This window comes from Lutra lutra, chromosome 4, assembly GCF_902655055.1.
Source record: "Lutra lutra chromosome 4, mLutLut1.2, whole genome shotgun sequence".
NCBI classification, from domain to species: domain Eukaryota; kingdom Metazoa; phylum Chordata; class Mammalia; order Carnivora; family Mustelidae; genus Lutra; species Lutra lutra.
The window spans coordinates 167,104,157-167,215,643 of NC_062281.1; the positions used below are offsets into that span (position 1 = coordinate 167,104,157).

General features: G+C 50.8%; 3 protein-coding genes across 5 annotated transcripts; all 3 read left to right on the forward strand.

Moving 5' to 3' along the window:
- Nucleotides 1-22,974: 22,974 nt before the first annotated feature.
- Nucleotides 22,975-35,348, forward strand: HPCAL4 (hippocalcin like 4). Its single transcript, XM_047727281.1, has 4 exons — nucleotides 22,975-23,306; nucleotides 29,179-29,348; nucleotides 29,533-29,748; nucleotides 31,275-35,348. Exons 2-4 carry the CDS (start codon nucleotides 29,187-29,189, stop codon nucleotides 31,470-31,472), a joined length of 576 nt encoding a protein of 191 aa, XP_047583237.1. The 5' UTR covers nucleotides 22,975-23,306; nucleotides 29,179-29,186; the 3' UTR covers nucleotides 31,473-35,348.
- Nucleotides 35,349-40,254: 4,906 nt separating this feature from the next.
- On the forward strand, nucleotides 40,255-61,276 carry NT5C1A (5'-nucleotidase, cytosolic IA). The gene is made up of 6 exons (XM_047727280.1): nucleotides 40,255-40,482; nucleotides 46,944-47,111; nucleotides 47,542-47,671; nucleotides 49,346-49,468; nucleotides 51,771-51,955; nucleotides 53,719-61,276. Exons 1-6 carry the CDS (start codon nucleotides 40,348-40,350, stop codon nucleotides 54,082-54,084), a joined length of 1,107 nt encoding a protein of 368 aa, XP_047583236.1. The 5' UTR covers nucleotides 40,255-40,347; the 3' UTR covers nucleotides 54,085-61,276.
- A 12,211-nt stretch (nucleotides 61,277-73,487) lies between these two features.
- HEYL (hes related family bHLH transcription factor with YRPW motif like) lies at nucleotides 73,488-88,797 on the forward strand. 3 transcript variants are annotated; one of them, XM_047727551.1, is made up of 5 exons: nucleotides 73,488-73,641; nucleotides 80,034-80,100; nucleotides 81,102-81,185; nucleotides 82,429-82,510; nucleotides 85,817-88,797. In XM_047727551.1, the coding sequence occupies exons 1-5, from the start codon at nucleotides 73,562-73,564 to the stop codon at nucleotides 86,488-86,490; spliced, it is 987 nt and encodes a 328-aa protein (XP_047583507.1). In that variant the 5' UTR covers nucleotides 73,488-73,561; the 3' UTR covers nucleotides 86,491-88,797. The 3 variants fall into 3 exon arrangements, with proteins under 3 accessions (XP_047583507.1, XP_047583508.1, XP_047583509.1); XM_047727552.1 differs by having other exon boundaries at nucleotides 73,553-73,641; nucleotides 80,038-80,100; XM_047727553.1 differs by lacking the exon at nucleotides 73,488-73,641 and adding an exon at nucleotides 79,169-79,219.
- The last annotated feature ends 22,690 nt before the right edge of the window (nucleotides 88,798-111,487 follow it).

The window sequence follows — 111,487 nt, forward strand, 5'->3', positions numbered from 1 at the left end:
TACTGTCCGGGCTTCCATCTTCCCCTCCAGTTCAAGGAGCCTCAAGGCCATTTCAGCTCAAGAGGAGTGAGCTGTGGGAAAGCAGTAGGAGGTGAGGCCAGAAAAATCGCTGGGAGATCAGATCATGTAAAGCTTTGCAGGTGATTGTAAGAACTTTAACTTTTATTCTGAATTCAATGGGAAGACACCAGAGGTTTGCCCAGGGGAGTGACAAGACCTAATGTGTTTTAGTGGAACCATTCTGGCTTCTGTGGAGAGAGAACTAACTATTACAAAAATTCAGTTGAGAGATGGTGATGTGGATGGGGGACAAATGGCACTGGAGGTGGTAAAAAGTGGTGGGATTGTATGGATATATTTTGGATATATTTTGAAAGTAGAGGGCAAAGAATGGGAGAGCAGGAGTCATGTTATGTGTGTGTTTGTTTGTTTGTTTTATATCCTGCTGTGTTTTACTTTAGGAGTTTTCCAAATATTTTAACAAGTTTGGGCTAAATTTTCTTTTCTCATACTAGCCTCCCAGATTTGTTTGGCATCCATTAATAGGCCCACAGTCTTTATCTGCGATTCTAAAATTCAGAAAGTTCTGAGAGCTAACAATAGAGGCTTTTTTTTTTTTTAAAGGGAGAGTACTTCTTCAGCAAACTCATTTGGCAGCAAAACCTGATCTGAATTGAGGTGAGCCTATTTATAGTTTTTTTTTTTAATTTTTAAAAAAGATTTTATTTATTTATCTGACAGAGAGAGAGTGAGAGAGGGAACACAAGCAGGGGGAGCAGGAGAAGGAGAAGCAGGCTCCCCGCTGAGCTGGGAGCCAGATGCGGGGCTCGATCCCAGGACCCTGGGACCATGACCTGAGCCGAAGGCAGATGCTTACTGTCTGAGCCACCCAGGCACCCCAATTTTTAGTTTTTAAAAGATTTTATTTATTTATTTGACACAGAGAGAAATCACTAGTAGGCAGAGAGGCAGGCAGAGAGGGGAGGGGGAAGCAGGTTCCCTGCTGAGCAGAGAGCCCGATACAGGGCTCCATCCCAGGACCGAGATCGTGACCTGAGCAGAAGGCAGAGGCTTATCCCACGGAGCCATCCAAGTGCCCCATATCCCATTAAGTATGTTATGCTACGAAGATATTAACATATTTGATTGTCAGAGTTGGTCCAGACTTTGCTGGAGGTGTTATACACAACTTGTACATTGTACTATCTTTCTAAACTCCCAAACCCCAAAGAATTTAAGATAAAGGATTGCAGACTTAGTTTAACCTAATAAAATGAATTGGTCAGGTTTCTTCTCTCTCTTTCTGTTGTTATTTGAAGTCGTTTGTATAAGAGAGGGGATCATTTTTTTCTCTGACCCGGGAACACTCTGGGTTTCATGCTGCTGTTACTGCTGATAACAGGTCACTTAGTTTCATGCAAATCCCTTCTCTGGTGCCACCGTGCCCTGCAGTACCCACCTCGGCCGAGCCTTGCTGATTCCATTTGAAGAAGCCTAATCTTGCAATTCAAAGACATCAGAGACACTACAGAGCGGTGGTTATTGGGCCATTTGATTTGCAGAAACTACTGGCTTTGTCACTGAACAGTTGGGGAAGTTTACAGCTTTTCGGAACTGTATTTTGTGTAAGGACTGAGCGCAAATTTTAATCTTACCTCTAGGGGGCAGTCATGGACCACAAATTGGTAATGCTTTTAAAAAACTGATACAAAATAGATTAAACTGACTGCTCTTTTAGGTATGTATATATTGTTTTTCCCACTTTACAGATGAGGAAACTGAGCGTTAGAAAAGCTGAGTAACCTAATGAGTTCACTGAAGGTGTAAGTGGCATAAGGTAAATCTGGGGTTTTAGCTTAGATTTATGGAGCACTAGAGTCCGTGCTCTTAACAATACTATATTCTTTTTTTTTTTTTAAGATTTTATTTATTTATTTGACAGACAGAGATCACAAGTAGGCAGAGAGGCAGAGAGAGAGGAGGAAGCAGGCTCCCTGCCAAGCAGAGAGCCCGATGTGGGCCTCGATCCCAGGACCCTGGGATCATGACCCGAGCTGAAGGTAGAGGCTTTAATCCACTGAGCCACCTAGGCGCCCCAACAATACTATATTCTTGGTCTCTCTCTCTCTCTCTCTATTGCCCCCTCCCGTTAGAAAGAGTGTACCAAAGTGGTTAAATATACCAACTCTGAGGTCAACCTGCTTGACCAGGAAGGCTTGGCCCGTATGAGGACCTGTAGGGAAGGAAATATGGCCTCAGGAAACCGATTCCCATGAAAAGCCACCTGCCGTACCTACCAATGTCTGGCTCTATCACTGACCTGCCGTGGGACCAACGGGAGGCTGCTTAACTGCTCTGTGGCTCAGGTTCCTTGTGGTAAGAATGAGATGGTAAGGAAATGTACGTTTAAATCAACCAATCCCCCTTCTGCTGAAACTGGGTCTGTCGCCCTTAGAAGCTCACCCTCTATTTCCACAGGGCGTGTTCAGCCCCTGTACATTACCTACCTCGAGGGAAGCCTTCCCGGTATCCCCAGGTATTTGCTAACACTTAATCTGAAGATGCGATCTCCCACAGCCTCACTTCTGTACTGGATCCAGTTCCCCTGCTGTCCTGGGCTGTGTGTTCAATTGAATACTCACGCCATATCAGTACTTATTTTTCTTTTTATTAGGGATAACAGTTCCTATCTCATCAGATTACTTTGACAATGAAATGAGGAAAGGCCTGTAGGGCACTTAGAACCAATCCCGAGGCGGTAAGGCTCATAAGTGTTATTGCCATTAGTTTGACAAATATCTTTTTCAGTGCTACAGTGTCCCACACTAAGGTGTATGTATCGGGAAGGGTCTGATCAGGAGATAGAAACTGCACGATTTATTTGAGTAGAGAGAATTTAACCTCAGTGATTGTCCCCTAGGTCTAAAGTTACTGAGTGGTTAGCTGTGGGTATCTTGGAGGTGGCAATTACTGGAAGCAATACCGCCGTCTGGGATGGGAGAACAAAGGAAAGATATTTAAATTTTTTTAAAAACTCAAGCTTAGCTGAGAAGCAGGCCATGCAGAGCGGAGACTGAGATCTCTGAGGGGTACTGCTCAGCTGCAGTTGGACTTTCTGAGCAAAGCGCAATGAGGTTGGCGTCCAAATGTTGGGAAAACCCCAAATGGAATCAGCAAGCCCCACAGGAGGGTCTGTTGTGACCGTGGTGAAGTGTTGCTGGATGATACAAGTTTGGAAAGTCCAGGGGAAGAAGCCAGTTCCTCCTTCCGGCAACCTTGCCGTCCCTTGTACCACGTGTAGACAGAGACTATAGGGAGCCTGCTTTTGGCAGAGCAGAGAAGTGATTGGCGGAGTCCCTGCCCTCGCATCACAAGGCAAAGTATGGAAGGGCAGGTTGGAGCTAACAGACAACAGCTTAACGAATGGCACCCTCCATCCCTTTGGCTATTCAGCACCCCTGTGCACAAGTCTTCACATACTTGAACTTCCATAAGACAATAAAAACAACCCCATCTTTCTACCTAACAAAATTAAACTGTCCTTCATACAAATGGGGACATCTAATCTCTCCACAAATGAGAAGATGCCAAGTTTGCAGTAATGGTTGTATCCATTTTTAAGACATCCATTTCTAAGATATGTTAATGACTCCTCAAATTCAGTCATAATCCCAACCGACTATTCACGTGAGCTCATCCGTCCTCTTTCCACAAGCACTCTGGGGCATTCAAAAGGATTCATGCCACACCATGGTCCTTGTAGTCATGATCTCCACCATAATGACCAAGGGAAACAGCCGCTTTGTCCCCTGGCACTTCCAATAGGCATTTCATCACCGTCAGCCAGGGGTGATAGTTTGATTGATTGTGAAGTCTTTGCATGCTACTGTTGTGCCCGAGTTTTCGCGTCTGAGAGACCACCAAGGAGCCAAGCACCGATGCAATCACACAAGGGTTTATTTGACAAGCTTAAGCTTGGGCCCAAGTATACCCGACACAGCAGAGTAGGGACTTGGACCCCAAGCTTAGTTAAGGCAGGGGTATTTATGGGTTCCTGTTACTAAAGCAGGGTGTGGATTCCTGGAACCAAAGCAGGGTGGGGCTTACTAAAGCAAAGTAGGGGAAAGTTCAGCCCTTGGGCACAGGGGTCTGAGATGGCTGCCGGAGCTAAGATGGCTGTACCTACGCTAAGGCTAAACCTGAGGTCGGATGGCCTTAATTTTCTCGGCCTCCACATTTCCCCATGAACAATTTTGACCCTTAAATCTTTAAGGTTGTTGAAGGTGGAAGGTGTCATCTTCTGTAACTTCTTTCTGCTGAGTAGGGGCATAGAGTTGTCCCTACCTACTCAGGCCAACATTGATCAGTTGGGGAATGTATAGGGGAGTTATGAAAGACAGAGGCAGCTGAGTCCAGGGGTTTAAATCAATCATTAAAGGATAGAGGGACTGTTTAAAGTGCTAACCTGAGTAGGTCAGAACCCAAGAAATATTTTGTGATCATCTGGAACATCAAGATGGCTGCACTTATGTCAGGGCTAGACTCAAGATGGGTACAGCCTTGTTTTTCTTGGCCTCCACAGCTACAACTATCATCCCATTGTCCACGGGCAAGGAGGTCAGCACCAAGTTCAACTCCAAGAACACAACCAAAGCAATGTCAAAAAAATTCCCTCCTGTCACATTGTCTCAGTCAGCCAGAGCCCATTCAGGAGACAGAAGCCCACCAATGATTGCAATAGAGAGATCTGACTATCAGGAATTGCTAACTAGCTATAAAGGTGTTAACGGACTCAATAAAAGTTGCTGAAGGAGCTCAGAGATGAGAGCTGAGCGATCCAGACTCCATGTAAGTTTGGAGGAGGGCAAAGCAGAGCAGGAACACAGGCCTGTAAGGATGGGCACTGCTTGGAGGATGCTGGTGTCTCTGAATCTGGAAGAAGTTTCCATGGGGCTGAGACCCATGTTTGGGAATAGGCACGGGCTGGCTAGTGCTGGTATCTCTGAGACGGGCACAATGGGGCTGGCTTTGCCAGCAGTAGGAAATTGGACCCTGGACTCTGGGGCTGTAGCGGGAAGGCGCTGCTGTTACCAGGGAGTCAGAGCATTGCTGGAGTGACACAGAAAGTGTCAGCCATCTCGAGAGCCCACGGGAAGTTCGCAGGGCATGGGGCAAGGGAGTTAGTTTCTTCTTCCATTCCTGTCCTTGCATGCTCCCTCCCTGTCTAGGCACACCTGGGAGATACGGCAAATTCCCTTCCAGACCACTGCAATAAAGCAAATATCATAATAAAGCAAGTCCGATGAAGTTTTTGGTTTCCCAGTGCATATAAAAGTTAGTTTACACTGTACTGTGGTCTAAAAAAAATGTACATACCTTAATTAAAAAGCGCTTCATTGCTAAAAAAAGAAAGCTAACCATCACTTAGCTTTCAGCGAGTCGTAATCACGGATCAACAGATCACCATAACTAATATAATTGTAATGAAATATTGTGATAATTAGCAAAATGTGACACAGAGACACAAAGTGACCAAATGCTGTTGGAAAAGTGGTGTCAATATGGGTGCCTGGGTGGCTCAGTGGGTTGGGCCTCTGCCTTTGGCTCAGGTAACGATCTCAGTGTCCTGGGATCAAGCCCCGCATCAGGCTTTCTGCTCACTGGGAAGCCTGCTTCCCCCTTTCTCTTTCTGCCTGCCTCTCTGCCTACCTGTGATCTCTCTCTGTGTTAAATGAATGAATAAAATCTTAAAAAAAAGAAAAAGAAAAAGAAAAATGGTGTCAATAGATTTGGTTGACGCAGAGTTGCCACATTTGTTTAAAAAAAAAAACCCACATTATCTGTGAAGCACAATAAAGTGAACTGCCATAAAACAAGGTGTGCCTCTAGTAATTATGCTTTTTGATTCCTTTTATTTGATGCTTTGGCACCTTGGGGACTTACTGGCTCTGGAAGGATTGCTTATACCATCACCTTTAGAGGTAGGGGGCTCCTGGCTGGCTCAGTCAGTTGGGCATCCAGACTCTTGATTTTGGCTCAGGTCATGATCTCAGGGTTGTAAGACTGAGCCCCATGTCAGGCTCTGCGCTCAGCCGGGGAGACTGCTTGGGATTCTCTGCTTCTCCCTCTGCCCCTTACCCTGCTCTCTCTCTCTCTCTCTCTCTCTCTCTCTCTCAAATAAATAAATAAAACCTTAAAAAATATAGAGGTATGGGCACCTGGGTGGTTCAGTCATTAAGAGTCTGCCTTCAGCTCGGGTCAGGATCGAGCCCTGCATCGGGGTCCCTGCTTGGTGGGAAGCCTGCTTCTCCCTCTCCCACTCCCCCTGCTTGTATTCCCCTTTGCGCTGTCTCTCCCTCTCTCTCTGTTAAATAAATAAATACATAAAATCTTTAAAAAAAATAAAACTAGAGGTAGCACACAATTTGCCCTAGAGCTTCCTTTCATATGCAAACCAGCCACCTCCTCTAGTGGGCTTTCACACTCAAGGTCACTATTCACTTGCTCTAGGCACCCCAGGGCCACGTACCAGACAACTAAGGACAGCCTCTATACCCCAGAGCCCACGGAAATTACTCAATCTAGTCAATTCAGGACCTGCTAACTCTGTCTTGCCTGTTCCTTCCAGTGGAAGCTGCAACCCATCAGTCAGTTCTCTTCCCACTTTTTCCCCTCACTCCCTCTCCCTGCTGACCCATCCTGGAGTTTCCCCAAGCAGCCCTGCACAGTGAGCTCTGCTTTCCTGTTTCCAGGACTGTGCGTAAGCAGCCTCCTTCACTACTGTCATTTCTGTGTGTGCGCGTCCCACCATATCTGATTAAACAAACCCCAAGTTCCCCTAGAGCATTCTGTGGCAGCCCCAATGGCAGAGCCCGACAGGGAGCCAGCTAGCAAAGCCCAATGTGGGCCCCAGAGTCCCAGCTCCAGCCTCACAAAGTCCGTATAGGAAGGGGGTGGGGTTTGCAAAATTAAGGAGTTTCTAGTCCAGAGCACAACTGTTCACAATGAGACCACACAAGCAGAAAACTGTGCCTCTGAGACACGCCTCATCTGAGACCACTTCACAGGGAAGCCCAGCAGAGGGGCGACTGGGTATGCTGGGACTGTCCAAGAAAGTGTCACAAAGTGACATTCAGCAACACCCACAGGAAGTGAGCGGGGACCTCCTGGATATCCAGGAGTCACGTGGAGCAGAACACTGGGGCAGAGAGAAGAGTGAGGGTGAGGGCCTGAGACAGGACGATGCTGCCTTCCAGGAACGGCAAAAGGGACCGCATGATGCCAATTTTATGTGCCAACATGGCCAGGCCATGGTGCCTGGTGTTTCAGTCAAACTAGCTGTTTCTATGAAGGCATTTTTTGGGTGGGATGGATGTTTCCATCAGCAGACTTTGAGCCAGGCGGGTTATCCTCTATGTGTGGGTGGGCCTCATGTAACCAGCTGAAGGCCTGGAGAGCCCAGACTCAAGTCCCCCTGAGAAAGAAGGAAATGCTGCCCCCACGCGGCAACACAGAACTCCTGCTGGACCCCAGACCACACCAACTCTGCCTGAGTTTCCAGACTGCCGGCCAGCCCTGCGGGAGTTCAGACTGGCCTGCCCCGACGTGATGCGGAGAACTCTCTCTCCACACATATGTACTCCTCCTCTTGGTCCTGTTTCTCTGAAATAGTCTTCCGAATGCAGGCCAGGGGCGCAGAAGAGAGTGGGCGCCGTGGACTCGATGGGAGGCGTGGGGCAGGGAGCCCGGGGTGTGCGGCTGTGTGTGTGGGTGTGTGTGGGGAGGGTGGTGGCCTTTCTGTGGGCTGCGGAGTCATCAGAGGGTGCTGAGCAAACGGGTGTCCTCATCTGACTTGTGAACTCAAGGCCGCTCTGGCTGCCGCGAGGATCATGGACTGCAGGGTGAGGGCAGAGCCGGCGATCCCCACGAGAAGGCTGCTGCAGGGATGAGGAGGACAGATGGACACACGCTGCTGGCCCGGACTGGCGGACAGAGGCGCCGCAGTGAGAAGTGGCTGAAGACAGCGCTGTGCCCATGGGATTTGCCCACGGACCAGGTGTGGGCTGTGGGGGAGAGAGGTGTTGGGGACGACCTCGGGGCTTTGGGACGGAGCAGCCAGAAGGACAGAGAGGTCACTTCCTGAGACCAGGAGGAGCTGGGGTGGACAGCGTCAGGGAGGGGGTGGCAATCGGGAGTTCGGTTTTAGACACGCTAGTTGGGGTGCCTCTTAGAGACCTGGCCGTGGGGTGTCCGCACCTGGACTTCCAGGGCCTGAGCGGTGCTGTGCATTTGGCCGCTTGGAGCCGCCGGGCCCCTGGCTGCACAGGGAGGTGGGCAGTGCTCCTCCCGGGACTCGGGTCCGCCTGTTCCCTTCTGCACCTCGCAGAGGACAGCGCCCTACGCCCCCGCGCGCCGCGCGCAACAGAAACCCCGAGTTCTGGGCCAAGGCTGGGCAGGTGACGCGCACTCCTGCTCCCCAGTGTTCCCTGCACGGGGTCATCACGCCGCGTGTCACGGTTTTCACAGAAAACAGGGACAAACCCCAAACCCGGTTACCCATTAACCCAACCCTGAGTGAGGGCCAGGGGACAGGCCTAGGGTTTTTGTTTTTGTGTTTTGTTTGTTTTTTTGAAGATTTCCTTCCTTCCTTCCTCTCTCTTTCTTCCTTATTTCCTTTTCTTTCTTTCTGAGAGAGAGCATGCCTGTGCGGGAGGGAGCGCAACGGGGTGGGAGGAGCAGAGAGGGAGGGAGAGGAAGGGACAGTCTCAGGTAGACTCCGCACTGCTCAGTGGAGACTGATGGGGGGCTCCTTCCCAGGACCCAGAGATCATGACCCAAGCCAAAACCAGGAGTCGGAAGCTTAACTGACTGAGCCACCCAGATGCCCCCTGAGGCCTCATTTTTTAACCAGAGCTGGTTACATTTAGTCCTGGGAAGGCCAACAGGTTTCATCTCATGTGGCAATCTTGAATAGCTAAATTCTGGATAAAGTGTCACCACAAGTGGGAAGCGGCTCAGTCATCTATCAGTAATGTTTCCAGTAATCAGGAAAGGGGCAGGAGAAAGGAAAAGCTGCTCTTTAAATTCCTGTGACATGGTCCTCACATTTAGGGAAGTTGAGGACTGGCACGGGGGTGGCATAAATAGCTGAAAGGGTAGGACAAGCAGCTTGTGTGGAGCCCATTCATTCATTCATTCAGCAAATAATTTTTGCATGCCTACTATGTGCAGATCACCATGCTAAGTACAAGGGATAAAAACGTAGAGACAAGCAGACTCTGCAAATCTGCTGTCTTAGCATGGACGGCTATAACAAAATACCACAGCCTGGGGGGCTTACGCAGAAATGTATTTTCTCACAGTTCTAGAGGCTGGGAAATGTCAGATTAAATCCAGATCCTAGCGTGGGTGCTCTTCCTGGCTTATAGACTGCCACCTTCTCACTACGTTCTTCCATGGCCTTTCCCTAGTGTGTATACTTGGGGTGGAGGAAGGGGGAAGAAAGATTAAGAGAGAGAGGGAGGGAGGGAAGGAGAACTCTTCCTCTTCTACGTCCATCAGTCCTATTAGATTTGCACCCTATCCTTATGACTTCATTTAATCTTTTTTTTTTTTAAGAGAGAGAGAGAGAGCGTGGAAATGTGTGTGGGGGGAAGGGCAGAGGGAGAGAGAATCCTAAGCAGGTTCCACAACCAGAACAAAGCCCAAGATGGAGCTTGATCTCACCATCCTGGGATCATGACCTGAGCTGACACCAAGCATTGGATGCTTAACCGACTGAGCCACCCCTGGGGGCCCATGACTTCATTTAATCTTAATTACCTCCTAAAGACCATATCTTCAAGCACACTGGGGGTTAGAGCAACTTATGAATTTTGGTGTAGGGGGACACACAATTCAGTCCATAGCACTCACCCTTATGGAGGTTATCATCTCATGAAGATCAACATTTCAACAATATAAACAGGTAAACAAAAATATAATTATGAGTCCTACTGAAAAATAAATAGGGTCCTGTGACAGAGAACAGCAAGAGAGGGAGAACCTAATTCATACAGGGTGTCAAGTGCTTTTGAGGATATGCCATATGGGTTGGGATCTAAAGCATAAGGAATAGCCATTCAGGATCGCCTGGTTGGGTCAGTCTGTTAAGTGTTGGCCTTTGGCTCAGGTTGTGATCACAGGGTCCTGGGATCAAGCCCCGCATTGGGTTCCTCGATCAGCGGGGAGCCTGCTTCTCCCTCTGCCTGCCTCTCCCCCTGCTTGTGCACAAGCTCTTTCTCTGACAAAGAAAGAAGGAAAGAAAGAAAGAAAGAAAAAAAGGAAAGAAAAGAAAAGAAATAGTCATTCAATGTTCCAGGAAAAGAGACCCACAAATACAAAGGCCCTGAGGTAGGAAAGTGTTTGGTATGTTTGGGAGACTGAAAAGACAGTTTTTTTCTTTTAAAAGATCACTCTGGTTTCTTTGTGGAGAATAAACAATGTAGGAACAAGCATGGAGGAGAGCTGACCAATTCCAAGGCTATTCTATCATCCAGGCACAAGAAGATGGTGGTTGGAAATAGAACAGTAAAAGCAGAGATGGCAAGAAGTTGATTGATCCTGGTGTATATCATTTGAAGTTGGATTTGGTAGGATTTATCGATTGATTAGAGTTTGGGGATATGAGAGGGAGGCAAAAAACATGATTCCTGGGTGACTGGTCTGAACAACTAGGTGAAGCGTGGTGCCAAGGGTTGATGTGTGGATGCGTGCAGGGGGTCTGGATCTGGAGGGGTTGATCAGAGTTTCTAATTTGGACTTGTTTTATTTGAGATATTATTAGATATACAACCAAAGAGCCTGCAAAAGGGACTATGGTAAAGCCAGCATGTTATAGGAAAGGTGTGTTATAGGAGTCCAATGAGGAAAGTGTCTCAAGGAGGAATTTGTTCAACTGTATTGTTGATGGGATTAAGAGAGACAATAACATAGAAATACTGTGGTATTCGGTCAGGGGGAAGATATTTGTACCCTGGACTGCCTTTAGGTAGGAGATGAACACTCATCTCAGTTCATGGGGGCAGAAGAGATGGATCCAGATCTGAGCTCTTTCATAAACTGGGTAATAGAAAGACAATGGAGTTTGCCCTTTTCCTTAATAAAATGCCATCAAAACGAACTCATGTGTTGTGACCATTAGTCAGAAAGAGGTATATGAGATCATCAAAATTCGATCAAACACATGTTAGCTGGTCAGAGCTGCAAGACCAACCCTTTGACATAGTGCCTATACAAAGGGTTCTTGTCACAGTGCGATGTTGAGCATGACCCCCAGAGATGTTCACAGCTCATCAGATCCCACCAGATGAAAGCCTCCGGTCGCGTGTAACTTCAGTAAATGAGCAGAGATGGTTATTAGTCAAGGTAGTGAATGTCGGCCACTGTAGCACACAGCTCCTAACTGTAAACAGCTTAGTAGCAAGGTACTCTCATTCATGTCCCAGCCGGAGCAAGGCAGTGAGGGCTTTGCTCTACACGGTTCCTCAGAAACCCAGACTTCTTCTACGTTTGGGTTTTCCCTTCTTCTAGGTCTTTGAATTTCTGTCTGTTGAGCTGATAGATGGAAAAGAGAAAGGAACATACAGGAAGTTTGTATGGGCCAGGCCTGGAGGAGATGGTACCACTTCCACTCATATTCCATTGGCCAGAGCTCAGTCCCATGTTTACACAACAGCTCCGGCTGAGGTCCCTGACTGACACCAGCATCAAGTCCCTGATGTGCGTGTGAAGATGGCCCCAGATGACGTTAGCCCTCAGTCTCTGATTTTCCCAGTTGAACCCCAGATGTTGAGGAATAGAGAGAAGCCGCCCCTGCCAACTATGCCTTTAAGGGAACCCTACAATTGCATAAACTCTAATCCCTTCATAAATTCCCTTTTTCTATATTGTTCATACTGTTTCTGCTTATCTGCTGTAACCCTGAATCATGCAAGCCATGAACTTTGGCAGAACAGATTTGCCATTCCAAATAGTACAAGCACCAAGGGGCTCGAGCACCTTCTACTTTTAAGAAAATTGGGGTAGGCTTTGACCCAACATTTCTATGCCTAGCAATTATTAATACCTTTTTGAATATTTCTCCCTTAGAGCCAGAAGATTTTTCTTTCTGATATTTAAAAGAAACATTTACCCGAACACCACCGTCTTTCTCCTGGATGTTCATCTTTAAATTTTTTTCTGTAAGTTCTGGATCTTCCAAGAAAACGTTAACACCCTGCCCACCTACTACTTATACAAGCATAATGGGCCACCATTTAAAGCCGATGGAAAGGGTAAACTATTTAGAGCCCCTAACACGTGAGTAATTTGAAGATAAAGATAAACTGATGATTCCCCTAGAGCACAGAGCGCTTTATAAAGAATGAGCAAGGCACCGGGCGCTGGGTGCAGAGACGTGGGCGGAGTAGCTGAGAGTGCCATGGGTGTTTCTCAGCGGTGGTTATTTTAGGAGGACATTTATCAATGTTCATAAGGGTATCCAATGAACTAATGAATCTAGAACTTGTATTTATATATAATTAACTTTGCAGTTTAGTGAGGTTCCAACTAGTATGTCAGCTGGCAATATTTCCTCACCTCTCCCAGTTGTCCTGCCACGATGGGGGATGGGTGTGGGTGGGGCAGAACTGGGTTATTTACTTAGAAATCTCTCCCCACTTGCAAATTCTCCTTTCAGAATTCACATCACAGAAGTGTTTTGTTTGTTCTTTTTTTTTTTTTTAGAGAGAATCTTTTTTAAAAATATTTTATTTATTTGACAGACAAAGATCACAAGTAGCAGAGAGGCAGGCAGAGAGAGAGAGAGAGGAGGAAGCAAGCTCCATGTGGAGCAGAGAGCCAGATGTGGGACTCGATCCCAGGACCCCGAGATCATGACCTGAGCCGAAGGCAGAGGCTTAACCCACTGAGCCACCCAGGAGCCCTTTTTGTTCTTTTTAAACAGGAAGAACATTTCCCTAATCCAGTCAAGCCCCATGTGTTCACCCTTTGCCTATCTCATTCATTCCGGGGGGGGGGGGGGGGGGGGGGGGGGGGGGGTTCTTGTCTTTCCTGTTCAGCCTCCTCACCTAAGCGCACCCACTACCCTGCCTTTAGTTCTCCTCCTTTGGCCTCGAGTCTTCATGAACCCAAAATAAATAAAATGGACAAGACAGTAGTTCTCAAACTTGAGTGTACAGAGACTGTAGATTCCCAGAAGTCACCCTAGCATTTCCAATTTTATTCTCTGGGTCACTTTGAGCTCTGCCTTTTCTTGCCTCTGGCTACCTCCCCACCTTCCAGATCTCAAGAGAGATTATCCAGCCCCATGTAACCGGGCTCCATCTGCAAGTAGAGGATAAGTGAGGCTTCAGAGCCAGCCCAGATGATATGACCTAGCCCCAGATGGCCCTTTAGTCTCAGCGAGAAACTAGAGTTTCTCTGGGCCTGGGGAAGCAGCTTCCATGTGTTGACACCGTGCCTGACACCGTGCCTGACACCGTGCCTGACACCGTGCCTGACACCGTGCTAGATATTTTTTCATGCATTGCCTCACCCAATGCAGATCACAAATCCTGTGAGCCTGGGACCATTATCAATCTTGCTTACACCAAGTAATCACTGAAGGGGAAGTCCCAGCAGGGAGTATAGTGCAGAGCTGGGATGGAATCGGACTTGTCCTGAGCCCTCCTCTTTCCCTTCCCACTTGCTTACCCGAGATCAGGAGCTAGAACTCGGATCTGGAATTGACCCCTGAGTTCAGTCTAGCTAGCTGCGGTCTACTAGGAAGGGGGAATAAGTTCAGTGCTTCCCTCTCCATGGGCTGGCTACTGTTGGGGTTCCCCTTCCCCAGCACCCTAAAGCATAGGCACCTACCCACCTGGCACCCAGAGGCCCCTCAATATCCAGAACAGGGAGTTAGGCTTCCAGTCACCTTCCATGGTATTGGTGTGGGAGGCCAGGGGAGCAGGCATAGAGCCCCTAATCCCAAGTTTTATCTGTCACCCCTTTCCATCAGGCTGCTGGTGCTCTCCTCAGGACCCAGGCTTCAACCCCCTCCAGCTTGGCCACCTCCACTTGCAGCCCCCTCCAACCCAGTCTCTCCCTAGAAGCCTGAATAACACCAAACAATGTGATTCAGACAGCTCACATAACCCACCACCCACGCACAAAACAGTCTGGTAGCCCTTCGGATAAAACCCCAGTTCCTGGCTCTAGTCTTCTCTCAGTGAACTCCCTTCTCTTTCAGCTACAGAGGTCTTCTTCAAGCTCATGTGATAAACCACCCTTCATCACCAGAACATTCTTCCTCTTCTTTCCCCTGGCTGGCCACTGCCAATCCTTGACATGTCATCTTCTTGGAGATGCTCCCCTAAACCTCCAATCTGCATTCAGTTCGGTGCCCCCTTATTTGATCACAGACCCTGTTCATTTCTCTCATGGCATATTGTGACAGTATGGAATTACATACTCGTGGTTTTACTTTTTGGGTCTGTTGTTCCTGTTGGACCATAAACTGCAGGAGAGGAGTTGCCATGTTGGTCTTTGTAATTGTTAATTTCACACGTCAACATGATGGGGCCATGGGGTGCCCAGACGTTGTTCTGGGGTGTGCCTGTGGGGGTGTTTCTGGATGAGTTAGCATTTGGACCACTGGACTCAGTAAAGCAGACTGCTCTCCACAATGTGGGTGGGCAGCATCCAACCATTCAGGCCCTCATAGAACAAAAGGTGAGGAAGAATTTGCTCCTTCTGCCTGACCATCGCTGAGTTAGGACATCCTTTGGATGGATTGAAGACTAGAATTTATAGCATCAGCTCTCCTGAGTCCCCAGCTGGCTGACTGCAGATCTTGGGATTTCCTAGCCTCTGTAAGTGCATAAACCTTTCATTTTATCTGTTATATATCTATCCATCTACCTACCCATCCATCTCTATCATCTTTTGTTTCTGTTTCTCTTGAGAACCCAGACCAATATAGACTCTTTTATATTTATATCCCCAGAGCTTAATACTTAATAGGCATCCAATAAATATGTATTCAGTAGATGAATGGTGAAAACTTAAAGACAGACATAGGGCTCACATGATAAAGAAGGTCTGGGGAGGTGACAGTGGAGAATGCTGGGCCTTCCCAGCCATGCCCACCCCCTCACTCTCTGCTAAGCACATGGTGTGCTTTACAAAGACTTGACCTCCACATCTGTACCTAATTTTTCCGGTGTTTGCCTGATTGCCTTTCCTCTCACCCCAAAGGAGAAAGTGCACCCATTTCCCTTTTGCAGACCATTCCACCAACCTTCCTTCTATCCCTTCTCCTCTTCTTCCTCTGTACCAAGGGCCTCCTGATAACATTCCTGTTCTTTGGAAACATCTGAAGTCTGTGGCCACTGTTCAGTGGGATTTTTTTTTTTCCTGTCCCTTGCTATTTTCTGGCTCTTTCTCTGACCTTTTGATTATGTGCTTGGTGAAATGAGAATAATAATAATAATAATAACTAAAACCTATTAATAGTGTATTTGCTGGACAATGTTTTGTTTTGTTTTTGTTTTTTAGAGACTGAGAGAGAGAGCACACAAGCATGGGTTGGGGGGCAGAGGGAGAGGGAGAGAGAAAATCTTAAGCAGGCTCTTCGCCCAGCATGGAGCCCAACATGGGCCTGGGATCTCACAACCCTGAGGTCATGATCTAAACTGAAACCAAGAGTGTGATGCTCAACTAGCTGAGCCACTCAGGTGCCCCTGGCCAGACAATGTTCTAAGCACTTAAGAGGCATTGTTGGATTTAATCTTCACAACAGCCTTGTGAAGTAGGTCTTATCCCAGTTTTACGAATGAGGAAACCAAAGAAGTGACCTGACTTGCCAAAGGTCACACGGTGAGTGAAATGATAGATACAGTTGCAACAAAGGTCCTGACTTTCCATCTCACCATCTCCTTGTGTGCCCTCCCTACTGCAAGGAAAAGCCTTCTCCCCACTGCCTGGCTCCTCCACCCAACTTCCCTTCAAAGACCTCTAGAACCTTTGGGGCCCACTCAGAAGCCCCTTTAGAATGAGCCCACAGTGCCCTCTGCTGGCCTCTACCTCTCACTGCATCTCCTGTCTCTGACCTTAAATGGTCTTTATTCAATCATTTGACTGAAAGTCATAGAAAACAGCTCTGGCTAACTTAAGGGGGAAAAGGTGTGGGGGGTGAGTGAGGAGAGCAGAGGATGAACATTAGAAGAGGCATGGAATAGCTCATGGATTTCAAGACGGGGTTGAACAACCAAGATAATTCACAGAAGGGCAGGCCTAGAGCCTCTCCAACCCCCCATAGGAGACCAGAGGACTTTCTCCCTAGAGCGCTGCCATCAATGTGCTTCTGCTCTAATGACACTGGGGTTTCTGTGGCTCTCCGTTCAAAAGTCCAAATGCCCAGGAAACAACATCTGACTGGCCCCACTTGAGCCAGGCGTTTTCCACAAGAGAAGACTGAGGTTATGGGGTCTTTTTGTTGGGTCGCCCCTTTAATGGCCAGACTGGCCCCCGAATGCCTTGGTCTGCTCCTGTATTCCCAAAGGGCCTTGGGAGTCTTCAGAGCAGACAGGTGTGCCGGGCTGTGTGTGCATGTAGGTGGCCAAAGGACCAAGCAGGCATTCCCTGGGCTCAGTGGCTGACATCCCAGGGCCAGGGTAAGAGAAGAGCTGTGCCTGGGATTGGTGATGGCAGACAGGAGAAAGAGGTCCCTAAGGAGATCAGCACTTGAATCAAGGGAGTTGATTCCTTTCACTGGACCACTCATCCCTACTCCACCCCTGAGCCCAACATCTCAGTCACTTTTGATTCTTGAAATTCAATTAAAGTTTCCATTTCACATTTGACTCAAAGCTGTTTCCCAGCCCCACCTTATGAAGCGCAGACTTAAGGCTCCAGCAGCTAGAGGCAGCGGGGGAACTCTTAGACACTCACTCCCTTCCTTGTGATTGCTTCTCTGGTCTGGGTTTGAGGGTGGAGGGAGACAGGAAAAAACAGGTTCTCATGTGACTGCCCCGAGTGAGTTGGGGCAGGCCTCTTCCTTTGGGTCATAACCGCTATTCCCCTGCACGAGTAACCACATGTTGGTTGCTGGGCTTTTAGGGTCCAACAAGAGCAGCAAGTGACTTCAGACTTCCAGACTAGCATCAGCAAGAGTAGGAGCTCCTAGCTTCCCGCAGGCAGCAGTGGTGGTATTCTGATGGTGGCGGTTCTGATGGTGGCGGTTCTGATGGTGATGGCAGCAGGCATTCCACTCGACTTAGGCATGCAGTGAGCAGGGGCTCTGGCTAATATCATTTTCCCTTTTGCCCCTTCAGCCTAGCGGTGGTCATATCTTCCTCCAATTCGAAATCTCTGGGTCACCTCACTGTCTGCCTCCTCCACTCTCTCTTCACCTTTCCACTGGCTGGAGACCCCATGGAATGGTGGAACCACACAGGAGATGGACACTTGTTCCCAAATCCCTGTAAAAGGGAGAGCCACCCATCCACCTGACAGTGACCTTAGACTGTATGTAAATGAAAAATAAACTGCTAGGGTGCCTGGGTGGCTCAGTGGGTTAAAGCCGCTGCCTTCGGCTCAGGTCATGATCCTGGGGTCCTGGGATAGAGCCCTGCATTGGGCTCTCTGCTCAGCAGGGAGCCTGCTTCCTCCTCTCTCTCTGCCTGCCTCTCTGCCTACTTGTAATCTCTGTCTGTCAAATAAATAAATAAATATTTAAAAAAAAGAAAGAAAAAGAAATCTCTCCTTAAAAAAAAAAAGAAAAATAAACTGCTATTGCATTTGAGTTTTTGTAGGTTGGGGTCTATCTGTTACAGCAGCTTCGCCTTTGCCTCAATTAATAGGGCACATTCACAGCCATGGTTGGCATATTTACGTGAATGTCAGGCACTTTGCTAAGCACTCTGTCCTCATTGGAGTCTCACATAACAAGTACTTCTTTTTATCGTTCTCATTTGCAGACTAGGAAACTGAATTGCAGAGAGGTTAAGAACCTTGGCCAAGGGCTGTCTCACTTGGAACCCTACGCACTTGGGTACATATGTAGATAGATATTTTACATGCAAATACATAACATGTGTATCCAGACATTCTCTATTCCCATAAGGTTTGTTTTCTGCTCATCTCCACTCTCTCCACTCACAAGATTTCTGTGGGGACTGCATGAGTTGGAGCTTCTTTGCCCTCTGGCTTCCAGTTGGGTTTGGCCAATAGGAGACATAAGTAGGAGACTCACAGGCTGTGGGAGTAGAAGGAGGTCAAGGTCTTTATTCCACCCACTCTCAGTCTCTCTCTACCATGCCATGTGTTGGCAGTGCTGTATTCCCTTACCAAAGGCTACAACTCCTGCTAGAAGACTCTCTCCTACAACAACAGTTCTGCTCCCTCCCCTTGCCCTTTGAGGCCTGGAGTTGGTAATGGTTCTCCATTGGACCTAGCCCCAGCGTTTCAGGATACCTTCTGGATTTCTCTCCCCACAGCCCAAAACTGTGCTAATTGTTCCCTCCCTGACCTATCTTCAGTCATCTCTTTGAGCGCCATCTGTTTCCTGCTTGTACCCTAATAGTACAGCTTATATGTGTTTTTATAATTTAGGAACTTCTGCTGTCCTTGGTAAGAACACCCACCTGCCCTAGTCTTCGGACACAAGCTTTGAGAGGAGTTGACTTTATCTAGGGGTAGGTATGTGCCTCAGCTCTGGCCAATCCAAGCACTGTATCCCCTGTTTTCAGTGACTGGTTCAGAGCACAGCATGGATCCCAAACCAGCCCAGCACACCGGCTGTCTGCACTGGGGAAGAGAAGCTCTCTTCCTCTCTCTGGTTCTCCAACTTGAGAGTGTGTGGGCCTAGAGATGCTGGCTGATACCTTGCCTTTATGTGGATCTCAAGAATGAAGTCAACACAGAAGAGCAAATCCATGCCCTGAAAAAGGTCCTATATTAATCACACTATTTAAGCCCCTGAATCAAGCCATCCCCAGAGTCCAATCTACTCCTGGGTTTTCTCTTCCTGCATCCTCTTTTTGCTTAGCCCATTGTGGGCTGGCTTCTCTGTCACTTGCAACCAAGAGCCATAATGGATAGAGAAATATTCCAAACTCATGTTTTCCACAAGCAAGCAGAAATCAACTCTAGATAACTTAAGCTAAAAAAGAAAGAAAGAATAGGAATTTGGGGGAGGGATGTAGAATGGTTCACAGAACCAAAGGAAAAGCAGAAAAATTAGGTCTTGGAAAGGATGTGTACCAGAGTTCACCCCTTGGGGATTCAGATAGGAGGAATGAGTGGACAGTCACCAGAGCAGCCTTGGAATAAACCAGTGGTAACCATCTAGAGTGCTTGGGTCACTTTACTCCAGATTCAGATGAGCTTGGGCAGGGGGTAGAGTGTCCCTTTAGCCCTACTTGAGACTCGTGCCCAACCCTTGTCTACAGGAGGGCAGGACCCCTGGACCGATAATCTCACTAAGAATGTATACAGTTGGGGCTGTGTAATTCCCCCAAAGCAAAATCTATTTTAAGCAGTTGGTGCATACTAAATCATTTTAGTACTCAAAGTAGCCCTTTGATATAGGTACTGTTACTACCATCCTTATTTTACAGATGAGGAAATGGACACACAGAGAGGTTAAGTAACTTGCCCATGGTCACACAGCTGGTAAGTGATAGAGTGGGGATGAAAACCCGGGCAGCCTGGCTCCAGAATCTGTATGTGTAACCCACTACACTGTAGGGCTTCTCCAGAAGAAAGTGGAATGAAGGGTGGACAAAAACACAAGGTCCCCTGCAGGTAATGCTCAAGGGAGGAATTACCGGGGAACTTCCACTCTCTCAGTATCATTTTTTTTTTTTTAAGCCACCATGTATTAACAGGAAGATAAAAAAGATAACAGATTTCTATTTTGGAAATTAAAAAAAAAAAAAAAGTCCTGCTTAGCCAATAAGGGAGAGGGAAGGAGCCCAAAGCTGGTGATCTCACTCTCTCCCAGCCATAAAGGCTGTGAAATATCTAGGACCCAGGGGAATTCTAGCTGTCACCAGGCTGCACTAGCCAGGGCTGAGGAAACCCAGGGAGTTAGGGAGGTGTTATCCATCATAAAGGCCTTGTCCCTACCCAACAGTGAGGAATGTTAGCATTTGGTGAAGCAGACTGAAGGGGCCAGTGTCTGCAGTCCTCTGCCCTCATCAAGACCCTACTGTGTTTCCCCCTCTGTGCCCCCATCTTGGGTTCTCCCACACAAGCACGCTGTTCCAGGCAGCCTGCTCTGCCCTCCTCACTCTGCAGGGGTAGGGCCCACTCCTTCAACAACATGGGACAGGTGTTGTCAAGGCTCCAAGCCTGAGAATAGCAAGGCCACAGCATAAGTCCCAGAACTTAAATCTCATTCTTTGGGATTGGCTTTTAGCTGCAGGAAGTGGAAACCCTGACTACCTCTTCCTAGGAACACAGGTCAGTCGGTGGTAAGAGTGTGGGTTCTGGAATCAGACCTGGATGGGTATCCCAACTCTGTTGCTAATGACCTATATGAAATAAAGTCATGCTGCCTGGGCTGAAATTCAGTCCCCAGGCCTGGTACAGCTGAGCTGGTTGAGAAAAACATCAAAATACTTCCAGACTGATTGGAAATAGAGAACCACAGGCCTTGGGCTCCCCACCCCATCCCTAGCTTCTCTCCTATTTCCCTTGATCCAGTAGCTGAAGTGCTAGCTCTTGGCAGAACAGAGACCTACTAAGTCTTTGGTCTAGCACTAAGGCCAGCATCCACTTTGATTGATCATGCTCCTGTCTGAATGGATTGTTAGGTATTTTTAAAAAAATATTTTATTTATTTATTTGACAGAGAGAGATATCACAAGTAGGCAGAGAGGCAGGCAGAGAGAGAGAGGAGGAAGCAGGCTCCCCGCTGAGCAGAGAGCCCGACTAGGGGCCTAAGCTGAAGGCAGAAGCTTAACCCACTGAGCCACCCAGGCGCCCCCAGCTGTTGTTGTTTTAAACATCAAACCTAAAGGCAGATGCAGGATCAAGATCAAGTTCTCAAGTCTTAAAGCAGGTGAGATGGGTTTTGACTGGAAGCTCAGGAACAGTCAGTCACTGGGCTCGAGATGATTCATGGGCGAGGTTGCCTGGGTCCTCTGTCTTGCTTCACCAACTGCCCCTTGCATGGACCCCATGCTGATGGCTGGGTGGGGGATGGGGAAGTCGGGAGCAGCCACACTCTAGCCCTCTTGCAGTTCAGGGGAGCTTCTTTTTGTTCTCACAGTTACCAGCTCTACTATGACAGCTACTGCTGGAATCCCAAGTCTTGACCACCTCAGAGTCAGAGAAGCTGCTCACCCGAAGTTGAGCTTTGCCTTTCGCGTGGCTTGGAGGGTCCGAAAAAGAACATTCTAATCCAAGGTCTCTGCACTTAAGGACTTGAAAGATCTTCAAGAGAGGCAGTATTGTTTTCTGGCTAGGCGGGCGGGTCCTGGAGCCAGACTGCTTGGTTTCAAATCCCAGCCCTGCAGCTTTACTAGCTTTGTGAGCTCCGGCGAGTCACTTAAGCGCTCTGAGCCTCAACTTCCTTATCTAGTTAAATGGGAGTCATAATAGTACCCGCTTCACTGTGAACATGGGGGAGTTCTTGCCTATCTCTAGGTCCCCAGGGCCCACAGCAGAGAAGGTGCTCGGGAAGTGACACTGTCAGGGCTTTCAAAGCCCTGTCCCCGTGAATCATCAACCAAGGGGTCAGGATGTGCCAGCTAACTGGAGGCCTAAGTAGTGCTGTCATCCTGTGGGGACCACCAGGGAGAAGACAGCCTGCAGCCTGAAGAATGGGACTGCAAAACGAGTTCCAGAGGGAATGGGACCTAAATGGGTTCCTAAAAAAAATATCCTCCGGTTCCTCCCCCACGGAGCCTGGTCCAGGAATTTTGAGGATCAGCCTTGGCTGACCTGTCCTCATTCCCCATTACCCGGCCCACTTCAACTTTTGCTCTTTTGGCGGAAGCTCCGCCTCCCCCCCCTTTAGTATTCCAGCTCCCATTCGACCAATCTCCAGAAGCCCCGCCTCACTTTTTTGACAGATGCCTCGAAGTCCCTCCCCCGCACATGGCCCAGTCCGAGAGATACCCGCTCCTATCCCCCGCCCCTCAGCGCCCCCCTCCAACCCCCAGTTTGGAATAAAAGAGTTCCTTCCCACAGCCTTGGTTCAGGACCTCTCAGCTGCCAGAGCAGCTAGGGCAACCTGGCCGGGCTTTGGGGAGACCCCCAAGTGCAGGGAAGAGGTGTTCCCGCGGCCCTGAAACCTTCCAGACCCACTCAGTGTAAACCGCCACGGGTTTGTGTCAACATCCGAGGCCGGAGACTGGTGGCGTCTGGGGACCGGCTCCGTCTGCGGGACGGGAAGATGGGAGGGTGGGGAAAGGAGGGTCCATGGGATAGGCAGAGGGACTTTCTGGAGGCGATCCCGAGAGGCCTGCTGGGGGTCCATGAGCACAAAGCAAGGCCCGTCTGGAGAGGATCGGAATTAAGGGCCGTAGGGAAAGCACGAGGAGCCTGGGGCCAGGTAGAAGTGGGGCGCTTCGCCATCCGTGCTGCGCTCTCGGAGCAGTCCCACGGCAGCAGCGCAGTGGGTGCGTTGCGGAGGCGGCGCGAAGGCGTGGGGGCGTGAAGCCGACCACCCCAACTCTTCCCTCCCCTCCTCAGCTACTCCGCAGCTCTTCGTCGCCCTCCTCCGATTTCGGGTGGGACATGGAGGGGGTCACATCTTGTGACTCATCCTCTCTTCCATCCCCACCCCCGTCTGGGGCCCTGGGAGGGAAGGCTTAGAGACTCGGCTGTGGCTCTCCCGTTTCCACAGCAACCGTGCGGTTGTTTTTGCGAATCCACTTCAATCATCACTTTTCGCCCCAGACTGCGGCCCGGGGTCTGAGCCCTAGGGCGGGGTGCCGAGGGGAGCACAGCCCTCCCCCTTCCTCGCGACTCCGAGAAGGTCAGCGCGGGCGGGCGGGGCGCGCTCCGACAGCGGGGCCTCACTGGTCATCCAGTCCCCACCTGAAACCCCGCCTGCCACTCCGCCCCAGCGGAGCCAATCAACGCCCGATTTGCTCGGGATGAGGCGGGGCTTATGCAAATCCTGTCGCCTCCGAAAGACAGAGTGATACAAGAGCTGGGAGGCGGCTCCGGTGCGGACCTCGGAGAGCCCGGCCGCCAGTCCGCGAGCCAGTCTCGGTCCCCGCGGCCCGCCGAGGCTCAGAGCCATCCTGCGACCCGGTGAGCGGCCTCAGGTAACGCGGGCGGGGCCGGGCAGAGGCCCTTGTCCCCTCCCCCTCTACTCTCCATTCCCATTCTCCTCTCCTGCTCCCCTCATTCATCCTTGACCCCTGGTTCCCCCCATAGGCGGCAGCATCTGGAGGGCCGCCCCTGGGAAGGGGACTCCCACCCCAGTCCAGGCCCCATGGGTCCCAGGGAAGGGGGACCAGCCGCCTCCTTACCCCCAGCTCAGGTAAGAACACCCACTGCTCTGGCCCCCCAACACACTCACACATACACATCTGGGGGTGTGGTGTTGCTGGTGCTTGAGGAGGCACCAATCACCCTTCCCCTTTGGAGATGGGTAATTTGCCCAGCATCATGTCAACCTCCTACCTCCACAGATAGCCCCCACCCACACATCCGGTCCCCCCAGCAGCTCCCTGTGCACTTCACACCACAAGGCCGCTGCCCCCAAAGTCAGCTTCCACCTCCACAGAGAGCCTACTCCCACTTCACACTGTCCCCTCCAACTGTCCCCACCTCCCACCCTTCAAGCTGACAGAGCTCACAGCATATCTGGAAGAGGAAAGAGGCGCCCCCCACCCCAGTTCTCCTCCTCACATTCTCTAATCAGCAGAACCACCCCACATGGTCCCAGGGCTAGGAGAAGCCCCATCCTGAAAGGCTTCTTTCATCCTGGCCGGAGGATGAACCAGGGGCACCACCCCCCAGCACAACTGTCCGTCAGTGTTGCCAAGGTCCCAGACTTCCCCTTTCTCCTCACCACTGACAGGCACCAAGTTCTCTCACTCTACTTCTTAAACACTTCTAATTTGGATCCTCTCTGGCCTTCTTGCGCCCAGTCACTCCTGCTCTGCTATCTTCCCGCTGTTCCACAAGGACCTGCCAAAGCTCCATATGGACTGTGTCACTCCTTTCCCTAAGGTGGCCTGAATCTGGAAGGCAGAAGAGATGGGTTAAATCTTGCCTTTGCCTCAGCTGCTGTTTGCCTTTGGCCAAGCCACTTCCCTCTATGATCCTTCATGAAATGGGGAAGGGGCAGGATAGAGGGTGAACTGGATGAGATGGTCTTGAACGGCCTTCCAATCTTGACGTGCTCTGGTTCCGTGGCTGATTATGAGCAAATGGGACCGTTTCACACTTGCCTGAACCGTTAGGACATTTCAGAGAAGAGGCCCTAGTGGCGTTAGTCCTCACCAAGGGGACTTACTTCTTACTGAGACCTCCCCCTCCTACATGTTCTCCAGGCCCAGACCCCTTCTCAGCTGTTGGGAGTCCCTCCCAGACCACCAGTCCATGTGGCATGGACAATTCTGCGGTGGAGGTGGTCACTATGGCCTACATCTTGTTTATCATGCCCTGCCCCTCATTAAGGACAGGGAGAAGACCTGGCTGCTGCCGCTATGGCTGCTGCTTGGAGAAGAGCAAAGGGAGGAGAGGAAAGAGAAAATCTCCTGACCAGGGAGCTGTTGTCACTATGGCAACCGTCTCAGCACCAGCTCCTCTGAAGCTGGCTGAGGATGTGGGATTATTGCCTCCCTCAATCCCTCCCACCCTCACCGCCTCTTCCTCATTTGAAACTCAGGACCCTGAGCTCTGCCCTCTGGAAGAAGCCTCTGAGCACAGAGGGGCTGTGGCTTTGTGTATGAGGCAACGCCATCTCCTTCACAGCTGGAGGGTAGCCCGCAGGCGGTAGGCAAGAAGCCTGCCCATGTCCAGCAGGGCCACAGCTCCAACAGAGCACGCCATGCCCCCAAGGCCTTTACCTTGCTACTGTGGTTGGCCTTGGGCAAACCCTTCCTTTCCTGGGTCGGGGTTCCATGGTCTCTGAAGTGGGTGCAATGGCAGGAGAACACAGATAAACAAGAAAGCCCGACGCCATTCCGAGGAGGAAGAAGGGGGTTCTGCTCCTCTCATGGAACCCACCAAGAGACATTCATTGAACATCTCTGTGTTCCAGACATGGCCTTTGGGTCTCTGCAGGCAGTTCTGTGCAGCCACAGAGGGGAGACTGGGATCGGTGTGGAGCAGCTACAAGAGGGCAAACCTCAATGATGGGAAAAATGCTTTTCTCACTCTCTGAGCTCCCCCAAAGCAGACTTGGTTATAGGGGGATAAGCTCTTTGCCATTGAGAAAAAGGCTTGAAGGACTTTTTTTTTTTTTTTTTTTTTTTTTTTTTTTTTTTTTGGCTTGGACCAAGGCTTAATTCAAAGATCTCTTCCAAATCAGGTTTCATTCTGGAATTCTAGAGCATCGGGTGAGGGTCAGAGAGTTCTGGAGTCTACACACTTGTGGGGCTCAGTTTCACAGCCCTCAAATGCTGAATCCATGCTGCTGACTGTCCACTGTCCAGGCTGGGAGAGGCTGATCATAAGGAAGTGGGCTTCAGCCAGGCCTGAAGGCTGAGGAGAGCTGCATTAGCCCAGATGGGAGGAAGGGATATTAGGGGAAGGGAAAGCAGCTATGCAATAGGGATGTAGGTCCTGGCTGGATGAAGACTAACTGGAAAGCATATAGTTGTGAGGGGAGCAGTGGGAGGTAAGGCTAGACAGGTGGGCACCTTGATGCCAGATTCTAGAGGATTCTAGAGTGTGAGGGGCCTAATGGGCATGTCCACCTCTAGCCTATATTTTCTGGGCAAAACCAGATATGATATTGTCTCAGAACACAGAAGTCAGAAGAAAGGCACTCCCTCTGATACCACTGAACCCATGGGCATGCCTTAGGCTGCAGTGTAGGACCTCAGCCTGTCAGCTGTGCCCCTGGCCCTGACTATGGGGAGAGAGAAGACATGGTGAAGGTTCTAGAAACACTTGAAAAGAAAGAACAACAAGACCTGGTACCAGCTGGACCTAGGGAAAAGGAAGAGGGGAAACTAAAGGTAACTAAGATTGCATTTTGGCCCTGGGGCAAGGGAGGGAAGGAAGGAAGGGCTGATGGAGAGGGAAGATGGCCACAGGTTGCCAGTGTCTGATTGTAGATGAGAAGAGTCAGAGGAGATGTTGGGCCATTCCAAGGGATGGATGTTTCCTAGATGTCAGATATGGTGGCCTGAAGCTTGGTGGGATGGTCCCCCTGAGGCCAAGAGGGAGATCAGAGCTAGGGTTTTCCCAGAAGGCAGGCAGGAGTGGGGAAAGTCTGTACTGGACAAGAGTAGCCATGATTTGGAGAGGGTCCAGGCGGGTGGCACGGACTCCACCTGGGTGCTCATCTGGACTAGTCTACTGACCGGCTGTGTAACTCTGAGCCAGTTTTCTCCTTTCTCAGGGTTCCAGTTTCCACTAAAATAAGGGGATATCTTGAAGCGACTGCCAACTTTGACTGGCAATGTAAGAACAATAGAGGAAATGAAGAGGGAGATAGTCTCCAGTGGGCCTGGGACCAGATTTGGGCTGGGAATGTGACCCCAGGACATAGAGAATTGTGGGAAGGGAGCACAGGACAGGGAGGAGGAAAAGGGTGAAAGAAAAGCCACACAGACACCATGATACACACACGTACACACACACACACGTGCTCTGGCAGATACGCAATCTCATAAATTGATGTGCTCCCACCCACATCCAGCCCCTGACACAGACACTTGGGCATGTCCCCCAGGAAAATGCTAGAGAGATTTCACTTCCCCTACTGGACACCTCTCTCTCTGGGTTCTTCAGCTTCCTTGACTATACCCCAAGACTTCAGTGTGCTTTCACTTGGGGATGGATCAACAGAGGAGGAAATCTGTCTTCTGCCCGTAGGTGTCCCAGAGTCATCCTTGCACCTAATGTGGCTATTTTGGACTGCACATTCCAGGTTCCTGAAGATAGCATACCTCCCTCCCCACCAGCTTCTCTCTTCCTCCCCGGAGCATGGAGGAGACCTCATGCTCTGGGGGTGGTGAGTGGGGGAGGATGTTGCTACTCCCGTTGCTGCTTGATCTTCCTTGTGGCCCAGTGGAGGAGACCCAGAGATATCCTATGACTAACTTGAAGCCATGGAGCAAGGGAGGGGGTGTGGCAGAGACCCAGCTCAGGTCTGGTTGTTTGGGGCCCTCCTAGCAGTAAGGATTAGAAGTCACACTGGCAGGCGGTGGGCTATGGATGTGGAATTCCTTCTGCTAACCTGATGGTTTCCTTTTCCAAGGTATCTTTATGACAGGCTACCCTGCGGCCGGGGTCTGATGCCCTTCCAAAAAGACTAGACAGGTCAAAGTTACCTCCAGGGCCATGTCCTAGGAAACTCAGGCCCTGGAGGGATATTCCTCCCATGGAGGTCAGACAAAAGTGCCCACCTTGAGGCCTGGCAAGGCCTCACTCCTGATGCATCCTGGGGAGGTCCTGTACCTCTCTGCAAAAAACTGCCTCTGTCACAGGCCACATGAAGGGGCTTCTGTTCCTGTGGGGGACTGACTCTTCATCCTCCCCAAACCTGCTTCTCAATACTACCACTTCTGTCCATTCAGCCCCAAATCTAAGCATCTGCCTCAACTTCTCTGTCCCTCTCACCCCCACATTCGGTCACCAAGCCCTGCTGATGCCCCTCCTAACACATCTCCATCCATCCATGTCACTCCACAGCCTCTGCCCTAGTGTCACCATCTCTCGTCTGAACTATGCAGCTTGCCTCTCTCTGCTCTCTACTTGCCCCCGCTCAGGCCATCTTGTACATTGTAGCCAAAGGAAAAATTCTAAAATACTTTCCTTCTCTCTCCTCCCAGCGTCTAGTTCAGGATCTGCCACATAAGCATTCTGTGTTTGTGGACTGAGTGCTATCTTCCTAGCCTTTGCTTTAAAATCCCTAGGGGGGTGGGGGGGCGCCTGGGTGGCTCAGTGGGTTACAGCCTCTGCCTTCGGCTCAGGTCATGATCCCAGGGTCCTGGGATCGAGCCCCGCAACGGGCTGTCTGCTCCGTGGGGAGCTTCCTCCTCTCTCTCTGCCTGCCTCTCTGCCTACTTGTGATCTCTGTGATAAATAAAATCTTTAAAAAAAAATCCCTATGGGTATAAGCCAAGCTCCTTGGCAGGGATTGAAGGGCCTTCCCAATCAGCCAGCTACCTCTTTGGCCCAATTATGAGTTATTGAAGGTTGGCCCATATTTCCTTTATCCCCATCACTGGCACGGGACCTGGCACACACAGTCAGCCTCAGTAAAGGCTCAGGGAATGAATGACTAATGAAAAGCAGGATAAGTCAAGGTCATCAGTGCTATCAGCTAGGACTTCTCTTTGTACAGAGGACGGAGAGAGAGAAGCTGCCTGCTAGGATGGCCCGGAAAGCTTTGAGGAAGAACTTGGGAGATGGTGCCAGGGGGTACACGAGGGACCTTCCTCAGGTCCCAGGGCAGAGAAGAGCCTGCAGAGGCGGGTGGGGGCCAGGGGCCGAAAGCTCTAAATAGCAAGGAGAGGATTAAGACTTTCACAGTTGGGTGGGGTGCTCTGCCAGATATACACAGGAGAGGGAGGATGAAGACTGAGGCATCCACGCTGGTCGGGGAGAAGGAGGGGAGCTGAGACCCAGGGAGTGGAGATCCTAGGCGCCAGGAGAGGAAACCTGTGTGAGGAGAGAGGAGGGGCTGCTGCGGAGAGTAGAGACCCTGCCATTGGGGAGTTTGATGGGGGAAGGGACCCCCTCCCGTGTGCGGGGAGGGAGACAGGACCTCTTATGAAGGGGTGTGAAGGACAGGGCCTAGTTGTAGGAAAGTGAGCTTGTTGAGGATAGTGAAGACAGGAGGGAACCCACCCTGCTGTGGAAGGAGGGATCCTGGCGGTGGGAACGTGAGGTCTGTTATGGGAGGGGTCGTTGTGGAGAAAGGGAGCCCCGTCCTCTGGGGACTTGGGGGACCGCTGCTGAGTTGAGGGCTTTGCCCTGAACCAAACTGAGGGAGCCCATGTCCCCCAGGCCCTGCCATGGGGAAGACCAACAGCAAGCTGGCCCCGGAGGTGCTGGAGGACCTGGTTCAGAACACCGAGTTCAGCGAACAGGAGCTGAAGCAGTGGTACAAGGGCTTCCTGAAGGACTGCCCCAGCGGCATCCTCAACCTGGAGGAATTCCAGCAGCTGTACATCAAGGTGGGCGGGCAGGGCGACCGGGGGCGGGGCCAGGGAACCCCAGGGGGCGGGCCGGGCGGGTGTGGGCGGGGTCAGGCCATCTAGGGAGCTCGCCGGACGGCCAGGGGGCGTGGCCACGCAATCGCAGAGACCGGCAGAGACCGCGAGGCTGTGGCTTCCCCCCAACGCCCGGTTCACCCCTCAGTTCTTTCCCTACGGCGACGCTTCCAAGTTTGCGCAGCACGCTTTCCGCACCTTCGACAAGAACGGCGACGGCACCATCGACTTCCGGGAGTTCATCTGTGCCCTTTCGGTCACCTCTCGCGGCAGCTTCGAGCAGAAACTCAACTGGGCCTTTGAGATGTACGACCTAGACGGTGACGGGCGCATCACGCGCCTGGAGATGCTGGAGATCATCGAGGTGAGCGGGGGTGAATGCGGGAGGCCAGGTTGTGCTGGGGTGATGCCCCTCCTATCTTCGTGGCGGGTCCTCTCCAACCCTCCCCAGGCACCCTACTGTCGGGCCTAGAAGTGTCCTGGCTGTACTCCACCTGTCCCCGCCTCCTGCCTGCCAGGACCCAGTGGCTAACTAGCATTGGTTGGGTGCGTAGTGTAGGACAAGGCTTGTGCTAAGTGCTTTACCCAGCAACCCTATGGAGTAGGTACTGACAGAAACCCCATTTTACATAGGAGGAAACGTAGTGTAATGGTTCTTGAGTCAAATCCAAGGACTCTTGACTCCAGAGCCCAAGTTTCTAATTCATTATTTTTTCAACAAATATATATTGAGTGCCTACCGTGTGCCAGGCAAAGTTCTGTTTTATTAGGACACTCATTCTACAGTGAGAAAATTTTATTTTATTTTTTAAAAAAGATTTTATTTGATAGAGAGAGAGAGAGAGAGCCAGAGAGAGCACAAGCAAGGAGGAAAGGGAGAAGCAGACCCCCTCCGAGCAGGGAGCCTGATGCAGGGCTCCATCCCAGGACCCTGGGACCACAACATGAGCCAAAAACAGTCACCCAACCGACTAAGCCACCCAGGCACCCCAAAACAGTGAGAAGGTTTTAAAATAAGAAAACAACCTGTGCTATGTCAAGAAGTAAGTGTTACGAAGAAGATATGGGAAGCTGAGTAAGGGGAGTGAGAGCAATGGAGAAGTCTAGGGGATGAAATTTGAGCATCAACCTGAATAAGGTGAGGGAGCCAATCATGTAAATGCCTGGGGGAACAGTGTTCTATGCAGAGGGAACAGTAAATGCAAAGACACTGAGGTGAGATTATGTTTGCAGTGTTCAAGGAGTAGCCAGGAGGTGAGAGTGGTAGGAGAGAAGTGAGTGAGGGGAGAGTGGTAGGAAGCGGTCAGGTAGGCAGCCAGGAACCCAATCACTTAGCATCTCACAGTCTGTCTTAGAGATTTGACTTTATTCTGAGTGAGATGGGAAGCCATTTACAGCGCTCTGTTCTCTGTGTAGAGAACAGACTAAGGGCACAGGAAGGCAGAAGCAAGGAGACCAGTTAGGATGCGTCCACGGCAGGCCAGTCAGGAGCTGATGGAAACAGCAACTCTGGGGGAGTAGCGGAAGTGGTTGGATACAGGACCTGTTGCAAAATTTGAGCTGACAAGAGTTGTTGAAAGATTGGACATGAGGGAGAGTCAAGAATGGCGTCAGGGTTTTTGGTCTGAACCAGAAGGATGAATTTGCTATTTACTGAGACTGGGAATGCTGGGGGAAGAGCAGGCTGGAAGTGAAGAGTTGGGTTGTAGACATGTGTGATATGAGATACCCATTAAATATTCAGTCTTAATGACCATACATTACCTTCCAGTATCCTTGCCATCTCCCATGTTCTCCCTGCCCATCCCCCAACCCCCTTCATTCACCCCTGATCATTCCTGCCCACTGTGAGTGTTCACAGTTTCCCCCCTTGCCCCCCACCCCCACCAGGCTATCTACAAGATGGTGGGTACTGTGATCATGATGCGCATGAACCAGGATGGGCTCACACCCCAGCAGCGTGTGGACAAGATCTTCAAGAAGATGGACCAGGATAAGGATGACCAGATCACGCTGGAGGAGTTCAAGGAGGCGGCCAAGAGTGACCCGTCCATTGTGCTGCTGCTGCAGTGTGACATGCAGAAGTAGACGCTGGTGAGGGGCAGGGCCCCTGGCCAGGAGGGGCGTGGCCACCTCCCAACCTGATGACCTCTCAGGGGGAGGGGTACTCTAGCCTCACTCTCTGGCCCACCCACTCCTCTGCCCAAGCCCTTGCTCCCCTCAGTTGAGATCCTTGAGGGACCACCTCACCCTGGAAAAGAGACAGATCCTCAGGTATTCTGTGGTCTAGCCCCACCCCGTCTTGGCCCAGAACCAGCATCCTCTGGGCACAGGGAGATGGCTTTTGCCCTAAGAGGCAGGATCGAGGAAGGGGGGCTGCAGGTCTGCTTTGAAATTCTGTTCTTCCTAGGATTACACTTTACAAGATGTGATCTCACAGATCCCAGTTAAAGGGCCAGAGTGGGTCTGTCCTTTGCTGAGGACCTAAATTCCTTGAAGGTGGTCTCTGCCCTGCCCCCTTGACTCTACCTGGCCCCTCCGGCCCCAGCCTGTGGAGCGTTCGTTCATTCCTTTCTTCACCTAACGTTTATTGAGCACCTGTTCAATGCCAGGCATCTCTGGGTGCTAAGGTTATGGTAGTTTACAAGATACATTCTGTGCCCTCTGGAAGCTCATAAGGGAAGAGAGGCAAACGTCCAGTGGTCAGAGTCTCAGATGGGAGCATGGCACACAGCTGAGCAGAGGGCGTGCTGAGGCCAGTTAGTTTGAAAGGAACCATGAAATATCTTCAGCTCACCTCTACCCAGAGCTGCAGAGGGATGAAATGGAAGGTATTCAGAAGTCTAGGAACAGTTGTGAGTGGAAGGTTTAAGAAACACTGATATTTGAGTAATACTTATTTTTTTAGTACCCTTTAAAAGAGCTAAAGTCATTTTATTAGTTTAGGATTTTAAAACATACTTTATATTACTTGGTTTCTTGTAAAATGATTAAATAAATATAGAAAATGCTAACTTGGGGGGTGGTGGGGAGGGAGAGCTGAGAAAAAATGAGGGAAAATACCAGCAAACTTACCAAATAACACCTCTTATCAGACTAAGTCATGAGGCATCCCCATCAGCAGCTTCTGCTGCTTCCTTTTTCATGACCTTTTTCAACTCGGTGGGCAGCTCTCTCATCGTGCACTTGCTCTGGCTGGATGCTGACTGCGGAAACAGAAAAAAACAAGGTTTGCTAAGAGTGAACAAGTGTATCTTCTACATCTTGGTAGTTCCTTTCTGGATTTGGTCTTGTTTCAAGGATGGGCTTGTTCTTTCTGCTACCGAAGCAGAAGGAGCTAGAAGAAGAGAACCGCCCAGCCACAGTTTAGGTTGCCAGACTGCATTTATGGACCAAATGCCTCAAGTGCTGGGGGTGTGCTCCATTTGCAAGGCTCTTCCTAACCCCAAATCCTCACTGTGCCAGGTAAATTCATTCATCTTCCAGGTGTACTGGCTTTGCTTTCTGCTTTTCTGATTTTGGGTCAGTGAGCTGTACAGCTGCATGCTTTGACTGCCAGAAAACTAATCTTGCTTCTTCAAGCCTTTCACTTTATTTTCTCCTGTACTTGTGATCAGAAATTAGCTTTGATGTGCAGTGGCAGATTTCCTCTTGAGCTGCTGGTGAAAACAGTCTTGTACACAGGTGCTGTCAGCCCAGGGTAGGAGCAGGGAATGATTGCTGAGTCAGCGGGGTGGGATTGTATCTCCGGGAAAGAGGAAAGGCATGCCTCTTCTGGGGGTTCACCTGTCCTCCCTCTCTGCAAGTGGAAGCTCTTGGGGCTGCTGACCTTTGGTCCCAAGCTCTATTGGACCTTCCTTCTTGCTGCCCTTGAAGGTAGCAAGGCCACTTAGTTGCCACTCTCTTTCTGTCTTATGCCTATGACCAGCCATGTGGTGAGGCTGGGAATTTACATCTTCAGGCAGGAACCAGCAGGTTTTTATCCAGTAATGCCTCAAGGAATGTTCCATTGCTCTGAGGAGCGGGTCATTAGGCATATCTTGTGCTACTAGTCAGCACCACAGATACATAGATACTCAACTGCTTGGCTGAGCTGAGGCTGCTAGACTTTTTACCAAGTGGGGTTCCCATCCCCCAAATGTTGACTCTAACCTGACTTACAATCGCACAGAACTTCACGGCTTTCAGAGGCTTGCTTGATCTACTCAATCACATTGTATCCTCTGGCCTGGGGAAATAGAGATTTTCATTCCCTTTCTCCAGACTTGGGAAGTGAGGCACAGAAAGGGGGGCTCCCCTTGTGCAAGGAGGGAGGCACAGGCCAGGACTTGAACCCAAGGCTTTAAGAGGGTTTCTTCCTTCAGAGTCTCTCCCTTTTCATCTCTCTGACTCCGAGTCATACCAAGTTGACTGTGGGGCAAACTAAGTTAGTTTTGGTCTTTGACAAGCTTCCTGCTAAGAAGTTTCTGAGGCGGTGGTCTTCCAAAAAGAAATAGGATCTTGGTTGAACTCTTGACATTTTCAAGCATCTTGTTGTCTGCTTCTGGGCAGCTCTGCCAACAGGTCAGTGCTGTCCTGGGATGCCTCTGACTCAGCACCCTGGAAGCATCTTGCTCTATCTTTACCACCATATTCCTCCCTAAGAGAACTGTTTCTGTTTTTCTCCAGCAGGTGGGCAAGTCCTATCTGTGAGAGCATGTTTGATCATTCCAAGATTTGGACATATCCCGTGGCCAAAGATTCACACCCAGTGGTATGAACACATAAAGCCAGGCTGGGAACCAAGACCACCATCTTGTTGATGAGAGGAGACACAGGCAGGCCAGACCTTGCTCCCACATGCTTCTGGATGTCCCAGGGACTGTGTGCTCAGGGGCTCCTGTGGTCGAGCACTGGCCCTCCCTTGAGAAGAGAGGCAGGCCTCTGATCTCTGTGCCAGCTCTGAGGGACTTGCCATAGAGCACATGGTAAGGAGACATTGAATTATGACTGACAGAGACACAAAAATATACAGACAGTGAAAACAATTATATATTCAAACTCTCCTTTTGAAGTTTTATATCTTCTTGCAGCAAGTCTGAATAAGTCTGAATTTAAAAAGTTCTAGAATCTACCTCCTAACTGCATTCTGTCCTTCATCCTTTTGGACTAACTGATGAGCCGCTTATTTCTTATCTCTAAAAACCATCAGCAAGGTCCACTTCAGATGGCTGCTCTGGTCCTCTCAGCTGTAGTCAGGGTTCTATAACTTACCTTTAAATCAAAAGTTAAGAAGATGGAAGCCCATAAGCAAAGGCACTTAATCTTTTACTGACAGTTTCTAGAGGTAGAAATTCATCCTGCTGCAGAGAGAGAGAGAGAAGGAGGCAAGGGAAGAGAAAGGAAAGAGAATGAGAGAACAAGCTGGGGTTTCTACACAGAAATACACAGAAATTTCTACACAGAAATATCTGACACTGTAGATATTTTTACACAAAAACTTACTAAAACAACAATTTTCCTGAAGATCTGCCCTGGGTGAGATTTTGTTCTGACTTTAGAGATCACTGTGGAAGAAAGAATACAGTTCTTATGTATTTTATTTATCATTTTTGAAAAAAAAATCCTTCAAATCCTATAATTGTGAAGAAGTCTCAGAAAAATATGGAATTTTCTTTCTGAAAATTTCAAGGTTTTTCTTTTACCTTTGCTAGAAGGTGGGGCAGAACTGGGCCTCCCAGGGCATATGACCCTTCCTGCTTGGTGGAGGCTGTGGGGGTGTGGAGGCCTGGGGGAAAGGGGGAGCTGGGTGCCAGAGGGGGGGCATCCCAACTCATTCTCTAGTGTGGCCCCTGTCCCTTTCACATGTGCTGCTCCTGGCTGTGGCTGCAGAGACTGTCTTCACTGTTCAACCCTGTGCTGTATGGTGTGTTTGTCACTGACCGTGAATAAAGGTGTGACCATGCTGAGGGCTCTTGCTCTTCCGTAAGCTGAGGTAGCCCTAGGGTACAAGACAGGGGGAGAAGAAGCCTAGAGGGAGCTCAACAGTGGGGGTGCCTCAGGAACCTCCTTGGGCCTGAGGGCCTTGTTCTAGCAAGGACTCTGGTTATGTGGAACAGAGACCCACTTGAGCTAGTTCAGAGAAAGGGGTGAGCAGATTACAAGGAGCCCTGAAGAGGGAAAATCAAGAATGGCTTGGCCTCAGAAGGACTGGAACCGACAATAGGGCCTCACCCTTCTCCTTTCTGGGCCTCTCAGACTCTCCTCCCCTCGGCAATATTTGCATCGGTGTTCTTTTCCTCGGTTTCTCTTCAGACTTCCTTGGTTTCCCTGCAAAAGTGGCTGCATCCCCAACTCTGTATCAAGACTTCCCAGCAGGGGACAAGTCCCCACTGCGCCAGTTAGTTCCAGTTCTCAAGCAAAAGAATCTGACTGGTTGAGCTTGGCTTATGGTGGGAGCCCTTGGTCCATTCATCAATGACCACACCAGGTGCTGATACTTGGGCCTGTGGGCAGTGCAGTTTCCCCAGAAGGGAGCCAATGGCAGACACCATTGGATGTAGTTTCTCCCTCCGTCCAGTGGAAGGCGTCATAGAGCCCCAAGGAGTGAATAGTGGGGAGTGGGGAGAAAGGCCAAGAGCCAGGATTACAATTAATCAAACTATATGGTGCCCTTTGTGCAAATTAGGAAAAGACACCCCTTCTGGGTGTAAACAGCCTCCTAAGAACACAGCTGGGCCAGTGGATGGCACCTTTGGCCTAATGGAAAAGTATACCCATTCTTCTGAATAAACACAGCCTTGTCACGCCATGGTGCGTGGCTTGGCAAGTGAAGCATATCTTGAATTTCAGTCCCACCTGCCCTGCTGGTGGAGGGTGCAGTGCGTAACCTGTTTCGCCGTCCCCAAGGAGACCAGCCCAGGCCCTCAGACCTTCTGGAATGGAGTTAGTGCTGACGTGTTTTTCTTAGAATACCAACTCCCACCCCCACCCAACCTGGCGGCCAGAGTAGGCCCTGCTTGTTAGAGGGGGCAGGGGCGGCTGGAGGGGACGCCTGCCCCTGAAACACTCAATTGCATCACAAGGATTTTCTCAAGGACGCTTGGAGGGGGCCAGCTTCCTTGGCAGGAAGCAATTAGGACAGAGGAAGGAGGCTGACCTGCCCTCAGGGCAGCCATAAACCTCCGGAGGTGACTCAAGAGCCTGAGAACTTGGGGCTGCTACTCCCAGCCGAAGCCTTGCTGGGGGAATCGGGAGGCTTGTTCCCTACCTACTTGGGGTGCACAGGTCCTGGTCCCGGGTTACATCCTGAAAAGTACCCTCCTGGCCTTCAGCACCTCTGACACAGATTGGTCTGCCTCCTGCTTTCAGGCTTGCCCTCCATGCCATCCAGGTGTCCCCAGGAATCAGAGTGATCTTCCTGAAGTGCAAGTCTGACAGTGTCAACTCTCTGAAATCTCCACTCTTCCCTCAGTGTGATAAGCTTCCTGAGTCCCTTAAGGTATGACCTTAAGGCCTGGGTGACCCAGTCGGTTAAGCATCTGCCTTGGGCTCAGGTTATGATCCCAGGGTCCTGGGATTGAGCCCTGCATTGGGCTCCCTGCTCAGTGGGGAGTCTGCTTCTCGCTCTCCCTCCCCCCGCTTATCCTCTTTCTCTCTTAAATAAATAAATAAAATCTTTAAAAGAGAGAGAGAGAGTCTCTCAAGGTCCTACAGATCTGCTTGCCACCTGTTGACCTCCAAAGCCTTTTCCTCCCCTACCTCCCCAACCTCCCCATCCTTCACCCTGCACTTGGCCTCCCCATACTGCCCTCCATTTCCCTAAGGCATCTCTCATGCTTCTGTGCTGGTGTGCAAGCCATCGCCTCTCCCTGAGCCCCCATTCCCTATCTCAATGATGTCCTTCCCTGTGAAGCCCTCCTAAAGCTCAAACAATGAGCCCTCTTTTGAACACAGTCCATGATAGCTACCAAACAGTTTCCCATGGGATTGCCTGTCAGCTCCAGTTTCCAGTTTAAAGAAACTGGAAGCTGAGTCTCCAGTTTAAAAAAAAAAAAATGCAAGGAAATAAAGGCTCGGGGAATGGCAAAACTACAACTTGAACTCGGGTCTTCTAACATCAAGCCTACTGCTTATTGTGCTTTCTGTGTGGGGGAAGGAGGGAGCAGAGAAGGGTGAAGGAAGCCTTCATGGAGTAGGTGGCTTCTGCCCCAGGTCTTGCTAAAGACCAGCCAACAGGGCCAGGCATGCTAGGGCGGGGCTGGCCAGATGAGCAGTTCAGGTGCAGGGATCCTGGAGTCATGTGCAGAGGGGTGTGTTCCCGGCTTATCCAGCTGCAGAAGAGCTGAACCCTGAGGTTCAGGTTCAGCTGAACCTTGAAGCGCTGGCTCAAGTTCAGCAATGCAGAGCCAGGGAATCCCTGCACCAAGCCCGTGATCGGAGGTGGCAGAGAAGGTAGAGGCAATGGCCAGAAGCCTAATAGGGTGGAAAGAACAGTCTAGGATTGAGTTAGAACCCTTCCAAAGAGGGATCTAGGGAGAATTCTTAAAGGAACTGAACCCAGAGTCAGACAGGATCCTTAGAGGCTTAGTCATGTCCGTCTAGATTGGTTGAGATTTTTGGTTTCAAGGGAATGAAACCCAATTCAGACAAGCTCAAGAAAAAAGGGAGGCTTATTGGCTCCTATACTTGGGAATTTGGGCACTGCTGGGGCCAGAGGCTCAGTGTTACATCCTCTCTTCCTCTCTCCACTTCTGCTTCTTTACCTCTGTGACCTCGCCGTCTCCTCTGGATGGGCTTCTCCCACGTTCTTTCGCCTGCCGCAGGGAAAGATGGGTTCCCAGCTCTCGCTGTCTCAAATTAATAACCCCAGAGAAGAGCCAAATCTCCCAGCAACCCTAAATAAGAGCACAGGCGGGTGGCTCAGCTGGTGTCCCAGGCTCTTTCCTTGTTCAACTGCTATGGCCAGGGAAATAGGGTTTCTGATTGGTCAGGTCTGGTCACATGCTTACTCCTGTGACTGGGGAGGCCAGGCTCCTTAACTACAACTACCCTTGAACAATGCAGGGATTAGAGGCACTGACCACTCCCTACCACCGAACATTCAAAAAACACACGTATACATTTGGACTCCCCCCAAACTTCATTCTTACAGCCTACAGTTGATGGAAAGCATTACTGAGAACTAGTGGATGAACACAGATTTTGTATGTTATATGCATTATACGCTGTATTCTTACAGTAAAGTAAGCCAGAGAAAGGAAACTGTTTTAAGAAAACCATAAAGAAGAGAAAATACATTTATGGTACTATACGTGTATTTACTGAATAATTTATTTCAACGTATTTATTGAAAAAGTCTGCATTTAAGTGGACTCACGCACTTCAAACCCATCTTTTCCAAAGGATAGCTGTAGGAGAAGTGGGTGGGAAGGGTTGCTAGTCAGACAAAACCAGTAGCCACCAACTTTGGGGGGGCATTAGTTGAAGTGATGTGGAGAATCTCACGGGACTTTAGTGATGAACATTATTCCCCCGCCTCAGCTGGAGACTTGGGAAGCTGTCTGGACCAGAGGCAGCTCCCTGCCAAGGCAGCATGGTCTCTCTTTCAGGGGATTGATACTGCCCTCTGCACAGCTTTTTCCATCTTTCTCTGCTGATTGGCTAATTCTGCTTATAGAGTTTTTGCCCCCTCTTACCCTCATGTTGCACATGGCCGCAGCCTGCTGAGGCTCACCCAGATCTCTGTCCAAGTCACATTGCCAGAGGGTAGGCAGACTGGAGAGCGTTTGGGGCCATCTATGGAAACTATCAAGTCTGGAGAAGAAACATACTTACCCTGATCCCAAATTTTGTTATTATTTCCCCCTTCCTCCCACACAAGCTTTGGTTGGTCCCCTCAGGACATGGTGGAGGCTGGGCACATCTTTCCATTCTGTACCCCCTTCCAGCCAGATGCCTTCCAGGCTAAGCCAGTATGTTCTCCTGCTGCTCCCACCCACCTGTGCAGACTTCTAGGCTCACACAGAGATGCCCCTTGTCTGCTTCCTGACCTGTACTCCGGGACAGGTGGCATTAGTGGCTGCACCCCGGGCTCTGCACCAAGAGGGGACAGTGCCCTGGAACTCCAGGATGGTGGTCCAATAGACTTTGGTACCAAGCTCCTTTTCTATCCTCCCTCTGCAGGTGGACCCTGTGACCGTGAGCCCCCTACTGGCCGTCAAGGGGCCAGCAAGAACCTGGGTTCAGAGTCCCTGGGTGTCTTCCTGGTGTGGGTCCCCGGCCAGGCTGTGGGGACCTGGTTTCGCCACCGACTTTAAAGGTCCTTCCGCCTTGGAGGGGAATAGCTGCCCATCCGGGCCGTCTATTGTGCGCCCGGCTAGGAGCAGAATCCAGCTCAAGGACGGAGCTGTCCATTCACAGCCACCTCTCTCTCCGCAGAACCGACTAAGGTCTGCCAGTCGGATTCCCAGGGTCCTGGCACCGGAGGGGGAAGCGGCCGCCGGCTAACTTTTGGCGGCGGGGAGGCTAGCTTTTCATTTTTTCCTTTAAGGATCGTCATCCTGGGGGGAAAAGTTGTCAGGCCTCTCCTCTCTCGGCGCCCTTGAGCACCAGCGAAGAACACGATCCCCGAAATCCCGAATCCGCGGCAGCCCGCAAGCCCAGCTTCAGGGCCCGTGATCCTGGGAGCCCGAAAGGCCAAACCCTCCCCAGTCACCACCCCCCACCCCCACATTCACTTGGGGACTCAGCTGCCGCCTCACCGCCCCCACAGGACACATCCAACATCAGCAACCCGCCCGCAGCGGAGAACGGGTGTAACAAACCCCCGCCCACCCCCACCCCCAGCGGCTCGAGCGCACACACTCCCCGCGCGGCCCGCCCCCTTCTCACGCCGGGGCCGCGCCTCCCTGCTGCAGCCCATTCCTGTCAGCGCCGCGTCCCCGCCGCCGCCAGCTGGGGCCGGCAGGGTGGCAGCCGGATCATGGAAGCCGGGCAGCTCCGGGAGCCCCGGGAGCCCCGCGAGCCCGGGCCGGGGGCAGAGACCGCGGCGTCCCGGTGCTGGGAGGAGACCAAGACTTTCTACGAAAACCTCGCGCCCAAGAAGAAACCTAAATCGGTAACGGCAGGGCCTGGGTACGGAGGGAGGGCAGGGGAAGGGTCACCGAGGGAGGGTCGTAAGCCCTCTGGAGAGAGACCCGTGGCAGGCCTCCAGGAGGGGACGCAGCTCCTTAGCACCAGAATGTGCCGGGCCCTTGGCACTGGCTAGCGTTTATTTTGGGAGCTCTGCGCCGGTGTTTTTTTCCCCCAGGCTCGGGTTCCACGCCAGGAACCCCCCTCCCCCATGCTGTCCTCAGGGCCCAGTTCCTCCGAGAGCCCGCAGCCAGGGGCTCGCGGACAGCACTTGTTGGCACAGCGGGTCAGCGGCGCCTGCCCAAGCGCCCTGGGCTGGGGTAACCTGAGCCTGGAAACCCGGGTCCTCGTTGTGCGCTCAGGTCCCTGCCATCTGGGGCATCCGGCTCCGGACCCGAGAGTCTGCGTTCGGGCTCTGGCTCACGGCCCTGCGCTGTGGGCTTGGGGGGCTGCGCTGTCCGCGTCCTAAGGGAAGGGAGCTGCACTGGGATCTTCGCCCTACGTTCAGGGCTCCCCACGCTGGACTTTGCGCCACAGCTCTGGGTTCTGGTCCCGTCGCAGTGGGCATCAACATCTCCGTGACTCCCGTGGTGGTCTGGGAGACTCATACAGTGAAGAGAGCTCCTCTTCCCATCGGACAGATTCCTGATGTCCCCACTGTCCCCTGGGCCTTGCTCATTGCTGCTTCCCAGATCTCAGAGCTTGGGAAGTGGACTGAATGGAGGTTGGCCCAGAGGCATCCTCCGAAAGGTTCCAGCCTGACCTTAAAGCATCCTGCTGCTTCCCTCCAAGAGCCCTTCCACAGGAGGCCCACCCTATCAACAGTCATTCCCTGCAGCATCTCCAGGTCCTGCTTGCTCAGCAGTGGGACTGAGAGATGAATTTGGTTGAGTCCCTGCCTCAGGAGCCCACGGTGCACTGAGGGAGACTTTTGAGGGAGACCCTGGCCAGGGTGAGTGTTCAGATGAAAGACGCTACATGGTCCAGAGGGAGCATACAGGAGTGAGAGACTGCCCGCTAAGGAAGGCTTTGCAGACACAGACTAAGAAAGGCTTTGCAGACGCAGCGTTTGAGCTCAGCTTAAAGGCTGAGTAGGCAGCATTTCCCAGCCAGACTGGGAAACAGGATGAGCAAATGGCTTGAGGATGTCTTTGATACTGAGTGGGAGAAGGCAGGATCCTTGGGAGATACATGGGTGGGGTGCCAGAGACCCACATAGGACCTTGAATGCCATACTCAGGAGCCTGGGTAGTCAGTGGGGTTAGGGGTTTTAAAACCAGGTTCCACTGGGGCCCTATGTTTCTGGAGGTCTGCACACATGCAGATCGAATTTATTTTCTTTTTTTTCCACCTACCTCTTAAACAATTAAATGTGTAATAAAACTCAATTCACTCAAATGGGTTATGTGGACATCTTGGCACCTTCAGTACCACCAACATACTAATTTAATGCTGTAGGTTGATTAGTTGTTGTTGTTTTGTTTTGTTTTTGTTTTTTTGTTTGTCTTTTGGTTTCTCGTTAGCAAACCTCAAGACAAAGCTTTCCCTGGGAACTGTTTTATCCTGAGTTTGCTGGTAATTATTCTCGCTGAGTATCTTGAGACTCATATTTTAACAGAAAACAAATTTTTTTTTTGCCATTTGCAACCACTTATTGATGGGACTCAGGACTTTCTAATACTGTGCACAAACCAATCAAACACAGGAACAAATTAACTAGGAGATGACGTTTAAATCTGCACTGACAGCCTAATTCCTAGGTTCAAATTTATCACTTACACAACCGTGCTGTTTCCATTGGTTGACATTATAAGAAATAGATCATGTACAGGTTAATACATTGGAATCAAAAACTAGTAAAAACTAGTAAACTAGTAAAGTAATTGTATGCTAATAAACTATAGTACTAGCTGATTTACATATTGGGGTTCTGCCCAGGAGTTCATGGAAATAAAAGGTCAACCTACCTTTTTAAAAGTATGAAAACCATTTTTCAGCAGGATATTAACTGGTCCCATTTCATTTGAGCACGATCACTCTGGGGCTGCTTGGGGGATGGATGGGAGACGGTGAGTCCAGCAGCAAGCAGACCAAGGAGGAGGCTGGTCCCTGCCTGAGGGGGAACCTTGACTAATCTCATGGCCATGGCTCAGGAGATGGACACCGGGGCTGGAGTGGCGAGTAGAGCCTCATCAATACATCTCCCCCTCAAAGACCATGGAGCCAGGGAGCTCAGGCCTAGTTGTCAGTCGTGACCCCTGACGCCTCACGGGCCTCTGGGAGGTAAGGGGCCTGGCAGCCTCCCAGCATCTACTCCTTTCTGCAGTAGCCCCTCCTCCCACAAGCTATTTTGAGGGCTTTAGGCCTCCTGGGTCCCATTAGAGCCTAATCTCATTCCCAGGAGGCTGAGTGAAATATTTAAGCCCTGAAGGCCCAGAGGAGCCCCTCACCTCATGGGGTCAGAGGACTCCTCAGTCCAGACCTATCTTGTCCCTCTCTCCTCCAGCAGCTCTTCTCCCAATAAGACTGTTTGGAAAGAACAGCTTTTGGCTGTGTTCCCTACTTGGGCCCAACAGGCAGAATCATGTCGGTCTAAATGAGAGCTCCTCAGGCAGGCTGGCTCTCCTCCATTAATCCCCCACCTGCCCCCCAGCACCAGTGGAAGGCAGAGAACTAGCAGGACCCTAGCTCCTTGGAGCCCATTGTTCCCAGGCTGAGTCCCCTGTCTAGGACAAGGATCCCCCTGACCCATTTCCCAGTTTGGAATTGGGACTTCTTTCTGTGTTCTGGAGGAACAGTTTGTTCCTAGCCATGCCTAACAACACATGAAGGGGTGGTCTCCCTCTGCAGCTAGGCCCAGGGGTGTCTCCAAGTGTTTGGCTTCTCCCCAGCTCTGGCCAGCCCTTTACCTGTCCCTTCAACTCTACTGGAGCCTGGAGAGGCTGCTCTTTCTGTATCTCTCACAGCAGTTCACGCCCTCTGGGCCCCAAGACCCTACCCTTCTGTACAGTGTGAGAGCAGGTGGAGCTGGTGGAAAGGTTCTTCCCTGGGGATCCCCATTCTGAGGAGAAAGAGAGCCCTGCGGCTTAGAAACCTCAGTCTGGGGGCATGGTGTTCCTCCACCATTTCTCCCAAATCTGGAAGGGGAGGACTCCCTGGGGCGAGTGTCCCAAGGAAGTGGCTGAAATGGAAGGGGCTGGGGTCATCTGGAAGCTATCCAGGAAGGGTATATGGGGGGGGCGGGGGTTGCTGCTGTGTGGACAGAGGCCAGGTTAGAGGCCAGAGCCTAGGGATCTTACCTACCTGGATCTGCCTTGACTTTGCTGTGTGACCTAGAGTGATACTCTGTCCGTCTCTGAGTCTACTTGCCCATTTTTAAAAGAAGGAAGTGGAGACTCCTAGGGCCAAGACAACTAGGATATCTTTCTTGTGATGGCCAGAAATGGGATGGGAGGGGATGGGGTCTGAGCAGCTCAATCAGAGGGGACCCAGAATGAAGAAGACTGGCAGGGACTGTGGGACAGCAAGAAAGGAGTGAGACCTTGGCTGGCTGCCTGGGCTGGAGTGGCTGGCTTGGGAACCTGCCTGAAGGGGCCAGGAGGGCAGCTGGCTCTCTGTCCTTGATGGGGTGTTGGGCCTGTCCCTGGGAAAGTAAGCCCAGCAGGTGGGGCAAACTCAGTCTCCATTCTGAAGGCCAGTAGGCTTCCTGGGTTTATGAGAGTGGTCTCCACAACCCCCCAACCCCACCCACACTTACCATCCCTGGCCATCCCTCTATCCTTTGCTTTTGCTTTCCCTTCTTTCCTTGAAAGCTCACAGTTGCCAAGGGGGCTGGGAGGTCCCCAACCCATGATCACACAAACAGGGGTGGCTGGCAACTGGGAGAGTACCTGGGTTGAGTCCCCAGAAGAGGCACCTGTCCTGCCTGCCACCGCCTTTCCCTGACCCCACTGGCTGGATACCCCATCTTTGTTGGGGTCAAAGTCAAAGGCAAACTGAGACTTACTGCATGTGCTTAGGGAACTCTTTGGTCTTCCATTTACTGCTTTGAGGTTTAAAGCTTCATTAGCCACTAGCCATTCATAGCTACTCAAATGTAAATTGATTAAAATTAAACACAATTAGAAATCCCATTCCTCAGTCTCGATAGTCACATTGCAAGCGACTGAACATGTCTGTTCTCACAGAAAGTTCTAATGGATAATGCTCTTCGAAAGGATGGCACAAATCTCTGCTTAGGGACAGATCGTAAGCTCTGTGGGGGCAGGGATCCTGTCTGTGTTGTTTCCTGCCATGTCCCCAGCAGTGCCTGTCACATGGTAATCACTCACTGTTACCCACTGATTGGGTCCCAGGCTTGATTCCAGAAAGAAGCAGTGGAGTTGGGTACGTGGCCTGCAATGCTATCAGAAGCAGGCCCGAATTTAAGGTCCATTTATGAGTGTTGCCCCCATCTTGAGCCTCTGTTTCCTCACATGCAAAGTGGGAGTCACCCCCACATTCTGATCCTCCCCAGGGATTCTTAAGGGTCCAGCTGCTGTCTCTCTCTATTCCACTGAGGGTGGTGAAGGAGTTCTGAGGCCCTCCTGGGCCTTGGGGAAGGCCTCCTAGCACCTGCCCACTCTTCTGGGCTTATCTGCACTCACGCCCCCTGCCCTGGGCTCTGCTCACCTCTGTGAATGCACTGCGTACTTGCTCACTTCCTGATACCTTCCTTTACCTGATTCCTCCTTCCGGGCTGCACACAAATGCCTCCTCTCCCGTGACAGCCTACTGTGAACCCGTCATCAAGACTCTGCTTTCCCCTCTGTCCTATCACTCATGCCAGCCCCTTTTGTGTCTCTGTTTACCTGCCTTTCTTCCTTATCAGCAGGTGATTCTGAGGGCAGGAGCCCTGTCGCTGCCAGGACCACTTCCCAGGCAGAGCCCAGGGACCTGGCACAAAGAACCAGTAAATGTTTGTAAAATTTGCATCAACCAAAAACAAACAAACAAACAATACAATAGAGCACCTATAGAAATCTCGGAGCCCATTCTTGGAGCACCTACTGTATGTCAAGCAATCTGAACAGAAGGGTATTGTCCTGGAGTTTCTAGGTCATGTTAAATCTGTCATAGCAAATACTGTTTCTCATTGAAATAGATTATGTGAGAGTTCAGGAACATTACAAATTTACTGAGCACCTACTAGGTGCTGGGCACAATTTTAAGCACTATAGATACTCTGAATGAACATGATAGTTCTGGCTTATGTTCCCTCCAAATTAAGCATGGTCCCTGTTTCCTCCCCAGGACTCTGTCTAGAAATAGAAATAGATAAATAAGCAATTAAGGCCATGCTACATTTAATTAAAAAAGGAAATCTATGGGAGAGATAGCAAACCTATGACTAGGAGCAGGAAAGGTCTTCCTGCAGGGGACATGTAGTTTGAAACCTGCAGGTTGAGGGGAAGTTAGCTAGATGAAGAGCCAGGCAGAGGGCACATCATGTGCAAAGGCTCAGGGACAGACAGGAAACGATACTCAGACATGAGAAAGGTCAGATCGAGCAAAGCTGGATAGCAGAAAGTTGACAGTGTGAAGAGATAGGCATCTGTATCCAAGGGCTTCCTACTCCATACTCAAGGCTGTGGAACAGAGTTTGAGAGGAGCAGTTACCACTGAAAGGGGGAGGAACATCATCAGATGTGAACTTGAGAACACCCCCTAACAACGATATGGATGACCTAGGATGGGAGATGGTGATAGACTGGACTCTGGCAGGGAGGGCACAGAGAAGTGGATGGATTCTATAGAGTTGAAAGGTTTGGGTGATTGATTGATTGATTGATTGGTGTAGAGAAGAGAGTTAAGGAGCGGTGAGGACTTGAGGTTGACTTCTGGGTTTTGGCCTCAGCATTGAGTCTATGGTGGTGCTGAGCATTGAGACGAGGAGGCAGATGGGAGACCAGGTTTGGAGGTGCAGGTGGTGGTGGGAATCCAAACTTGGGCATGTTAAGTTTGAGTGTCTGTTCGTCAACTGGGGCAATGAGATATATCAGCCTGGATCTCAGGAGAAAGATCTGGGCTGGAGATGAATTTTCTTACATAACTGCCATGTTTCTGGGCACCATTGCTTCCTACAGGGCATGTAGCTCTCATGTTATAATGGAAATCATCTGGAGACCATCTCGAGCATCAGTCACACTCTGGCTACAGGCACTGTATTCATTTTTCCATTGTGTCCAGATGGCCCACGAGATTGCACACTCTCTGAAGGCATGTCCTCCCACTGGATTATGCTCCTTGGCAGGGAGCCCCCATCTCCCTCAGGTCCTGGCTGGGTCCCGCATGGAAGGGGTCCTGACCCAGGTCTGCCCCTGCCCAAAGCTGGGCACCCAGAGAGGCTGGCACGGGAGACCTGCTTCAGAGAGTGGGAGTAACAGCCCTCCTCCTGCACCTCCACAGCCCAAGCCTCAGAATGCTGTCACCATTGCTGTGTCCTCCCGAGCCTTGTTCCGCATGGACGAGGAGCAGCGCATCTACACGGAGCAGGGCGTGGAGGAGTATGTACGCTACCAGCTGGAGCACGAGAACGAGCCCTTCAGCCCAGGGCCAGCCTTCCCTTTTGTGAAGGTGGGTGCCATACAGTGCTTTTGTGGGGATTAGAAAAAAGCCCTCCTGGGTTTGAATAAGGAAAGGGGGCCTCCTCTGGGTAGGTGCCAGCCTGCAGGAACACGGCTTGACAAGGGGACAGAGCCATCGTGGGAAGAAGCCTCCCTGTCCCCTGCGCTAATGCAACCCCACTCCAGGTCACTAGCTCGGTGAGTGAAGCTGGGCAGGATTTCGGCCCCCACTCACCCTGTATGGAGGCACCCCTGTGCAAATATCAGCCAGCACAATCAGCCAGAGGTTAGGATGAGACAGTCCACATCCACAGCCAGCCCTTGACCATCCCTCTCCGCCCCCATTAGATCCCAGCTCACTCCTCCTCCCCAACGCTGGCTACCAACTCCAGATGTCAGTCCCTGGGGTTCTGAGCAAGAGGGTCCCCTCTCCTATCCAGGCTCTGGAGGCTGTGAACAGGAGGCTGCGGGAGCTGTACCCCGATAGTGAGGACATCTTTGATATCGTCCTCGTGACCAACAACCACGCTCAAGTGGGTGTCCGTCTGATCAACAGTATCAACCACTATGGTGAGCATCAGAGGTTTGGCCCTGGGACACGCCTACTGGATGTTTGCGGATGGGGCCACTCCTTTGGGGAGGGGGTAGGTAATACCAGCTAGAACCTGAAGCCTAGAGGTATGCTGGTAATCTTGTTCCTCAAGAAAACAAAACAAAACAAAAGAAAAAACAACAACAAAAACCCTGATTGTAACATAGTCATCTTAGGGTGTGAATATCCCTCCGTGCCTGATTTCAAGTTATCTACAGTTGGACACTCTAACTGGCTCAAAAAAAAAAAAAAAATCCCTGAATGTTTAACCTTCGGCTCCTGCAAGCTGGTGCAGGCCAGCACCAGCACACCACTGCATAGGCCCTGTTATATTGGGCAGGGCACCTGCTGCCTCTGTGCCTCAGTTTCTCTATCGCCAACTGGGCTCACAGGCCTTACAAGGCTGCTAGGAGAAGCAGGTGCAATTGTCAGAATGAAGGGACTTTGTGTCTTAGTCCAAACTCTTTTTTTTTTTTTTTAAGATTTTATTTATTTATTTGACAGACAGATCACAAGTAGGCAGAGATCACAAGTAGGCAGAGAGGCAGGCAGAGAGGAGGAAGCAGGCTCCCCAGTGAGCAGAGAGCCTGATGCGGGGCTCGATCCCAGGACCCTGAGACCATGACCTGAGCTGAAGGCAGAGGCTTAACCCACTGAGCCACCCAGGGGCCCCTTAATCCAAACTCTTGATTGAAAGTAACACACCCTCCAGAGCTAGCCTACGCTGAAGAGAATCTTATTAGGTTAAAAGGATGTCTGTTAGAACTATAGTGCAGGAAGTAAAACTGGGCCCAGAGCAGCCTGAATCCAAGTACTGGAAATCTCTCCTGGGCTTTTTCTCTCTGGGCCAGGTGAGCCCCTATTTCTGCTTCTCTCAGCATGTCTGTTTCCAGCCCCTTCCTCTACCCACATCTCTGTTCCCCAACTCAGTCTCTCTGCTTTTCCTGAATATGGCCAAAATTCATACGTTTACAAATCCTTGTTTTAAGCAACTAACAGAGTTTGGTGGCATTTTCGTAATCCTCATTTCAAATTGCTGGGAGCAGAATGATACTCAAAATATTTAACTACCTTAGGACACAGGCATGGAGTGATCAAGAGACACCAGCCGTAGTACTGGAGCAGGGCCCTGAAGGGCCCCTGCCATGCCAGGAATTAGGCCTTCCGTTGTGGATTGTCCTGCATGAGGGGCTGGGGTAGTAGTGATGGAGTGACTCAGTAGGCCCAGAGCAGCGGCCTCTTGCCAACCGGCAAATCCACTCCAGCCGCTGCGCGCAGGGGTACTGGGTGACCATCTGTCTGGGCTTGGAGAGGATCTGATCCGTCCAGCTTGGGTCAGGTGTCCGCCCCTATCCAATCAGCTACGGCCAAGGAGGGCCGGCCTCTGGCTAGACACCCACCTTACGTAGTAGTAGTGTGATTATCTGACAAGAGGACATTACTGTGGGCCAGGCGGTCACTCCTGGTTAGTCATCCATATTTCATGGGTGAAAGATGGAAGGGGAAGGGTGGCCTACAATCACTCCAAGAATTGCTCTGCTGCCCCATCACCACTCAGAGCCAAGATGGAACCCACTGGACACAGAGGGACCCCTCTGAGGCCCTGAGGGTTGACTCAGGCATCACCTAGGTGCTCTCTGCCTCCTCCCCAGACCTGTTCATTGAGCGGTTCTGCATGACAGGTGGGAATAGCCCCATCTGCTACCTCAAGGCCTATCACACCAACCTCTACTTGTCAGCTGATGCAGAGAAAGTGCGGGAAGCCATTGATGAAGGTCAGTCATGCTGGGGAGGGAGAATGTGGGGAGTCTGACAAAAGGGTTGCAGAGGTTGGAGGGGAGGGGGCTGGCCCTAAAGCTCTAAGCAGATGCTAGGGGTTACTATGGTAATTGGAAAGGGAGTGCCTTCCTTAATTCCTGTGACCTGTCGGGTAAACTGAGAATAAGGCCCACCTGTTCCACTGATTGCCCTTCTATTCCACTCTCCCACCTTCCACCCTCCTGTGGTAAGGATGCCTTTACTCACCAGCATCCCCCAGCCTTCTCTTCCCGTGGAAACCCTCCTTGCAGCCTGGAAGGCTACTCACTTTTAAGAACCCTCCAGGTTGGTAGTTCTGATGCCTATGTGACCAGAAGCAGCCTTTGCCTCCCATCTGGGCCAGTGGGGAGGAAGGTCAGTATCTAGTTCCTCCTGAGCCCTGGGGTCTGGGAAGCAGCTGGCATTTCAGCAGCTGGCCTGGCCAGTGCTGGGGTGAGGTTAGGAGACCCAGCCGCAAGGACTGACAAAGAGAATCTCCCTCCGTGAGTCTCTGTCAAGGGACAATTTAGGGTTAAACTGTGGGAACCTTATATTCCACAGTCCTGGTTCTCTGGACACGGTGTGTATCCCTGTTGCTCATGGAAGAAAACAGGCCCACAGGGGAGGAAGGAGTGCCGCACTGCCCACGCGGGCTCCTCAGGCCGAACACTCCCGGCAGGTTTCGCTATCAACCAGCAATATATTCACTGTTTTTTTTTTTTTTAAGATTTTTAAAAATTTATTTTTGTGCACGTGAGAGAGAGCACATGCGAGAGAGAGATAGCACCCGAGAGAGAGAGAGAGAGAGAGAGAGAGAGAGCACACGAGCGAGCACAGGTCGGGGGAAAGGCCAGAGAAAGAAGCAGACTCTCCCCTGAGCAAGGAGCCCAGTGCGGGACTCCATCCCAGAACCCTGGGATCATAACCGGAGCCACCCAGGTGCCCTACTTTTCTTTTCTTTTTTTTTTTTTTTATAATATCCACTGTTCTCTCCCTCTTTCATGCTGTCTCCTGCCTAGAAGACTGGCCTCTAACCTTGCAATGCCTCACTCCTCTGTGTTGCTTTGGGCTGCAAGAGGCTTTTGTTAACCAGAAACCAGAAGCGATTTCCCTAGGCGGATGGCACACCCTCTGGTTGGTCTGGTTGGGCCCTTGGCACTGGCCTGAGTGCGTGCCTCTCCACATCTGTAATTTGAGTGCCTGATAGCAAGCAGGGGATGGTCAGGAGGGAGACCCTGCCCCCAGCTGGGTGGTCCTGGTTCCTCTTGGCTCCCGTGTTGCAGGCGCTGAGAAGGTGCCCGGCCTGATGCCCGGGAGTATCTTCTGGCTGCTGAAGTTGCCGGGAGCCTGACACTGCTTTCTCCTCCCAGGACCTCTGCCCTAGCCCAGCCCTTGCGAGCCTGGAGTTCCAAGAGCAGAGCTGAAGCAGCCCTTGGGAGATGACCAGTAGAGAACAGACCCCCAGGCCTCCAGCCTCCTAGCATTGGCTCTCTGTTGCCCAGTGCAGCTCCAGTCTGGGGCCTGGGCTCCCACGGGCATCCTTGACTCCTGGAGAAGCCCAGGGTTGCAGAGTCTGTACACGGTCAGATGGCATTGGTACTGCCCTTTTTGGTCACCAACATTGCCTCAAGGAACCCTGGGTAGGGTATACCTGGGGCCATTATGGCAGTGAACTGGGGGCAGTGAACCCGTAGACTTCAGCCTGGGATTCCAGCTCCAGAGCTTGAACACCCTTAATTCTACCTTGGTCCAGAGAGGGTGTTGATTACTTGCAGGAATCAACAGTAGAGAGTAACTGAGGCCAGGCCAGCCCAGCCCCACCGTGCCTGTGAGGATCTGCTAGAAGGACAGCAGTGGCCTGGGGGACCCTTCCTTCCGGTCAGGATTGACATTCAGCTGGTCCATACCAGCATGACCTTACTAGATTTTAAGGAATTGAAATATCTCCATACTGATTGGTAAACAGCTGTTTCCCTGAGTCCTCTGAGTTACCTCTGTTTCTGGCACCTCCCCCACCCCCGAACTTCCCACAAAGCAGCAACTAAAGGGAAACCCTGACATGGGCCAGGGCCCTCTGAGCCCTCCTCAGAGCAATAGCCGCTGTCCATTCTTATTGACCAGTTTTTAAATATTCTGAGTATGAGCCCCCATTAGTCTTGCCCTGAGTCCTGGGAGAGGCTGGGGCAGGGGGCCAAAGGCAAGCCCCAGGTCTCTGAGGCACGTGTCAGGGGCCCCTATTGCCTAGATGAAGGCAGACAACACTTGCCTCTCTCTGCCTAGGGATCGCAGCGGCCACCATCTTCAGCCCCAGCAGGGACGTGGCTGTGTCCCAGAGCCAGCTGCGCGTGGCCTTCGATGGGGATGCTGTGCTTTTCTCGGATGAGTCGGAACGCATCGTCAAGGCCCACGGGCTGGACAGGTTCTTTGAGCATGAGAAGGCCCACGAGAACAAACCTTTGGCCCAGGTGCTGCATACACTCCCCAGAACTCCTGAGAGGAGTGAGGCGGGTGGCCTAAGCTTGCCCTTGGCTGGAACTTCAAGCCCAGAACCAAACCCCAGGCCCAACCCAGAATCCAGACAGTTCCCCTCACCAGGCCTCCAGCCCTCATCCCTCTCACCTGACTCCTGGCCCCCTCAATGTGTTTCTCCACCTTCACTGGCCCTCATCCCCCTCACTGCAGTCCTATCCTCCACCTTTGAAGCCCCTCTCTCTAAGCTCCTCTGCCCTCTGAAGCTTCCTTACTCTTTCTGAAGGCCTCTCACTGTCTCCAAAACTGCCATCTTCTCTCCGGAACCCTCATCCCATCTCTGAGATTTACCCACCCCTCTGAGTAGTCTCCCAGGTCCCAGGTCCTCAAGAAGACCCTGTTTGCCTTACTGGAGGAGAGGAAAATCTGGGCAGCTCCTCAGGGGGGCAGGGAGACCCCACTGGCTGTGGGGTCTGGAGCAACCCACCTGCTCTGGGCCACACCAGCCCTCCTACCTCCTGCCATCCGTCCCTTGGCCGGGAGGCTTGGGGACACTTCCACTGCTTGGAGTCTCCCTGAGAGTAGAATATGCCAGGAAGCCTGGAGAAAATTTCCTGGGTTTGGAGGTGTTGGGATCCACAGGCCTCCTGGGAGATCCTATTTGTGCTTTTTTTTTTTTCTTTTTTAAGATTTTATTTATTTATTTGACAGAGAGAGATCACAAGTAGACAGAGAGGCAGGCAGAGAGAGAGAGAGAGAGAGAGAGGGAAGCAGGGTCCCCGCCGAGCAGAGAGCCCGATGCGGGACTCGATCCCAGGACCCTGGGATCATGACCCGAGCCTAAGGCAGAGGCCCTAACCCACTGAGCCACCCAGGCGTCCCCTATTTGTGCTTTTAACAAAAGTCTGGGTGTGCAACAATCCCAGACCTCTTTCCCCAAGAGCTCAGCAGGCTCTTAGTGGCAGCTCCCAGATACTCACCTGACTTCTGTTTTTGTGGAGTCCTCCTGAGATCTCTGGAAACCCAGGACAGGACCAGTTTTACTACTAAGTGGTAGCCAGAGGCCCAGGAGACCACTACTTGCTCCAAGTCACCTAGCCAGGGAGGGGTCTCTAAGATTAGAAGCCCACCTGCCCTCATTTCCAGCCACTGATGCAGCTTTCCCCTTCATCAGCATCTGGTTCTTTATTCACACATCCTCCTTCAGCTTTGTTGTTCTGGGCACAGCAGAGAGTCAGTCTTTCCCTTGACCCTAGAGAGCTGGGGTGTGACATCCTGAGCCACCTGTGCCCAATGGGCAGGGTTGATGTTTGGCAGGTACACGTTGGTCTGTCTGTCCCCGTTGTTTGCAGCTGGAATCCATTCTGATTGGAGGGTGCCCATCCCATAGTCACTAAAATATCCTCCCAGCTGATATTGCACAGAAGGGCACACTTACGCAGCTGCATGACAGATAACCACGTACCTACAGGGCATGTAGACGGACATACATAGCAACAGTTGCCCTGGGATGGTTATTCTGACCCAGACAGCCCCAATCACAGCAATATGGATGCCCAGACTGACAGAGGTACCTACAGACCCACTGATGCACACAGTGGCCCCAGCAGGTGTAGCAGAGCTGGGAGATTTAGGGGTCTTGAAAAGCTTTCCCACCCCAAACAGCAGGATCCTAGTGCTTTTGGGAGGAGTCCTGCCGGAGAGGGGGCAAATGTTTGGGAGACAGAGGAGCTCACCGTCTTCCCTTGCCTTCTCCTAGGGCCCCTTGAAGGGCTTTCTGGAGGCACTGGGTAGGCTGCAGAAGAAGTTCTACTCCAAGGGCCTGCGGCTTGAGTGCCCAATCCGTACCTACTTGGTGACAGCACGCAGCGCAGCCAGCTCGGGGGCCCGGGCTCTCAAGACCCTGCGCAGCTGGGGCCTAGAGACGGATGAGGCTTTGTTCCTTGCAGGAGCGCCCAAGGGCCCCCTCCTTGAGAAGATCCGCCCACACATCTTCTTCGATGACCAGATGTTCCACGTAGCTGGGGCTCAGGAGATGGGCACGGTGGCCGCCCATGTGCCTTACGGTGTGGCCCAGAAGCCCCGGCCGCCTGCCCCTCTGAAGCCAGCTCCAGCTGCGCAGTGAGCCGCCAGCTTCACTGACTTACAGGGCTGCGGGCACGGATCCCTGTGTGTATTCCACCCCAACGTCCAGTGGACCCTTCTAGTTCCTCACCGCTCTGTCCTGCACATCTGCCCTCATCCCCACGAGTGAGGAACTTGTAGGGAATTATGCAGACTGACCCAGCACCCTCCAGAGCCCTCCCACAGGGCAAACACTGTGCCACGATCCTGGCTGGAAGAGTAAGATTGCAGAGTAGCTTGGTTTCGGGGGAGGAGGAAGGTGGGTTGATGGGAATGAGGGTGACAGTGTCAGAGGAGCCAGGCTGCCTCCAAGGGGGCTTGGGATGAAGACTAGCTCAGTGCAGTGCAAAGAACTTGGCTTTGAGAGAGAAGGCATCCGGCTTCCAAGCTCTGTGGCGGCATGAACTGACGACTTGGGGTAAGTCCCTCCCTTTCATGGGCCTCAGTTCCAGCATCTTGTAGGTGGTTTTCCATCTCTCTTGGAGCTGCATTGGCATGGTTTAATAAGATTGCCCGGCCCGGGGCTGCTGCCAGACCGTAGGGTACCTTTGTGCAATTAGAGGAGAACACTGTCTCGAGAATGAATTTCAAAAAGACGACCCTTGCTCTGCGCTGACCCAGATCCACTCTGGGGTACATGGCTTGCTCAGAAGCACGTAGCCTGTATCTCAGCCCCCACGGACTCCTCGGCTCAGATGTCTTTGTCAAAGGGGCAAAATGCACAGTCGTCTGCAGCAACCCTACCTCTCATTCTGCACGTTTGGAAACCACAAGACAAGATGACCTGTCTGCTTCCCATGATCCTCTACTGTGAGTCCCCCGTCGGGGGTCAGCGGCCAGGAGCAGGGTCTGTGGAAGGAGAGAGGAGTGAACTTAACCTGCACGCAAACTCTCCTTCCGCCAGCAGGGGGCACTGCGGGCTCTTCCCCAGGAGGAGCTTTGGGGATCTCCTGCTCAGGGCTTCCTTTGCTTTTGCTTTTAGCCAAAGTTTAGCTGTTCCTGCCTGCCAACCCTCTCTCCTCAGCTCTCTGTCCTTTGGTTACCGTGTTCTACTGTGTTGCCAAGCAGCTTTGCCAGCGGGGAAGAGGTAGAGTGTTGGGGTTCGCTGTCATGGGCCCAAATGCAGGGGAAGAAAGCTCAGTGGCTGAAGTGGGAGGGTGTCCTGCTTGCCCCTGAGAGAAGGCCTGCCCAGGGTGACATGGGAAAATCTGGTCTGAGGCAGTGACCCATTAGACAGGAAGGAGCTGAAAGGTGCACTAGCAAGATCCTCCAGCTATGGGACTATGAGTGGAAGCACTGAGGTCTCTGTCACCGGGATGCTGTGCAAGGGACGCCAGAATGAGGTGACCTCTCCCGGCAGCATGCCAGTGAATCCCCCATTCACAGGAGCCTCTGCAGCCTCTTTGTCACCACTTCTAGGGGAGAACTCTCACTCTTTAATAAGTCTGCTTCTTTTTTTGCTAACGAGCCTGGCTCTCTTTATGAAGGGAGGGTGTGAACAGGGATGGCTGGTCCCTCAGGAAGACCCAGAACAGGTGAGCAGCCATCCGAGAGGGCAGGCGACCGATTATCTGGCTCCTGGGCCATCCCAGCTGTAAGCAAGCACTTTGTGAAGGAAGCCAAAGGCCCCATCATAGGGAGCAGGAGCCTGGAGGTGTGTGTGAGAGAGCTGGACCACAGGTGAGGGTGGGAAAAGGAGGTAAAGGGCTACCTTGGACCTGACCTTTTTCATCTTGTGGACTCAGTGCAGGATCTGAATGGGGACAAGTTCAGGGCAGTGTATGGCAGGGTAGTAGTTGCAGAAAGATAATCCAGGATGGAAGACAAAGTGAGGAGACAGAAGTGTTTCCAAGGTGAGCAATAGTTTGGGCCAGAAGAGGAATGCCAGGCTGGGTTTGCACTCTCCGTGTGTGAAGCTGAGCTGGGGAGTGGGGGAAGGGGGAAGGTCAAGGCCATGCTGAGTTTCTGGGGCAGACCCTACCGCTGATCACCTTATCACGGGAGGGGCATGTGATGATGACATCTTCGTACAGTCTTTCAATCCACAGCCAGGATCCATCTGGCCAACAGAGGAGGCCTCAGGGCAGGGGGCCTGGTCTTGAGCTCTTCCCTCTGCTCCAAGCCCAGCCAGAGATACTAGGAGACATAAGAATCACCTCTAGGAAAAAAAGTGAGAGAGGGATTCAGCTTTGATCTTGGCTGAACCATGAAAGGCCCTCTGTCCTTCCCTCAGTCAGAATCACCCCCTTGGATGAGCCTCTAGGGCTCCAAAGCCAGCCAGAGCCATATGCAGCCTGTAAAGCTGGCACAGTTGAGGTTCAAAGAATGGTATTAGTCTGCATGACCAGAACGGGGTATGTACATTAGGCACCAGATGGCACCTAATTAAGATAAACCCTAGGGATTCTGGGAACCAAGACGTCTTGCCTCCAGGACCTAATGATAAACAGCCCTGATTCTTCCAGGTCTTTCAGGAAGCAGAAAAATATGATGCTGGAAGGAGAAAGATAAGGGGCAGTAAAAGCTGTGGATTTCACTGGAGCCACCAGTAATAGACACAGACAGCCCTGGGCAGTGAGAGCCACTGGGATCTGGTTCTGTTATTGAAACCATAAATGAGCATCTCGGGCCTGGAAAAAAGCTTTAAGGGGCCGGAGTAAAAGGCCAGAATCCTGGGGGCAGGTGAGGCAGCGGCCAGACACACGTTCTGATTCTTTCCAGTGGTGAGGAGGAACCCCAGGCAAGGAGCATTGTGCATTGGTTTCCCGGGCAAATTGAAATGCCAGGTGAGCACTACAGCCCGTACTGGACTGCAGCACTAGGGCAGGGAATCCCAGCTCCTGAAATGCTGGACCCCTGGAGCCCATAACTCTGTCCCCCGACAAGTCCCCTGAATGCTTCCCAGGAAGTACTTGCCCACGCTGTCCCAGACCCAGGGGAATCTGCCAGTGAGCAGGAAACCAAGCCCTGTTCCTAGGCGCTGAGACTGCAAAGATCATTGCAAAGCTGCTCCCTCCTTTCCCCAGGTGCCCAATCAGAATGGCAGGGACGGAGCAGGAAACGCTAGGAGAAACCAAAACCTGTGAGAAGCTCAAACGTGAGATGGATCCGGGATCATAATGATATCCAGCTGGTGTAACTGGTGATTAATACATGGAAATACCTCTATGACAGTTGCAAAATAGCGCTGGCCCAAACCCCCGAGTGCCCCTCTGTGGCCTCGGCTGCACTAGCGTCCCTCCACTGTGACAACGCCGTCTTCCCACAATTCAGCAAAAGGGGCGTCCGGGAGTCTGTGCTGGCCCAATGGCCATCGTCCACTCTAGTTGCTTGTCTAGAGAGAGTAACTTACCCAGAGTCACTCAGCTGGTGAGTGGCAGCACTGGCAATGAGCCCATGTCTGTCCCTTGGGACCCAGGCTCTCAGCCATTCTGCCATTCAGCCCAGACAGCATAGAGGCCGCAAGAGAAACTTCGTGACAGAGGAGCTTGCCCACCAGTTAGCATGCTGACCTCCTTCCTGTTAAACTGCTATACAACACATGGTACGTTGCTGTTGTAGTGTCCTAAGTAGCTAGGAAGAATTTAAATTAGAGCCAGACATTTGCAGAGCTGCTGAAGCATCACCCAAGTTCTCTGGAACCCAGTCTGAAGGCCCTTGTGTGGGGCTCATGCAGGGTTTAACTGATGATGAGCCAAATCCCGCTCACCACCTCTTTTTGTAAAGAAATTTTCATCAGAACACAGCCATGCCTACTGGTTTTGCACACAACAGCAGAGTCGAGTTGTTTCAACAGAGACCAAGGAGCTGAAAATATTTATCTGACCCTGGACTGAGGCAAACACCCACAGCCTGCCTTTTAGTGGGAGAGACCAGCTCATATCCACCTGAGTGCTGGAGGCAGAGGCTGGTTTCACGGCCAAGGGCGGGCAGCATGGGCAGGCTCTGTGCCCATCTGCGGGGATCGTTAGGGCTGCAGAAAATCATAGGCACTAGTTGAGTACCGTGATGTTGAACACAACAGATCCTTGGTATCGGAGGATTTCAGATTTCAGGTTTTGACCATTTCTAAGTGCCCCATGGCCCGTTATAATTTGAAATGTTGTTGACTCATAAAGTTGACTCGGATGTGCCCTCCTCAGCTGATGGGTGAGGGCAGGGAGCAGGACCCTTGACTAGGGCTGAGCCCAGCTGGCTCTTCAGCACCTGCTTGGTGTGCCTTTGTGGTTCTCAGCTCGTCATTGCCCTCCTGGGCCTCTTGGGAAATAAAAAGTGCTGGTAGGTGGATGGGCTTTAGCTAAATATTGGTTTTGGATATAATGGAGCAGCTGATGTTGACTTCAGCACTCTGATCTAACAAGTCATCCCTATGCTCTCTGTGGAAGCAGGAGCAAGTTCTTCATGAAGGCAGCTCCAGCAAGCGCTTTAGCTGGCCCAGAACTTACTGATCAAGCAAGAGCTAAAACTCCAGTGAAAGTCAAAACAGCAATTGTCTTGGGCTGTGCGGGTGTGAGCAACGCACATGCCCTCTTGGTGGAACTGCGGATTAGGAGAAATCTGGGACCCAGCGGTCAGAGGAGTTTACCCAGTCTCCAGGATCTGCTGCAAGAAAGGCAAATGCAGAAGTGGTCCCACCTATAGACATGGCTGTTCCATCATGATACTCTTGTCTCTTAAGCCCAGACTTGGCCTCAGAATCCTTCTCAATCCAGCATTCCAGGAGCCTCTACTAGCAAGTTGGAGTTGGTACAGAAGATGGAACCCTATTTTGACATCCTTGTTGGTGTGGGGTTCTGCTTTCCAGGGCCTCTGCAAGGCCCTGTTTATTCTCTGATGGCACGGTACCACTCAGAATCCGGGGGTCTCACCCTACTCGGGCAGGAGGGGTGGAGGGGTGGATGGAGGGGGGATGGCAGGCATCCTGGGGTTGGCCACTTCCGCAGACTGGGTGCCTTTGAATGTAGGTCCCTGTTCTCTGGGTTTCACCAGCTCAAGGCAAAGCACAAAAACCTTTCTCATCAGTAGGTGGCGCTAGAGGCCAGCACTCCGCCATTGGCAAAAGTTCTGATTTTCTTCACTGGTTAATTTTCTCTACTGTGGTACTTGGTGCTGTGCTGGACTCCCGCGGGTAGCTTGGCCTAAAAGCACTATAGGTGCTCTGAAAATTTCCTGTGTGACAAGCTGATTTCTCTTACCAGCAACCACTGTGACTGTGTGTGTGGACAGATTCATATGAGCATGTGCAACAGGATGAAAGCTGCGTGTGTCCATGTTTACATGGGTGTGTAACAGATCAGATATCTCTGTGACAACTCTGTGTGTGTGTGTGTGTGTGTGTGTGTGTGTGTGTACATGTACAGTGGACAGGATGGTTATCTCTGTTAACTAAGGATCCTGGGCCCCATATACTTATGGCCAGCCCTGTTTCTTGGAATGCTTCTGGCCATTCCCATCATCTCATGGGCATTTGCACATGTGCAGCATGGGGGCCACTGAGGCCAAGTTCCATATCTTTCTTTCCAGCTTTCAGATTTGGCCAATAAAATCTTGGCTCCCACCCCTCTGCCTCCAAGCCCTACCTCCCGCAACCTTGGAAAGGAAGTGGTAGAATCTGTGCTAGGATACCCCTTTTGGCTGCACCTGCCTCACCATCTCCATTTGTTTCTCTCCTCCTACTGATAGTTCCAGGGCCAATGTGGGCAGTTGGGCAGATTGCATACTGCACAAATCCAGATAGAGTCTTTAATGCTATGACTTGAATGGAGCTTTCTAAACACCTGCAAAACCTGCCAACCTCCCATGGCTGTGCTGGTCATCTCATGATCATGGCTAGAAAAGTTACCTTCTTCCCTGCTCCCCTGGCCCAGCCCAGCCTAGGCTAGGATTCCTTACTCTGCTTGGGTGTTCCAGTCTGGCCTAAAAGTGACTAACCCTTGACCTTGATCTGGAAATATCTCCTTGATGCCGTTGAGATTGAATTTATGAAAGTGAAGTATGCTGGCAACTTTTCAGTAACCCATCTTCTCAGAGTTAGGGGTCCCTGTAAGACATACTGGGGTTCTATAGACTAGAGTTACTGCCTCCCACGCTCCTGGCCTGTGGGTGAAGATGCCTTCATGGGCCCACTGGTTAGATGGGTCTGCCACAGAATTAGGGGAAGGCCTCAGGCTAATCTTGGAGTTGCCACCATGTAGAAAATCATGAGGTCACCGCAGACTGGATGCCTGGGCCTGGTCCCAAACCCTGAAGCCTCTCAGGGCCAGGCGGGAAATGTGAGTGAGTGAAGAGATGAGGCCGGCCGGGTCTTTTGGGTAATGGAGCACACACATTTGCTCTTGGTCGGACACGGTTGCTGCCGTGTGGGAATGTGTGGGGCTGTTCCCAGATAGCGCACCCCATTTTTCAAGGGAAGCTAAAAATCCGGACTTTCAAATGTTGGCAACTATTTTGAATTTGGAAAGGATCATGTGGGCCAAACAAAACACATCTTGCAGGCCGAAGCCAGCCCTGGAGCCTCCTGTCTGCTCCCTCTGGCCCAGGCCCAGGGAACTGAGTTCTTCAGAACCGACTCACTGAGCGTGTGAGGATATTATCCTCAGGCTCACAGAGTCTGGGGTCTCTGAGAGACCTCAGAGATAGCCTAGTTCACCTCTGTGTGTTTTAAACTGTGTACATATAAAGTTCTTTATTAACACACATATCTTTAGCTTCTGGTATCTATCTAAAAGCATCTCAGTGCCCACCCCCTCGTGTAGAATAAGATCGAAAGTGAAGCCTTACATGTAGTCGTGCTTGTATCTACCTGTCAGAAGCCCTATTTATATCTTTATAGGTCTATTTATATCTTTTGCAAACACGGGCTGCCCTGGTCTTCCTTACAACTGAACCTCCTTGGGTTGCTTTTTAAAATCTCCTAAGTGCCTCCTTAAACAGTTAGAGCATGTTCTTCTTCATCTCTCTGAGTTCCCTCGTCTGAAGAGGGGGTAAGACAGCTCATACCTTCTCGGCTCTGCCCCTCGTTGGTCTGCAATCAGCCCTCCCCATGCCCCCGCTCGGTCGGGCTCCCAGCAGCTACCCAGTCACGTCGATGTGGATGCCTCTCAGTCCTCATGCTTGTCCTGTAACTGAATTTCACAACATGGGCTTCTGCCTCTTAAAAGCCATTCAAATAAATCGAAGACTTTTAAAATAAACTTATGTTGTCTTGTCTGCCTTCCTCACGATTGTATCTGCTGACTGACTGACGGCCCCCTCGAGAAATGCCCCTGGCGAGGCCTGTAGCGAGCAGGCCTGAGATCAGTTCCATCCTGGGGTACGAGTGTCTACATGAAGACCACCCTGGGGGGAGATTCGGCAGCCCGAGTCCATCAGCTTCGCAAGCTTCTCCTAGTGGTGCTCTTGGCGCGGACTCTATGTTCCCATCTGGAGCTAGCAAGGGAGGGTGGGATGGAGTGGGAGGAAGAGGAGATAAGAGAGGGTGTGAAATGGAGGAGGAAGAGGGTGACTCAGTCTCTAGCCTCAGCCCTCCCATTATCCTTCCTCCTGCACCCCAGTCCCCTCCACAGCCCATCCGACCTGGGCCCAGTACCTCTACCCCATTCTGTCCACCACCCTCATTTCTCCTGCCACTTGCTTTCCCCTCCATCTGCTGAGCCCCTGTCAAGACTTACCTCAAAACACTTTCCTCATGGGGTGCCTGGGTGGCTCAGCGGGTTAAAGCCTCTGCCTTTGACTCAGGTCATGATCCCGGGGTCCTGGGATCAAGCCCCACGTTGGGCTCTCTGCTCGGCAGGGAGCCTGCTTCCCTTCCTCTCTCTTTGCCTGCCTCTCTGCCTATTTGTGATCTCTGTCAAATGAATAAATGAAATCTTTAAAAACAAAACAAAACAAAAACACTTTCTTCAGCTAGGCTCCCTCAGAACCTGGTACTGCGTGAGGGAGAGACTCTCCCATTTTAGCTCCATGGCTCTTTGTCCCATAGTGCAAAGGAGAAATCTCCTGTTTTATTTCGGTGTTCCCAAAGTGACCCCCAAGTAGGGCTCAATAAACATGCCTATAATTGGGGCACCTGAGTGGCTCAGATGGTTAAGCCTTCACCTCTTGGTTTCAGCTCAGGTCATGAACTCAGGGTCTTGAAATCAAGCCCTGTATCTGGGGGCTCTGTGTCCAGCACTAAGTATGCTTGGGATTCTCTCTCTCCCTCCCCCTCTGACCCTCCCCTCGCTCTCTCTTGCTCTCTCTAAATAAATAAATAAATAAATAAAATCTTCAAAAAAATTTTTTAAAGGTGCCTATAATTGAACAATTGAATTCAGGGCTATCAGGACTGGGTCTGCTGTTTATAGCCAATGTCATTTCTGAATTGGTTGTTAAGTATTTTGAATATCTCTCCTAAAAGACCACCAAAGCATCCCCCATGTGGGTAGGAAACCAAAGGCATGGAGTCTTACGGCGCATTAGTTATCTATTGCTGTGTCACAAATTACTCCAACTAACTTAGCAGCTTACAGCAACAAACATTTCTTATCTCACAGTCTCTGTGGGGCTGGAACCTAGCAGCAGCTGAGCTCGGAGGGTCTTGCTCAGTGTCTCAGGAGGTTGTAGTCAGGCTGTCAGCTGGGGCTGAAGTCACCTGCACACTTGCAGGAGCTGGGGGATCTGCTTTCGCACACACATGGGTGTTGGCAGGCAGCTTTAGCTCCGGTTGCCTGAGTGTCTTCACAACATAACTGTGGCTTCCCCCAAAGTAACCAAGAGTAGACAAGGCAAACTTCCTTTAAAAAACTGTCCTGAAGGCCCAGCCTCAGAAGTTACATATTATTGCTTCTACCACGTGCGGTGGATCATGCAGATCAACCTGTTACAGTGTGGGAGGGCACATACAAGGGTGTGAACACCAGGAAGTGGAGAAAATCGGCGGCCATCTTGGAGGTCAACTCCCACATGTCATTACCATCTGCCTGCTATCACTAGAGGCCTCCAACGTTATCTTAGCCATTCCCTGGCCTCCAGGCAAGATTAGCCCCAAATGTGCCTCTTTGGTTCTCCCACCTGAAGGTCCTCCACCTTCCCAGCCAATCACCAGGGAGAAGGAGAAATGTGACTCCTCATCTATATCCTTCCACACACCTCCCATCCAGCAGATTCCTTCAGGGGCTGTGAGGTCACCTACTTGGGAACGTCATGGAGAGTTTGTGTTCTGAGATGTCTCGGTCTCGCTGTGAAGTCTTCAGAAAGTCCGTAAGGCCAGCGGTATCAGAGCTGCTCATGCTGGTTGTAGGTGATGGGCCATGTCTAAGGCGAGGAAAAGGGCAGGGGTACGGAAGGGTGGTGGGGGAGGTCGTGACCCCTAACTTTCCCTTGCCCAGGCCTCAAGCAAACAGACTCAACCCTCTGGTGCCATAACTGAATCCTCCATTTTCTGACAGGATCTTGGACTGGAAAGACCTGAGGGCCGAGCCTTGAGGGCTAAGTGTTCTCTTCCTTTGCCTTTACTTTTCCTTATTGTTGGTTGGTTTTCTTTGACAGTAAGCCATTAAAAATTTTTTTACAAACAGGTAACTCAAGGAATAAATGACAAATTCATATCATAACAACAAACAGAATGATTGTCCTACGTGCTTTCTATAAACCGATTTATTTGATCCTCGCAATAACCCCATGAAGTAGGTACTATTATTATTATTTTTTTTAAAGATTTTATTTATTTATTTGACAGAGAGAGATCACAAGTAGACGGAGAGGCAGGCAGAGAGAGAGAGAGTGGGAAGCAGGCTTCTTGCTGAGCAGAGAGCCCGATGTGGGACTCGATCCCAGGACCCTGAGATCATGACCTGAGCCGAAGGCAGCGGCTTAACCCACTGAGCCACCCAGGCGCCCAGTAGGTACTATTATTATCCCATTTTACAGAAGAGGAAACTGAGGTTCAGAGAAGCAAAGTAACTCACCCACGGTCCATAGCAGAGTTTGATTCAAATTCCAGTTGTCTACGTCTTCAGTGCTACGCTATACCAACTCTCTTGTGTATCATTTCAAGATAAAGCACACATAAAATTTGAGCTTTCATTGTTAGTTTGAGATCTGTCCTCCTGAACCTCAGAGGTAGTACAAATAATATTCTGCCACTTGGGTTCCTCTAGGGGGAAGTTTCAGGAGTGGCCTTTCATGGGCACCTCTGTAAGAGACACAGCCATATTTCCAAACACAAAACAACAGGTCCCCTGGTCCCACTGTTATCGGATCTGGGCAGGGGAGGCGTGAGCGAGATATTCTTTTACTCCCCTCTTGCAAAGGTGAAAGCCGCGTGTTAGAGAGGAGAAGCCACTCTGCTCCGGGCAGCTGCTCCGGGTTCACAGCTATTCCCTCTGGAATGTTCCCACCTGACTTGCTCTGAATCTTCATTCTTTCCTTCCTCTGGTGAAGTCCCCCCCACCCCCCACATCAAGCCCTGTGAAGACCCAAGAGGTTTAAAGGTTAGGCTAGGATGTCCTCAATGCAGGAACGTGAACTTGACACCTGCTCTCGGGCTGGGTGACTTTGCCGAGCACGGACCCTCGGCGGCTGCTGGGGGGCCTGTCACTCATATGTGTCTTCAAGAGAAGCTGCTGTGAGGAGCGTCATTAGCCAATAGTCCCCTGCTGCTGTGACCTGGATCCACTGGGACTTTCGGGGAGCAGACGGCAGAGGCTCCCTGGACCGCTCCCAGTTGATGGCTGGGCACCATAGGGAGACCAGAGCTGGGCTATTTCTGCTCACTATTTCTGGGACTCCCCTAGTGGATAATCTCTACGCTGGGCCAGACCAAGACCTTTGTCAGAGCTGTGTTGCAGTCTGAGGCTCTTCTTCCACTGTCTTCCCTCCTGCTCCCTCTCCTTCACAGGCGTCAGACTTCCACTATGCTCAAAAACGGCTCTTTGGTCTTACTCCTGCTCCTTCGCTTTATCTTTACAGGTGGTGTCCCCAATAAATCTGTACCTCTCATTTGTCTTAGCATCTGTCTCCTGGAAAACCTGAGCTGACACACATTCTGTGAGCCACGGGCCCATGCCCATCTGCCCCCAGGTGGTCTTAAAATTCTCCATCATTACTAGCGGTGCAAGAGAGGGAGGTTTCCTTGTCAATACCAGGGAGTGTGGTGGGACCCAATTCCGGTCACAGCCAGAGGTGAGGGACAGCTGTTTCCGAAGTCTGGGGCTCCCGCTCAACCCAGTGGGGCCCTGCTTTGACCCCACTATCACTTCCCAGCTCTAACCTGCAAGAGAGAGTTAGGGGTAGGAAAAAGGGATTTGGGGCTTTAGACTGAGGTAGGAGCCCTGAGTTCTAATCCAGTCTTTACTGCTAATTTCTCTTCTCTGGGGTTCAGTTTTCCCCATCCGTACAGTGGGACTTTGGCCTGGCTGCCCTGGGTGGGGGAAAGGAAACAGTGGCTATTTCCTGGGTTTAAGAAATGCCTTGACAGCTGGTAAGGACAGAGCTACTTCCTTTTCCTATTAAGACCAAACCAGGGGGACTAGGGGCTGGGGGCTGGGGGGGTGTTCCTACCAGGTAGTATCAGGGTGAGCCTAGAGCCATGTGCTGGTTATATTCTGGCACCCACAAGTTGTGAGTGGGTGCTGTGTCTGGGCTCCTGAGAGTGGCTATCATCCCCAGGAAGGACAGCTTCCTTAAAGCCAGTCAGGGGAGGTAAATAGACAGTACAGTATGGGAAGATCAGGCTCCCATAGAGGGAACCATTGGAGTACAAAGAAGCAGTACCAGTGCCCAAGGGAGTCTAGACAGGCATCTTGGAAAGGGACTTATGTGCTGGGTTCTGAAGGCTGAGTAGGAGTTTTCCAGATAGAGAAAGGAAAAGGCTTTCAAGATGGACAGACTCAGAAGTATGAACCTATATTATGTGTTCTAAAACATGAAACATGGCAGGACTGGGGTGGAGGTCAGGGAAGTGGTGAGAGAGAGAGCTGTGTCTACATCACGAAGGAACTCCAACAAGGTCAAGATTTTATAGCCTCCATATTACACTTAGAAGGTAGCTGCTAGTCTTATTTCTGTCTTACAGTTGAGGAAACTGAGGCCCTAGAGATGGCAAGGGGCTCTGATAGGAATGCCCTGGGCTGTGTCCAGACCTAGTCAGTCTTGGGAGCAAGAGGCCAAGTTATCCTCTCCTTATTGGGGGGTGGGGGCCTCTCCCCCATCCCCATCCCCATTCCCCATGGCCATCTAACTTCTGGGAGCATAGTGTCCTCAGTGCCTCCCCTCCCTCTATCCCCAGTGTCCTTGTCCTGCTGACATCATGCACACATGGAAGAGAAATTCGTGGAGATTCCAGAGGCCAGAGTGTGGGAACCGGGACAGATGCCGTTGGCGCTGCCCCAGAGCTGAGACTCCTTTGGAGCCTCAGGCGCTGCCCAGGGGGCTCTGGAATGTCTGAGGCCTCTGGCTTCCTCCGTCACCGGCCATCCCCCAGGGTCTGGGAAAGAAAGAGAGGCTCTGATCAACTAGGCCACCGTTTTAGTCCTTGGCAAGCTCTGGGGAGGCTTTGTGCTGCCTGCACACAGGGGCAGGGAGTATCCGGGCACCAAGATAGCTGGACCCAGCCAGTCTGCTGTCAGGGACCCCAAACTGGGGTCCCATTGATGGGGCATGAATCCTGCAGCCCAGGGGCAGAGAAAGGGACCAAATCAATACTTGTCCACCACCATCCCTAGAGAAGGAGGTAAGGAGTGTGTGTGTGTGCGTGTGTGTGTGTGTGTAGTAGATGGATGAACAGACACAGACAGATGGTCCCACCCCCCACCCCGCCTGGCCCCAGGGGTAGCTGTGCACAGCCTGTTCCCCACATGTGGCTCTCAGCAGCTGTGCATTCCGTCAGGGACCAGCTGTGGCGGCAGCTGTGGAGGTGGGGAGTGAGCGCTGATAGGTCCCAGGGGAGCAGGGGAGGAGGGCAAGGGGAGGACAGGAAGGGCCTGGGATGAGCAGGGGTCAGGGAGGGGGTGAGGCAAGGAGGCTCAGATGGTTCTCAGGGATGGAACAGCAAGCAGGAAAGTGGTGATGGGGACGCTTGACATCTGGGCTGGGAGCCCTGTGGATGTGGGCCTGGGTGCAGAGAGCTGGGGGGAGGTCCTGGGCAGGCCCGGCACACCCCGCTGGGTCTTGGAACATCGGTGGACCAACAGGAGTATAAGGAGAAAGACTCTGGGCTGTTGAATATATGGGTCCAAAGCTCAGGGGGAAAAAAAGGTCTACACTAGAGATATAAATCTGGGAACCGTTGGCTTATAGGAGGTAAAACCACAGAAGCAGATGAATCTCCCAGGGAGAGAATGCACGGAGACAGAGGCTTAGCCCAAATGCTAATATTTCCAACTTTCATCCTGAACACCAGGCACTGCTCTATGCCCCTTACCTCATTTAACCCTCACAACCAGCCTATGGAGTGAATAGCTTTGTTATCAGCTTATTTTACAGATAAGAAAACCAAGGTGCAGAAAGGCCAGACACAAAAGGAGGGGCAAGGCCCTATAGATGAAAGATGGAGTGGCCCCCGGGAGCTCCAGCCCTCCCCCCAGGCCCTGGCTCAGGAGAGTGCCTACAAGGACTCCTCCACAGAGCCCCCCAGTACCCCTCTCCAACGCTAGACACTCAGCCAATATTTATCAAACCCCTACTAAGTGCCAGACACTGCTAGGCCCTCGGTAGGTGCTAGGGGAGATGATGGTGAGCAGACCTGACCTGGGTCCCGCCTCCGGGACATACAGAGACTGACGGAAATTACTGCACAACTAGTAATTCCCAACCACCGCCCCGAGCACCTCTGTGCCAGCCATCCTTTCCTTTAGAACCCCTCAGATACCGTCGCTACCCAACAGCCAGAGGCTCAGTGCCTGGCCCAGCAGAGGTATCGTGAAACCCAACTATTTGGAGCCTGGGCCGTGTGCATTCAGGAATCTGAGTACCAGCGCCAAGAGGAGATGGGGTGACCTAGAGTGGGGACCAGACATTGAGCTGAAGCTGAAATCTGCCTCTGAAAATCTCCCTGCTCACTCAGCTCTGGAGTAGGAGGACAGGGAAAGTGGGGAGAACAGAGGTCCCCTCTCCGCCTCTCTCTGAGCCCCAGAAGGGCTCGCTCTTCTGCCTGCTCTGACCCCCCTTCCCCCATCAGCAAGCAAATTCCTCCTGCGGCCCTGTGGGGCGCTTTCATTGACCTGCCTCTTCTTTAAGATGGCTTCTGCCTCCCTCAGACACTTCCCCATCCTGGCCCCTTTCTTGCCTCCTCCACTCATGCCAAGGCCTCTGTGACCTTGTGACTGCTCATCTTCCTCTCTGAGTCCCAGGACTGGTGACCAAGCACTTGTCCTTGGTCCTCTCTGGCCGTGACCCCTGGCCCTCCATTCTTCCCTAATTTTCCTCCATCTTCCTGGAGTTTCTCTAGCTGTTGTTCCCCAGGCTTCTACCCTGGGTCTTTTCCCTCTTGCTTTACACTAGCTCCTGTGCCCCACGGCTTCAGCTACCAGTCCCCAATCTCTACTCCAGTCCAGACCTCTCGCCGGGTTCTACTCCTGGGTATTCATGGGTCTCAGAAAGAACATGGCGACACTGAACTTCTCCCCTTCTTCTGTGTTCCCCTTGGTGCCCGTCACCTTCATCTCTTCAAGTACCCAGACAGGAATCAAGCATCATTTGGGTTTGTTCCCTCTCTTCCCCGCCAAACCCAGTCCCCATTGCGTGGCCAATTGCAGGAGTCTTGTGCTTGGTCTACCTCACGCTAAGGCAGGACACAGAGATGACCAACGTGGATGGTGCCAGCCTGCCTGGGTAGAATCCCAGCTCAACCACCCACTAGCTGTGTGACCTTGGGGGAGTTACTTAACTTCCCTATGTCTCAGTGAAATGGGACTATAATAGATAGTCATAATAACCTCTATTATAGGATTGTGGTGAGGTTTAAATGAGTTAATAGATGTCAAAATACTTAGTACAGTAAAATGGTGAGTGCAATAGAATTTTGTTATTATCATAATCACTATTATTTCATTTACTTATGTTATAAATATTTATTTTTATTTATTTATTTATTTTAGATTTTATTTATTTATTTGACAGACAGAGATCACAAATAGGCAGAGAGGCAGAGCAGGCAGAGAGAGAGGAGGAAGCAGACTCCTCTCTGAGCAGAGAGCCCAATATGGGACTCGATCCCAGGACCCTGGGATCATGACCGGAGCCAAAGGCAGAGGCTTTAACCCACTGAGCCACCCAGGCGCCCCTATTTTATTAATATTTTAGAATGCCCACTATGTGCTGGGCACTTTCTTTATCATCTAAAGCTGGGGACATGAAAGGGCATGGTTGTGAACAACAAAAATGACTCCTAACCCCAGGAACTTCAAGATGGAAGACTTTTTGTAGTAGAAGTCCTTGCTACTGGATCCAGACCCCACTCTTTCCTGTCTTTAAACAAAACAAAAGCAAACAAACGCTGGATTTCACGTCTCCCTCCAGCCATTGTCCTAGCTTACTCTTCTGCCGGCCAGTTTTTATTCGCCGCACACCCACTACGTGCCAGTCACTGTGCTGGGCGCTGGAGAGTCAGCAGGAAACAAAAGGGACAGATCTCTACCCTCGATGAGTTTATCTTCTGGTTGAGGATATGGACAATAAACAAATATATCCACATACATAATATAACGTCAGCGATATTTGTAGATGCAGTAAAAGAAGACAAAGTGAGGGAGGGAACACAGAGTGACCAGGGGATTGATGGCTATTTTAGATGGGAGGTGGGGAGGGTCCTCTCTGAGGATGGCAGATCTGAGGGACGCCCTGCATGGAGTGAGGTGATCTAGGATCTGGAGGACGAGGGGTCCAGGTAGAGGGAACAGTAAATGTAAAGCCGTGTGATAGCAACAAACATGAATATTGGTGGAACGGCAAGAAGGCTCTTGCGCTGAGTGAGCAAGGCTGGGACGGGCGCCAGCACTTAGGATTACCCTACACATCTGGAAGCCTTGGGCTGTCCCTCCATAGTTATTACTATTGCCTCCTTTCCCCTCTCAAGGGCGCCCCAGCTTTAGATGATAAGTTACATAGTTACCCTAGATAGAGACCACAGTCGGCACTTGGGATTCTGTTCCGAATGTGATGGCAAACCTATGGATAGTTTCAAGCAGTACGGGACATGATCTGACTGACACTTTAAAGGAGCTTGACTGAGGACTTGAAACACCCTTCTGGCTGCTGTAACACCCCACTTGGCTCTCCTCCACCTCCCTGGCTGCTCCCTCTCAGTCTCTTCTGGCAGCTCTCTCCTACTTAACGCCTAGTGTTGGGGTTTCCCTAGGCCAGTGGTTCTCAGCCAGGGGTGCTTTTTCCTCTAGGGGACATTTCCTACAACCCAGGGACATTTTTAAGTGGGGCAGGTGCTACTGGCACTTAGCGAGTAAAAGGCAGGGATGCTGCTAACCATCCTACAATGCACAGAACAGCTCCACACAATAAAGAATTTTCCAGCCCCAGGGACACCTGGGTGGCTCAGTTGGTTAAGCATTTGCTTTCAGCTCAGGTCATGATCTCAGGGTCCTGGGACTGAGTCCCCCCAAGGGCACCCTGCTCAGTGGGGAGTTTGTTTCTCCCTCTGCCCCTCCTTCCACTCAACACACACTCTCTCTCAAAAATAAATTAGTAAGATCTTAAAAAAAAAAGCCCAATAGCAAAAAATAATTTTCCAGCCCCAAATGTGCTGAGGTTAAGTAACCCTGCACTAGATTAGCACGATCCAAAAGAAATGTAATGAGAGTTGCATAAATTTTTCTAGTAGCCAAATTTAAAACAAAAACAAAAACAAAAACAACGAGGGGTGCCTGGGAGGCTCAGTCAGTTAAGCATCTGCCTTTGGTTTAGGTCATGACCACACCACTGAGTCCCCTATCAGGTTCCCTGCTCAGTGGGGAGTCTGCTTCTCCCTCTGCCCCTCCCTGCCCCCTGCTTGTGCTCACGCTCTCTCTCTCACAAAAATAAATAAAATCTTTAAAAAAACTAAAAATAAAAGTGAAGTTAAGTTTAATAATTTATTTAGTCCAATATGTGCAAAATATTATCATCTTAACATATTAATCAATAGTAAAGATACAAATGAGATTCTTTCCTTCTTTCCTTTCTTTTCTCTCTCTCTCTCTTTCAGTTCTGGTATGTACTTCACACTTACTACACACAGCAATTTAGACCAGCCACCTTTCAACTGCCTAGTAGCTACATGTATCTCATGGCTATAGTATTGATGGTGTAGTTCTAGGCTCAGTACTAGATAAGAGAGCCTAATGTTTAAGAACTATACAAGGTAATAAAGCCTAATGATTTGGTCCTGGAACCCAGTTGTCTTGTTGAATTCCAGCCCTTCCATTTAATTCCCTGTCCATTTTTTTTAGTTTTTTTTTTTTTTTTAATTTATTTGAGAGAGAGAGAGAGAGAGGAGGAAACAGGCTTCCCGCGGAGCAGAGAGCTTGATGTGGGGCTCCATCCCAGGACCCTGGGATCATGACCCAAGCTGAAGGCAAAGGCTTTAACCCACTGAGCCACCCAGGCACCCCCTGTCCATTTCAGGTATAGAGTTACTCTACCTCTCAGGATCTTCGTTTCCTATTTTAAAGTGGGGATGACACAATATTACTACTTTATAGAGCTGTCCAGAATTAAATGAGTTAATACTTACAAAACAGTTTTAGGTGTAATAAAACTATTTAGCTAGACCCCTCTTCTATTTTCATCCACACTTTCTTTCTGGGTAATCCATCTACACCTGTAATTTTAAGTGCCACCTATTACCTAGTGACTTCCAGATTTAAATATACCTCTTTTCTGAGCTCCAGACCCCCTGTTTCACTGTGCATCCCATTTTGATGACCTGGGGCATCTCACATGAACATGCACACAAAAGAGCCCTTCACCTTCCCCTGCAAATCCACGACACTGCCAGGCCTTGCAGTTGGAGTCCCTACACAGGGGCAGGTACCTCGTGGCATCTCTGATCTCTGCCTTTCCAGGGAATGCACAGTGCGTGGATCATGCCACTTCTATGTTGGTTGCGATTTCCACTCCACTGGTGTGTGCCCACAGAAGGTGTGTGAGCGCTGAGGGCATCTGGGGTAAGAGTCCATAGGTGTGGCTGGGGTGACCACTAGGGCCTTCTGAGAAAGCATTGCATGCAGGCTCTGACTGTTCCTACTACCCTTGTCTCAGAGTGTGTGTGAACATGTACTTGTCCATGTGTCTGTGGACATGTGTGGAAGGGGGCACAGGGATGTTATTGCCCACTACTGTAATCAAGGGTCCCCAAGCAGGTCTGGAAAGTGCAGGTATGCTCAGATTACCAATCCTATTCGCCCAAGCAGAGGGGTGGCTTTCTCTGTGTTCTGGTGGGCCGGTGAAGGAGAGAGACTTCTCTGGGGTCTGATGCACCACATCAAGACACTCCCGTCTCTTCCTCCCTGTCTTCCTTGGAGTCCACCTTGCAGGCTCTTCCCTTTCTGCTTCCTTCTGAGCCTTGGGAGCTCCCCTGAGGTACTGGGCCATAAGGATGGCTGGTGAATCCCTGAGAATCTTCCTTGAGTCTCCCTTCTCAGCTGGAGTCCCTACTGAGTGGACAGTTGGCTCTGGTTGTGTGGGGGGACCCAGGAAGGGAGGCTGAAGAGTACTTCTCCACCTTCTTTTTGAGGCCCTGCCACAGCTTTGGGAATGGAGACCTCTCCTGGCGCTCTTGGCCTCTCGTAACTGGGAACTGATTCCCAGGGACACCCACCACCCCCACCACCCGGTCCGGTTCTCTTGGCCAGAGCTCCGGTACAGCCACAACTTCAGCCGTCCCTTGTGGGAGATGACAGCCGCCTCTCTCATGCTGGAGCCTCCCTCCCGCCCCGCCCCGACACACACACACATTCCACATGCCTTGGACCCCTATGGGAAAAGCTGCCAGAGGGTTCTTGTCAAGCATCAGGCCACAGCCACCCCCACCAACCTCACCAAACCCGATGTGTCTGACTTCTTCCCAGAACCCCAGGAGGCAGAAGCCGACGAGCTCGACCCTTGTAGAAACTGGGGCATTCCAGAGGGGCGCCCCCAGAGACCCGCAGCGCCCCTGGCGAACCAGGGACAGACGAGGACCCCCGGCTTCCCCGGAGGTGGGCCTCCAAGGGCACCTGCCCAAGGCCACCCAGCGCGCCGCGGCCAGGGCGGCGGAGCGGAGCCGGACCTCCCAGCCGTCGGAGGGGGTGGTGACCGCCCGGGGCCTTCCCACGGCTCGGCCTGCGCGTCACCGCGGGGGCGAGGGGGCGCCGGGGCGCCGGGGCTGCGGCGCAGGAGAGGGCCCTGGGAAAGGGCGGCGGGGCCGGGGCGGGGCCGGGGCGGGGCCGGGGCGGGGCCGGGGCGGGGCCCGACTTCCCGGCCGGGAGCCCGCACCCTCGCGCGGAGACCCAGAGCCTGTGCTCGCCATGAAGCGGCCCAGGGAGCCGAGCGGGTCTGACAGCGAGTCCGACGGACCCATCGACGTGGGCCGCGAGGGCGAGCTGAGGTGAGGGCCGGGATGGGGATACTGGGAGTGCCTGGACGGGTTCAGCGGGCCTTAGGACTATCTCTCCATATGACCTCAGGAGACGCAGGTGTGGGCGAAGGCCCGCAGGTGTGTGTGTTGGGGGGAGGTGCGAGTGGGGGCACGTGTGCAGCGTGGGCCGTGACACGCACAAGTGTCTGGATCCTCTGCACTCTGGGCCATTTCAGGCCCAGGGTGCTGGGATAGAAGTGGAGTTCAGCTCTGGGGTTTCATGCCCAGTTGGTGATAGTCTTTCTGTAGAAGTGCCAGGTTGAAGCTATTGGAGAGGAGTTTTCCCTGAAGATCTTAGGAAACCCTCATCGTTCCACACCCCCGCTGAGTAGGCAGAATAGCCATATTTTCTGTATTCTACCCTAGCTTGGGTGCACTTTCCATGTAGTACACAAAAGGCTCACAGGGGGAAGGATCTCCTTCCCTTGAGCAAACTGGACTTTGGAATGAAGGTTTTGGTACCGAAGAAAAGAATAGCTGACTTGCCAGTGCAGGGGCCTAGATTCCAATTCCATCACTCTATCTAATGCACACCCTGCTGCCAATGCCTCTCAGCTCCTGGTAAATATTCTGACTTGCTTCAAACCTGTGGAACGAACTCCACTGGCACCATCCCACTTTCCTCAGTTCTGTGGACAATCTAAGCTTCAGTTTCCTCATCGGTGGAATGGGTATAAATAACAGAACCGATCCCAGGTTTACCGGGAAAATCAAATAAGACGATGCATGTATGTCACGGGCTTAGCAGAGGGCTTAGCACATAGCAAATGTTTAATTCATGTCACGCACCCAACATGTGATGCCCAGGGTCCTGAAAGAGCAGCAGGAACCGAGTGGGAGTCTGCAGACCCAAACCTGCCCAAACCCAAACCGACTCACCATGTGACCTTGGGCCGTTGCTTTCTCTTTCTGAGCCTGTTTCCTCATCGATAAAATAAAAGGAAGATATAGAGTGGGAAAGGGAGGGGGGCTATCTGATCTCTCCTGACTCATCCAAACCTGACTCTCTAGAACAATTTGAAAGGGGGATTCAGTTCGTCCTTAGGGATGTTTTTGAGAGGATTTCATCATTTCAGTGACTTCAGTTTTCTGAGACCAGGAGATCCTACCTCAATCACAAATCCTAGTAAAATGTCACCAGTTTCCAAGTATTTATAGCTTATAACAGGACGTAAGGCAATAGATATCCCCCTTGAATCCTGTACATTAATTGGGTTTGGGGGTATATAATATAATTTCCTATGCTACTTATTAGCATTCTTAAACTGTTTAGCAGAAATTGCTATCTAGAGAAGCAATTCTCTGAGTCTGGGCCTGCTAGGAGCAGGGGAAGGGCTCAGCACCATGTGGTGGTAGTGGAGGGGGTTCTCAAATTCAATGTCATTGGGTCTTCATGAATCAGAGGCATGAAATTGATGCCAGAGAGCTGGCTCTGTCTTCCAAGAATTTGCATTTTGGCCGGTGACCTGCCAGGTCACACAAAGACCATGGACAGAATGGAAAATGGAAGGAGAGACAGACTGTGGGCTGTGAGGGCACCCAAGCAGGGAGGAGTCACTTATACACAGAGGGATCACGGAGGGCTTCTTGAAGGTGGTGGCATTGGGGCAATGGCATAAAGGATCAGTGGGCAGATTTTTCCTTTACAGCATTTTGTCTTTTTAGTCAGAGCCTTTTTAGTTAGAGACTGTCTAGATTCTTAAAGGAGCAGACCCTCTCAGAGCAGAGAAAGCAGTTGGACATCTGGCAGAGGCTGACTTATAGACCCCTCTTTGTAGCACTCACCAAAGGGCCCTCCCCCCAGCAGACATCAATGCTTCAATTCAGGGTGTGCTGAACGATGCCTGCTGTGGCCCAGACCCTGGGCTGGGCGTGGGGGGCCCAGATGTATCCTGCTAAGCCTCTGCCCTCGGGGAACTCTCAGAGAAGAAGAGCTTCATGTACAAAGAAAGCCAGATAAACAGTGGCAAGGGCCACAAGACTGGGGCAGCCAGCCTCCCCGGGGTCAGAGGCAGGGCGCAAATCCCCCACACTTGAAGATGTGAGAATAAGAAATAGGGTGTATTCCATTGTTACTGTGGGCATCTGCCTGGTGGTGGCATCTTGTCCCAAATGAGAAAATCACCCACAGATCTCCTATCTGAACCCAGCAATCCCCACCCCCCCAACTCCGCTGACACATGCTGGGTCCCAATGGAGAGTATAGCTTCTCGCTCCCCTCCCCCTCTGTGAACATTCAGTGAACACCTGTCATATATCAGGCACTGGGTCAGGGCCTGTGGATCTTTCTTACATGATTTAAGGCACATGGTGGCCTTTGATGTCAGACCTGAGTTTGATTCTCACCACCATTAACATGGGCATTTCTGGACTTCAGATTTTCTCCCTTACAGCACAGGGAAGCTAATACCTACCTCACAGGGGGGCCTTTGATGAGGTAATGTTCCTAAACTGCACAGCTCCCTGATTTAGCCCAAGGTAACTTCCAACAAACGCTGTTCTAGAAGGGGTCACCATTCAATTGGAAGGTGCCATGTTCACAAGGCAGCTTGGCCTAATGAAAAGATCAGGAGTCTGATGATTTGCTGGTCATGATTCTTTTTATTTATTTATTTATTTATTTATTTATTTATTTATTTGACAGACAGAGATCACAAGTAGGCAGAGAGGCAGGCAGAGGGAGAGGAGGAAGCAGGCTCCTGGCTGAGCAGAGAGCCCATGTGGGGCTCCATCCCAGGGCCCTGGGATCATGACCTGAGCTGAAGGCAGAGGCTTTAACCCACTGAGCCACCCAGGCACCCCGCTGGGCATGATTCTTAACTCTTTGTGTCTCTGTCATTCCATCTATCAAATGATTATTTTTCCTAATGTGAAATAGCCCCAGTAAGATTTAATTCACAGGGCCGTTGTGCAATAAAGGAGACAAGTGAATGTGGAAGTACTGTCTAGAACAAGGAGTACTGGCTATGGGACACACATGGTGGAGGAGGGGGTGGCAATACGGGGTGACTGGGAAGAGCACTGGATTAAAAGCCAGGAGACTTGGCTCCAGTTCTGGAATTTCCTCTAATTTGCTGTGTGGCCTGGAACAGACCCTTCCCCTCTCAGATTTGCAAGTGGGCTCAGCGCTCCTGAAAACCCTTCACTGGGGATATCATGATTCTGCCTTTGGTTAATGCAAAATGAGTGGAGTCATCTATCTGTAAGGGTTTGGCGGGGGGAGTGCCCCAGGGGGCCTGAGGGTGAGTGCTGAGGGCAGTGGGGACTGGCAGCCAGACCACCTAGAATGCTGCTCCCCTCGCAACCCCACCCCGAGAGACCTCCCCAGAAATCTGGCTAGGGACCACTGAAGGTCCCTGGAGCAGATCTTGGTGGTCGGCATATCTTCTCTGGGTCCGTGAAAATCTGCCTTATTTTCAGACTGTCAGACAAGAAGCTCTCACACCTCCCCCCAGTGTCAGGGCCAGATCACAGCCTGGAAGTGAGCTCTGCTTGAGCTCTTGGGAGCTTTAAGGATAAGGGGACTGGAGGGCTATTCAGACAGACAGGAAATAGGAATTAAGAGGGAAAACAATGCTGATTTTGGAGCCAGAAGACATGGATTCCCATGCTGGCTTTGCTCTTTAGCAGCTGTGTAGGCTGGGCAAGCTGCCTTTGGTCTCCAAGCCTCAGCATCCTCATCTGTAAAATGGGGCTTTTGTTAGGCTCAAAGGAGGGAAATATACGTAGCGAAGCCAAGAAAACTGTGAAGTGAGGTTTGCCTGTGAGATATGGGAGTCAGGGAAGGGGATAATACTACAGAGAATGAGTGACCAGGAGAGTGGATAAAGGGATTGCAGAGCTATTGTGTCCTACAAGGGGTGCGCCAGCCTCCGACAGATGGTCCCTGAGGAGGGATCAGGCTGAGGGGCAGTGACGTGCGCAGTGCTAACCCAATACCCCTAGGGACTCCTTATCCAGTCTGGGGCGGGGGTGAGCAGACAAAGGTCATGTTTTAGTATCCCTTGGCTCTTGGGGCTTGTCCTGAGCATAGCTTTGTAAACAAGCTGCCCTACAGATATCAGGATCTGGCCATCTGAGCCCTGGACCTAGCTTGCTGGGCCGTTCCTCCCAGGAGCTTACCAGCCTCTCTCATCCAGATGTTTGGAAGGAGATGCCCTTTTCCAGATGTAGCTGGACAAAGCCAGGGACATAGCAGGGGGATTTGATCACTATTGATGTGGACTCTCCTGCAATCTTCTTTCTTTGAGCACTTGATGAAAATGATCTAGCCTCTCATGCCAAGAGGATAGTTACATGGGCTGGGACCCTCCTGGTGAGCCACATAGGCCCCCATTCCACAAAGGCCTGGGAGGTAGCATTTATGGTGTCACTTCTCTGCTCCCCGGTGATGCCAAAGATGGGAGCAGGAGGAGGGAGTGCAACCATGGGCTCTGCTGTGCTCCAAGCACTTGCTGGGTACAGGGGCTGCAATGGTGAATGAGACAGACATGGTTTGTGACCTCAGGGAGCCTACGCACTTGCTGGAGAGATAGACATTAATCAAATAATCATATACATAAAAAACAACAAATGGGCATCCATGCTGTGAATGCAGGATGATAGGAGAGGGTAGATTAGGAGCTATCTAATGGGAGGAGGGATGGCAAAAAAGGCTCTCCCTGGGAAGGTGGCATTTGTGTTGAGATCTGAAAGTGGTAGAAGGTACTAGGCAAAGAGGCTGAGGCTTGGGGGTGGGGAGACAGGGAGCACCAGAGAACTCTAGGCTAGGGGAATAGTATGTGCAGCCACAGGAAGGAGTAGAGCGTTCACAGGCTGCAGCACACAGAGCAAAGGAGGGTTGAGTCTAGGAGGTGACAAGAGCCAGCTGGGCCACCTGGAAGATGACAGCCTTGATCCTAAAAGCATTGGGAAGGCCCTGAGGAGTTTTAAGAGAGTGACAAAATCAGATGTGTATTTAAATGATCACTAGGCCTGTTTGTAGGGGGTCAAAGGGGTGCAAAGGAACCCAGTAATAGACTCTTGCAGCAGTCCAGGTGACAGATGACAGATTTTGTCCTCTGAGCAGGAGTGGAAATAAGTAGGACAGAGGAGAGATGTATCTCACACGGAACGGGCATTTTTGGGTGAGGTGGGTGAGGGCAGAAAAGGAATCAAAGGTAGTGGTGGCCAGGTGGCCTCACAGAGCTGGGAGATGGGGTGCCTTTGCTGAGATGGGGGCCCCGGGGAAGACGGGGTGGTGGTGGAGCAGAGACAAGCTCTCAGGTACATGCTCAGATGTGTGGCATTTTGCATTTGGAAATGGCAGGGGAGTCCCCTTGTCTAAAGTTATTTGTCGATAGGGCATCTCCCCCTGGGAGCTGAGTGTCTGGACAGCTGGGGCCTGGCTGACTGTGTCCCAGACTAGCCCTGGACCTGAATGGGACCTCCGGGGTGTTGGCCAAATGAATGGCCCTCTGTGCAAACCCGCGAATCCCCTGTGTTCCGGGAGAGCCTCTGAAGCAGGAAACCGTTAGCAGGGCGAGCTGTTGGGCTGGAGAAGATTTCGGTCAGTCGCGGCAGGAAAGCCGTCCCCCCCCCCCCCGGCGGGGGGCGTTGCTGAACCTCTTCCCGGCAATGGGGACTCCCCGGGGTGCGAGCAAACATCCATTCTGTGCCAGGCCTGCGGAGGGGCGACCCGACGCGATGCAGGGTTGCAGCCTTCGGGGGAGGCCGGGGCAGCGTCCCGAGAGTCCGAGGGGGCCTGTGACCCAGATGCCGCCTCCCCCTCGCCCCGGCCGCGCTGCGTGGGAGGAGGCAGCAGCTGCCGGCGGGGCGGAGGGCGGGCGCGCCCGGCCCGTGGGAAGCGGCGGCATCTGCTCTTTCCACGCTCTTCCCAGCGGCTCCCTCTGAAACCCAACCCGCCGGCCCGGCCCCGCCGCCGCCACCGCCGCCCGTGCCCTCGCCCGCCCCGCCGCCGCCGCCGCCCGTCCCCTCGCCCGCCCCGCCCGGGATCGGGTTGCAGGAGCGCGGCGGCCGGCTGCGGTTCCCCGACGCCCGCGGCGAGGGGCAGGGGGCGAGGCCGAGCGGATCGGGCCCAGAGCCCAGCGACCCCCGCCCCCAGCCCCACAACCTCCACCTCAGCCGTCGCGCGACCCTGGGGCGAAACCCAGCGCAGGGGCGACTTGGCTGGGGAGCAATGGGCCACCACCCACGCCTGCCCCGCGCCGCCTCCCAGCCTGGGAGTCTTCGGCCGCCTGGGAGACCACGACCAGCCCCGGAGGGGGCAGTGCCCGCCCACATCCCTGCCTCCTTCGAGTTCAGCCCGGGTCAGGGAGATGGTCCCCCAGCACTGAAAAATCAGTCTTTCTCTTCTTCTGCAGCCAGATGGCCAGGCCGCTGTCCACCCCCAGCCCTTCGCAGATGCAAGCCAGGAAGAAACGCAGAGGGGTGAGTGTCTGTCTGGGCAGAGTTGCCCTGAGTCCCCAGGGCCTGGCCAGGAGAACCCAGGTCAGAAACATCACCCCCATCCAGACTGCCTAAGGGCCAACCCTGGCTCTGTTAGCAGAGAGACCTTGGGCAAGCCCCCTAACCTCTCCCTGTCTCATTTCTTCAGCTGTGTAACTGGACCAGTGAGAGTGCCTACCTCACAGGGCTATTTTGAAGATTAAACGAATTAATGTAATACACTCAGGACACCTGACACGCAGTTAGGCCTTACTGTTTATTCCAGCCTCCCCCTCTCTTGTCCAAGACCAGAACTTTCATTTCCTCTCAGGGTGCTGGGTGGGGGAACAGAAGAAGGTGGCTCCCTGGCTGGCTCTCTGCCACCTCATCCCAGCCCCCACCCTCTTATGCCCCCAGGATGCAGCTGTGCTTCTGCCCTTGGTGTCCAAAGACCGGGAATGGGGCAAAGACCAGCCCTGCCACTCACTTAGGCCAACCACTTCCTTCCAGCCCTCATCTCTATCTGTAAAATGGGGGTCATAATGTCTGCCCTGCTATCAGTATTCAGCTACCAGTAGGGGGAGGAGAGAATGAGGTTGTGTGAATGAGAGGCCTTCCCAGCTGGAAGCAATGCCTGTTCACCACCCAGCAACTGAAGGGGTAAGCTTGGCCTGCCGGAGCCCTCTGGGGCCTGCTGCGGGGCTGTGGCTGATGTCCCTGCTCTGATGGGTCAGTCTCCTGCTGTGCCTCTGGTTGAGCATTTTGAACATCACCCCTGCAGACCGTGACAAGAGATTGGAGTTCCACTCCCAGCTTTGCACTGCCTCGCTGTGTGACCTTAAGTCACTGCCCCTCTCTGAGCCTCAGTTTCCATCCCCCTTACGTAAGAACAGATTTCCCTCCCTCACAGAAGTATTGTGAGGGAAGATATGAGTCAGTGTCCCTCAAAGCACGTTGGAAACCGGCAAAGTGCCGGTGAGTAAATTCCTGTCATTGTGTTTTAGATCATAGAGAAACGGCGCCGAGACCGCATCAACAGCAGCCTTTCTGAGTTGCGACGCTTGGTCCCCACCGCCTTTGAGAAACAGGTATGTGATATTCCTGTTGGTGCCAGAGGAAATCCCATGCAGGTGGCATGTCGTACTGATTGGCAACAGCTCCTTGACGTGCTGCTGCCTCGTTTGCTGATACCTGTCACCTGCTGGTATCAGCCAGGGAGAAAGGGGATGGAAATTTATATTGACTCTGGTGTCTCCGATGTTGGGGCTTTCTTTCCATCACCCCTTGACAGGAATCCTCAAAATGATCCTAAAGGGTAGAGATGATTATGCCCGTTGCACAGATAAGGAAACTGAGGCACAGAGAGGTGAAGTACCTTGCACTTGGTCACATAACTAGGAAGTCTCAGAACAGAACTGGGCCACTGAACTGTGTGCCTCTAGAGCCCCCTCACCCTCTGCACTGCTGATAGTTCCAGAGCTGTTTGAAAGCGGAGCAGGCTGCTTGGGGTGTGAGCCCTCTGCCACTGCCCGTGTGCGGTAGGAGGGTGGCAGTGGGAAGGGAGTCAGATGGAGAAATCAATCAGACAGTCTCAAAGGTTCTCCATCTTGTGCTCCAAGGCTCGGTCATGGGTCATGTGACTTCCTTTATGCTGGTGAGAACAAGTCGGTCTTTCCAGAGGTGTTTGCTGAAATTTTCACAGGCCCAGCCATGACCTAGACCTGGTCCCTGCCCTCAGGAGTTCACAGGGAGAGTCTGACCCTCAGGTTTCCCTTGGGAGACCAGGGGATGCTGGAGGCATAGCAAACATTGTTCAGGAGAAAGAACAGGGGAAGAGGAGGTGCTGTGGGGCTAAGAGGGTGAGCTAGATCTTGGTCATGAGGAACGTAAAGTTGGATTCCCAGGAAAGCTGGTCTAGGAGGCCAGTTGGTACATGGGAGTGGGATTCTACAGATGATGCGCCAAGCCGTGGAGCTTGACGAGACCTTCGGGGGAGAATGTGCAAGCGAGAAAAGGGAGCCAGTGCCCACTGGGGAATAGCCCCATTTTAAAGGAACAGGCAGAGCAAGGTAGAAGAAGCCAGAAAAAGTCAAGGGAAGGAGGGGTTTTGGGAAGGATGCTCGGCAGTGCAGGGGTGCACGTGGACTGAAATGGGAACAGAAGAGAATCTGTTCGTTCTAGAAATCTTGGCCAAAGCAGAAGGCTGCCTGCAGGCCGTGGTGGAGTGGGAGGAAGATGGGGACATGGAGCCAGTGAGGGCTGATGACACCACAGGGAGGGGAGCGAGAGGTCAGCGGGAGGCCTTCACACTCTTGTCTTCTGTGCACACAGGGCTCCTCCAAGCTGGAGAAGGCCGAGGTCCTGCAGATGACAGTGGACCACTTGAAAATGCTCCATGCCACTGGTGGGACAGGTACCCATGCTCTTCTCTCTGGGGACTCATTCATGAAACAGGATTTCTGGGGGCTAGGCCCTGCAGATCCATTGGTGAGCAGAGTAGACATGGTCCCTGGCCTCAAGGAGCTCACGGTTTGTGGTGGGGCTGGAGCAGGTCCAGGGGCAGCAGTCACAAAGCCTGGCTCTCTCCTTTCATCATTGTCCTCTCTGCTGTCAGCGTCCCCATTGGTCCCCACCTTGTCCTCAACTCTGCTCCTTCCAGCCTTAGCCCTTGGAGGAGCTCATCTACACAGACTGTCCCTACAGGTTCCCCACCTTAACCCCCACCCTCCTTAAACCTTAGCCTGAATGAACTCATTCTCACTGGGATCCCAGTTGAAACCCTGGGAGGGGCTGTCTGAGATGTTTACCCACAGCTGTTTACTGGTGTGCCTTGTGGGCTAGTGCTGGGGTCCTATGGTGTCCTTAGCAGCACTGGGACCATAGGTCATGCTCACAGTTGAAGATCCGTTGTGGGATTATAGTAGAACCCAAATGTAACTCGTGCTGTTATTTTGGGCTGGTCCATTACTGTGAGGTCACAGAACTGTGGCTTTAAAAAGACTTCTGGACAAATGGAAATTCTGTCTGCCTGAAGTCTCGCTGTGTATTTTGGCGATTTCACAATTGAGAAATCTTGAAAGCTCCACAGACCTGGGCCACAAAGACCTAAGTCCTAAAACTTTAACTTGACCACCTTTGGAGGGGTCATTCACATTTCGAGTGACCCAGCCTGGTGCTTCTCCAGCTTCAGTGAGCCACAGTACCATCCGGGGGCAGACAGCCACGGGGCACACCCCAGAGATGCTGAGCCAGGAGGCCTGGCCTGGAGGTTAGGAATTTGCATGTTTAGCAAACACGCCCGATGACCCTGATACAGGTGGTCATTTTGAGAACTTCTGCCAAAGGAATGCATGGCTAACAGCGAAAACTTCTGATTCTAATCAACCAGTGGGGGAGAGCTCTCCAACTACATTTATGGGTATCCAATTCAAAGAAAAATAGTGACTAACATTTTGGCCAGCATTTTATCGTTTCAAAATGCTTTCACCAATATTATCTCATTTGATTCTCACAAGAATCTCGAGGCTAGGGGTTGTTGGCATCCCCCTTCTCTGGCCAAGGGCTAACGGAGGACAGGACTGGCTTAGAGCCCTGGCTTTGGGTTAGAATCCTGAATCGAATTGATTCAAATCCCATGAATTGTGAATTTGGCTCTATTACTTGCTAGCTTCATGACCTTTGACAGTGATTTAACTTCTCTGCGCCTCAGTGGTCTCTTCTCTAGAACAGGAATGATAGGATTTTTCTGAGGATTAAATCAGATAATGGGAATTGAGTGCTTTATAAGAACTCAGAATATGTTAGCTGAAGAAGAACAGCAAATGCATAAACTGAAGGGACTTATTCAAAATCACATAGCTAAGTATACAGCCAAGGAAGGTCTTGCCTTCAAGGAGACCTGACTCCAAACACAGTCTCCTGCAGAGCTGCCACTCTGTGGGAGCCTCAGCCACGAACCAAGGACCAGATGTTTGCAGCCAGAGTCATGAGGCCAGTGCTCATTGAGGCTGGTCTGTCTTTGCACGGAGGATGGTTGAGAGAAGGGCAGATAGAAAGGCAGTGAGATGGGATGCCTGGGTGGCTCAGTTGGTTGGACGACTGCTTTCAGCTCAGGTCATGATCCCAGAGTCCCGGGATCGAGTCCCGCATCGGGCTCCCAGCTCCACGGGGAGTCTGCTTCTCCCTCTGACCTTCTCGCTCATGCTCTCTCTCACTGCCTCTCTTTCAAATAAATAAATAAAGTCTTTAAAAAAAAAAAAGGAAAGAAAGGCAGTGAGGACTGAATACCTCTATGGCCAGGCCACCTGGTCAGACCTCACTGAAACCAGTCAGACTGAGTGAGGATCCCAGCCTGGTGGTGGCAACCACTGAGGACAAGAGTCAGGTCCTGCTTTCCTGACCACCCTGCAGGCAAGGGCACAAACTCACATGCCTCCAAGGGCCAGGCCAGTCATACGCAGTTGAGCCCTGAACACAGGTTTGAATAGTGCAGGTCTACTTACATGCAGAGTTTTTACACTAAGTGGAAACATTTTGGGAGATTTGCAACCGTTTGGGAAAAAAAAATGGCACACATACCACATAGGCTCGAAATATTGAAAAAATTAAGAGAAAGTTAGGTGTGTCATGAATGCATAAAGTAAACAAAGATACAAGTCTGTTTTATCACTTACTACCATAATATATACACACATTTATTACTGAAGTTAAAATTTAGCGGAACTTCCTCATACAAACCCTTTCAGACCATACACAGTGCCATTTGCAGCACAGAGAGATGTAGACGTAAGATGCGGTGGAAATGTAAATGTATCGAGTTAACTGTGGTATGTACATACTATACTCCAGGAATAATTTCCTAGCTGCCTCCTGTTACTCTTGCAATGAATTCACGTGTTGCCAAGTATCTGCTTAAGACCTCACGTGGCACTAATCATCATGCCTGAGCTGTCCGTCTCTCCAGACTGCTATCACAGTAAAAAGTGATCTCTGGTGGTTCTCATTACTAGTAGTTTTGTGGGGAGTCAAAAGTTTACTCAGGTGTTCAACTGTGCTGGGGGAGGATCGATGCCCCTAACCCCTGTGTTGTTTGAGGGTCAAGTGTAAATGAGGGCTAACTTCGAAGTCAGGGACGATTTCTGTCCACCGTTGCATTTAATTCTACCTGCACGACCCTGTGCGGCAAGTATTACTCTATGTCCATTTTACAGCCAAGGAAACTGAGGCTTAGAGAGATTAAGAGACACATCCACGGTCAAGCCACTAGTTAAGTGGCAGAGCTGGTATTTGAACTCGGCTCTCCTGGCCTCCAGAGACCTCAGGTAAAGGTATGACACTATACTGCCTTCTCTGAGGAGTCCCCCACTGACCTGCCCTGAAGGCTGCGGCCACCACCTCCCACGCGCGCAGGCCTTTCACACCTGGCAAGTATTCACTTAAATGACATTATCCTGGTCGCCATGTTTCTTCTCTGCGTTCATCATAGATGTCGATGAAAATGGTACTCCATGATTTATCATGCTTCCTAGTTCAGTGACCTTATTGGATCCTCACAGTGCATCCCCTCTACCCCACATAGGGGTGGTTATTCCCACTTTACCGAGGAGGAGACAGGGTCTCAAAGGAGTGAGGTGGCAGGCGCAAGGTCACACAGGCCTGACCCCAGGATCTGCACTTGGCCCTTGCCTGGCCCACACCCTCACCACACCTCACTTTGCAGGATTCTTTGATGCCCGAGCCTTGGCAGTGGACTTCCGCAGCATCGGTTTTCGGGAGTGCCTCACTGAGGTCATCAGGTACCTGGGGGTCCTGGAAGGGCCAAGCAGCCGTGCAGACCCCGTCCGGATTCGTCTTCTCTCGCACCTCAACAGCTATGCAGCTGAGATGGAGCCTTCTCCCACGCCCGCTGGCCCCCTGGCCTTCCCTGCCTGGCCCTGGTCCTTCTTCCATAGTTGTCCAGGGCTGTCAGCCCCGAGCAACCAGCTCACTATCCTGGGAAGAGTGCCCGGTCCCATCCTGCCTAGCGCCCCCTCTCTCGCTTACCCCCTCCAGGCCCTCCGAACCGCTCCTGTGCGGAGAGCCACTGGCACCATCCTGCCAGCCCGCAGGAATTTGCTGCCCAGTCGAGGGGCATCTTCCATGCGCAGGGCCCGTCCCTTGGAGAGACCAGCTGCCCCCCTGCCTATAGCCCCTGGCATCAGGGCTGCCAGGAGCAGCCACACGACACCCCTCCTACGATCTTCTTCCCCTGTACCTCCTGGCATTGTGGGGTCCCCTGCTTATGTGGCTGTTCCTGCCCCCAGGTCCTCTTCCCCAGGGGCAGCTGGGAGGCCAGCAGGAGCTGGGCCCTGCCACTCCTGGGTCTCTGAAATCACTGAAATCGGGGCTTTCTGAGCTGGCTTCTCCCCAGGAGCGAGGAGGGTTCTTTTTCCAGGAGCTCTAAAAACAGTGCTGTCTTCTGCCCTGCTTCCTGACCTGGCTCCTGTCTGTGATGGCATTTCCCTCACCCATCAGAGGCCCCTTCCTCCTTTGGCCCACCTCCCCTCCTCACTGCCCATACTAGCTTGTCGACCCAGCTCTCCTCGAGCTGTTCTGATCTTAGAGGCCTGGTCTCATTTCTTACCTGGGACAAATAAGTCCTGGGAGGGCCCCGACAAGCTTTGCCCAGACCCTTTCCTGCCCCAGCACACAGAGAGCAGCAGGCACGAATATAAGGTCTGGGAAGAAAGCTTGACCCTAAAAGGCACAACAGCCTCAGGCCAGCTGCTTGTCTAGAGAGTTCAGAATCCAGCTTGTGCAGTGACTGGTTCAGCCTTCCCAGGCCCCCAGGGCCAGGACGTAGTGTCTGCCTCACTTCCGGAGACAGTAACAGAGCAGGGGCCACAAAGTGGTCTCTGGGGAACCCCTGTCTGCCCCTGTCCACCCCACCGCAGTGGGCCACAGGACAGGAACCCCCGTCCACCGCAGCCAAAGCCTGGGGGTTAGGGGCCCAGCACGGCCTGCTCGGGTATTCTGCCCCACTGCAGACCCCTCCCCTCCGGCTAAGCCACAGTTCCCTGCATAGAGACTGGGAGGTTTCTGGGCAGCAGTAAGACTCCAAAACAGGGGGTACTTACCAGCAGGCCTGGGACAGCACTCCCAGACAAGAGCCGGGTTTGAGCGGAGAACACAGCTCCCTGCCTCTCACACCATCACCATCCTCCAGATGCCTGGTCCCTGTTGGGTGCACAGTGTGGAGGGTCACGTTCCCATGTGATGGCGCCCCAGGAGGAGCCCTCTTGGGATTCAGCACCAGACATTTGTGCTGCCTGGTTTGCATCCGGCTCGCAGAGCCCAGACTGTGGGACAGCCAAGGGCTGTCAAGCTGGACAAAAATAACTGCAAGGAGGGACGAGAGGAAGGACAGAGGCGGTTTGGCCCTTCAAGGTCACACGGTGGGTCAAGGGCCTGAGATCCTGTTCACCCAGGATACCATGCAGCTGGCTCTGCTCAGAGGCCGTTTCATGACCCAGCTCCAGCCCTGGCCACTTGTCCTCTAGCAGAGGGAGCAAATGGCCTGGCCCCCATTCCCAGTGGAACAGCAGAGATCAGACAAGATGGGGGCAGACCCCGGAATGACGTTCAGCTGGACCCGTGTTGCCGGACCTGTTGTTGAAATGTATAGCCATGTCTGTGCTTGCTGGCAGATATCTGCTTCCCTTGAGGGCTCCCAAGTGCCCTCCTGCCCCGTGTGGCTTTCCCCCAGGACCCTGCGCTGATCAATGCCAGGCTGACCAGAGGCTACAGCGTCCTCTGGCCGGCACTTCCTTGGTGCTTATTTGCGCTGGCTGGTAAATACTTCTTTCGAATGTCACCCCTGGGATGATTCTTTCACTCCCCGCCTTTGATGGGACTACCCTCCCCAGAGACTAAATTGAGGAGATCCTTGGGCTCAGACATAGAATTTGCTAAAACCCCGGTGAAAGGGCCCTTTTGGAGAAATGGGACAGAGGGCAGAGATCATTTAAATGACCCAGAAATCTCTTTGGAAAACGCGAATTCCTCCAAGAGGCATGAAGAGCTAACATATTCCGTGTTCGTTCAGATTTCTGTGCTTCTGGATGCGTCTGAGACGTGCAGCCTCAGGGAGCGAGGGCAGAATCTCAGGGAGTGGGTCACCAGCCAGGAGGGCTCCTAAGGGAGACAGAGAGGAAGGGCGGGGCAAGTCAGCAGGCTCCCAGGAGTTGGGAGAGGGGAGCAGGGGGACTCAAGAAGCAGAAGGCAGAGCCCCACTTCGCCTTTGTCACAGAGGGTAGGAAGAACGGCTGCTGTTCCTAATCTTTCTCCATCCCCCACCCCCACCCCGGGGCTCTCCCTGCTCCCAGGATACCAGGTCTGGGCTCCAGTCCTGCAGTTTTGGCAACTTCATAACCTGAGAAGATGGGAAACCCATTCCCACATTTCCAGGACCCAATTGCAGAAGAATCTGTTGACACCATTGAATGAGTTGGAAACGGCCCAGAACTTTCAGCATCTGAGTTGATCTTGGGTTCATTTTCCCCAAGAGATGGCGGGTGGGAAAGGTGACTATGTATTCGTTTTTGTGGTTGAGGACTTGTATCTTCTGTTTCTATTCCCAAGCCTTTCTGGTGTCCCTGACTCCTACCCCCTTGCTGGGGCTGTAGCAGGCATCCAATAAAGTTGTTTCAGTTCTTCTAAAAACCTCTGAAAGATTCTACTTCTTGAGATCTCTGGAGTCCATCCACTTCTCTCTGAGCCCACGGCTATCTGCCTGATCTGGCCACTTCACCTGCCCGCAGATCACTACCCTCCACAAGGTCACCTTACTTCCCTTTTGCTTTGTCACTCAGTTCTCAAGGCAACCAGAGAGAGCTTTAAACATGCAAATCATATCATACCAACCCTGGCGTAAAACCCAAGGTAAAGTCCAAGCTCTTCACATCCCACCGGTCACTTCCAGCCAATTCTAATCTCATTCGCTGTGCTCCTGCCACCCTGGCTTTCTGTCATTTGCTAGACATTCCGGCCTGTCCCCATCTCCAGGACTTGGCATACACGGTTCCCTTGCCCCGAATGCCCTTCCCGTACCTTTTGCATGGCTGAGCTCTTTATACCCTTGGCTTAAACTCACCTCCTCAGAGAAGCCTTCCTTGACTACTGTGCTTGAATAGTTGGCGCATCTATCTCAAAGTCCCCTATTCTTTCTGTCCCTGAGGCACTTGCCATTGTGCATCCGCACATCCGTGTGTGTTTACTTCTTGGTCGACCGTGTCCCCCACCAGCACATAAGCTCCGTGAGGCCACATGTGGCTTGCTCCCCACCCTGGATCCAGTGGCAAGCACTATACCTAGCTCTAAGTTGGTGTTCAACAAATATTTGTTGAATAAATGAACTGGGGAGGTGAGGAATCTTCCAGACTCAAGCTGCTGGATGACACAAGACCTCGAGGGGCGGACCCCGGACTGGCCAACTTTGCGGGGAGGCTGGAGAGCAGAGTGAGAGGCAGGGCCAAGGGACTGGAAGTTCTGGCAAATGGTGAGGAGGCTCTGGCCAAAGAAAAGTGTGCTTGCGCTCGCTCTGGAGCGCACACTGTCAGCTGAGCACAGGCACACGGCCCTCCAGCACATGTTGTTCTCCACTCTTGCCCTGATGGATCTGGCTTGCGATCAATCCGACAAACATTTGCAGAGGTCTGCTCCATGCCAGGCCAGGTCGGGGAGAGCCAGGGGTGATGAGCATACCGGTACCCCGAAGCCTGGGACCTTTGTCTGGCGACAGTGTGCTGAGGTGAGAAAGGAGCGGGGCTTCTTGAGATGGCTCAGGGGACCCAGAGGGGATGTCTGCCTCTGCCCGTGGTGGCCACGGGGGCGGGGACAGCTGGGAGAAAGTCTTCCTGAAGGTATACCAGAGGAGGCATTCTACCCGCACAGGGAACCTCTGTGCAAAGACCTGGAGACATCACGGGCTGCCCTGTGAGTTGATTCTAAGTTGAGCGTGGGTCTTTGGTGACAAAGGAAAGGCAGGCTAGCCAGGGCACTGAAACCAGACTTCCTGGGTTCAGCCTTCACCTCTGTCACGTGCCAGGGTTGTGTGGTCTTGGGCAAGTTACTTAACACCCCTAAACTTCAATTTCCTCATCAATAAAATAGGGATGAGGCAGTAATGGCTATAAGCTGAGTGGTAACTATGTACCAGGCACTGTTGGTAATGCTTTTCTTGGAATGTTCCCATTTTACAGATGAGACAACTAAACCAAGACACTGTCTCCTGAAGTTAGGGGAGATCAAATGGGGTAGCACACAGAAAGCCCTCAGCCCAGGGCTTGGGTCATATGAAACACGGAGTCAGTCTTAGCCATTGGTGTCGTTAATGGAAAGAGACTGGATCCAAATTGGGGGAAACCTTGGGCGCCATGCAGAGTTTGGACTTTAGCTTCTGGGCAATGGAAGCCATGGAAGGTTTTTCCAGGTGAATGCCAAGGTCGGACCCATGTAAGAAAGTCTTGCTTGGGGTAGTAACTGGGAGAAGGATTTTCCAGACTCAAGTCTACCTATTCATTGGAAACACTTAGGTGTTTTCAAAAACATCAGTGCCCAGGCCCCAGAGATGACTATTTAACCTGTGTGCAACAGTCCAGACATCCCGTAAGGAGGTGTGAAGGAGAGTTGGAATTTCTTTCCCAACATAAATTTCCATTCAGTAGGTGAATTGGACTCTAGTTTGTGAGCCCAAAAAGAACTGATACTTTCTGGGAAGCAAAGCAGAAATTAATTTCCAGAAGGATGTCTCCATCCCTCAAGCCCCTCCTAGTCCCTGGCCCATGGTAGATGTCTAAGAAACATTTTGTGTTGAAAGCTTTGGGGATTTGTAATTCATTCAAGGGTCATTGAGTATTTTTTGACTTTGTGGAAAACTCAAGATATTAGCTTCCTTCCCTTCCTCCTGGGGAAAAAGTGTAGGAAAAATCAGGCCTGGGTATCAGCTGATTCTATTAATAACAGTAAACATTGCAAGCCCTTGACTTACATTATCTCATTATAATCTTCCCTATAGCCCTGGGAGCAAGAACATTATTATCCCCCATTTTACCAAAAAGGAAATTGACACAATTTTTTAGGGAAAGCACCCAAAATTTATAATACTAATCAATGTTCTAATCAAAATGAAAATGAAGATCTGTCTGATTTAGTCTAAATCGGTACAGAACACTGTTTCCTGCCCAAGCTGCCTCCTGTTACAAAGTGGAAGACATTCAGTGGTAGGCTTTAAGGACTGGTGGGCTGGACTATTATGTTAGCCTGGGAAGCCTTCATCCCACCATGCTTTTTTCCTCTGTGCTAGTGAAAGTAAGGCTTGGCTGCTGTAACAAAGAGGCAGAGCAATAAATAACTCAGTGGATGAAAGAAAACAGAAGCTTATTTATTTCTTATGTAACTGCCTGGTGAGTATTCCAAGTCAGCCAGAAGCTCTGCTCAATGCAGGCATTCTAGAACCCAGATTCTTTCCATCTTGATTCCTCACCATCCCTTAGGGCATTGTGCCTTCCTGGTAGAAGTGAGGTTTCCATGGGTTCAAGCCAGCAAGAAGGGAACAAGAGCCTGGTGTAGGCATGACCAGTCTTAAAGTCCAGACCCAGGAGTGGCATGTCTATGTCCATCCACTTCTCTTGGTGAGAACTTTGATGGTTGGCCATATCATACTGCAAAGGAGGCTGGGAAATGCATTTTAGTCCTGTTCTCTGCAATAGGTGTGAATGGATGTTAACAGATTGTCTCTATCGCTTGGCCCTTACCGCCCAGCCTGGGAGGGCCATTGGAAGCTACTGACTCCCGTGTGTGTGTGTGTGTGTGTGTGTGTGTGTGTGTGTGTGTGTACTCGCGCATGTACATCCACACATGCATGATCTGGAGGTTAATTTGCTTTGAGTTTAAGGAACCAAGTATAGACACTCTATCTACCATCCTCTGATTCCACAAGGGTACGTTAAATACCCTCAAATGGAATTGTGTCTGCACTGGGCCCAGCGCTCCAGAGAACTCCCCCAGAAAACACACTGTAAGAGTAAGAGGACTTGTTGCCAGTGGGCCTCACTCACAGGTGATCAGCCTCCCCTGGAGGGACTGTGTGCCACATGGGGCCTTGAGGGCCTCCTTCCAGCATCCTGGCTCCCCACTGGGGAGGAGGCCCTGTGATGTTCATACCTTTCCAGACCCAGACTGGCTGTCCTGTTTGTTTCTCTTCTAGCTGCCAGGCACACAGCCTACCTGGAGCTCTGGTGAAAGGCCGGGCCTCACGGAGCCATGGGTTCTGTTTGTGGAAGTTGAGTCTCTCATGAGTCTCTTCTGAGATGGCCCTCATTAATTACTTGACAGTGGTGGGTGAAGAGGGGCCAGGCATTGGGTCTCCAGACTCCAGCTCTCAGGACTTTTTTTTTTTTTTTTTTTTTTAACTTCATGTCAGAGTCATTCAGCCCATGAATCTCAGAAAGCCGACTGGCCAACCTCAGGGGCCAACCTTGAGCCCAAGGGCCATTTTAAAGTCAGGGTTGGCTCAGAGCTTTGGGCAAAATCTGGGCTGCCCTGCTCTGCTCAAGGAAGTCCAATGTGTCACACCCCAGCCCAGGCACCTAGATGCTCTGTTGGAGCCTCAGTAAAATAATGAACAACTCCAGCAACCCTAAAAGGAATCAGTCAATGAGAAGGAATGGTAAGAATGCTCCATAAAGCATAGCATGTTACACTTCAAGAGCCTTCAAGGGCTTTACTTCACTCATGCCCCTTGACAATCTGGTCAAGGGACCCAGGGCAGGAATTATTATTTCTGTAATGCAGATGAGAAACCCAGTCATATTTCAGGCACAGTAATTAGCCCCAAGATCAGAAAAACAGCAAGTGGCAGAACTTGTTTGGAAACTAGTAGAGAGTCATGGTTCATAAGCAGGCACACAGAAGTCCCAGAACATTATCCAACCATCACTGAGCACTTGCCCTATGCAAGCTCGGTACCAGGTACTTTACCTGGTACCTGTACCTCAGTACCAGGTACATGTGAGGTCTGAGTTTGTCTGCACAAGGTCACAGTTTAGTTTTTGTTTCTATTATTATCTCCATTTTACAGGTGAAGAAATGGAAGCTCAGAGAGATTAAGTAACTTACCTGATGTAACACAGCTGTTGGGGGGCAGAGCTCTTAACTGCCAAGTTCTACAGCCTACTTAAGTGCTCCAACTTCTGTGCTCACCCCTTCCACATTTCAGGGTGGGAGGGGTTCCCAGACCTCCACAAGGATTCCTGGCTTACACCTCAAGGTTTTGGCCTCACACCCATCAGTATCAACTCAGGACATAGAAACCAGCTCCCTCTGCCTTCTTAACACAGAGGGAGTGTTGACTATGCACCAGGCACTCATCTAGGTGCTGGGATACAGCAGTAAATAAAACAAAGCCCCCGATTCATGGAGGGAGACAGATGATAAACACCTAGACAAATACATAAATACATGGAATGTTTGATGGGGAAGAATGATGGGTTGGATAAGGGAACAGAGAGTGGTGGGGGAAGGTGCCATTTTACTTAGGATGGAAGTATGGACTGACATTAGAGGGAGGCAGAGAGAGGTGAGAAGGGAAGGCAAAGAGGGTGAAGGAAGAAGGAGGGAAGGAGAGGGAGGGGAGAAAGGGGGAGGAAGATATGCAACTATCAGAGGGCAGGGCATTCTAGGCAGGGAGGATCAAAGGCTAGTCCCAGAATCCAGTATAGCTGGGGTGTAGACAGCAGGGGGAGATAAAGTCTGAGAGAGGTGGGGGACAGGTCATGGGAGAATGTTAGATTTTACTCTGAGTGAGGCAGGAAGGCATGGGAGGGTTAGTGTCCAGAAGACTCTTAATCTGGCATACATATTAGGAGTCACAGTGTGAGGATCAAACTGAGCATGGACAAGAGTGGGAGCAGGGAGCCCATGTACACCTCTCCAATTCCAGTGACCATCTTCACACCACCTCAACTGCCCCCTCCCACAGAACCCACCATCTCCAAGAAAGCTCCTCTGGAGAATCCTGATTTCAAACATCCCTTTCTCCAGCTACCATGTGCTCTCCTCCACACTCCCTCTGCTCAGGCTTCCCATGGCAAAAATTCTTCAACATCAACAGTTCTTTAAATTGTTGACCCCACCACCCTCTCCCAGCCATTGTTCACCTCCTGGTTTCACTTCTTTCCTTAACTTGTTAAGGCCCCATGGACCCTCATATCTGTAACCACCCCTTCAAATAACCTCAGTCCTTGTCCCATCCCTCCCTTCACTGCAGTCATCAGGTGTAGAGCAGACTTTATAATGGCCCCCATGACCCCATGACACCCCTGCCTTCTGGTGTCCATACCCTATATAATCAATCCTATCCACTATGTGCGGGCAGAACCTATGACTTGGTTCTAATCAATGGAATATGGCAAAGATGAGGGGTGTCACCCTCATGGAGAAACTACATCTTATGACAAAGGTGATGGGAGACCCAACCCCCCCCACCCCCCCGTGGTTATCTTACCTAACATAAGACTCTGTCTTGGCCATCTGGAGTAAGAGACTCTCCCTGGATGTTTGATGAAGTCAGTGGTTGTGTTGGAGAAGCCCAAGGGCAAGGTGCTATGAGTGGCCTCTGGGGCTTCAGGGACACAGAAAGATTATTCAGGAAACACAGAAAGATTATCCAGAAGTTTATTTTTAGAGTTCACAATTCATTTCTATCATTAAAATTACTAAATCAAAACACAATCAAAGTTCTTTCCTTCCTTTTTAAAAAATATTTTATTTGTTTATTTGACAGAGAGAGATCACAAGTAGGCAGAGAGGCAGGCAGAGAGAGAGAGAGGGAAGCAGGCTCCCCACTGAGCAGAGAGCCCGACACGGGATTTGATCCCAGGACGCTGAGATCATGACCTGAGCCGAAGGCAGAGGCTTAACCCACTGAGCCACCCAGGCGCCCACTAGTTCTTTCTTAATCTTTAAAACTCCGCTTAGAAATCTGGTTTGAAAATCTAGAAGATTTTAGCAAATTCTTCAAATGGGCCTTTAACAAACTGGTGTCTTCGAATATTTTAAGGTGCATCTGTCGATGAATAGATTTGATTTCCTTTTCAGGATCTCACGTATCTGATACAGACAAAACTTTCTTGAGGATTTAGATCATTCACATTAATCTGATAAGTCCAACCTATAAATATTGTAAAACTTAAGTTCTGTTAAAAGTCTATTTATAGAAAAAACTTAACGTACGTAGATTTCTTCTTTAAACAGAAAGAGTAATGCTAAAGCTTTAATTCTTGGGTTAGTATGCGATATACTGAGTTCTAAATCTGCCTTGGGTTAACTTGTACACCCTCATCACGTGCCCTCTAAGGAAAAGAGTGTAGTCAGCCCGCTTCCGGAGAGCAGAGGTTCATTAATTCTTTGCCTTCTTGAGGTTGGTCGAAAGCTTTGTTCCAGCTGAAAATAAAACAAAACAAAAAACAAGACATGGACTTCCCAGTTCATGGAGGTCACCTGCCCACTGAGAAAGACAGCAATGGGCTGTGGTTGCCAGTCGTGTCCTCAGCAGGACCTCAGATTTTGTGTCCTTGTATCTCTGATGCGAAGGGCTGCTGAGAGGCCCTCATTATGAAGCCAGTGCGGTATGGGACGCAGTGACAGGTGTTGGCTTTGGGAGCTCGGCTATTTGATTCGGGCAGGACTGAAAGCATCTCGGGCATCCCTGAGAATCTCAGGAAGCCGGCTTCACTGACCCACACTGTTCGGGGCTGCAACAGGCTCTTTTCAGTAAAGACCCGTGGGTATCTGCAGGTGAATGAGGCAGGACAAACATTGGGCAGGCGAACGGCCACTTTCAGATCCTGTCCCCATAGCAGACATGGCTCATCAATTGCTGCGTCCCTTCCCTCCCGCCAAGACAGCACCATCCAGAGCCTCACCTAATTAACGGAGGCAGCGCGTGAGCTTGAAGCCGGTGCCTTCCCTGGACCAACCGTAACCAGCTCCGCGGAGAAAACGAGGCCTGTCCCCTGACCCTCACTCAGGGCTGGGTTAATGGGTAACCGGGTTTGGGATTTGTCCCTGTTTTCTGTGAAAACCGTGACCTGCGGGGTGATGACCCCGTGCAGGGAACACTGGGGAGCAGGAGTGCGCGTCACCTGCCCAGCCTTGGCCCAGAACTCGGGGCTTCTGTTGGGCGTGGCATGGGGTGCCGCAGGGCGCTGCCCACCGCGAGGTGCAGACGGGAACACGCAGGCCCGAGTCCCGGGAGGAGCACCGCCCGCCTCCCTGTGCGGCCAGGGGCCCGGCGGCTCCAAGCGGCCAAATGCACAGCACCGCCCAAGCCCTGGAAGTCCAGGTGTGGACACCCCACGGCCAGGTCTCTAAGAGGCACCCCAACTAGCGTGTCTAAAACCGAACTCCCGATTGCCACCTCCTCCCTGACGCTGTCCACCCCAGCTCCTCCTGGTCTCAGGAAGTGACCTCTCTGTCCTTCTGGCTGCTCCGTCCCAAAGTCCCGAGGTCGTCCCCAACATCTCTCTCCCCCACAGCCCGCACCCAGTCCGTGGGCAAATCCCGTGGGCACAGCCCTGTCTTCAGCCACTTCTCACCGCGGCGCCTCTGTCAGCTGGTCGGGGCCATCAGCGTGTGTCCGTCTGTCCTCTGCATCCCTGCAGCGGCCTCCTCGTGGGGACCCCCGGCGCTGCCCTCGCCCTGCAGTCTGTGATCCTCGTGGCAACCAGAGCGGCCTTGAGTGCAAGCCAGATGAGGCCACCCGTTTGCTCAGCACCCTCTGATGACTCCGCAGCCCACGGAAAGGCCAGCAACCTCCCGGTGGCCGCAAGGCCACACCTCACGGGCTCCCTGCCCTACTCCTCCCATCAAGCCCACGGCGCCCACTCTCTTCTGCGCCCCTGGCCTGCATTCGGAAGACTATTTCAGAGAAACAGGACCAAGAGGAGGAGTACATATGTGTGGAGAGAGAGTTCTCCGCATCACTCAGCAGGCCAGTCTGAATTCTGCAGGGCTGGCCGGCAGTCTGGAAACTCAGGCACGAGTTGGTGTGGTCTGGGGTCCAGCAGGAGTTCTGTGTTGCCGCGTGGGGGCAGCATTTCCTTCTTTCTCAGGGGGACTTGAGTCTGGGCTCTCCAGGCCTTCAGCTGGTTAACATGAGGCCCACCCGCACATAGAGGGTAACCCGCCTGGCTCAAAGTCTGCTGATGGAAACATCCATCCCACCCCAAAAATGCCATCATAGAAACAGCTAGTTTGACTGAAACACCAGGCACCACGGCCTGGCCACGCTGGCACATAAAATTGGCATCATGCGGTCCCTTTTGCCGTTCCTGGAAGGCAGCGTCATCCTGTCTCAGGCCCTCACTCTCGCTCTTCTCTCTGCCCCAGTGTTCTGCTCCACATGACTCCTGGATATCCAGAAGGTCCCCGCTCACTTCCTGTGGGTGTTGTTGGATGTCACTTTGTGACGCCTTCTCTGACAGCCCATTTCAATCTCAAGCCCCCCTCTAGCCCTGGCACTAACCCCCCCCATGCTCTATTTTTTTGGCCACCTTCATTAATCATACTGAAAAATATATTAGAATTTTAAATTTTGTTTATTGTGGATTTCCCTCCCTAGAATGCCAGCTGCAGGAGGCAGGGATGCCCGTGCTCCATCCCCAGTACCTACAGCAGTGGCATGACAGAACGCTAGTCTGTTTAGGGATGCCAAGGTGGCTCAATGGGTTAAGCCTCTGCCTTCGGCGCAGGTCATGATCTCAGGGTCCTGGGATCGAACCCGCATCGGGCTCCCTGCTCAATGGTAGTCTGCTTCTCTGTCTTCCTCTGCCCCTTCCCCTATGCTCCCTTTCTCTCTCTCTCTCAAAAAAATAAAGTCTTTAGAAAAAAAAAAATAGTCACTTAATAAATATTGGTTAAGTTAATAACAGTGCTCAAATTCACTAAGTGCTTACTAAGTGCGAGGCGCTGTTTCAAACATTTTTCATGTCTCATCTCATTTCATTTCACATTTTATGAGGTCAATCCTAGTATCCCAGCAGACAGATGAGGAAGCTGAGGCACAGTGCCCTCCCGGTGCTAGCTAGCATGTGATGGAGTCAGAATTTTAATCCAGGTCAGCTGAATCCAAAGACTGAACTCTTAGCCACTCTGTATCTTGCTCTCAAATGAATGAAAACATGAATGACGTAAGAGTCATTATTTACTGTACTATAGGAGAAACAATGAATTTTGGAGTCAGAGCTAAGTTAAAATTCCAGATTTTCTCTCTATATTAGAATATATGATTCAGACAAGTTTCTGAGTTTCCCAAAGTCTCAGGGTCTTTATGAACAGAAAAGGAGAAATGGATCTTTTTATCTACCAAAAGTTAGCGGTGTTTCTATATTTTATCTGTTCTTGATCCATTACTGCCCCCTTGTGGCCAGTTAAAAAATGCCTTTAACTGCTATGCTAAACACAAAATGCCACCTTGATGGGTATAGCCCCAAAGCCGTAGTTTCTTCAAAATAAAATAGCCCATGGTTCTTGGTTTCTTTTGTCCCCTGGATCCTACTGGCCTTCAGGGACTAACTGAAGATCAGGCTTCTTCAAAGGGGAATAGGTAAGACTAGCCCGTGTTGTCCCTGTAGGGCAGAATGGTTCCAAAGAAATGATCCTTATGAAAAATAAGTTACCCAACCTCCCTACCCAAACAAGTGCACATAAAAAGGTTAACAGGCTCAGGAGGTTTTCCAGTGTGTTTTCCACACCTTCAAAGAACACAGTCTCCCTATATGATGGTTAATTTCGTGTGTCAATCTGACTGGGCCATACTCAGACAATATTCTGGGTATATCTCTGAGAGTATTTTTGACTGATACTAACATTGGCATTGGTTGAACAAATAAGCAAATTGCCCTATATATTGTGGGTGAGCCTTGTCTAATCAGTTGAAGACCTGAATTAAAAAAAAAAGACTGAAGAAGAGGGGACTTGGCCTGCTGCTCTGTGGGCTGACACACAGGTCTTTCTTGGCTTTTTGACTCAAATGGAAGCATTACAACTTTCTGGATCTCCAGACTGCTGGCTTTGCTACTGATCCTTACACCATCAGTTCTGATTCCCAGGTCTTCAGATCTTCAGACTCAGAGTAGAACTACACTCTCCTGGGTCTTGAGCTTGAGGACAGATCTTCAGACTTCTCAGCCTCCATAGATGTGAGCCAATTCCTTATAATAAGTTTCTGCCTCTCTCCTTCTCTGTGTGTGTATATGTGTGTGTTTAAATATACACATACATTCTGTTGGTTCTCTTTCTCTGCAGAATCCTGAATCATAAACCCTGTTTTATACACATTGTTTTAGAAAGTGGAAAAAAGGGAAAGCCACCTCACCCATTTTTCCAATACTAGTATAACCTTGACATCAAGCCCAAGCAAAGGCAATCTAGGGTGAGAACATTATAGAACAAGCTTCATTATGATTATAGATGCAAATATCCTAAATAATAAAACATAAAATAGAATCCACATTTTATAGAAAAAAATAGAATAGAGTTTAGCCAAAAATGCAAGGATTGTTTAACACCAGAATAACAACTCTTATATTCTGAATCTTAACACATTACAAGGATAAAAATGTATGATCACTTTAGTAAATGTGTAAAAATCATTTGGTGAAATGAAACACATTTTTTCTTAATCTTAGAAAATTAAGATGAGGGTAACATATCAACTTGATAAGGATATTTGCCAAATATCTAGGCATCATGCATAAGGGTAAAAGGCTAGCATTCCCATAAAAATTTTTTTAAAAAAGATAAGAATGCTCTCTATTCACAATTTTACTGGGATTTCTAGCTAATGTAATAAAATAATAGAAAGAATTGAAGTTCAGGAAATAGAAAGGAAGAATTAACATCATCCTAACATGCATATGATTTATTTTATATCTAGAAAATAAAAGAATCTACATGCAAAGTATTAAACTAAAAAGAATATTTAGTAGGATTGCTGAATACTAGATGATCCTACATAAATCGATTGCATTCTTGTTGAATGCTTATTGGATTAGCAACAGGAAACAAGAAAATGTAATCAAAAGGATGCCATTTCCAATAGCAATAAAAATTATAAGAGACCTAGGAATATATATAACAAAAATTGCTAGGTGCTTTCTCAGAAAATTATACAACTTTTTTAATGTAAAGGAATACAAACCTAACATATTCTTTTTTTTTTTTTTTTAAGATTTTATTTATTTGTCAGAGAGAGGGGAGAGCGAGCGAGCACAGGCAGACAGAATGGCAGGCAGAGGCAGAGGCAGAGGGAGAAGCAGGCCCCCCGCCAAGCAAGGAGCCCGATGTGGGACTCGATCCCAGGACGCTGGGATCATGACCTGAGCCGAAGGCAGCTGCCCAACCAACTGAGCCACCCAGGCGTCCCCAAACCTAACATATTCTTACCATACAATTCAGTGATCAGTTCTTGCTATTTACCCGAATGAGCTGAAATTTTATGTCCATACCAAAACCTGCACACAGATACTTGGGTTAGCTTTACTTATAATTGCCAAAACTTGGAAACAAACCAAGATCTCCTTCAGTAGATGAATAGAAAATTGTAGCACATCCAGACAATGGAATAATATTCAGCTCTTAAAAAAAAAAAAAAGTAAGGGGCGCCTGGATGGCTCAGTTGGTTAATCGTCTGCCTTCAGCTCAGGTCATGATCTCAAGGTTCTGGGATTGAGCCCCACATTGGGCTTCCTGTTCTGTGAGGAGCCTGCTTCTCCCTCTCCCTCTGCCTGCTGCTCTGCCTGCTTGTGATATCTGTCTGTCAAATAAATAAATAAAACCTTTAAAAAAAGAAGAAAAAGTCTAAAAAAATTTTTTTTACTATTTTATTTATTTAGTGACATGGAGGAAACGTCAATGCATATCACTAAGCGAAAGAAGCCAGTGTGAAAGGCTACATACTGTATGATTCTCAACTATAGGACATTCTGGAAAAGGCAAAACTGTGAAGACAGAAGATGAGTGTCTGCAGGGGTCGTGGGAAAGGAGGAGATAGGGCTAGAGCACAAACGATTTTTATGGCAGTGAAACTATTCCATAGGATATTATAATGGTGGATACATGCCATTGTATATTCGTCCAAACAGGTAAGATCTATAACACCAAGCGTGAACACTAATGTAAATTATGGGCTTTGGATGACAATGATGTGTCCCTATAGGTTCATCAGTTGTAACAGACAGACTACTCTGGTGTGGGATGTGCAGATGTGGGGGACGTTGATGTTGGAGGAGCTATGGGGGTGGGAAGCAAGGAGCATATGGGAATTCTGTATTTTCTGCTCAATTTTGCTGTGAACCCAAAACTGCTCTAGAAGATAAAGTATATTGTAAGAAGTAAACGAGACCTAAAGAAATGGAAATACATCATTTGCTCATGGATGGGAATATTCGATAGAGTAATGATGCAAGGTAACTTGTAAATAAATCAATGATTTCAAAACTATTCCAAAAAACAAGAAAAACAAAACTTGAAGGGCTATTTCATGGTCTGGACAAGCTCATTCCAAGTCCATTCGGAAGTGTAAATGTCCAAAGGGCCTGGAAAATACCACGAAAGGAAAAAGAATGAAGGAAGGAAAGGGGGAAAGGGTGGAAGGAAAGAAGGAAGAAAAAAGGAAAAAGCAATGAAAAAAGAAGATAACTAGAGATAAAGAGAATACTGCTGCAGAGCCATCGGATTGGTAAAATCAAAGTCTGATAATAACAGGCTTTGGGTAAGGACTCGTGGAAACTCACAGGCTGCCAATGGGAGTGTAAGCGATACCTCCACTTAGGGAGCAATGTGACAGTATTTTGAAATTCGTATTCCCTACAATCCCACAGTTATAGACCCCTAGAGAAATTCTCCCAAATGTGCCCCAGGAGACATTGTCAAGTCTGTTCAAGGCAGCACAGCTAGCGGAAAAAAATGCATGGACTGTAATGTCCACTGGTAGGAAAAAAAAAAAAAGGATGGCATGTGCTCCAATAAAAAACATCTGAGCAATAAAATAAATGAACCAGACAGACCCACATGTATCAATATAATGTTGAGCAAGTCAGCAAGGTGCAGGAATAATCCACAGTATGGAAAACTTAGGAAAAACATTTAAAAATTATGTTCTGCTTATTTATTATTGAGATAAAATTCACATAACAAAATTCACCATCTTAACCATTTTGATATGTACATTTCAGTGTGGTTTTCTTAAGTTTTTATTTATTTATTAAAAAGATTTTATTTATTTATTTGACAGACAGAGATCACAAGTAGGCAGAGAGGCAGGCAGAGAGAGAGGGGGAAGCTGGATCCCTGCTGAGCAGAGAGCCCAATTCAGGGCTTGATCCCAGGACCCTGAGATCATGACCTGAGCCGAAGGCAGAGGCTTTAACCCACTGAGCCACCCAGGCACCCCTAGTTTTATTTATTTTTTATTTATTTTTTTTTAGTTTTATTTATTTTTAAGTAATTTCTACACCTATTGTGAGGCTTGAACTCATGACCCTGAGATCAAGAGGTGCATTCTCTTCTGACTGAGCCAGCCAGGCACCCCCATCTCAGTGTGTGTTTTTATTTACAGAGTTGTGCAACCATCACCACCATCTAATTCCAGAACATTCTTATCACCCAAAAAAGGAGTCTCTTGCCTACTGGGCAGTCACGTGCTACTTCTCCTTCCTCCCCACCTAGCAACCACTAATCTCTTTTCTGTCTCTGTGGGTTTGCCTACTCTGTAGATACAGACTCCTATATCTGTGGCCTTTTGTGTCTGGTTTCTTCCTTTATAATTTTTTTAAAGATTTTATTTATTGGGGCACCTGGGTGGCTCAGTTGTTAAGCATGTGCCTTTGGCTCAGGTCATGATTCCAGGGACCTGGGATAGAGCCCTGCATTGGGCTCCCTGCTCAGCGGGAAGTCTGCTTCTCCCTCTCCCACTCCCCCTGCTTGTGTTCCCTCTCTCGCTGTGTCTCTCTCTGTCAAAAAAATAAATAAAATCTTTAAAAAAAAGATCTTATTTATTTATTTGAGGTAGGGGTGGAGAGCATAGAGGGAGAAGCCAACTCCCCGCTGAGCAGGGAGCTCGATGTGGGGCTCGATCCCAGGACCCTGAGATCCAGACCTGAGCTGAAGGCAAATGCTTAATCACCTGAGCCACCCAGGTGTCCCTTCCCTTATAATGTTTAAAGGCTGATCCAAGTTAGTACATAGTGGCCCTGCAAATTTCTTTTTAATGTTTAATAATATTCCCTTTTGTGGATATACCACATTTTGTGGCTCTCTTCATCAACTGATGGGCATTTGGGTTATTTCCACATTTTGGCTATCACAAACAGTGCTCCTAGGAACACACACTCTTTTGTTCATAGAAATAGATTAGAAGGATACACATTGGATTAATAATAACAACAATTCCTGGGAATCAAGGGAGGGGGGAGGAATGAACCCCAGGAGAGGTACAAAGGGGCCTTCAGCTTTATCTGTGGTGTTCTCTTTATTTTATGTAAAAAAAAAAATACATCTGAAGCAAAAATGTTAACAGTTGATTATTCTGGGTGATGAATACGTGGGTGTTTGTTACATTATTCTCTCTAGACTTTAAAAAATATTGAAGGGGTGCCTGGGTGGCTCAGTCAGTTATGCAGCTGCCTTCGGCTCAGGTCATGATCTCAGGGACTTGGGATAAAGCCCCGCATCGGGCTCCCTGCTCAGTGGGCAGTCTGCTTCTCCCTCTCCCTCTGCTGCTCCCCTTGCTAATGCACTCTCGCCCCCCCCACTCCTAATTAAATTTAAAAGTATATATATATAAGAATTTAAAAATTAAAACTACACATACACTTAAACACACATGCACGCGCACACACACAGGACCTAAACCTTCCTGTAGCGAAGGTCTGGCATCAGAGGTCTGAGATGTCTGAGAAGAGCAAACAAAGAGGGAAGGAGAGAGACCAAGAGCAAAAGGCCAGGCCCAAGGCCAGGGAGGAGTGGCTGGAGGCCCTTGGAAACTTGAGGCAGAAGCCCTTGACCCTGCCTGCATGTCACTCCTGGGGCCCCTCAGGAAGAAGTCTGGTCTCCCTGATCTCTAGTGGCAGAGCCAGGACCAGGTCAAGAAAGAGAGAGAGGCTACAACCCGATCCATCCTTCTTTCTCAGCCATGCTTCTGGAAGAAGTCAACTCCCTCCCCCCTCATGTCACCCCCATCATCCTCACTTCCTCATTTCCTGAACCCTCTGCTCAGGACAGCTACATAATTTGTGAGGCCTGGTGCAAAATGAAAACATGGAGCCCCTTGTTTAAAGGCTAGTGCTGGCGCCATTCCTAATTCCATGGAGGCAGCTGAAAATTCGGAGGTGTGAATGATCAGGAGCCTCTAGGTGATTGAACGAATGAGCCTGGGCTCACTCATTTGCTCACTCACTCATTCATTCATTCAAATGAGGGCTTCTTATATGGCTGGGCATTGCGAGGTGCTGGACAGACAATGGTAAGCAAGACACAGCCCAGCTTCCAGAAGCCTGCATTCTGGTGGGGGCTGTGGATTTAATCCCAGACGTAAAATAGATCATCACAAACGGCTGCAAGTCCAGAAGTGCTGGGAAGGGCAAATGGCGGGGCCTGTGAGATAGACCCCGGAAGACAAGAAAGCCCCCGCCAGAGAGTGATGCTGTAGTGGGGATCCTAGGCACAAGTGATGGGGTGGGAGAGAGGGAGGCGAGCCTGGGGAGAACATCCAGAACATTCCTAGTGGGCTAGTGGGTGACATCTTCAAGGACTTGCAGGCCGTACAGTGAGAGCCAGTGAGGCCCTGAAGAGACTGAAGAGGGGCCTCTATTGCTGGAGTACTTCGTTTATGGAACTCCATTCGTACTATTTCCGTTAAAATTGTCTTTAAATTGGCTCCCTTTGTATCCTTATCCTGAGCAATAATATTCATGAAATCAAAGGGCTGACGTACCGCTTACATTTTTTCTCATAACACAGCTGAAATTTAAAACAATGTTTAAATCCCTCCATGTCCCACCGAAAATCCTCTCTCTTAACCACCGCAGTTTGGAAAATCCTATCACCAGGTCCTGTCTCAAGAGCCATGGGAATCCTGTAACAAGATTTCAGCTGTGTGAGACCAGGGGCACGGTCTCATTTACGTTTTTGAAAAAACCATTCCGGCTGCTGTGCGCGGAGTGGATGTCAGGGCGCGGGAGGGACGGAGGGACACCAACGCTAGCGGACATGGCTTCTGGACATGCTTCTGGAAGAAGTCAACCCCCTCCCCCTCATGTCACCGCTGCATGCATGGCGGTGGCGGGGGGTGGCGAGCCGTGGGGGTCTGTGCGGAGGGGCAGCTTGGACTTCCCACGGGCGCCCACCCAATCCCCACCCTCCACCCCGAACCCAAAGCTCCTTTCTTTTTTGTCCCTGTGCTGACTCAAGGCCTTCCCAGATAAGTGGGTTCTTCTGGGATACTCCCACCCCTGTATCAGCAACCCGCACTGCTGGGAATCGGGACAGTGTGTCCAGGGCACCCATGAGAGCCTGGCTTCACGGCCCAGTTCAGGCTGACCACAGTTAGGACCTCTGCGTCACATCCAGTCAGGCCCCATGTCTCTAGTCTGTCAGCAAAGGCTCTCACGACTCACCACTCTGCCCGCGGTTCTCAGTGGGCTACATGGTTTCTACCACCTGCATATGTATGGCTTGTAAACCTATAGGACCCAAAGTCTGCACCCTTAACCACTGGACCCAACCTTCAGCGCCTGCCTTGCTCCCACGCCTTGTGCCTTCTGGAAAACTCGACTCCCTCTGCCATGCTTCCTTGAAGACCTGTCTGCCCATTCTCCCTGCCCCGACCAAAAGTGGCCTTCTCCACTGCTGCTTCCAAACCATGATTCCTCCATTCTGCAAAACAACAAAACCTGTCCGCTCTTAAGTCTCCTGCAAAACTGCCCTCTGCTCCTCCAGTTCCATCAGCTTTTGGATGAGGGAGCTGGGGTGGAGGTCTGCCCCAGGGGCCGCCCTGGGCTAAACTACCAAGGTGTGCCCCCCCCCCCGGGGGCGGTGGGAAGGAGGCACTTCCAGCAAGTCCACACAGGGAGGGGAGGCAAGATCTGAAGATTGTGAAAAGCCTGGAGCTACACTGGAAGGCTGAGGGTGGGCTATGGATAAAGACCACGGGAAGAGCAGAGGCGAGAGAGTTTGGGAAGCCTTTGTTAAGACATTTGAAGTTGGTTCTGAAGGCAAAGACGAGATGTCCAAGGGATGAAGCAGGCGAGTGGGAGGTCGGGATTGGCACTTTAGCAAGACAAGTCTGACTGCTACACAGAGAGTGGAAGGGAGTAGAGAGGAGACCCAGGCTGAGATCAGTTGGGATGGAAGAATCTGTCCGGGATCAGGATCTAGGGCTTGCCAATTGGCTGGATGTGGTTGGGGGATGGGTTGAGAGGAGAAATGCACCATGCCTAGATTCTTCTGGTTTGGACAACTGGGTGAGTAGGAAGGGTGTGGAGCACCTTGTTGGGTGCTAGGAACTGAAGACATGAGCATGAGTAAGACCTACGAGGCCCGTGTCCCCACAGATAATGTGCTCCAGATACGTGAATACATTCTAGACTTTCATGCATTCTGGGAAGGTAATAAGCAGAAGGAATCATAGAGGCACCCACTAGGGAAGGTGGCCTCTCTGAGGAGGACATAAATGAGCTGACAGCTGGAGAATGAGAAAGGTGTTAGCCAGGGAAAGTGAGTCTTAGGAGAGGTCCCAGCTAATGCAAAGGTCCTACAGGGCCATAAGGCCAGTGTGGCTGGAGTGTATATAGGAAGCCGGGGAGGAGTGCTTCCACATGAGTGAGCCTGGAGACACTTCCTGGGGATGATTTCCTCTCCTCCTGAGGAGGGACAATGGAGGGAATGACATTTCTCTGACCCAGCCTACATCCTTCACCAGAGCTCCAGAGCCTACCCCTTCCTCATTCTCTGGGCCCCTGTCTCATGATTCTTCACTCCCTCTGGGATCTTCCGTCTCTTCTATGAGTTCATCTCCTTCAGCTGTGAACACCTCTAGTCACCCTCATCTATAAAAGTCTGTCTGGTGGATTTACAGTTTGAAATCCCATCCAGGTAGCACCACTGTGACTGCTCCCACCTGTCTAGATACTGCTCAGTCTCCTTCACTGTCCCTTCCTTGTGGGCCTTCCTTGGGGCTTCTCTCTTCTCCTCTCCACCAACTATTGCATTGGTCGAGGTAACAGATATTGGCTGCAAGTTCTCTTCTGAGGGCCCCCAAGGCTTGTATGCCCAGGTCTTCCCTGGTCATCCTCCCTCGGTCCTGAGTCCCCATCTTTCACAGAGCCATTGCCATCTCTCCAGTACCCTACACTAGAAACCTGGGAGTGTCTTTTTCTCCCTCACCCTCCACTGCATTTGTAAGAGAGGCAAAATAATTTTCTCCCTGCTCTTCTGAGTTCATGGCCAAGACCCCTGCAATAAAAGGCAGATTAACAAGGGGGGCGGCGAGTACAAGTTTGTTAACATGTATACCTCAGGCATACACAAGAGATACTCAGGGGGAAAAAAAAACCAAGTAACCCTCTGAGGTGGCTTAGAATTCAGGCTTAAATACCTATTTGATAGGGGAAGGGAAGAGACAATATAGACCTCTTAGGGGAGAGTAAGTGATTTTTTAAGAAAGATGAAGAGTCACTTAGAAGAATAGACGAGAGGGGCACCTGGGTGGCTCAGTTGGTTGAGCATCTGCCTTCGGCTCAGGTCATGATCTGGGATTCTGGGATCAAGTCCCTCATCTGGCTCCTTGCTCAGGGGGGAACCTGCTTCTCCCTATGCCTGCCACTCCCCTGTTTGTGCTCTCTCTCTTTCTCTGTCTCTGACAAGTAAATAAAATCTTAAAAAAAAAAAAAAGAAGAAGGAGAATAGATGAGAGACATAATAGTTTGTGACAAAGTTTGTCTGGGTGTGGTGTTGACTTCTAGCCTCCTCTTCTACGATAAGTCAATCCTCCTCCGTCCCGGGAAAGGACTGATTACCACTGAGTCCTTTCAGAGGATCAGTCTTTAGGAAGATAAGGAGAGTTCAGAGAAAGCCTCTTCCTGCCTTTGCTGTTTTTCAAGAGTTCCAAATAGTAATTTTCTGCTCTTCCTGAATAAGCCCCTTCCTTTTTTGCTGGTAAAATAACTGACAGATTTATTTTTAAGGTTAACAATCTTTATTCTCTTTCCTAGAGTTTGGCTTGTTTCAATGAACAAGAATCGCTTTTTAGTTTGAAAGAGAAAGTAAGGGGCACCTGGGTGGCTCAGTGGTTAAAGCCTCTGCCTTCGGCTCAGGTCATGATCTCAGGGTCCTGGGATCGAGCCCCACATCAGGCTCTCCGCTCAGCAGGGAGCCTGCCTCCTTCTCCTGTCTCTCTCTGCCTGCCTCTCTGCCTACTTGTGATCTGTCTGTCAAATAAATTAATTAATTTAAAAAAAAAAAAAGAAAGAGTAAGTAAGTTATATCGGGACAAAGAGAAGGGCCCAGATGTCCACTTTTGGAGAGAACTTTTCTGGCCTTTGCAGCTAATTACCATCCCTTCCTTTGGACCTACACTATGTCCTCTCCAAGGCATTCATCATGCTTCAGTGGAATGTATTTGTTTGCATGCCTGTCTCCCATGCAAGTCATTTTGGCTCCCTGTATCCAGCATATAATAGATATCAGGTAATTACTGGATGGATAGATGGATGGATGGACAGATGGATGGATAGTTGGATGGATGGATGGATAACCAGCATGTGACAGGTGTCAGGTAATTATTACATGCACAGACAGAAGGTTAGATGGACTGATAGATGAATAGGCAATTTACTTCTCTCTCTTATGGGCTGCCCAACATGTTATCTGTGCCTCATTCAGAAATCATTGTTCATTCTTTTTTGGAATTTTTTTTCTTATGCTTTTGTCATTTTTTTTCAATAAACTACAAGCTACTCAAGGGCAGGGTCTGTGTCTTCTCCATGGTATCTCCTCTTGCCTTACACGCATGGTTTTATTGAGTCCTCACAACACTTTTGTGAATCAGACACTCTTTTATATATACGCTAGCTTCATTGAGATGTAATTCACAAACCATACAATTTACCCATCTAAAGCATGTAACTCAGTTTTTTATAGTATATTCACAGAGTTGTACAGCCATCATCACAATCAATTTTAGAACATTTTGATCTTCCCAAAATGAAACCCCCTACCCATTATCAGTCGCTCCCCATTTTCCCTCAGCTTCTTCCCACCACCAGTCCTAGGAACCACCAGTCTACTTTCCATTTCTATGGAATTGCATCTTCTGCACATTTTGTGTAAATGGAATCCTACAATGTGCTATCTTTTGTGACTGGCTTCTTTCACTTAACATGGTGTTTTCAAGGTTGATTCATTTTGCAACATATACCAGTACCTTTTTTTTTAATTGCTGAATAATAATTGCATTTCATGGATATCACAGTACCCAGACCAGGGAACGGCAGCATGGGTGGAGAACAATAGAATGGAGCTTCTCAAATTTTATTGGGAATCTTGATAAAATGCAGATCCTAGTGCAGCGGGTGAGGGATGGGACCTGAGATGCTGCATTTCTAAGAGGCTCTCAAGTGATATTGAGCGACACAGAGGGTTTCCATCTAAAGATCAGGGAACTGGGGGCTCTTTCTCATATAAGGTATCCACATGGCCTTAACTCGGTCAGCTGCCAAGATCACATCCCCACGGTGAATGAGTTCTTTCCAGACATCAAATTTCAAGTGAGAATTCAGCACAATGAGGATGGCTACTTTTGAGGGATGATTTGGTCCATCTCTGAGTGGAGCCTCCTGAAGCCTCCTCTTTTCTCTGGGTCTATTTCTGTGCCAGAGCCAGATCACGAGTCAGGAAGCCAAGCTGGTGGCCTGCAGAGCTACCCTGGGTGACACATACATCCCCATCCCTAGTGGGTGTTCCTCTCCCTGCTTACGGCCACCAGACTTTCATGACAGACTCCTGTTCCCAGGTGTTCAGACACTGAGTTACTGAACATGTTTTTTGTCAAACCTCACAAATGAATCTCTGGGTATGAACTGCTTTGTCAACTTCTAGGGCCATCTGCAAGAGGCAGGTTTGTTGAGAGTCTGTAGTATTTGGTCCATGTGTTAGCTGAGGTCCTCCAAGAAGCAGACACCAATGTGGGATTTGGCATATGAGACATTTATTGAGAAAATTCCTGTGAAGGATGAGGGGGATGGGAGCAAAAGTCGTCAGGGAGATCCTACAGACCATGACTTGGGTCTGACACCTGCTAGCTGAATGGAAAGGGAGAGCTTCAGATGGCGATTTTGTTTTGTTTGAGAGAGAGAGAGAGAGAGAGAATGCAAGTGGGTGGGGTTGGGGGAGGGGAAGAAGAAGAGAAAGAATCTTTTTTTTTTTTAAATTTTATTTATTTATGAGAGAGACAGAGAACACAAGCAGGGGGAGGGGCAGAGGGAGAGGGATAAGCAGACTTCCCACTGAGCAGGAAGCCAGATGCGGGGCTCGATCTCAGGACCCTTGGGATCATAACCTGAGCCAAAGGTAGTCATTTAACCGACTGAGCCACCCAGGTGCCCCAAGGGAAGGAATCTTAAGCAGGCACCACACTCTCACAACCTGAGCCAAAATTAAGAGTCAAACACCTAACCAACGGAGCCACCCAGGAGCCGCCAGACTGTAGCACAGTTTTGAGGAAATCTCGACCAGGCAGATAGGGAGCCCGTGAGCCGAGGATAGCCATTAGAGGAGTCCACTGCCGGACAGGAAAAGGCTGGCACTCAGATATCCCTCCACCTCGCTCATCGTTGGCTGTGGCCCCTGCTTGAACATGACAGTGGAGCCAACATGACAACAGCTGCCAATAAGCACACCCCCCGCCACAGGTGTTCTGAAGGAGGGGCAGGCTTCCATCCTACCCAGCTACCAGTGGTCAGGCTGCAGACATCACACCACCTCCCGAGCCTCAGTTTCCTCATCTGTCAAGCTGCTGATAGCACCAACTTTCCATGACCATTGTGAGGATTGAATGAGATGGTATAGGTAAGCCTCGAAAAATGTAGTCGTTGTTATTATTAGCATTATTTTTGACAGCATGAGATTTAGAGCAAGAAAAACTCAAGTCTCAGCCCACTCTTGCCAACTTTATGATCTTGGACAGTTACTCTCCAGGGCTTGGAATAGCGCCTGGCGTAGAGGAAGGACTGTGTAATGTTAGCTGTTAATGTCATTATTTCCAAATAATAGCATCAGGTCCATTACTCCTGGG

Coding starts and splice junctions, on each gene's coding strand:
- HEYL (XM_047727551.1), top strand. CDS start 73,562: ATGAAGCGGCCCAGGGAGCCGAGCGGGTCTGACAGCGAGTCCGACGGA. Junction 80,101..81,101: donor CCAGGAAGAAACGCAGAGGG/GTGAGTGTCTGT, acceptor ATTGTGTTTTAG/ATCATAGAGAAACGGCGCCG. Junction 81,186..82,428: donor CCACCGCCTTTGAGAAACAG/GTATGTGATATT, acceptor CTGTGCACACAG/GGCTCCTCCAAGCTGGAGAA.
- NT5C1A (XM_047727280.1), top strand. CDS start 40,348: ATGGAAGCCGGGCAGCTCCGGGAGCCCCGGGAGCCCCGCGAGCCCGGG. Junction 47,112..47,541: donor CAGCCTTCCCTTTTGTGAAG/GTGGGTGCCATA, acceptor TCTCCTATCCAG/GCTCTGGAGGCTGTGAACAG. Junction 47,672..49,345: donor CAACAGTATCAACCACTATG/GTGAGCATCAGA, acceptor CCTCCTCCCCAG/ACCTGTTCATTGAGCGGTTC.
- HPCAL4 (XM_047727281.1), top strand. CDS start 29,187: ATGGGGAAGACCAACAGCAAGCTGGCCCCGGAGGTGCTGGAGGACCTG. Junction 29,349..29,532: donor TCCAGCAGCTGTACATCAAG/GTGGGCGGGCAG, acceptor TTCACCCCTCAG/TTCTTTCCCTACGGCGACGC. Junction 29,749..31,274: donor AGATGCTGGAGATCATCGAG/GTGAGCGGGGGT, acceptor CACCCCCACCAG/GCTATCTACAAGATGGTGGG.